Genomic DNA, 144,179 nt, shown 5'->3' with positions numbered 1-144,179 from the left:
CCCTCATTCCTTCTCTCCCTCCCTCATTCCTTCTCTCCCTCCCTCCCTCCCTCCCTCCCCCTCCCTCCCTCCCTCCCTCTCTCTCTCTCTCTCTCTCTCCCTCCCTCCCTCCCTCTCTCTCTCTCTCTCTCTCTCTCTCTCTCTCCCTCCCTCCCTCTCTCTCATTCTCTCTCTCTCTCCCTCCCTCCCTCTCTCCCTCTCTCTCCCTCCCTCTCTCTCATTCTCTCTCTCTCTCCCCTCCCTCTCTCCCTCCCTCTCTCTCTCTCTCCTCCCTCCCTCCCTCCCTCCCTCCCTCCCTCCTCCCTCTCTCTCCCTCCCTCCCTCTCTCTCCTTCCCTCTCTCTCTCCCTCCCTCCCTCTTTCCCCCCTCCTTCCTTCTCTCCCTCCCTCTCTCTCTCTCCCCCCCTCTCTCCCTCCCTCCCTCTCTCTCTCTCTCTCCCTCCCCCTCCCTCTCTCATTCTCCCTCTCCCTCCCTCTCTCCTCCCTCCCTCCCTCCCTCCCTCCCGCCCTCTCTCCTTCTCTCTCTCCCTCCCTCTCTCTTCCTTCCTCTCTCTCTCCCTCCCTCCCTCTCTCTCTCTCCTTCTCTCTCTCCCTCCCTCTCCTTCCCTCTCTCCCTCCCTCCCTCCTCCTTCTCTCTCTCCCTCCCTCTCCTTCCCTCTCTCCCTCCCTCCCTCCTTCTCTCTCTCCCTCACTTTCTCCTATTTTACCCTTTGTTGTTTGCCTCCTGTCTGAATTACAGTGGTAAAGGGTAAGAATGTGTCTGTCGGTGGTGGCCCATGGCGGGGTAGAGGGTAATAGAGCAGTTAAGTGTGTTTAAGACATTTGTTAGGCGTGTACCTGTCAGGCGTTGCTTTGCGCTGCAGGCAACATGGATTGGGAGAGTTGTGTGAGACAAGGGTATGTATGTACAGTGCCTTCAGAAAGTATTCACACCCCTTGACTTTTTTCACATTTTGTTGTGTTACAGCCTGAATTTTAAATGGATACAATTTAGATTTTGGGGACACTGGCCTACACACAATACCCCATAATGTCAAAGTGGAATTATGTTAAAATTCAAATATATAAAAATATTCAAATATTTAAAATATTCAACCGCTTTGTTATGTCAAGCATAAATACGTTCAGGAGTAAGCAATTCCTTAACAAGTCACATAATAAGTTGCATGGACTCTGTGTGCAATAATAGTGTTTAACATAGTTGTTTTATGACTACCTCATCTCTGTACCTCATACATAAAATGTATGTAAGGTCCCTCAGTTGAGCAGTGAATTTCGAACACAGGTTCAATCATGAAGACCAGAGAGGTTTTCCAATGCTTCGCAAAGTAGAGCACCTATTGGTAGATGGGTAAAAAAAATCACAAAAAAACAGACTTTAAATATCTCTTTGAGCAGGGGGAAGTTAATTACACTTTGGATAATGTATCAATACACCCAGTCACTGCAAAGATACAGGTGTCCTTCCTAACTCAGTTGCCACAGATGAAAGGAACTGCTCAGGGATTTTACCATGAGCCCAATGGTGACTTTATAACAGTTACAAAGTTTAACGGCCCTGATAGGAGAAAACTTAGGTCAACATTGTAGTTCCTCCACAATACTAACCCAATTGACAGAGTGAAAAGAAGGAAGCCAGCTCAGAATAAAAATATTACAAAACATGCATCAAAATAAAATAAAATGTTATTTGTCACACACACTGAATACAACAGGTGTAGGTAGACATTTCCGTGAAATGCTTACTTACAAGCCCTTAACCAACAAGGTACTAAATTAATACTGCATAACATGTGGCAAAACAATGCACTTTTAGTCCTGAATACAAAATGTTTTGGTTGGGGCAAATAACCTCAAACACAAGGCCAAATTGTGACGCCCACTCCGGCACTCGACGCACCGGTCTACCAACCACCGGTCCTGGCAACCATCATTACATACACCTGCTCCCAATCGTTACACAAACTTGGACCTCATCATCACCTTGATTACTCTCCCTTTATTCAGCCCTCAGTAGCCTCAGTCATCAGGCAGTATTGGTTTTGTTCACGTTCAGTACGCTTCTCCAGAATCTGCCTTATTCTTATCATTAAACTCACCTTCTGCACCTGCTTCCTGACTTCAAGCATAATACGTTACACAAATCAACACTATAATTGCATACCAAGAAGACAGTGAATGTTCCTGAGTGGCCATGTTACAGTTTCAACTTAAATCTGCTTCAAAATATATGGCAAGACCTGAAAATGGTCTAGTGATGATGTACAACCAATTTGACAGCTCTTGAAGAGTTTTGAAAAGAATAATGGGCAAATGTTGCACAATCCAGGTGAGAAAAACCTCTTAGAGACTTACCCAGAAAAACTAACTGCTGTAACGAACGTGTATTGACTCAGGGGGTTGGAGGCTTATGTAATCAAGAAATATCGTTAAATTCGTTTTACAAATGTAAATGTAAAGATAATACTTTTAGCCCGTTTTTATGATATCTAATTGGTGGTTACAGTCTTGTATCATAGCTGCAACTCCCATACAGACTCGGGAGAGGCAAAGGTCGAGAGCCGTGTGTCCTCCGAAACACAACCCAACCAAGCCGCACTGCTTGTTGACACAATGCCCACATAACCTGGAAGCCAGCCGCACCAATGTGTCAGAGGAAACACTGTGCACCTGGAAACCGTGTCAGTGTGAACTGCACCTGGCCCGCCACAGGAGTTGCTAGTGCGCGATGGGACAAGGACATTCCTGCCGGCCAAACCCTCCCCTTACATGGACAACGCTGGGCCAAATGTGTGCTGCCCCCATGGATCTCCCGGTCGCGGCCGGCTGCAACAGAGCCTGGACTCGAACCCAGAATCTTTAGTGGTACAGCTAGCACTGCGATGCAGTGCCTTAGACCACTACGCCACTCGGGAGGCCTAATTAAATCCATTTTAATCCCACTTTGTAACACAACAAAATGTGGGAAAAGTCAAGGGGTGTGAATACTTTCTGAAGGTACTGTATATATGAGCGCTTCTCGATATCAAGATGAAAATCGGATGACCTTGTTGGAAAAACATCATCGCTGTCACGTATACTCCCTCTCCGGTGCTCAAGGTTGTCAGGCTGCTCATTAATACGCACACCAGTCACCATCATTAAGTGCATCCGCGCCTCATCACACTCACCTGGACTCCATCACCTGCCTGATTACCTTCCCTATATTTGTCACTTCCTTTGGTACTTTCCCTAGGCGTGATTGTTTCTGTTCCGTTGTTTCATGTTTGTATGCTACTCGTGTTTCTTCTTTTGTTCCTTATCTTATTTATTATTAAAAGTCGCTCCCTGAACTTGCTTCCCGACTCCCAGCGTACACGTTACAATCGCCCCTGGTACGTCATCGGATCGCTTGAGCTGTAGATTGTAAAGGTGGCCTTTGGAAATGTGATCAATTAACAATTAGTTTAAAGAGAATTGAATTCATGCTACTATATCTACCGTTTGTATCACTAACTTTATTGCCTTTTAATCAGTCACAAAGGGCCATGACCTTTGTGACCTTTTATGATTTTCACGCACAGTCTTTGATCGGTGGTGTCGTTGCTGTGGGTCTCCCAGGGTGCTCAGAGGAAGGAGGATTAAGAACACTCATTCCACAGACAGACAAACAGACACACACACACACACACACACACACACATAGACAAGACGGCCCTTTGCCAAAATATTTCACGCTTAGCCAGGCTTCGCCAAAGCTCGTTAACCACATAACTCCAGGGAAGAGAGAGACGGTGACACCACTATCATAGTGAGATGAAGAAAGTGGATAAAGGTGTTTTCACGGACCTGCAGGCATCGACAAAAACAACAAATATCCAAATTGAGTAATCATGTGTAATGCTCTTTTCAGTGAGCGTCAATAGGACACGATTAGGATGTGTCGGACTATACATATGACCCTACTGTGAAAACAAACCCACATATCAAAAACATAATTTCAGTGTGGGTTGTTGAAATTAATATAGTGTGTGTGTGCAGAATTTTAGCATTAAAACATTGCCACCTGGTAGCTAAATAACAGAAGAGTCAACAGAGTGGTTGGCAACCACAAGATTCTGTCCCAAATGGCACCATATTCCCTACATTGTGCACTACTTTTAATCAGAGCCTTATGAGCCCTGGTCAAAATAGTGCACTATATAGGGAATGGGGTGCCATTTGGGACGAATCTAAGTGTTTCACTTTATTACACTAAGCTCGACATCAGCCTCCTGTTCAGGCAGTCAAATAATATATGTCTAAATAAAGGAACACTTTGAGATGAATTAGACAGACTCATAAGTATTGTGCTTGCTATCTATTGTTTCCATTATTTGCCATGGAATCCAAGGATAAACAGCTTTACGTTCTAAAAGGATTCTGTGTGGTCTTCTTGGAATGGAATGGAGTGGAATGGAATGGATATACAGGTGTAGCTAAACATGTGGAAAGTTAATGATGAATCTATCCAGGGCTGTGCCTGCAAGCAATGACATCCTATTCCCTTCATACTGTGCTACTTTTTGCCAAAAGTAGTGCACTACATAGGGAACAGGTTGCCATTTCAGACACAGACAAGGTCTGTGATCTGTGCTGTTCACACATGATGATGAGAGACCTGCCCAACGCCCACCAGATTTCCACTACACCTCCTTCTAGAGCCTCTGACCAAAAGTAGTGCACTACAAAGTGAATAGGGTGAAATGTCTGTTGTTTGTACTGTTTACATAGTATGAATCATGACCAAAGACAGACTTGTTTTGCCTACCTGATACGAATAGTAATACAATTATAATATTTGAATAATTCTTGTTATTTTTTATTATTTTTGTGTTGCCTTTATCAATTTAAATATGTACAGACCACCCTAATTGGTGCTTGTCTTCTGTCTATAAATAAGGTGTGGTACACTTTTGGTGAAATGACCTGACGAAGATCCTCAGAGGATGGAAACGCTGTGTGTTTATCAATAAAGGTACATGGGGCAGCTGATGAGTGTGCGGCCTATATTTCTTTTTTACATAGACAGACCTGGCCAGCCCACTGGATCTCCAATGAACCTTAAGCTTCACCTCCATGGTGTCACTTAACACTGGGGCACCTTCACTGAATAGACCTCCGTTGTCCCATCTCCCGCTCTGCTCTCTTTGCATCTGTTGTCTGTGCCATTCTTCCCTCTTAAAGGTACACATTTCTGGTTCAGTGCCTACCAGGGGAAAGGGTAGCCTATAACACAATAGGATGAGTCTAACTGTTTTAGCGGCAGAGAGGGGGGAGTGTTCCTCTCTGGGTGGTTCAGTTTGTTGCTTTGGTGGCCTCAGTCCACTGATTCATTCCACTGAAGAAAGCAAGAGACAAACCATTTCACGGCAATGTGTCTGTTAGGCAAAATGTGTAATTTCCCTGCCTTCGCCAATGAAACCAGAAAATTATATTCATCAATTCATTGTGATTATTCTTTATGGAGTGGACTAAAAAAGTGTTTCACAATGTCTTGCCATCCTAACGTCTTTAGTAATGTAATTGATTTGTTTTTGTTTTCTTTCTCATCGAGGTGAAGGGGTGTGAGTGAAACCTCTTACCTGTTTGCGTATAGCCCTGAAGGAGCAATCTGTGATTGGTACATCCATTGTTTTACTTTTAAATTAATCATATATAATAATTGATTCTAGAAGAATATCATTTATAAATATCCTATGTTCAACTACAGTACCCCTTCAGAAACCAACTTGTAAGCTTGTTTTACTCCAATATCGTTTGTAAATATATACAGTGGGGCAAAAAAGTGTTTAGTCAGCCACCAATTGTGCAAGTTCTCTCACTTAAAAAGATGAGAGAGGCCTGTAATTTTCATCATAGGTACACTTCAACTATGATAAGTAGTAGAGAGAGACAGATAAGTAGTAGAGAGAGACAGATAAGTAGTAGAGAGAGACAGATAAGTAGTAGAGAGAGACAGATAAGTAGTAGAGAGAGACAGATAAGTAGAGAGAGAGACAGATAAGTAGTAGAGAGAGACAGATATGTAGTAGAGAGAGACAGATAAGTAGTAGAGAGAGAGAGAGAGAGAGTTGTCTATGAGCCTCCCTCATATCACAGATAATCACAATCTGTATCCTATCTATTGTGCTTTTTGGCAAGTGAGCACAAAAGGGATGTCTGCATTGCAGTGACCAACACGTCGATATCAAGTGTTTGAGTAAGGAGATACAGTGTTACGGAGGCTCTCTGCACTGCTCTATCTTCTCTGTTCTCAGCCTCCTAGATCTATCCTCTGCCTTTGACACCCTGAACCATCAGATCCTATTCTCCACCCTCTCAGGGCAGGATGTCTCAGGCTTTACACACTTGTGTGCATCCAACATGGCAGGCCGCTCCTACCAGGCGATGTAGAGAGTATCTGTGTCTGCACCATGTACTCTTACTACTGGTGTCCCCCAGGGCTTAGTTCTAGGCCCTTTCCTCTTCTCTCTATACACGAGTCACTCGGCTCCATCATATCCTCACATGGTCTCTCCTATCATTGATATGCGGGTGACACTCAATTTCTTTTCTCCTTCCCCCCTTCTGGCACCCAGGTGGCAACACGCATCTCTGCGTGCCTGGCAGATATCTCAGCTTGGATGTTGGCCCACCACTTCAAGCTCAACCTCAACAAGACGGAGCTGATCTTCCTCCCGGGGAAGGCCTGCCAGCTCCAAGCTCCATCACAGTTGTTAACTCCACGGTGTCCCCCTCCTAGGGTGCAAAGAACCTTGCCATGATCCTGGACAACACCCTGTCGTTCTCTGCCAACATCAAAGCAGTTTTTGCAGAGAACGTGTTCATGCGCTACAACAGCGTGAAAGGGGGCCACTTTGTGTTGAGACAATCATTCAGAGGGACTGCACAGATCTTTAATTTGTTGTACTTTTTCTTCCAATATTATCAATTATCAATTGAGAGCAAATTCAGAGCAATAGAGCACATGCAATTGATTTTATGTACAGCACATTACAAATAAACATACACACATCAAATAGGCTACATCACATGTATAAGACCCATATTAAGGGTTACCTCAGTAGATGGATGAGCGAAAATGTGACTGAATTCATTCTAAATGTGTAGTCTGTTTTTGCTTTCCTTGTGAGGTAATCCAAGTGTGCATTGGTCAGTCTGTTTCTGTTTTTGTTTCACAATGTTCATTGTTGAGTTTCTTCTCCTTCCCTCGTATGTTTAGGGCGTTGTCCAGCCCTGTCCTTCAGCTGTTAATAAAAAGAGTGACGAGGTGTCTGCTTTGTTGTTGTTTGACCAGATTTGACCAGTCAATTTGATTATCATCAGCAAAAAATGTAACAAGGGCTTTCAGAATATCCCCTCCTCGTGTTTGTCCCCGAAGGGGCAGTAAACATAAAAGTTCCTCTCTGAATGATTTGTTTTGAGGAAAGCGGACCCAAACACATAATTGGGCAATGTCACTAACATCAGTGCTTTCGTCAAGCGCAATACTTAAATACAGCACGGATATGTCAGTAGTCAGTTGCTTACCGATGTCCTCACCGATGTCTTCTATGGGTCTTGCTATGGTCGAGTCTGAGAGTTGTAGTCCCTTAATTTGCTTTAAAATAGCTTCCTTATTTGTGAAATCAGCATACAATATTTCAGCTGAGGCCAAAAAATATTCTTTGACAATATCCACGTCTGTGAAGGCCTTTGTGTTTCTTGCGAGTATCCAAGCAATCTCATATGTTGCCTCTGTCATTTTCTCTCCATCATTTGTTGTTGTCCTTTGAGCTGTCCTTTGAGTTGCGCTATTTTGTTGTTTCTGAGGTTGCTTTGTGGCGGATATGTTTTGTCAAAGTGGGCAAGTTCTGACTGGAATGTTGCTCTAAATTTGCTTGTTTAAGCAATTGACTGCCTTCTGGCAAATAAGACAAAGTGAGCTAGTCCCATTATGCAGTACAAAGAAATACTTGTCTGTCTAGTTATCTTGGGACTTTGTGTTCTTTTTAAATCGACAGTATCCTTCTCTTATCTCTTCCCCTCGCACCCCCTCCTCACCCCAAAAAAACTTTTTGTAAACTAACACTCACACCTCCCTTCCTACTAGCACTGACTTTGCTGATATTGGTTATTGAGGAAAATGTACTTACTATGACTGAGATATTTGGTTGTCCTACCTAGCTATCTTAATTGTTGAGGACGTGGTACCGAAGTGGGGACCACAATCAGCAGAAATGCTCAAGAGCGCCACCATAGAGGTTGATAAACCTCAAACTTTCATTAAAATTGACATACAATATACTGAATTAAAGCTACACTCGTTGTGAATCTATCGACCAAGTCAGATTTGTAAAATGCTTTTCGGGGAAAGCATGAGAAGCTATTATCTGATACCATGCACCCTCAAAATACTGCACCGTCACCTAAAACTACAGATTTTGCGTTAGCCGTCGCAAACGAAAACGCTGAAATAAAATATAAAACATTCATTACCTTTGACGAGCTTCTTTCTTGGCACTCCTAGATGTCCCATAAACATCATTTAGGGTCTTTTTTCGATTAAATCGGTCCATATATAGCCTAGATATCGAGCTACGACTCCGTCGCGAGTAAAGAAATTTTAAAAAATTGCATTTCATAACGTAACGTAATTTTTTTAAATTCAAAAAGTCGACGATAAACTTTCACAAAACACTTCGAAATACTTTTGTAATGCAACTTTAGGTATTAGTACACGTTAATAAGCGATAAAATTCCTCAGGAGGCGATGTGAAATGATTAGCTTGTCTGTGGAGAAAATGCTGTCTTGAAAAGGTCGAACCAAAATCTGGGCGGGGACAGTAGGAAAGGAGTTCCCTTGTTTCGGTTAGACCAAGAATCAATTGCGCAACAAATGACGTGACTCTAGACAACCTGGGGAAGCTGTAGCCAATGAAAACTCGGCTCTATGTAATTCTGTTCGCTTTTAACAATTGCCTGTAGTCGCGGAAGAATATATTTTTCCATTTTCAGTGAACAGATTTTCATGCACTATTCGATGAAACGCACGTTCTGTAAATGCCACAGGCGTGATTTAAACAGTTTTGGAAACGTCTGAGTGTTTTCTATCCACACACACTAATCATATGCATATACTATATTCCTGGCATGAATAGCAGGGCGCTGAAATGTTGCGCGATTTTTAACAAAAAGCTGCGAAAATCTGCTTGAATTCTGAACTTCCCTAAGTTAAGATGAATGCACTAACTCTAAGTGGCTCTGGATAAGAGCGTCTGCTGCAGTGCATTCGGAAGTATTCAGACCACTTGACTTTATCCAAATTTTGTTACGGCCTTATTCAAAAATGTATTATAGGGACCTGCGGACACTCAATTAGCAGAAATTGGATCGTCTCACTGTGGTTTCCCGACACACGTAGGTTGATGGATGACCCGGCCTATAGAGCGCCCGTCCAGCGCTCTAACATTCATGGAAATGGAGTGGAGTAGAGTAGGGATGCCCAGCTCGGATGCCAGAGTAGCGTCCATAAGACTCATATCGGCCTGCGAGTCGATGAGTATCTGAAGAGACTTGGACTGGTCGCCCCACCGCAGGGTGCATGGAGAGGGGGGCGAGTAGGTGGAGAGGCAAAATTATCCTTAGGACCCAGCAGAGTACTCATTCCTACCAATGATCTAGGTCACTTGAAGGGACAGGTAGGCACCTAATAACCGGAAATACTCCAATACAGACAACTCTGGTTGTTAAATCTGCGTATGCATTCGGCTGGAGACAGCCTAGCCCTGCCGAGCTGCATCAGCTCTGGAAGAGGCAAATTGGCAATCTTCGGAGGCTCATGGAGGAACCCGAGTAAACTCAAATCCTCTCGGGGACTTCCGGAGTTCATCAGATGTAAGGTGGGATCCTTGAGTGAGCGATTGGGACCGCAATTAGATCTCCTCCCTCCTACGTTCCCGTAGCCGGCCATCGATCCAGATGGTTAAAGAGATGAGTGAGTCTAGATCCTTTCGGTAGTTCCTGGGCTGCAAGCTCGTCCTTTACTTACTCCAATAATCTGTGCAGAAACATGTCGAACAGCGCTTCCGGGTTCCAGGCACCCTCCACTGCTAGTATAAGGAAATCCACTGCATAGTCTTCCACACTGAGGGAGTCCTGCCGAAGCTGGACTAACTTCCGGGCAGCCTCTCTCCCGGAATTTGGAATCTCCATCGTAGCGCTCCGAGGGTAGTTAGCGGGGTTCCTGGGAAACCGGGGTGATAACGCTGCTACCAGTTGGGTTACTGAGGGGCTGGGAGGTTACCATCATGGTAGGCAATGCGAACAATGCTAAGTTGTGACATTCAGCGACGTCCTTGAACCCTTCCATCAGACCGCGAAGCGACTCCTCGTGTCTACTAAAGACGGCTCCTTGGGAGGAGATGGTGTTGCGGAGCTGGTCCAAGTCTGCTGGGTCAGTCAGGGCCAGTTCATACGATCACGTTTCAGGTAAGACCCAAATGAAGACTGTGTTGAAGTATTACAGCAACGGGGCAGGCAAACGACAGGTCAAGGCAGGCAGGGGTCAATAATGCAGAGTAGTGGCAGAGGCACAGGACGGCAGGCAGGTAGGCTCAGGATCTCTCTTACTTTGCTCCGTTCATTTTGCCTCGATCTTGAACAGTCTCCCAGTCCCTGCCACTGAATAACATCCTCACAGCATGATGCTGCCACCACCATGCTTCACCGTAGGGATGGTGCCAGGTTTCTTTCAGATGTGACGCTTGAAAATCATGCCAAAGTGTTACATTTTGGTTTCATCAGACCAGAGAATCTTGTTTTTCATGGTCTAAGAGAACTCCAAGTGGGCTGTCATGTGACTTTTATTGAGGAGTGGCTTCCTTCTGGCCACTCTACCATAAAGTCCTGATTGGTGGAGTGCTGCAGAGATGGTTGTCCTTCTGGAAGGTTCTCCCATCTCCACAGAGGAACTCTAGAGCTATGTCACAGTGGCCATCGGGTTCTTGGTCACCTTCCTGACCCAGGCAGTTCTCCTCCGATTGCTCAGTTTGGCCGGGGTGCCAGCTCTAGGAAGAGTCTTGGTGGTTCAAAACTTCTTCCATTTAAGAATGATGGAGGCAACTGTGTTCTTGGGGACCTTCAATGCTGCAGAAATGTTTTGGTACCCTTTCCCAGTTCTGTGCCTCGACACAATCCTATCTCGAGGCTCTATGGACAATTCCTTCGACCTCAGGGCTTGGTTTTGCTCTGACATGCACTTTCAACTGTGGGACCTTATATAGACAGGTGTGTGCATTTCCATTTCCATGTCTAATCAATTGAATTTACCACAGGTGTACTCCAATTAAGTTGTAGAAACATCTCAAGTATGATCAATGGAAACAGTGTGCACCTGAGCTCAATTTCGAGTCTCATAGCAAAGGTTCTGAATATATATAGTATTTCTGTTTTCACTTTGTCATTATGGGGTATTGTGTATAGATTGCTTCAGATTTCTTTTTATTTAGTCCATTGTAGAATAAGGCTGTAACATAACAAAATGTGGAAAAAGTCAAGAGGTCTGAATACTTCCCGAATGCACTAATATATGTCATTTAGCAGACGTATCCAAAGAAACTTACAGTTATGCATGGTTTTAAAATCTTATGTATGGATGGTCCCAGGAATCAAACCCACTATCTTGGCGTTGCAAGCACCATGCTCTAACAACTGAGCTACAGGGCCTGAATTGTTTGTAAAAAATGTATCAAATTCATACCATCAGCTTCCAAGCAATGAAAATTACAAAAATGACATCTTCAATAATGCATATTTTATCATTCTGGCTATGGAATGAGAAGACAAAAAAAGTGTTGATATTGAAATGTATTTGTAAAGAGCTGGCACAGGCTGGCAGATTGATGTCTAGTAGTGCATTCATGTGGTCAGAGATTCGGATGTAGAATATCTCAAACAAATATGAGCTGATGTAAGAAAGGATGTTGTGTAGACATGGCCAACATACTCTCCACACATGCCTCTACATACACTGAGTATACAACACCTTCCTAATGTTGAGTTGCACCCCCTTTTGCCCTCGGAACAGCCTCAATTCATCGGGGAATGGACTCTACAATGTGTTCAAAATGTTCCACAGGGATGCTGGCCCATTTTTACGCGAATTCTTCCCACACTTGTGTCAAGTTGGCTGGATGTCCTTTGGGTGGTGAACCATTTGTTGATACACGGGAAACAGTTGAGTGTGAAAAATCCAGCAGCGTTGCAGTTCTTGACACTCAAACCATTCAAAGGCACTTAAATATTTTGTCTTGCCCATTCACCCTCTGAATGGCACACATACACAATCCATATCTCAAGGCTTATAAATCCTTCTTTAACCTGTCTCCTTCCTTTCATCTACACTGATTGAAGTGGATTTAACAGGTGACATCAATAAGGGATCATAGCTATGTCATGAATGTGTTCCTAATGTTTTGTACACTCAGAGTATAAAATCCAGAATTTGACGTTAATACAATGTATTTCATGTTTTGATGAACTCCAGTGAGAAATTACTAAATATTTGCAGCTTGAATCTGCACTAACAACCAATAGCACCTTTGACTCAAATATTGACAGTGAGAGATCACATTACATCACATACACATTGGCATCAGGGTTTGTATTCATGAAGAGTCTCAGATAGGAGTGCTGATCCAGGATCCGTTCCCCCCTTGCCCATTCATTGCAACCTAAAAGGCAAAACCACTCCTAGATCAGCAACCCTACTCTGTGGCACTTTATCAATATGGGCACTGGTTAAAGTACAGTTAGGGGCTGAACATCAAGAGATAAATATTTAGACATTCTCTTAGCTCTTTTCTGAGGAGTGGTTTTATTGAACCCATAGGAGGAGTTCCATTCAAAGGGCATTGGTTCAGATTCTAACCCATATTGACTTTGGCACTAATTGCAGGACCACACAGGTCACCTCTTGGATCTTCGAAAGACCTGTCCAATCCACAGTAAGTACATGCATCTGTCAAAACCAGGAAATGTCATCCTCAGTCAACCAAGAGTAACTGGTAAAGTAAATGGTGGCTGTAGATATGGCTGAAGAGGTCACTGGAAAACCTTGACCTGACCTCTACCTCTAGCGAAAAGTTCCTTGTCTACAGACAGATAGAGAATGCCCTTATAACAATATTTTATGAGACACTAAAGAACTATAAAACCTAAGTTTATCCAGTGTATACGGCAGAAGAAATTGTCTAAGATCTCCTTATCACGTCTCAAACAAGACACTTGGCATACCACATTACCACTGGTCATAAACAATCATTGTTAGAAAATAAAGAAAAATCCATTCTGGTTTATTGTGAGATAATCTCAGTTAACCCATAACTAAAATCTCCCGTAATTTAATAAAATGCTCATTTACGTAGTCCTTCCACGAGAGATTAGTTTTGAGATCACCTTTAAAAATTAAAGTGAGAGTTTCTCTTATCCTGATTGAACCGTGTCCTAGCTTGCCACCCACGTTTCTAAGCCTAAAATAGTGTCCCAAATGACACCCTATTTCCTATACAGTGCACTATTTTTGACCAGGGCCACAAGGGTTCTGGTCAAATGTAGTGCACTGTATAGGAAATAGGGTGTCATTTGGGACAGAACCATAGCCTCTGTAGGACTGGGAAGAGATGACCTGCTGGGTATAAAAGGTGTGTGTGGGGTCAGGATGACACCCTGCCAGTACTGTGGAAAGACAATGGACATTATAACTGGAGAGGACCCAAAACCGGACTCTGCAAGAGGCCTACAACACATAGAAACAGGTAACTTCCTTATTCCTTTCAGCTCCTAGTAGAGCAGAGGGCCTCTACAGTGCATCTCCAGCAGACTCTGTTCTAGGCGAGGTACAGTAAAGACACATAGGACTTCTGAGGAGATGGGAGAGATTCAGCAACTTTACTTCCCTAGTAATTCACAGTAGTTCTGACTGTGTGTGTGGTGAAAGGTTAAGTCACAATCCTTGACTACAGTTAAACTAGACCAAGAATGTAGATCAAGGTATTTCCTCTCTGCACTTTCTGGTTAAAGAGGGATTATTGAGTGATTCAGAGGAGGACTTGAGTGGTCAATTACTGAAACATCACACAGTGGTGGAGAATAGGCCTATCTTTTGTCAAAGTGTTAGGTTGTGTCAGGGTTAAATAAAATGACAAACAATCACAGTTACCTGCAGATATGGTTAGAATAGCCAATAACTTAGTTTATTTGTCCAGGAATATTGAACTAATCTGATTCCTTGTAAATGGCTATAGCTAATTTTCAAGTAATGAGAGATAGTAGGTAAAGGTATGATGTTGTCATGAGCAGCACTGCAGATATTGAGATGAGTGAAATGCAAGACTTCACTCTCACACAGTCACACATCCTATCTGCACATGTGCATGGGTTCGCTTCACGCTGTTATATAGTGGTAGCCACAGGACCAAAGTGGGCATTTCCTCTCTCGCGTGAGCATGCTTTTCCCATGTGAGCTCAAGATTTCTCCATAATATCTGGCATGCTCACCCGAGAGTGGGAACTGCTGGCTTTGGCCTACTTATTGCCCCCTCCGGCTTGCCCCACTGTTCCCGACAGAAAAATTGCCAGTGAGATGTCTCACCCTGGGGCAACCCCTCTCTGGGGTGGGGGTAATAACTAGACCAGAGTGGCCCTGCCCCGATCCCCAAAAAATGAGGGAGTAAGGTGTCTCGCTTTCTCTACCGTCTGTGATTTAGCCTTGCGCTTCAATGCTCATAGTTGTTGCGGAAATTGACCCACTATGCTGTTTACTTTCTGCATCTGTGTCATATCACTGAGTCTACCTTTATTAGCTATTCTTGTATAGCTACACCAGAGGAGGCTGGTAGGGGGAAGACGGCTCATAATAATGAATTAATTCATTATCATTCATCCAGCCATTACGATGAGCCCATCCTCCCCATTTAAAATGCCACCAGCCATCTCTCCTTCTTCCTTCAGGCTTCTTTTTCTTCTTTGGACCTTATATGGCGGTTGGCAACCAACTTTCCAGCATTACTACAACCGACTGGAGTGTGGACCTCAGTTCATCTTTCAATCACCCACGTGGGTATATGCTCCTAAACACCAATGAGGAGATTTGAGAGGTAGGACTTGCAGTGATATGAACATCACAAATAGAACCAAGTTCTATTTTAGCACCCAGCTACGCGCACGCTCGCTGGCGTGCACAAGCATTGTAAGAGCTGGCGTGCATGAGCATTGTAAGAGCTGGCGTGCACGAGCATTGTAAGAGCTGGCGTGCACGAGCATTGTAAGAGCTGACGTGCACGAGCATTGTAAGAGCTGGCGTGCACGAGCATTGTAAGAGCTGGCGTGCACGAGCATTGTAAGAGCTGACGTGCACGAGCATTGTAAGAGCTGGCGTGCACGAGCATTGTAAGAGCTGGCGTGCACGAGCATTGTAAGAGCTGGCGTGCACGAGCATTGTAAGAGCTGGCGTGCACGAGCATTGTAAGAGCAATAATTGAACAACATGTATGTGTACATTTATTTTGCAACGAGACGCGAGCAGTGTGTTCAGCATTTAAGGCGCTGGAGAATAACAAATACTCCTTAAAAAGGATTGAAATACATGTTTTGATACAGTTTGTTATGTCATGCTGCTACTGTTAGTGTGCACACAGTACATATTTTGTTTATTTACATATTTCATAAAAACCCAAACATTATGGTCAGCGTGTCTCAAGTCAATTCCATGCTATGCTAACATATTAAGGACTTGATGATTAATTGACAAATGTGCTAGCTCTGGAACAGATCAAACACATGGAACGACTGGGGGTCCCCGAGGAGAGGTTTGAGAACCCCTGGGTTAGGTTACTGGGTCTGGCCTTCCTATACCAAGGACTCTAGTGACATCGTAAATCGAGTAAATTGGGTGAAATATGAAGGCTGGGCCATACGGACACAAAACAAGGGGGAGAAGGATAAGAATGACCTCATCGGCCACCGTCCCTACCTTCTGTCTCCCTCTGAGCCCTGAGGAATGCGTCCCAAGCGGCAACCTATTCCCTATATAGTGCACTACATTTGACCAGGACCCCCTATGAAGTGCACTATATAAGCAATAGGGTGTCATTTTGGATACAGCCAAGGACCCCCCCCCCCCCAGAAGGAAGGTCACAATTTCATGAATGGCATCCTAAATAGCCCCCCTCATAAAAGGCTTGTTCAGGGCCCCTGAATGGAGCAGGTAGGTACATGGCCTGCACTTGAAAGCAGCATTGAGAGGGGTGAGGGAGAGAGACCTTTGTGTGTATGTGCTTTGGAGGCATTCTTCCTTTCTATCAGTCAGACCCCCGGAACAAAGAAAACAGGTGGCCATACTGTCGTTTTCCGCTTAATTTCACAGCCAAACACTAACAGGCTGGTGGAAAGAGAGAAGGAAAGCCTCCAGTTCCTTCTCTCTCTCTGCTGTTTGCTTTGCCATCCTTTGTGTACATTGCTATGCAGGTGCCGATTAAGCTCTCTCTCTCTCTCTCTCTCTCTCTCTCTCTATATATATATATATATATATATATACACACACCCTGGTGATCTATGATCTTTATCTCCAAACATTCAAAGTGTTAGAAAGTCTCAAATGAAGTAATATGCCCTCACTGATGTACTCGCCTATACATTCAGACATACACATAGAGATTCTGTATTATGCAACACCACAAATTAACTTATTTGCAAGTCCTTTAGGGTTAATGGTGTTCCTCTTAGTTGTTTGGGTTAGTTGTGTGACTGAGACAGAGATACTTATTAATAATTTGCTGTTGACAAAGTGCGCTCTTAATTTTAGGACTTTAATTCAACGCACAACTACATAGTGCAAGTGCAGACAATATTGTTTTGGTTCTGCAGCCAGATAGCTTCCCTGAAGCCAGTGTGGGGCGATTCAAACGTACCTGTTACAATACATGCAGACATAGTGGGATTCTCTTACAGTTTTTTCCAACTGCTTACACACAGAATCTTTTCATGTCACACAATTTTTAAAACCTTTCACTCAAAGTGCTAAACTACACACCAAATATCCAAAACCATAAGCTATTTCTCAGCCTTTGACTCAGTTATCAATTGCACAAAACACCTTTTTCAAAACACTACACACAATTCTCTACCTAAAACACAAAAATCTAACAGGGAGCGACTTGCTTTCCTTTTCAAAACACAACCAATCTAAATGCTACACTTATTCACCAGGTCACACTCCTCACATGTGCAAACACTAATAGCTTAACTGATCACTAACCAATCACTGCTTTACTGTAGTATAGGCCTATAAATAGGTCAAAGGTCAGATTACCTGTTTTGAACAACGGATGCCAACAATGGACAGAGAGCAAGAGGAGGAGGAGGGAGAGGAAGAGGAAGAAGAGGAGGAGGACAAAGAAGAGAAGAAAGGAGAGGCATCTCTGGTGAGATTAGGGCAACACTTGTTGATCATGTGATCAACCACAGTTTGATCATGAGAGAGGCTGGACTGAGAGTCCAGCCCAACTTGAGTCAATTTACATTATTCGAACCTTCAGAAATGAGAACAGGTATGCAACTATCTAATGACTATTTTAGCATTACAGTAATGTACTATAAAGTACGTATGACTGCATAGTATTGCATAAACATTTGTAACTCTAAGCCATCCATTTACTGCACTGCATTGAATGAATGAGGTTGGTTATCATGCTGTACTACATTTTTTTGTACATTGTTTACAGTTCCTATGCTGAATACATACTGTTTTTGAATTCTGTACAGAGTAGAAAGGCAAAGACATCATGGAGGACGAGGACGCATGTTTACAGATGTACAAGAGACTGCAATTATAAATATGGTTTTGGCCAACAATGCAATTAGGATTCGAGAGATAAGAGAGCATATCTTGAATAATGGCACCATATTTAACAACATCAATGCTGTAAGCCTGTCGACCATACAACGCATCCTCCAACGGCACCGAGTGACGATGACACAACTTTACAAAGTGCCATTTGAGAGAAACTCTGACAGAGTCAAGAATATGCGACATGACTTTGTAGAGGTATGTATGCAACACTACTTCCAGTACTTCAGACATACCATATTTACTCATCTGTATATCCTTTTGTCTGTTACAGAGAGTATTGGAGCTGGATGCCCATGTAATTCGCCATGAATTTATTTATGTGGATGAGGTTGGCTTCAACCTCACCAAAACCAGGCACAACGGAAGAAATGTAATAGGACAGAGGGCCATTACCGATGTCCCTGGACAGCGTGGGGGTAATATAACCATGTGTGCTGCCATCACTCAAAACGGGGTCCTCGATCACAATGCCACACTGCGTCCGTACAACACCGGCCATATGCTCACTTTTCTGGATGCAATTTACACAATGCTTGTCCCTGATCCAGATCAGGAGCCTGCTAGATTTGTGGTTTTATGGGACAATGCTAGTTTTCACCAGGCTGTTCTGGTCCAAAACTGGTTTGCCACCCATCCACAATTTGTAGTTTTGTACCTACCCCCATATTCAACTTTTCTAAATCCCAAAGAGGAATTATTCTCAGCCTGGCGCTGGAAAGTGTATGATCTCCAACCCTATGCCCGCATGCCGCTTCTCCAGGCAATGGAGGACGCATGTGGGGACATAGAGGTTGCCTCTGTCCAAGGTTGGATACACCATGCTAGGAGATACTTCCCTCGATGTTTGACAAGAGAAAACGTATCTTGTGATGTGGACGAAGTATTGTGGCCAGACCCAGGCCGGAGAAGAGATGAAGCGTAGCTTAGCACTGGTGACTGCCCCCCCTACCAATTCCTGGACCCAATTCCTGAATTCCTGAATGCTTCATTCTGACATGTGTTTATGGCATTTTGAATGCAGTGTTACCTTTTGAAGGAGATGTGAGGCATTTTGCATTTTGTGTGTGCAGTTTTGAAAAAAAGGAGACAGTTTTGAAAACTTGTGTAAGCAGTTGGAAAAAACTGTAATAGACTTTTACTGTACATGGAGGAATTACAGTTATGTGTTGCATAAAATGTTTTTTTGCCTTATTACCGTATTAATCATACCATTGACGAAAAATTTACAAATAAATGAAATGACACAAGGATTTGAAACTGGAGGTATTCATGTTAGAGGAGAGCGAACAGTGAATCCCAGAAGAACCAAATGAAACATGTCGTCAGTTTTTGTTTTGTGTGTGTCTGTGAGCGTGGTATGCAGCGTCAAGTGGGGGAACGGGGGCCTTAGGTTAAGACTGGCAGCTAGGTTTGAAAAAGCTGCATCGCCCTGAAAAAAAAACACAGCCAGGAATGTGTAACCTCTCATTTGGAAAATACCATTACTCGTTCTCAGGTATCACCCAGAGAGAGAGAGAGAGAGGGAGGAGGATAAAGTGTGTGTTCGTCTCTCCCGAGCCCGTACGGGAGTTGTAGCGATGAGACTACTACAACAATTGGATACCACGAAATTGGGGAGAAAAAAGGGGTAAAATTCGAAAAAAAGAAAAAAAGAAAAGAGAATAAGGATTAGGATTAGAGCATAGGTAGGTCTGCTCCACAACAATAACATCCAGAGGTTCATCCAAAAGTGTGTGGCACCAATTCTAATCACTTACTCAGTACGCCAACTGGCATCACTCTAGTGTTTATTAGTAGGTAGGTAGGTGTGTGTGCGTGTGCGCGTGTGTGCGTGTGTTTCACCTGTCATTGAGACACAGGGTCACCGGAGTGCCCAGGGGCCTTCTCTTTGCTTGACAGGATCAGAACTCTAGTTTTCCACGCAAGGACGCTTGAAACGTGGAGGCAGTAGTACATCAATAGTACACCTAAATAGAACATCACCATGGAAAAAAATAGAATGTTAAGCATGTTTTTCATGGCTGTCGTCAACATATTGTTAATCTTTAGGCAACTAAACATCAGTTTCCCATACAAAGATCCTTGAGCTTCAGAGGCAGTAAGTAGCATAGCATCTACAAAACATCACCAAGGCTACAATCTTCATAAGCTGTAGTCAACAAAATGTTCATCCATAGAAAACTAGCTAAACCCTTTCTGGGCTTTGCACTTTGTACAGACCTGTAGTAAAAGGCCTGCAGAGCTTACATATTTGACCTAGGCCTGCACAAATCAGATCAAAGTGGTTTGATGTTTACATCCCAGGTGCATCTTCTCTGTAGCAGTGCATAGATGTCAACACACCCATCATTCCTGGAAGGAGCCAGTATTTATAGATCGCATTTCCAACCCAGCACCCGTATTGTTGTTACTCCCATATTTCCTTTCCCTGGCTCCCTCTGGATCTGAGTGTCACAAACTTGTGACCTTCCTCTGAACCCAATCTCATTAAGTGTTACAGGACCAAGCTTATTATTAGGCCTACCCTATTCATTTTAAATCTATCTAATGAATTACCTCATTGACATTCTCTTGCTCTTGCTACGTCTCTCTACCTTTCTGCTCCAAATTGAACAGCTATCTCTGCTCCAATATCTGAAATAATCAGAGGAACTGACACATTTCTCAGTGGGTCTATTCAGAGTCAGTGGCAAATTCCTCTTTAATACAGCATTCCACTGATACAGGCCTAAATGCATCACCAGACAAAGTAATTTGATTGGCTAAGATTAAATGTCAAATACGGCAGCAGGTAGCCCTTAAGCAGGGCACTAACCCCTAGTTGCTCTGGATAAGTGTTGACTAAAATGTGAAGATTGTTTGATTTATGGTAAAATAATGTTACAGTTTCACCATGTTTCTTTTTCACAATGTTGGCACAAAAGATGAGTCACGAAATGAACATGATAATCCAAAAATACTGCCTGAATGCTGCCAGGAACTACTGACTGTATACGTAGAAATTCTGGTGAGGCACCGACAGCATAATAGTTGTTATCACTTACTAAATCATGAATAATGTCAGATCAAACCACAACTTGTTTGTGGGACAATGGAAGGGCAACACCACCTGGCCAGGACTGTGAATTCAAACCCTACTATTAACAATCACTTTATGTGTATTCCAAATGGCACCATATTCCCTATATAGTGCACTACATTGACCAGGGCCCATAGGGCATTATATAGGGAATAGGGTGCAATTTGGGACACAGTCCTTGGCATAAACCAAAACAATGAAAGGCCACTAACACAAAAGAACACAGAGGAGAGAAAGAACGAACCCTGAGCAGCAGAGTACACAATGAGTCTAACCCACTAGTTTATCACTTGGCAGTAGTCCTGTCATAACAACTACCCATGGTTCTTAGTGTTGTTGTCCCGGGCCGCCCGCCGTTGGCAGCGTGATCGAGGAGGCTCTGAGCTTGTGCCCCGTCCATGCCCTGATTAAAAGCCTAGGGCTGTGTTCCAAAGGCACCCCATTTCGTAAATAGGTCACTACTTGGATACGGAGCCCAGCACCCTATTCCCAGGGCTCAATAGGGCTTTGGTCAAAAGTAGTGCACTATATAGTGAATAGGGTGCCATTTGGGACGCATCCTAGGTATGTCTTGGGTCAATATTGCATCCTCTCCGGCCTGGTACTTTGGCGCAGATGGCACAATTGCTGTTGCTGCATTGTTTAACTACTGCTGTTTTGTGGACATTTATCAATTGGTAGCTGTGAGAAATCAACGAGGAGAAGCATGAAGAAGTCCTGATTGTCACCAGCTCTTTAGGTGAGACTGTACTTTGTGAGGTCATAACAGAGCATGTTGATCACCCCATTTGGTATTATAACAGGTGCTCAACTTTGCCCTAATTAATAGGCTACTGACTTTCATAACAGGTGGTGACATAGCAGATTTGGCATGCATTGTGATTCATCTTTGTAATTAACCTGATATTGATATCATTCCTGCATGCATCATCTACCTACTAATCTGGTCCAACGAGCCAACTACTGTCTCTCTCTCTCAGTCGCAAATGAGCCTGAGGACGAGGTTATCCACCTATACTTGTAGTATGAATAATGCAGCACACGGGAGTCGAAAGTAAAGAAAATTAATTAATTACACTTCACAGGTAATAGTTGCTCCTGTCAATGCAGGGTGTGTATCTAGTATTTCAAGTATCTAGTTCCAGTAATTGTCCTGGCTCTCAGTATACAGATTGAACCCCTGCCGTAATTACAGCATTTTGAATACATTTGCTGTGGAGCTACAGAGAGAGAGAGAGAGAGAGAGAGAGAGAGAGAGAGAGAGAGAGAGAGCTTGTTCGGCACCTGCATAGCAATGTACACAAAGGATGGCAAAGCAAACAGCAACACTGTGGGTTTTACCACCAAGTTTTACCATCATTTGGGACGCATCACAAGTGTTACAATGTGTGCTAAATGACTCTCGGAAAGGTAATCCCGAAGTTATATCTATCTATTATATAAGGGTGATTTACTGTAGATAGCAAAATGCACACTTCATTCCAATACGCTTATCAGACTCAATGTTGCGAGAGAAAAGCAAGATTACACCTCCACGGGGGAGGAGCATCCGGGTGCAGAGTACTGACGACACCTGGTCGGTATGTGCGCACGCAACCTGAACTCGTGATGTAGGTCTCGGGGTGCTACGCGCATACCAGCCGGCGCACTAGCTCTGATCCATTGTGTTATATTAGTATGTTAATATCGTAGTGGTCGACGTTGGGAGAGCAATTACTTTACATATGAAGTGGGAGAGCTAGCTAGCTATGTGTTCAGGATGAATTTTGTTTTTATAATTTTTTATATAATGTTGATACCAAAGATCACAACAACCAAGCAACCACTGTTGCTTGTGCGTTAACTGCCTGTCACCTTAAAAAATTGCTACACTGGCTAGCTAGCTAGTAGTTTAGCTAACTAGCTAGCAAAGATACTGGTAACTAGCCCCTGTCGTCTGTGCTACTAGCTAGCTAGTAGTGTCTAATTCTAAAAGTAATTTCACCACACCTGCTGTTGGTGGAGGTAATGCACCATCCTCTCTGGCACCATTCCACATCCTGTCTCATCTCGCATGTCTGACAGCATCTGTGGTGTGAGAAGGTACCATATATGCTGGAGCCAGACCCAATTGCCACTGGGAGATTAATCTGCACCGGGAACTACACTTCACCTGTGGTTTTGGCAAAGGTATTCCTGCTCTACACGGTATTAACATTATGGCGTGACGCTCCTGATTCAAAAATACGACTACCTGCAGCTAATTCCTCTGGTTGGGGCTTTTGTTGTGAGAAGACAGGCAGGTGGGGCAGGCAGGCAGGCGTTGCTCTCTCTGGATAACAGGCCTTGAGGCATTCTCTTGTCTGACGTTGATTAACTTTACAGATGATAAATAATTACATCTGGAACCTTTCATGAGTAATGCCTGTCGTTATGTATGGCCTATGTAAAACCTGTTAAAAAAAATGTGAAAAGATAATGTACATTCAGTGACACAGTTTAAGCAAGCTCAATGAAGAATCTCCATCCAAAATAGTTTTTTTGTCGAGGACTAGGCTTTATCTGTTGCCGGGACACCGCCGCTCGAGGTACAGAGTACTGTACATGAAGTTGCCTATTTCAAACATTTCATAAGAGTGCATGTTAAAACATAGAATGCTTGAACGAGATAGCATTGCCCTATTGTTGATCTCACATAACCACCATTAGAGTACTGTGGCTGTTTATGAACTATTCTGAAAATGTTTTAGGGATATTCCACAGGACTGCTCCTCAGTTGTTGTGCTCCTATCTGAAATGACTGGAAACAGCTAGAGAGTGACTGGGCTTGGCTGAGAGAGAGAGAGAGAGAGAGAATTACTGCAGCATTCAGACATACTGACTGACTGACAGAGTGCTGAATGATAGCTGTCTGCAAATTCCCATAATCACGTCTGAGAAGTGTGCACCAGGGCACATAGAGGATCAGTGAGGTTAGTCCCTGTGGTCGAGCAGGGTTTCGTGAGATCCGTTGGCACTGGCATGGCTGGGAGTTGGATAACAGGGTGTGTGGAGGTATCGAGCGGCGTGGGCAGGGCGGCTGAGGCTAAGTTCTGGCCACCCCTCCCTGACGTATCTAGCACACAGTCCCATTGTTTGCCTCATAGACTCGCAAATTCCTGTCGAGTCGAGGAGATTCCTTGCGGTGTAATGGGCTATTATGTTAGAAGCTGGAACTATTCAAAAGCCTAATGAGTTACACCAAAGCTAATGTCTCTGGGGAGTCCCGTGCAGAGAGGCTGCATAGCTCAGAAGGTGAGGACCATTGTTGCAAGGGCTGCTAGGGGCTCGGGGCCTGTCCACGAGTTGTTAACCTTTTCTAAGCATCCAGGTACACTGATAAACTAACTGCTATCCACCACAACACAGCAACACTTTAGAGAAAGGATTAGGGGGTTAACATAACCTCTGCATACTGATGTCATGAAAGGTCATCTTCTCTGTCTTGGGTGAACAGATCCACAGTTTGGAACATGAATGGAAAAGTACAAAGACCCAGTGAGTCTTTTGAAATGAGTTATCAGGGTTTAGGGGCTGGAGGGCTTTTGGAACGTTTAAATGGTGATAATGCAATTATAAAAGGCACCACCACCATCATTACTGTTGTCATTATCATCACTACTGACCACTGGCGCAATAAACATAACAGTTATCAAACATCTGATCAGTTAATCTATATCAAGTTAATTTGTGTTTCCCAAGAGAGTGTATATATCAGCAGATTGATCTCTGATAAATCTTTCCCCTGTAGTCAACAGGAAATCTGGTAAAAACACCATCAAAGTAGAGACAGTTCTTCAGAACAGGCCAGAGGCACAATGTTTGCTGTTGATTTGTTATTTGGCTAAATAAGCTGGTAAGGAAATGTAGACTTTTCTTCTTCTATTTGCTTGGAGTGTCTCTGGCACCTGTTGTAGCCGGCATCTGATTGACAGATACAAACTAGAGAGGAGGGATCGAATAGTTTGGAAGTAAAGGACTTTAAGAGATGCTGAAGATTTTGTTAAAACATAAAACGTCTATTTTTTGTAACTCACCACAAACACATGTTGTGTAACATGCATCGACTGCAAGGCTGAGATTTAAAAGGGGGAAATCTGACAGTTTGAAGCAAAGCAATTTCACCACAGTGATCTCGGCTTTGCAAAAGATGCAGAAAGTGCCCGAGGTGCTGAAAATGACATCAAAGAGTTATCCAGTTCTACTCTCCAGGCTCTAGGCTATTATAGGCTGGCATGTGGCATAACCTCTTCAGTTCCTAATGGCCTGAAAACCACAGTAAGTGATCTCTGCCATGCAGTGAGGAGTCATGTAGTGAGAATTTCACAGTGTAACGAGCATAGTATTGCCCGATTAGCTAAGATGTTTTGACATGCCAATAGACTTCTACAGGGTCTGTTGAAGTTGGACCCTGAGATAATCCAACAGAGTATACCACTCAATACAGAACATACACTGAGTGTACAAAACTTTTGCACTCAGAACAGCCTCAATTTGTTGGGGCATGGACTCTACAAGGTATCAAAAGCTTTCCACAGGAATGTTGGCCCATGTTCTCCAATGCTTCCCACAGTTGTGTCAAGTTGGATGGATGTCCTTTGGGTGGTGGACCATTCTTGATACACACGGGAAACTGGATGGCACACATAAACACTCCATGTCTCAATTGTCTCAAGGCTTTAACATCCTTCTTTAACCTGTCTCCTCCCCTCCATATACACTGATTGAAATGTATTTGACAAGTTGCATCAATAAGAGATCAAAGCCTTCACCTGGTCAGTCCATATCACGAAGAGAGCAGGTGTTCATAATCTTTTGTACACTTAGTGTAGGCCACTGGTCAAATGTCACATATTATGTTCTAGTTTAGTAACTTACATATAACCCCCCCCCACACACACACACACACACACACTGGCCCCAATCACTGCTCTTATTGAGTTCTATGGTCCTTTAGTGAATCTGCGTCACATATGGCACCCATTTCCCCACATAATGCCGATAGGGCTCTGGTCAAAAGTATTACACTATATAGGGAATAAGGTGCCATTTAGGACAGGGCAGTCAGTGGAGGGGATAATAGCAAGGGCTGATTAGAATGAAAAGAAAAGGAATGCAAGGGGTATCTGCTGTGGTGTCAGGAGTTTGGGGGATATTGTGGAGGAGGAACAAGGACACTAAGGCCCTTTGGGCTTGGTAAAGGCTGATTAAGAGATGCCAGCTGTAAATGATGGCTTTTATGTCTCAACAGAGAGACTTGAGGAAGGTGGGTCTCTAAGGCCAGGGCTGGTGTTAGAGAATGGCTTCAAAGGCTTTATTAAGCTGTTTATGTGTACATTTTGCTGTGTCACAACTCACTTGTCTCAGAAAATGGGTGTCAGATAGCCTAAAGATTAAGAGCGTTGGGCCAGTAACTAAAAGGTTGCTGGTTTGAATCCCTAGGCTGGCTAGGTGAAAAGATCTGTAGATATGCACTTAACCCTAATTACTCCTGTAAATCAATCTGGATAGGAGTATCTGTAAAATGAAAGCAACACTTGAACATTCATAAGACGGACTACAATGTACAGTTAATTGTCTTAAAATTGACATATTTCTTGATTGAAATGGAGATGAAAAGCACCTCTGACTAGCTACAATTATGCAGTAAGCTAAGCAATGCATGTAACTTTTGTCCTGGTATTCACACAAGAGATCCTCCCTTGCAGCTGTTTGACAAATTGTAAAGCTTGCATCGGTTTAACACACTGATTAAAGGTTGAGGTTAGCCTTATTTTTCATATCACGCTTTGGTAAGCTTCCATATAATCATTTTATTTAACACTTTCTCTCTCATTATCCCAGGTCTCCCAACAGTCTCAGGGTGCGTCACAAATGCCACAGTATTCCCTTAAGAGTGCACTACTTGATGCTGGTCAAAAGTAGTGAACTATTTAGGGAGTAGGGTACCATTTGGGATGCACACTGGGGCTCAAAGGACTTCTGTTTATTCCTGTTCTTTATGGATCTCATTGTTCACTGTTGACTCAATGCTAACATGCATCCCAAATGGCACCTGTTTCTTATATAGTGCACTGATTTTGACCAGAGCCCCATCAAAAGTAGTGCACTACATAGAGAATGGGAAACCATTTGGGATGCAGACCCCAGTTTTCAGAGGCTGCCTGTGGTTGGTATTACCTGGCTGTGTGTAGCAGTGAAGTGGATTGCATGTAAAAACAGCTTTGTGAGTACAGATCCCATTCCCACTGCTGTGGTTTCTCTGCTGCTCTGTAATTCAGATGATAAACAAAGAGGCAAGAGCTCAGACTCGGTGAAAGGTCACTGATGATAAATCAATCGTTCTAAGGATTATTCATAAATCTGATTTATCACCTTTTTTTTATCACTAACCACTTTGATGCATCTCTATAACTACTTGAATTGAACCATCTCATTTGGTGTTTTTGAGAATCCAAACGTGATGTGAGTGTAACAGAAGGAATACCAGGAGAGATTTAGTGATTTTAAATAAGTGTGACAATTTATTTCCCTAAGTTTTGCCAAATGTATCTTGGCGACAAAAGCATTTCACAGAAATGACATACAATTATCACATGGATGGGGCCAATATGGCTATAAATAAATTGAATAAATAAAACATAGGGACAGAACAATGTGCATTAATTATTATACAATATGTATAGAGAAATCTCAGACAGCAATAAATAGAACCAAATATAATCAGAAAACGCTAAAGTTCTAATGGATAACCATAAGATCATTTAGAAAGGTATGTTGTCAAAAGTAGTGAAACTTAGTCAAACTGTGATAACGCCTGAAATCAATCAGCTGTGTTTCTTATGCCAGGTCATAGAGTCAATTCAATACGTCTATGAGATTGTGATCTTCTATGAATCCAATGTTTTCTTGAGAGAGCAGACACAAGAACCTTGGACAGGATACACTGTAGCAGCAACAGTGCTTCTGATGCTGTTGAGTAGCTGTCCCTCAAATCCAGTGATAATCAGAGGCATGCATAGAGTAACGTTTCAGCCATTCAATTTATTAGCTATGATCTGAAGTTCTGTTTGAGGGTTGCTGCTGAAGTCCAAAGGTGTGTCAACAGTACACAGGAGGACCATCGAGTGTCCGTCTTTGTCTTTAGGATGTGGTGTCAATAAAGTTTACTCAAGTTCATTGCATTTCTCCTGCATGTGTCTCCAACCATCTGCATCTCTCTGACACTGCACCCACCATCACTGCCATTCACCCCCTTTAATGACCCACACCGTGACTGAGCCAACATGAGGTCCAGTAGCAGGCTTCCTGTGGAGTATCCAATGCATCTCGAGGGACCAAAGCATATGAGTCCCCAATGACAGATGGATAGAGAGAGATAGATGAATCTCTGCCCTCTCTGTGTGTGAGACAGAGTATGTGGACATCTCCCTTCTCATCTCTCTTCTCGTGCTCTGTGTTGTTGTCCCACCATCAATTTCTCCAGCAGCAAGCGAGCTTTGACTGTGGCCTGAAGAGCTGATGGGCCCACCGCTTTTTGGTATCTGTATTTCACCCTGGAGAGAAATAGGAGAGACCCATTAGACACCAATGATTAGACTTAACTCAATTCAATACAACTGTATTTATCCCCTGAAGGGCTATAAAGACTGTTGAATTCAGGTGATGTTTATTTGCATACTAAAACCACAAGGTTGGCCTGGCCTGTCAATCAGATGTAGGATCTTAATTTGGTCACCCCTTTGCAGGAGAACTTTCTTGCAATGCAATAAATGTAAACTTGCAGTGTATTTGAGGTTTAAAAGTCCACTTTGAAATTTCAAACTGTGTTTTCCCTTCACGAAAAATGTATATTTACTATAATCCACATAACATTTCATCTAGTTGCAGGATTATTTTTCTGCTGTAACAAACTGGCTCAAATTAAGATCCTACATATGTCTCGCCTGCAGGTTTCTTTTGACACATCAAACCTAAATGCTCAGCAATTTGCCATATATGTTTCCATTTTATGAATGTGAGCAGACACTGGCGCCTGACTGAGCGGGGGTAGGTTTCCAACCCTGATGCCACATGAGAAGAGCTGTGCCAGGTGAAGGCTCCATTACAGGGATCACTATGACATTTATGCAAGGGAAAGTGATACATGCCCTCATAGTCTGAGTGGGGAAATTCCATCACATAAATAAATTAGAGAAAGAAAACGGTTTCTTTGTTGTTTCTAAACTTTCACATGCTTACATGTCATATTTCAGTGAGACTCTCTCCCATAATATAATATACTATGCATGAGGGCCAGCACTCTCTCAAATTACGTCTTTATATCCCCCATTGACTATACAATGCGTGCCGCCTGAGCTTCACAGCGGCACAGATCCTTCTACAGTTTTACCCACGGAGAAAGTATGCACTCTGCTAGATTACGTCTATCTTTCGTGAGGTTATAATTACAATGTCCATTTATTTTGCAATTAGACCTGTGGTATTCTCTTCTTACCTTTTAATCCTACTCGTCTTGGCTGCAAACTTGTGTTTGCACTGATGCCTCTCAGCACAGTCAGCGCCCACGGCGGGCTGGATCGCTGTGTCTGGCGTTACTGCTGCTGCAGCATATCTGAAGAAGAGCGAAAGTACACAAGACATGAACATAGAGTCAGTCGGGTTTCCATTAATCATATCGTTTCGAAACATTTAAGGGGGGGAAATAACAAGATGAGGTGTAAACCTGTTCACACAGGTTACGATGATTTGCATTGTTGACAGCTCAAATGAGAATCGAATTGAATAGATTGCCAAGATAAATAGAAAAGGCGTTTTGAAATACCAAGCACGGGTGATTTATTGATCATAAGCTACAATGTTGCAACATCCACATTGCAGTAGCAGAGTGGAACGCGCGTAATTACCCCAAATATTAGGCTAAGAAGTTTTTGACATGTTTTAACTAAAGTTATTGGGCTAATATTATATAACATGTTGTACCTCGGGTAAATTTCAAGCTGACAGAAGTTTGTACATGTGCTGTCATCTTCATGGACGCACTTGCAGCGAGTGTCCTGCTTGGAGAGGGCGGGATCCTTGATGGCGCGCTTCTTTCTGGAAGCGTTGCCCAGACCGTAGGAAACCACGCGCCTAAAGAAATTAACGAAATTATTAGCCCACTGTAACCAAGCCAGTTACATTACATGTAACAATAGAATAGAAGACATATAATCAATTGTCGGTCGGAAAAGTGACTTACTCAGGCGTGTTGACCCATATGATGTCCAGGTGACAGAAGTAAACGCACTCCTTGTCCAGGAACGTCGCGCAGGAGCATCGCTTGTTCCTGATGTGGCGCACTGGCACCGGGGTGGCTGTTGTGGATGCCGCTGTATCCTCTTCCATAGGAGCGGATGAGACTGTGAGGGAGAAAGTATGTTAATTACCTAAATTGAATACTATTATATTGAAAAACCTATGCCAGAAATTATAACATAAGATGCTATTGCATAGGCTTTGTAATTGTAATTGTAATGTATCGACTACGATTGCGCAGTTATTGTGTTGGATTCATTATGCTGCTTCAGGATTAAAGAGTGTAAAATATATGTATTGGTACCTAGCCTATTGTGGCCATTCATGTTAAAAAAGTGAATGAAATAATACTGAAAACACAAGATATTCAATAGTTGCTAAAACATGAGGCTCGTTTTGGAAGATCTTACCCGCATGTAAAATTCCAGAGTACATCATTGACAACATGGAGCAAAGTATTCTCAAATCCATTTTTTATATTTCTTTAGTACAGTTAAAATAATCTTGTTCACAAAATGGAATATTCCCTTTTTAATGAAAAGGCTCCAAAAAGCCAGCGAAAAGCGACCCGGGTGCCAACTGCGTAGGTTCGCATACAAGGTACGTTCACAAAGGAGTGCAAAAGCATTCCACTTGCACGGTTCTGTCAGTGCCTCCACATGTGCACCTTCTGCCCTTTATATACTAAGCACTTACCACCTCCTCCCTCCCCCCTGCAGTCGCGTGTAAACAGTTTTGTCCTTTGACTTATTCGTAGACAATGCTGTTTGTTAATAATCACCGACAAGCAACGTGCAGCCCAAGATAAGAACTGTGGATGGAGACGCCGGGAGGCAGGCGGCGACACGAGCCAAGTTTTGACCAAGGAAGTTCTGAAGACGTAAATGCACACATTTTACAGTAGATGGCGACCAAGTATCAATGTATTAGCTTTACAATCGCATCAGCTCTCTAAAACGTTTTAATTTCCATAGAATGTATAGTCAGGTCCATCATTTTTGGCACCCTTGATAAAAATGGGGGTCCCTGTTTTCAATACTCTAGCTCTTCAATACTCTCCCCTTGCGATGATAACTACACAGGCTTGATTGGAGAACTGGACTGACCTCTTCAATTCAAACCACAGGTTTTGAATTGGGGTTCAAGTTCGGTGACTGAGATGGACATTGCAAAATGTTAATTTACATTTACATTACATTTAAGTCATTTAGCAGACGCTCTTATCCAGAGCGACTTACAATTTAGTTGTAAAATAACATTTGTGTGTGTGTGTTGATTTTGAGTAGTGCTTCGAGTTATTGTCTTGCTGGAAGATCCACTTGTGGAAATGTGTTAGCCTCATGGCAGAGGCAACCAGGTTTTTGGCTAAAATGGTAAAGTTAACAAGGGCCCCAGGACCAATGGAAGTGAAATAGCCCCATAACATCAAACATCCACCACCATATTTTACCTTAGTTATGAGGTAGGCCTACTTTTCTGAATATGCTTTTGTTTTTCAACGCCAAACCCACTACTGCTGTGTGTGACCAAAGAGCTCTATTTTCATGTCATCTGATAACAGCACCGGTTCCAATCCAAGTGCCGATTCCGTAATATCAAACTCCAAGCGGTGCAATGGGCAGATTACATGAAAATAGATATCTTCAGCCATGAACACATGTGGTGAGTTTGACTTTGAACATCAGACTTCCAGTGAGACAATAACCCAGGCACAAGGCCTAATCAAAATCTGACTTTCAGTGAGACAATAACCCAGGCACAAGGCCTAATCAAAATCTGACTTCCAGTCAGACAATAACCCAGGCACAAGGCCTAATCAAAATCTGACTTCCAGTGAGACAATAACCCAGGCACAAGGCCTAATCAAAATCTGACTTCCAGTGAGACAATAACCCAGGCACAAGGCCTAATCAAAATCTGACTTCCAGTCAGACAATAACCCAGGCACAAGGCCTAATCAAAATCTGACTTCCAGTGAGACAATAACCCAGGCACAAGGCCTAATCAAAATCTGACTTCCAGTGAGACAATAACCCAGGCACAAGGCCTAATCAAAATCTGACTTCCAGTGAGACAATAACCCAGGCACAAGGCCTAATCAAAATCTGACTTCCAGTGAGACAATAACCCAGGCACAAGGCCTAATCCAAATCTGACTTCCAGTGAGACAATAACCCAGGCACAAGGCCTAATCAAAATCTGACTTCCAGTGAGACAATAACCTAGGCACAAGGCCTAATCAAAATCTGACTTCCAGTCAGACAATAACCCAGGCACAAGGCCTAATCAAAATCTGACTTCCAGTGAGACAATAACCCAGGCACAAGGCCTAATCAAAATCTGACTTCCAGTGAGACAATAACCCAGGCACAAGGCCTAATCAAAATCCACAAAGAAATGCTTAATTGACCTCAAAATACTTTTTTGCAATGACCATCTCTGTCTCCGGACTTGAACCCTATTGAAACCATGTGGTTTGAATTGAAAAGGGCAGTCCATAAGAGCAGATGAAGGATATCAAGGATCTGGAAAGATTCTGTGTGGAAGTATTGTGTAGCACTTTCCCTGTCTGCCACTGCTCTTGCTCAACAAAAATGTCCTGTGTGTTATCACAACTTTTGGAGATATTTTAACAAAACCATTTTGTGGTAAATTGATTAATTTTTAAAAAATGTTTAAAAAGTTGTAGGTATATTCCAAGGAAGTTAGATCTATAATTGTTTTTTGAATATACACATAGGAAGGCCTTAATATATATAATCCACTTGTTTTTTGAATATACACGTAGGAAGGCCTTAAGATATATAATCCACTTGTTTTTTGAATATACACGTAGGAAGGCCTTAAGATATATAATCCACTTGTTTTTTGAATATACACGTAGGAAGGCCTTAAGATATATAATCCACTTGTTTTTTGAATATACACGTAGGAAGGCCTTAAGATATATAATCCACTTGTTTTTTGAATATACACGTAGGAAGGCCTTAAGATATATAACCCACTTGTTTTTTGAATATACACATAGGAAGGCCTTAAGACATATAACCCACTTGCTTAGAGAGTAAATTGGGTTTAGGCCCCAGTCTATCAGGGATTTCTGTATAGACCTATTTAATCTATACTAATATTTCGAACCAAAGTAGCTTGCCTTCTGCATAAAGACCCAAAACTACAAGGAGAATGTAATATAAATAATGAGCCAACTTGACGCTATGTATTTGAAATACAGTATTACGCATGCATTACACACAACATAATGTCACAAAAAGTTACCTCTGATACATGTTTTGGCCAAAATGGCGCCAAGTATATTTTCCCTCTGCCAAACTAAAGATGGTGTGAAAAGGTAGAGAGAGGCCCCGCCACAGCTGGGGAGTGCTCTGCCATCACTTTATTCTGGCTACACTGCCATTGTGGAAAACAGTGTTCATGGAAAGTGCTTCTTGACACTCCTGTACACTTTATCATGCTTTCATTGATCCTTGTCCGGTCTGATTGTAGGCCTACTTTGCATACATTTATAAAGGTTAGCAATAAGATATTTGCAGTATGCCAACCTGTTTCTGCATGCTCATTTGAGTGTGGAAATTAAGGCAGTTAAAATGGCAATCTATTAGCAACATTTAGGCCAAATAAAGTAGATACATTAAAGAAATTATCAAAGAATGCAATTCATCTCAAGTGCTCTTTTGTAACCTTAGGCAAAGGCTGGTCCAAAAGTTGATGATTAATGATGACATCATCACCGATTATCTATGCCATTTAGTCGGTGCATTTATGCAAAGCAACTTAGTCATGCATGCATACATTTTTTTTTACGTATGTCTGGTCCTGGGAATTGAACCCACCATCCTTGCATTGCAAGATCCATGCTCTACCACCTGAGCTACGTTTAATCCCAATTTGAACAGCCCTATTGAAGGATTTGGTAGCAAATTTGACTGTTGTAAACTATTTGATGGGGGATCGAGCTACACATTTACTAATGATGGAAAGTGACGGGGGTACAAAGCGGTGCAATGTGGAAAAACGTCAAAGTAAAACATTCTGAGTCAAACCGTTCTGACGGGCCTAATCAAGGGCCTGGTGTTAGACAGTTTCCATTGGCCAAGGAACAGCTTGTGCTAATGGCTATAGGACAGGACAGCCTGTCTGGCTCCTTTCCAGTCAGGACATCAGCCTATGATGCAGGGAGCAGAGCCTCAGTTTCCTATTCATGAGAGCCCTATAAAGCAGCTTCTTTCAGCCTTATTATAGGCGCCATCTCAAAGGGCTTTGGAATAGACCTAGCATAACAGACCATGAAGCTGCTTTGGGGTTGCACAAACAAGGTAGGCTCTGAAAGTAAAAAGGCTACGGATAACCCTCACTCTCTCCATGTCTCTGATTTGGTGGGTATTCTAACTTGGCAACATTCTTCCCACCCGTTCCACTACACTACACCCACGGCTCTAACAGGAAGGGCTATTGCCCTCTAGGCGTCTCTGTTGCCTCATCCCAGGATCCACCTCAGGCCCCAACAACTACTAACTAACTGAATAACAGAGGCAGACTCTCTCTCTCTCTCAAACCCTGATAGGCAGATAAGTCACCATCTGCATCCCAAACGGCACCCGATTCTCTATATCGGGCCAATAGGGCTCTGGTCAAAAGTAGTGCACTATGTAGGGAATAGGGTGCCATTTGGGACGCATACACAGTTTCACTAGAGTAATGAGGAGTCTTACTGTAAAAACTCTTGAGATGAGCAATACGTTCTCTTCCTCACTGATGTTCACTCTCTCTCTGGTCTAGTGTGATAGAGGTCTGATTGCATTTGTTTGGTCAGTGCCCTCCGAGAGCATTCCTGATGAAAATGTCTCTTTCCCACGGAATATGAAATCCACTATAAGGCTGATTGTGAAATGATGTAGAGCATTGGGGAACCGTGGCGTTGAAAAAGCTCATGTTTTTGTTTTTAATCCGTGAACTTTTGCTGCATGTGAGATAAAATGTTGTACATAAGATCAAGAAAAAGGTTTTTGTCATATGTGGTCCAGAACTCTAGTCCATCTTCTAAACAGTATGACGTTTTATTAAATGTGAAAACTTAGGTGCATCTGGGACAAAAAACATGAATACCATTTGTACATTTGTAAACAAGGTTTTACTGATACAGTTGATAATAATATTGATACCGCAATGTAAAGCTACCATATTACACATACCTATGGATTTATGAATAATCACGGGCACTAAATGGAATATAATAAATAGTTGAACACAACATCTGTACACAGAAACAATGGCCCCAAATCCATAGAAATGTACATATACCAGTACAACACATTTATTTTTCCATAAAATTACAATTGACATAAAACCTTCCAAAATAAAATTGTTATCCTCTATTTTCACTTCCATGTCATAGAAATAAACACAAGCAACTGCTGAATTTTTAAGGGATTATTTACAGGTTCCTAAAACAAGTAACTCCAAAAAGGCACAATTGTCTATACAACATGTACAAAAAAAATTTGTCTGGAGCTTTTTTTTTAAAGAAAAATGATTGGTCATCATTATCATCATCATCATAATAATAATTATCATTTATGATTGCACATACAATATGAATGTCAGAAACTGTGCTTTGAAAGGTGATTTGCAGAGTAACAAACCCACCCTGAAGTGTTTTCAGTCTTAGAAAGTGACAAGCATTACAAAAAGAGAACAAAGAAAGAGCTTTTCGATAGGTAGCCTGGTAACCCAGATTGAATGCTGCGATCACCATTGTAAGCTCAGCATTCGGTTTGATTTGACCAGGCTATTCGACTGGGGGTTTCAGGTGGCGATGACCAGTCGGTCCTCGTCATCGCTTGATGCTGAGTCATCGATAAAGTCTTCCGTCACCTGCTGCCGTGACAGCATCGACTGCCTCCGAGGCATGACAGGCTCACTGGCTCCCCCTGCCCGCTCAACAACCCCATCAGCAGCTGGAGCCGGGGAGGGTTGTGGTAGAGATGTTGTAACTCTCCCTTCCTTCCCGGGAGTCTGCATGTGATCAGAGCCTCCGGAACTCCTGTGCCCAGAGCTGCTGGGTCTGCTGCCCGATGATGTCATTTCCTGGGCGGGACTTCCTCTCATGGTGGCAGTGGGAAGGGACGGTGCAGCAGATGGACAGCTGACCAAGGGTCCTAGTTCAGTCTGAGAGGAGAGTCGGGTGGCCCCTTGGGCCTCAGGGCTGCCCTGCCTCTCAGAGGGTCCAGGGAGGGGACTGAGGGCGGAGAGAGGGCTGAGCGAGGGGATGAGTGCGGGCAGGGCAATGTTGAGGATCTGCAGGCCGGGGATGGGTGTGTGGTGGGTGTGGTGATGGTGGGGGCCCGTGCTGCTCTGGGAGCTGGGGCTGGCAGTCAGGGCCTGCAGGCCCAGGGTGGCGTTGAGCGTCAGGCCGTGCTGGGACAGCAGCTGAGTGGAGGTCAGGCCTCCTGAGCTGGTCAGTCCCATGACGTTGAGGGTCTCCAGACCCATGGACTGCAGCGTCTGCTGGGAGGCCCCAAGGGCCTGAAGTCCGGTGACCTGCCCCAGGGGGAAGCAGGGCATGATACTGCTGATGGGCTCCTGAACCACCAGGGGCTGGTTGGTGGGGGTCAAGGCAGAGCCCTCAGGCTGGGGGGAGTTAGAGGATTTGGGGAACGGGAGTGGACTGGTATTCCGGTGGATGACACTCACTGCAGGGATGGTGAGCTGGACAGTGCCAGCCTGGATGGGCACGAAGGTGGAGTAGGCTGGCAGGCCAGCTGGCACCAGCTGGATGCCCCCCACGGGGACCATGCTGTAGGAGGAGCAAGAGGGCTGCTGGGAGTGCAGAGGCAGGTGACTGAAGAGGTGCGTGTGTCCCCCCTGTGTGGCCCCTGATCCTTGGGTCGGGCCCTGGGAGGGAAAGTGCCAGGGGCTGTAGGAGGAAGTCTGGGGGGTGAAAGAGGCGGTCTGAGTGCTGACGTCTGTCCCGAAAGGGACACCTGGCTCACTCGTTGGTAGGGTAGGAGGAGCCAAAGAGCCATCCTGGGAAACAGCAAACATTTATAAAATGAGTAATTATGACCTTTACATACTCTACATGTCTTATCACTGGAAACAGGACAAACACTTGAACATACTCCCCATATCACAGGAAAAACTCAGTGAAGACATGAGAAGATCATCTGTTACTAGAAAACAAGCCTTCTAACAAGCTGCCCATCAGAAATGTATTCACCTTTTCAAGCATTCAGAGCAACTTTGCTGAAGTCTCTCACATGCGGGATTCAAGGAAAAGAGTTTGGGTATGAAAGTGCAGAGAGACAGGGACAGAGGGATGGAGGGAGGGATTGAGAGAGAGAGGATGGGATGAGGAAAACATGGTGGGTCTCACCTGGCCGAGCTTGGAACAGCCCTTGCCTGGTACTGGGGGACTAGGGGGCACGTCAACATCGGGGTAGTCGATGGACATCTGCCTGCACGGCGAGACAGGGCTCATCATGTGCACCGACTCAGTGTCGGAGGTGTGGGGGGGTGGGGAGTAGGGTAGGGGGCCAGGGCTTGAGCACCCTCCGGAGATTGACATCTGCTTGACCAGGGAGACGGGGCTCAGCATGGGCACGGACTCTGTGTCTGAGGCGTTGTGGGTGTGGTGGGTGTGGGAGTCGGATGCGGGGAGCTGGGGGAGTGACAGGGGAGCTGGGTGGTGGTGGTGGATGGACATCTGAGCCAGGAGGGAGCTGGGAGGGAGCTCAGCCTGGAGGGAGGAGGGTATGTGCTGGGGGCTGGCCGAGACCGAGGGTTGGTGGACAGGCCCGACTCAGCCTGGCTGTCCTCTTCCTCTTCTTCGTTGTCATCATCGTTGTCATCGTCAGCGCCCTCCGAGTCCTCTCCGTCTGAATCTGGGCGGTCTGTACTGCCCACCTGGCTACGGTCTCCTGGGGTAGAGAGATAAAGGGCACTTAGTATACGAGACAGCAGTGTCAATATGTTCAACTATTAACCAACATTGACACAGTCATATGGGGGCCTTGGAAATCCTATATCTGGCACTGCTTCTATATCCCACTCCTAAAGTAAGAAAACTTGGCAATGAATAGCATTAAGATTGAGTACACAATGAGTGCACAATGAGTGCATCCGAAAGGGTATAGGTCCCTGGTCAAAAGTAGAGCACTATATAGGGAATAGGGTGCCATTTGGGATGCAACCTAGCATTGAAGGAGGCAGAAGGAGAAAAACAAATATCCTATCGGCCTGGGACCATAGAAAGCCTTTTAGCCTCTGCCTCTCTCCCTCTCTCTTTCTAAAATTAGACGCAGCAATTTCCCTTCTAAACACTGCCTGTGCACGCCGCCCACGTGTACTCCCAGTTAACTGATAAAGAAGCTACATTTAGAATGTCTAATTCTAAAGTGGCATCATGGCTATTGATTGGCATGGCTACACTACGCAGACAGGGAATCGGCATTTCATAGCTGTGTGAAGTCATTTTCGGGAACTAAAGGACAGGGTGATTCTGTTGTTAGAATCCATATGAGATTGGTGTAAACCTTCCAAATCAAATTCACATTTTGTGTTATAAACACAGGCTTAAATCTGAATGCTAGTGCACCCCAGTTTAGCTATGGGATCTGTGTGGATTAAGAGTTCTGATACTGTAAGTGAAAAAACACAAATATTACTACAAATCTGTAATATCCCTTTGAACTAAGATGAATACGTTAATTACTCTTGGTTTATGCTCTCTTTCAAACCTGTGATGAACTGACTTTATAACAGCTATCCTATCACATACGTCAGTACACCTGTGTGCAGAGATGGGTAGAATTTCTGTTACATGTATTTGAAATATATATTTAAATTACTATTTAGTATTTTGTCATTTATATTACAATGGGCTGAACTACACTCACATTTATTTTGTAACAAGATCATTTGGGAGCTGTAATTTGTATTTTCTAAATACAAAATACTTTTCGACACTATTTTTTATAGCGGTTCACCATATTGTGACCCCCTTTCACCGTGCATTGTTATCAGAAGTCTGATGACACTATGGCGTGATAAGTGTGTCTGCTAAATGAACTAAATATAAATGTATATGTAAAAATGTACAATTGCAAAGCATTCTGAGTATTATTCTAATGAGCTCTGCCCCAAAACAAGGCCAATAATAATATCCAGTGTGCTTTGCAGTTCATTTTTGTATGTTCATTTTCACATGTACATTTTGGTCATTTAGCAGACACTCTTATCCAGAGTGACTTATAGTCAGTCCATTCAACTAAGGTAGATGAACAACAACATATCACAGTCATAGCAAGTAAAACAGTTCTGTAACCGTTACAGCGAATGTTGTTGACGTTCGGGCTGCCTAATTGCAAATGTATTTCTGTATTTTAAAATGCAAAATACATGTATTTTTATTAAAGTACGATGTAGTTTATTTGGATACATTAATATTTATGGTATTTTGTAAATATATTTTAACATTTTTGCCCATCATTGCCTGTGTGTATTACAGATCTGTAGTGAATTCATTTTTAAAATAGCCAGCACATAGGGGCCCTACGACAGCGGGTCGATGCTGAAATGTGAAGTACCTGAGTCCTCTGTATCATGGTCCTCGAGGCCTGCAGACACCCCCATCTCCATGCACTTCTTACTGTGAGCCTTGGACTTCATATGCTTGGTCAGATTCCCTGTACGAAGAGATTTCAGTTTTAAATGGAAACATCAATGCATAGCAGCAATATAAAAATGAGATGCTCTTTACAAGTGGAGGACCATTCTGAAATAAAAACCAAACATCACATCATAACCCCATCATTTCTTTTTTTGAGAAAGAAGGCCACGAGTTCGTTAAGGTGGGACAGGCTTACGCACCACAGGAGGAGCTTACGTAAGTCTGAGAGCACTGACTGTGCCCCAAATGACAGCCTATTCCCTACATAGTGCACCACTTTTAACTAGGGCCGATAGGGTCTGGTCAAAACTGGTGCACTACATAGGGAATAGGGTGCCATTTGAGATTGCGCCACCATCTCTAGGCAGGCTGCATGTAATGGGTGAGTAATTGATAAATAAATGTTTTTAAAGGAACGTGGGATGATGCTCTGACACCGAGTACTGTTCTGCAGTGCCGCGTGGGTAGACAGGTTCGAGAATGGTGAATCATCCTGCCTCTTTTAGAAGACAGAGAGAGAGACAAAGTCTTCAAAACCATCAAGGCTTCTAACAGGAAAAAGATTAGAGCGAAACTCAGTTATGTGCTATTGAAAGTAAAAAGGGCCTTAAAAAGTAGAAACAAAGGAATTAAGTGCAATATCTGGCAGGCAATTCATGTCTGCCCACACATGTCATTTAAGATTTTTTATCCTGTCATTTGATTGAACATTACGTTATTGGCCTCACAATTCTTGTTTTCTTGCCCAAAGAAATATGACAATATGACTGTTTTCTGTGCACATCCCTTATGACACCAAAACCTGTCACAGCCAGCAGCTACTGCTAGGCATTATTTGTAACTCAAGATAGCTATTTGCTTATCTACAGGGCTGGAGTTAATTCAGATTGAAGGCAGTCAATTCAGGAAGTACACTACGGGTCCAAAGATTTAGAAGTACTACTCATTCAACGTGTTTTCTTTATTTGTACTATTTTCTACATTGTAGAATAATAGTGAAGTCATCAAAACCATAAAATAACAAATATGGAATCATGTAGTAACCAAAAATGTGTTAAACAAATGAAAATAGATTTGATATATTTGAGTTTCTTCAAATAGCCACCCTTTGCTTTGATGACAGAATGCTCTCTTGGCATTCTCTCAACCAGATTCACCTGGAATGCTTTTCCAACAGTCTTGGAGTTCCCACATATGCTGAGCACTTGTTGGCTGCTTTTCCTTCACTCTGCGGTCCGACTCATCCCAAACCATCTCAATTTGGTTGAGGTTGTGTGATTGTGGAGGCAAGGTCATCTGATGCAGCACTCCACCACTCTCCTTCTTGGTAAAATAGCCCTTACACAGCCTGGAGTTGTATTGGGTCATTGTCCGGTTGAAAAACAAATGATAGTCCCACTAAGCCCAAACCAGATGGTATGGCATATCGCTGCAGAATGCTGTGGTAGCCATGCTGGTTAACTGTGCCTTGAATTCTAAATAAATCACAGACAGTGTCACCAGCAAAGCACCCCCACACCATAACACCTCCTCCTCCAGGCTTTATGGCGGCAAATACACACATCTGTTCACCCACACCGCATCTCACAAAGACACGGCAGTTGGAACCAAAAATCGCCAATTTGGACTCCAGACCAAAGGACACCGGTCCAATGCTCGTTTTTCTTGGCCCAAGCAATTCTCGTCTTCTTTTTGGTGTCCTTTAGTAGCGGTTTCTTTGCAGTAATTCGACCATGAAGATCTGATTCACACAGTCTCCTCTGAACAGTTGATGTTGACATGCGTCTGTTACTTGAACTCTGTGAAGCATTTATTTGGGATGCAATCTGAGGTGCAGTTAACTCTAACGAACTTATCCTCTGCAGCAGAGGTAACTCTGGGTCTTCCATTCCTGTGGCGGTCCTCATGAGAGCCAGTTTCATCACAGCGCTTGATGGTTTTTGCGATGGCACTTGACGAAACGTCAAAGTTCTTGAAATGTTCCTGGATTGACTGACCTTCATGTCTTAAAGTAATGATGGACTGTCATTTCTCTTTGCTTATTTGAGCTGTTCTTGCCATAATATGGACTTGGTCTTCTACCAAATAGGGATATCTTCTGTATACCACCCCTACCTCGTCACAACACAACTTATTGGCTCAAACGCATTAAGAAGGAAATAAATTCCACAAATTAACAAGGCACACCTGTTAATTTAAATGAATTCCAGGTGATTACCTCATGAAGCTGGTTGAGAGAATGCCAAGAGTGTGCAAAGCTGTCATCAAGGCAAAGGGTAGATATTTTAAGAATCTAAAATATATTTTGATTTGTTTAACACTTTTTAGTTACTACATGATTCCATAAGTGTTATTTCATAGTTTTGATGTCTTCACTATTATTCTACAATGTAGAAAATAGTAAAAATAAAGAAAAACCCTTGAATGAGTAGGTGTCTGAAAATGTTTGACCGGTAGTGTCACTTTTAATACAAAAATACAAAATGAAAAACAGCATCAATGACTTCTCAATAAACTGAGGAGTATAAGATATTTATTGGAAAAGTTTTTCAATTTCTGAATATTAAATTACTGACTGCCTTCAATTTGAATTGATCCCAGACCTGTAGATAAGCAAATAGCTATCTTGAGTTACAAATCATGTTAACACTTTAAGATATATATTATACGTACCTTATAATCATTAGTTTTAAGATATTACTGATTTATAAATCTGTAATAAACACCTGTAACCCATTGGTTAATTTATTGTAAACCAAAGGTATATAAGGTGTACCTTACATTTTAAGATAAAACCCTTTTATGTGTAGCAGGTTTAAGTGGGTTCTGAATTTTTTTGATGATCAAATAAAAATGTAACATCTTGAGTTACAAATAATGGTAACACTTTACATAATGTTACACATTATAAATGGTTTATAAATAATACAAATTGTAAAAAAAAAAAATATATTATTATTAATTGTTAGGATTATAATTTATTAAATGCTTATAGATAATTAATAAACAGCAATAACACGTTGATTAATTTATTATAATCCAAACCATGCTACTGGTATAATTAAGCAATAAGGCCTGTGGGGGTGTGGTATATGGCCAATATACCACGGCTAAGGGCTGTTTTTAAGTACGAGCCAACTCGGCGTGCCTGGACACAGCCCTTAGCCGTGGTGCATTGGCCATATATCACAAACCCCCGAGGAGCCTTACTGCCTTACTGCTATTAATTCATAAAAATCCAAATAACTTCACAGATCTTCATTGTAAAGGGTTTAAACATTGTTTCTGATGTTTGTTCAATGAACCATAAACAATTAATGAACATGCACATGTGGAACGGTCGTTAAGACACTAACAGCTTACAGACGGTAAGCAATTAAGGTCACAGTTATGAAAACTTAGGACACTAAAGAGGCCTTTCTACGGACTCTGAAAAACACCAAAAGAAAGATGCCCAGTGTCCCTGCTCATCTGCGTGAATGTGCCTTAGGCATGCTGTCCGTTTTGTCACCAAAGCCCCATATACTACCCACCATTGCGACCTGTACGCTCTCGTTGGCTGGCCCTCGCTTCATACTCGTCGCCAAACCCACTGGCTCCATGTCATCTACAAGACCCTGCTAGGTAAAGTCCCCCCTTATCTCAGCTCGCTGGTCACCATAGCATCTCCCACCTGTAGCACACGCTCCAGCAGGTATATCTCTCTAGTCACCCCCAAAACCAATTCTTTCTTTGGCCGCCTCTCCTTCCAGTTCTCTGCTGCCAATGACTGGAACGAACTACAAAAATCTCTTAAATTGGAAACACTTATCTCCCTCACTAGCTTTAAGCACCAACTGTCAGAGCATCTTACAGATTACTGCACCTGTACATAGCCCACCTATAATTTAGCCCAAACAACTACCTCTTCCCCAACTGTATTTAATTTATTTATTTATTTTGCTCCTTTGCACCCCATTATTTTTATTTCTACTTTGCACATTCTTCCATTGCAAAACTACCATTCCAGTGTTTTACTTGCTATATTGTATTTACTTTGCCACCATGGCCTTTTTTGCCTTTACCTCCCTTCTCACCTAATTTGCTCACATTGTATATAGACTTGTTTTTTTTACTGTATTATTGACTGTATGTTTGTTTTACTCCATGTGTAACTCTGTGTCGTTGTATGTGTCGAACTGCTTTGCTTTATCTTGGCCAGGTCGCAATTGTAAATGAGAACTTGTTCTCAACTTGCTTACCTGGTTAAATAAAGGTGAAAAAAAAGGAGGCATGAGAACTGCAGATGTGGCCAGGGCTATAAATTGCAATGTCCGTACTGTGAGACGCCTAAGACAGTGCTACAGGGAGACAGGACGGACAGCTGATCGTCCTCGCAGTGGCAGACCACGTGTAACAACACCTACATAGGATCGGTACATCCTAACATCACACCTGCAGGACAGGTACAGGATGGCAACAATAACTGCCTGAGTTATACCAGGAACACACAATCGCTCCATCAGTGCTCAGACTGTCCGCAATAGGCTGAGAGAGGCTGGACTGAGGGCTTGTAGGCCTGTTGTAAGGCAGGTCCTCACCAGACATCACCGGCAGCAACGTCGCATATGAGCACAAACCCACCGTCGCTGGACCAGACAGAACTGGCTTAAAGTGCTCTTCACTGACGAGTCGCGGTTTTGTCTCACCAGGGGTGATGGTCGGATTTATGTTTATCGTTGAAGGAATGAGCGTTACACCAAGGCCTGTACTCTGGAGCGGGATCGATTTAGAGGTCGATGGTCCGTCATTGTTTGGGGCATGTGTCACAGCATCATCGGACTGAGCTTGTTGTCATTGCAGGCAATCTCAATGCTGTGTTACAATGCTGCGTTACAGGGAAGGCATCCCTCCTCGCTCATGTGGTACCCTTCTTGCAGGCTCATCCTGACATGACCCTCCAGCATGACAATACCACCAGCCATACTGCTTGTTCTGTGCGTGATTTCCTGCAAGACATGAATATCAGTGTTCTGCCAGCGAAGAGCCCGGATCTCAAACCCATTGACCATGTCTGGGACCTGTTCGATCGGAAGTTGAGGGCTAGGGCCATTACCCCAGAAATGTCCAGGAACTTGCAGGTGCCTTGGTGGAAGAGTGGGGTAACATCTCACCGCAAGAACTTGCAGTCCAATTAAGAGGATATGCACTGCAGTACTTAATGCAGCTGGTGGCCACACCAGATACGGACTGTTACTTTTGATTTTGACCCCCCCCCCCCTTTGTTCAATGACACATTATTCCATTTCTGTTAGTCACATGTCTGTGGAACTTGTTCAGTTTATGTCTCAGTTATTGAATGTTGTTATATTCATACAAATATTTACACATTTTAAGTTTGCTGAAAATAAACGCAATTGACAGTGAGCACATTTCTGTTTTTGCTCAGTTTATAAACTGGTTACCAATGTCATTAGAGCAGTAAAAATATGATGTTTTGTCATACCCGTGGTATACGGTCTGTTATACCATGGCTTTCAGCCAATCAGAATTCCGGGCACAAACCTCCCAGTTTATAATGTAATATATACATTACGTTATAATATAACTTGTATTTATAAAGGGTTTATAAGCAGTTTACAGGTATAACAGCTATTGATTCATTTATTAGAAACCAAACCACGCTACTGCTGCGGTAAACTCTGACCTTTAGTCTTGAAGGAGAAGTTGCAGTGGGTGCAGTGGTAGGGCCGTACGTCAGAGTGGGTGCGGATGTGTTTACGCAGCATGCTGGGCTTCTTGCAGCGGATCCCACACTCCTCACAGATGTATTTACCACGACCACGCCCACGCACATAGACATAGTCCTCGTTAGATTTGAATCTGCAGGGTTCACAAGAAGGTGAAAAACAATAAGTACATACACCCAACATGACTGAATCCTTAATCCAATAACTGAATCCAATAACTAATCAAATTGAAGGGGCAATGAAAATATTTATATTACGGTTAAGACACCTACCCTCCATCAAATATTTTGACCCTCCGTGGCTCTATTTTGGATGAGGAAGAATCCTTGTCTGACTCGCTGCTCACCTGACTCTCAGGTTGCACTTTGCTGTTATTCTCAGTTTTCTGAGGCTTTAGGACCTAGGGAGTAAGGTGATTTGAGAAATTAACTAAGTACAAGACAGAAAAGATAATGTGACATGCCCTTCACAAATTTCTATCATGAAATTATGGATATATTTAAATGGATTAAGGGATTAAATTATGGAAAATTAAACACAGATAATTCTACAAATAAATGTGAAAAATGCAATTAACGTTTGGTTCTTACCTTCGGCATAACGTCTTTTAGCTTGCTTGAATAGGCCAAGATGTCGGATTTCATACTTGTCGTTACGGCCTCTGTGTAGTGTATTTTTTTCGAGTTCTGCTTGGAGTCAAAGAGAGACATCACCACTTTGGTGGGCAGGCCCAGTGGGTTGGGGTTGTTGGGGCTCACCGCCCAGGTGGAGTAGGCCGAGACCTTCTGGTCCGTCTGGGGAACATGCAGAGGCCTCCTCTTCATCAGGTAACACCAAGTAAAGGTGGTGGCAGTTTTCAGGCTGGGGAAAGACAGGCGATGGCTGTCTCGTGTGTTGACGACAGATACAGATGAGGCCAATTTCACCTGTCCATGGAAAGTCGAGGGCCTAATGGGAGACTTGGCGGGAGACCATCTCTCTTCCTCGCTTTTGTCTTGAGGCTTCAGGGAGGCGTTAGCTGGCACAGAGGAGGAGACATGACTCCCTGGAGCGGTGTTTAATGCAGAGCGTGGTTGTTCCTGGGGAACTACAGAAGATGGTTCATCCTTACCGGTGCTTTCAGGTGTCATAGTCTTGCAGTTCTTAGGAGTCTGGGCGTCCTTTTCACCTACTGGCTTCTCGTGTTGCAGTGGAGGGGCCTCAGTTTCAATGGGACTGTCCACTGGTTCAGTGGTACACACCTGCCTGACTAGCATCAGCTTCCGTTGCCTAGTTACCTCCGCCATCTTGGAGTTCAGGTAGTTGACTGACCTGCCATCAGTGAGGCATGCAGCACCATGTTCATCCTTTGCTCGCTTCTGATGTTTTTCCATGGCGATATCCAAGCTGTTGGCAGGGGAGAGCATTCTCTTGCTTGAGGCAATGGGCTCTTGTTGTGGGCAAAGGGTCACAGCTGCCATTTTCTGGGTGCAGTGTAAGGACCCCAGGGAGGGAGCTCTTTGAATTTCACCAATATGGTTCTGGGTATTGGAAACTAAACCGTGTTTTACTTGAAGGCTAGTAGATGCTGGAGGCCTGTCCTTGTTCATTTCTGGTACAGTCTTTGTGTCAGTATCTACAACATACAGGTTACTGGTCACAGAGAGGGAAGGGTGCATCTGCTCATGAGTTATCAGTATCTGTGGCAATTGGAGAGCACCTGGTAGGTTTTGAGAAGGTGGGTCATTTTGTAGGCTTACAGGCAAGACTATTGATTGTGTCTTATTGCTTACAATCTGAAAACACGGTTGTGCCACACAGACGTTGTGGAGAACATCTGAAGACTTCAAAATACTTTGCATCTGATTGGCAATAGGTATTGTTAAGACTGGCAAAGTTGTCTGAGTACCTTGTGTGGTAGAGAGAGAGTATGTTTGGCTTGGTCTCAGAGCAGGACACTGCAGTTGGTATTTGGGCACAAAGCTTTTGTCTTGAGAGTCAGCAGAGTTGTTCTGGGCATCTTCTTGGCCGACCACGACATGAACCACAGATTGCTGTATATTTTGGCATGTCTGAACCCTCGACGTTAGGTGCCAAGGGTGTGGAAGGCCATGAATTTGAGGCAGTTGACCTTGGCTGCCCAAGTTAATGCTTTGCACCATTCTTTCATTCTTCTGAGGGAGAGTTTCTCCAGAATGCACAATAAAGGGTTGGGCAAGGGGAGGCTTGTTGGTTGTCTGTTGAGGCCTCTGCTGAGATGTAGAGAATACAGTGGGGAGCCTCTGGAGAGGTATGGCATGCCTCCCGACATGTTGCTGACTCTCTGGCCCAATCTTTAAAGACATCTGGCGTACCAAGGGCCCCCTTCGCCTTTCAATGAGAGGTACCTGTACAGACGGGAAGGCTTGAGCACTCGTTGGCAGTTCCATTGGTGACATTGACCTGTTGGGTGGCAGAGACCTGCTGGGGGAGACACTGCCAAAGTCAAAGGACTTGCTGCGATAGTCGCACAAGATCTCCACTGAGGGTTGAGTGCAACTGATCTGTTCTGAGGCAGCACGTCTTATCATGCCAGGGACCCCCAGGGTGTTGAAGGCTATTGGTAGCCCTTGATGCTCAGATATTTTGTTCACAAATTCTCCTCTGGAGGGGCTTTCTGACCTGGATGGCTCATCCCGGTCGAAGGAGGCTGAGATACTGGAGCATCTTGAGAGGCTACTGTCTCTGCTGAGGCTACGAGACAGTGAGGACTCGAAGCTTGATTCTCCAGAGGAGTGTTCCATCTGAGCCAGACGAATTCTCTTTTTCTTGGGTGGAAGCTTTTCTGTCGGTAGCTTGGACAGGCTCTCGCTCCTCTGGGGCCAGTTGAATGTATCTGCAACCTTTTCCCCTTGCTCAGTGCTCTGACCGTCATGCTCCCGATCGGGTTCCTCTGTGACCAGGATTTCAGGAATGTTATTTTGGCGAACCAGACGAGACTGCTGGACAGCAGCACAGCTCTCAGCCACTGCTGCTAAAGTGCTGTCGACACGGTTTTCCATCCCTTGTTTCCCCTGGTCGGCACATTTAGGAATGGACATCTTTTCATGGTAGCTCTCTAATGAAAGATTGGCAGTAGCATCAGTCTTAGTTTTTCCTGTTCTATGGCCATCTTTGTAAATGAAATCAACAGGAGAGGTCCTGTCAATAGATTCAGAGGTCTCAAAGGAATTGGGCTTGCTTAAAGAGTTGGTGTGTCTGATAACTGATGTACCGCTGCCTTGCCTCTGTAGGTCGCCTCTCTCTTTACCAGAGGTGTTAACCTGGGTTTCTCTGATCGGTGACAGTCTCGATTCTGATGCCTCTGTACCTCTTGCTACTAGCTGATTTTGAGTTATTTGCGGTGGGTTGCTTTTAGGCTGTAGATCAACCATGATAGAGTGCTGAGAAAATGGCCGACCTGAACTGGCTGTTGATAGTTGGCAAGAATCAAAACTGACAGAGCATGGGGGATTGGTGTCAGTTGGTGATTGGTCATCATCATCACCAACACTCTTCATTTTCCTTCTTTTTCTAAATGATTGCTGTTGGTCCATTATACCTGAAATAACTGTTCTGGGGACTAACGGCTGCTGCATGACATGTTGAAAAACATCCTGCTCAGTCTCTCTGACAGATACTGGCTTGTTTTTCGGACCATGGAGCTCTGAACAATAGAATTTCTTGTGATTTTCAAAGTTTTCTAGTTTTCGGTACCTATTGCGACAGGTCTCACATTCATACATTGTGCCTTTGCTCTGCAGAGGCTTTCGGTTTCGGTCTTGTGCATGCTCAAAAGACCTGCTTCTTTGCATTAACTCAGTGGAGATGCTAGACCCATGGTAACCTTCGTCCATGGAACGGACTGAGGTAAGGCCCTCACTTGTGGAGAAATCCTCCACTGCTACTTGTCGTACAAGAGTACGAGAATGTATTGCTGGATTTGGGGTAGAGGGGGCAGATGAAAACACATCATCGTTTAAGGAACTCATTTTGTCATCAAAAGACTGACAGATCCGTAGTGGGTGGGGTTGCTGGACAATGTTTGGTGGGAGACCCGAGTGCCCTGGAGTTGTGGGCATAGAATTACTTCTTGTTATTGGTAAACAGTCCATTGGTGTATACTGATTGGGTACAGATAGAAGAAATACTGGCTTAGATTTTTCTGTGGGGGTGAAGGGGGACTTGGGTATGTCTGAGCTGGAACTCGACCTTCTCGCCATTGGTTTAAGGTCAAATTGAAAAGAGTCTTTAAATATATACGACTTGGGGGAGTCTATGCTACCTCTCCTAGAAAGAGAAGTCCTTCTTGGTTTGACACTGTCCAGTTGTTTGTCGTCAACCACTGCCTCATTGTCCGATATTAACTTTGAGATTCGTTCCTCGAGAGAGAGTGCTTTTGTTTCTAACGGAGGATGCATTTGTCCTTGCACAACACGTGGCTTCTCCACAGAAGCAGTGGCAACCACTGCAGGGAGATTAGGAAGTACATTTTTGGTGACATCCATGTCTGTTGGTGGGGTTATTTTGACAAAGGGACTCGGGGGACTCATGGCCTGGTCTGCACTTTCAGAACGTGAGAAGTAACCAGAGTCTGTGCTGCCTAAACTCCGGGGACTAAGCAGACACTTGCCCTGCTGCTGCTGAGAAAAGTCTGTGGCTTGCTGCCTCTGAAGCTGACCATGTCCGCCTCCTGGTGGAGTCCTGCACTGCTGATCCTCATCTTCACTTCCTGCATCCTGTAAGGGGCTTGTGCAATCCACCTCTTTCAAGGACGACAGGACGGTGATGCTGGATCTCAGATGTGCCGTTTGGAAGTCCTTTTGCCGCTGGGCAGTAGCCTGCTCAGGGCTGGAGTCTGTGACTCTTGGACAGTCCGCCCGCTGAGGGGAGACATTGACAGGATAGACGACCACTTTTGGTAGGCTAGCTGTCCCTTTGGACTCATAGCCCCTCTGACTCAGAGGGAAAACAGCTGATGGATCCCCTGCATCCCCATGATTGCCTTGTGTTGTGCCTGCACTCAGCAAACTGCTCTCAGAGAACGCTGCAACACTGCTTTGTGATGAGTCAGGGTCTAGGTCTGCTGTGCTACTTTCCTCATCGCTGTCCCCACTTTCCTCCACATCTGAATGTGTTCCAAGTGCTTTGTCAGACTCCACGGAGAGGGACCCACTTCCAGAGTCGGAACGCGCCACAAGCCCCAGTTTTATTGCGTGAGCGTGGGATTTCTTATGCTTGTACAAATTGCTCTTAGTTTTGAATGAGAAGCCACAAGTAACACATGGGTAGGGCCGCTCTCCTGTGTGAGACCTGATGTGCTTGAGTAACACACTGGGCTTTGCACATGCCCGACTGCAGTATTCACACACATACTTCCCCTGCTTCTTAGGCTTCTGGTCCTTTGCTGAGATGCTACACATCTGTTCAAGCCCAAAATTCACAACCGTGGCCATATGGGCTGGGTTGTAACCAGGTGTAACAGGGACTTGAATGGTGCTAGGGACACTAGCCGATAGGGACTGGCATGTGTGCACCACCGGCGGCTGGCTCCGAGGCAAGGAATTGGAGCCTGAGGAAACAGGTGAATGAGTTAGGGTATCGGAGGAGCCAGTACTGAAGCTCATCTGCAAGCCAGGCTTTTCCCCACAGTTGCTGAAATGCTGTGTAGCATGCTGCAAAGTCTGCAAGGGAACAGCCTGGGTAGAGGAGTGCATTGTGTAGGTCTCTTGTTTATTTACAAAGTCATTCTGCATATGCGCAGGCTGAGTTTGGAGTCCAAAATGTATAGCTGGCATAGCATTTACTTCACTATTAGACTGAGCAGAAAGAGTTCGGCCAGGTTTTTCAACGGCTGTGACTGGAAAGGATTTTTGTTTTTCTGACAAGGAGCTGAAGTCTGATTCCATAGCCTTGAGCAAGACTTCAAGGGGAGCGCTAGCATGGTAAGGAGAGTCACCTTCACAGCTTGTTTCGCCACTCTTACTGTCCTTGAGCTGCTGAGACTCCCCAACACCAGAGACTGATTCCTCTTTACCACTGATGGGATCGAGAGACTGTGGCTTTGAGAAGGACGTATCCCTCTGCTTTAGCCTATCATTGTCAATGGAGGATGTCACTCCCTCAGAGGATTCAGCATTAGGCTGGACATACTCCGTATCTCGGTTCTGGCTTGGTGAGCTGGCAGGGTTTTGAGAAGGGCTGTTGGGGTAGGAGCAAGACGGTGCGGCTTCCTTGGACGAGGCAGCTTGGAGTGTTGCCACGGAGGTCTTGGACTGCAAGGACTTCTTTACGGGAGATTTGGGTATTTTCTTCAGCTGGTTTTCTGCCACAACCTTTTTCCTCTTCAGTGCCTTTATGTTATCTGCACTTCTTCGACCACCCTCATTGATCCCTGTAAAGCAAACAAAAGAGAAATTGGCATGCATATTGAAATAATATTATATAATATACAATAACAACATGCTAGCAGACATTTTTATCCAAAGCGACTTAGAGTCATGCGTGCATTCATTTTACGTATGGGTGGTCCCGGCGGGAATCAAACGCATGACCCTTTGGAGTTGGAAGCGCCATGCTCTACAGCCTGAGCTGCAGTTTATGCAAAATAAAAATGATCCGATATGCTATGAGGATCTTCACTGAGAAGAATAGATATGATTCACCAAAAATTCACCAACCAGATAAAAAATATGGTTTGGCCTGTGTTAGAAGAAACCACCCTGCAAACTGTGCTACCAAGCCTCTGTTTTGTTGATTAATTGGAAGTGAAGTTTGTTATGCAATACTCCACAATGAACAAATTCCTCTGAAATTTTTCTGTCAATTTCATCCAAACAATTCTGTATGCAGGCATATTCCTAGTTGATTTTTTATCTTGCACAAAATATTCAGAGCATGATAATCAATTAGGGTATTTTACAAAATAAAACGCATCACCAGTTGCATTAACAATCGGTCTTTCTACCAAAATAAAAGGCTGTACTCTACCTGTGCATCAAGATTTTTAACAGTAGCAGCAAATCACTTGTCTATGTCTGTCGTTTGTTCTGTAAAACCTCCATCCTCAACACCAACATCAGCCAACCTTTACCGCTCACTGCCTTTTGTCTCTGACAGCTCGTTCTCATGGATGAGGCTTCTTATTTTGGGCTCTGGAAGTTCTCCTCCGCAGCACTAGCTGTGCGTCTGAAGCCACTGAGGCCCACGCATCATTACAGTATGAATAAAACCCACTCTCTCCCTCGCTCTCTTCCTCATTCCCACTTCTTTTCAAACCATCCCTTAACATTTTCCCTTTCATAATGATGTTGAGGATAGATTAATAAAAAGCAAACCTATAAAGGAAACCTCTTCCCTATAAATGTGTACCCTAATGCAATGTTATTGTATATACATTGCATATGCATACATTAAATAGGTAGTGCATGTGTATTATATGTGTAGTATATGGTATATGGTATATGTGTAGTATATGGAAACATGTTGAGTAACGAAGTCAATCCCTGATTGCACTTAATCCTGGAGAGAACCAGCGCTAATTATTATTGTGCCCGATAATTACATAAAACCAAATACAGTAATGGGACACAACAGGTGTATTTCATTACTACGTTACCACACAATTAAGTGCAATTGCAGCTTTTATCCTGTGGGTGTGCAGTCAGTTACCCAACCAAATACAGCTTTTACTGTATTTGGTTATTATTTTACTGTTTAAACCAATAGAGGGCTGTCCCCATAACTCCTAAACCTGGACTTGAATGAGATGTTCATTAAAATGTCACTATTTTTCAACTTCATATTCATCATCTCCAGCACCACCCTAACATCAACATATGGAAAAATGGCACGTCTATGTTTTGTGGGAAAAACGACAAGTGCTTCCAATGACATCATCGTGTGCATTGTGTGATTTTAACCAACTATGAGTAGGCATTGCCTAATACTTAGATAGTCCTCGTTAGATTTGAATCTGCAGGGTTCACAAGAAGGTGAAAAACAATAAGTACATACACCCAACATGACTGAATCCTTAATCCAAGGTCTATCTTTTTTACTATAAAACATACTGTAGAAACGTTCCATTTTCACATATGTTGATGTTGGGGTGGTGCTGGAGATGATGAATATGAAGTTTAAAAATAGTGACATTTAAACACAGTGAAATAACCTTTTGACGCTTAAGTTCTAAGTATTAATAACGCCTTACAGTGCGAGTTATTTTTGCACACGGTACCAGAATTCTATGCTGCTGTTCTAGAATTTGATTGTTGCATTTTGCCACTATTCTCTACACCCCTCATTGCATCAAGATCACATTTTCTGCTTCATATTAGGCTTTATAAAACTATTTTTAACCACTCAATCTCTAGCAGCAAATATCTATAGCAATATTTATAATTAAATAATAATTATTATGATCTATATTAAATTAATATATGAAAGAGGCTGTGGTATTAGCCTGTCTGAGGGTCTGCGCATGTGAGACTGTGTAACGATGTGCACTGAGGGTCGGGAAGCAAGTTCAGGAAGTGAGTAAATAAATGCAGCATAATACAAAACCAGAAACACGAACAACGCACAGACATAAAACTGAAACAGAAACAATGACGACTGGGGAAGGAACCAAAGGGAGTGACATATATAGGGAAGGTAATCAGGGAAGTGGAGTCCAAGTAAGTCTGATGACGTGCAGGTGCGCGTAACGACGGTGACAGGTGTGCACCATAACGAGCAGCCTGGTGAGCTAGAGGCCAGAGAGGGCAAACACGTGATAGGCGGGAAACTTGGGGTGTTAAATCCAGTGTGTTTGATACAATAGTGTTGAACAAACCAAAGTGATAGCGGGGTATGAGCATATATTACATATGCAGGCCATGGCTAAGGGAAATGCTGGCATCATAAATACTTTTTGTTCATTTTTTAAAATGTATGTAATTTATTCTACCCAGGAAAAACTAGGCTACAGCGGTGCCTACATTTGATCATCCTGTCAACGTATTATCACCACTGGGCATTTAGCCTAAAGACGCCTGCCTCGTCGCCAAGCGATGAAGATATTTTGTGTCATCAAATGCAGTAAGTATTATGGCTTGGATAAGTTTTAGCCTGGTCAGAGCGGAGGAGAGTGAGAACAGGGTCATGTAATCAACAGAGTGAGGTAGTTTGTTCAGATGGTCAGATTAAATGGTGACTGTGTGTAATCAGCTATATTGTGTGCAATGACCATGCCATTAATGGATCACAAGTTTACACACTTAGTATTTGGTAGCATTGCCTTTAAATTGTTTAACGTGGATCAAACGTTTCGGGTAGCCTTCCACAAGCTTCCCACAATAAGTTGGGTTGAGTGAATTTTGGCCCATTCCTCCTGACAGAGCTGGTGTAACTGAGTCAGGTTTGAAGGCCTCTTTGCTCACACACACTTTCAGTTCTGCCAACAAATTTTCTATGGGATTGAGGTCAGGGCTTTGTGATGGCCACTCCAATACCTTGACTTTGTTGTCCTTAAGCCATTTTGCCACAATTTTGGAAGAATGCTGGGGTCAATGTCCATTTGGAGGACCCATTTGTGACCAAGCTTTAACTGATGTCTTGAGATGTTGCTTCAATATATCCACATAGTTTTCCATCCTCACGATGCCATCTATTTTGTGAAGTGCACCAGTCCCTCCTGCATCAAAGCACCCTCACAACATGATGCTGCCTCCCCCAAGCTTCACGGTTGGGATGTTGTTCTTCGGCTTGCAAGCCTCCCCCTTCGTCCTCCAAACATAACAATGGTCATTCTGGCCAAACAGTTATATTTTTGTTTCATCAGACCAGAGGACATTTCTCCAAAAAGTATGATCTTTCTTCCTATGGTTGCAAACCATAGTCTCTCTTTTTTTATGGCGGTTTTGGAGCAGTGGTTTCTTCCTTGCTGAGAGGCCTTTCGGGTTATGTTGATATAGGACTCGTTTTACTGTGGATATAGATACTTTTTGTACCGGTTTCCTCTAGCATCTTCACAAGGTCCTTTGCTGTTGTTCTGGGATTGGTTTGCACTTTTCGCACCAAAGTACGTTCATCTCTAGGAGACAGAACACGTTTCCTTCCTGAGCGGTATGACGGCTGCGTAGTCCCATGGTGTTTATACATGCGTGCTATTGTTTGTACAGATGAACGTGGTACCTTCAAGTGTTTGGAAATTGCTCCCAAGGATGAACCAGACTTGTGGAGGTCTACCATTTATTTTCTGAGGTCTCATCTGATTTATTTTGATTTTCCCATGATGTCAATCAGAGGCACTGAGTTTGAAGGTAGTCCTTGAAATGCATCCACAGGTACACCTCCAATTGACTCAAATTATGTCAATTAGCCTATCAGAAGCTTCTAAAGCCATGACATAATTTTCTGGAATTTTCCAAGCTGTATAAAGGTACAGTCAACTTAGTGTATGTAAACTTATGACCCACTGGAATTGTGATACAGTGAATTATAAATCTGTCTGTAAACAATTGTTAGAAAAATGACTTGTGTCATGCACAAAGTAGATGTCCTAACCGACTTGTCAAAACTATAGTTTGTTAACAAGAAATTTGTGGAGTGGTTGAAAAACAAGTTTTAATGACTCCAACCTAAGTGTATGTAAACGTCTAACTTCAACTGTATTTGCAATGGTACGCTGCAGGGACCACTCAACAATGATCACAAATATGTGATCATACTCATCAAAAGGGTAAATAGTGTGGTTTTAGTGACCCATTACATAAGGTTAGCTGTACCCTGTGTGCATCCCAAATTGGACCCTATTTCCTATATATTATGTTACTTTTGACCAGGGCCTATAGGCCTGTCATGATTTCCTGCCTTTTACATTTTTCCCCTCACATTACCCATAAAATGATGTCAGGATTCCTATTAGTCCCTGACATAGATAGATATTGGTCCTACAGTGCCTTCAGAAAGTATTCCACATTTTGCTGTGTTCCTGCCTGAATTCAAAATTGATTAAATATATTTTCTTCTCACCCATCTACACACAACACCACAGAAGGAAAAGTGAAAAAATGTTTTTAGAAATGTATTGAAAATTAAATACAGAAATATCTGATTTAAATAAGTTTTCACACCCCTGAGTCAATACTTTGTATAATCATCTTTGGCAGCGATTACAGCAGTGAGTCGTTCTGGTATGTTTCTAAGAGCTTTCCACACCTGGATTGAGCAACATTTGCCCATTATTCTTTTCACAATTATTCAAGCTCTGCCAAATTGGTTGTTGATCATTGCTAGACAACCATTTTCAGGTCTTGCAATAGATTTTCAAGTAAATTTAAGTCAGAACTGTAACTCGGCTACTCAGGAACATTCACTGTGTTCTTGGTAAGCAACTCCAGTGTAGATTTGGCCTTGTGTTTTAGGTTATTGTCCTGCTGAAAGGTGGATACTTCACCCAGTGTCTGATGGAAAGTAGACCGAACAAGGTTTTCCTCTAGGATTTTGCCTAACTCCATTCCATTAATTTTTTTTATCCTGAAAACCTCCCCATTCCTTAACGATAAAAGCATACTCATAACATGATACAGCCACCACTATGCTTGAAACTATGGGGAGTGGTACTCAGTAATGTGCTGTATTGAATTTGACCCAAACATAACACTGTACTCGGCACAAAAAGTTAGTTGCTTTGCCAATTGTTTTGCAGTGCTACTTTAGTGCCTTGTTGCAAACAGGATGCATGTTTTGGAAAATGTTTATTATATACAGGCTTCCTTTTCACTCTGTCAATTAGGTTAGTATTGTGGAATAATTAAAATATTGATCCATCCTCAGTTGTCTCCTATCATAGCCATTAAACACTTAAGGTCACCATTGGCCTCATGGTCAAATCCGTGGGTGGTTTCCTTCCTCTCCGACAACTAAGTTAGGAAGGACACCTGTATCTCTGTAGTGACTGGGTGTATTGATACACCATCCAAAGTGTAATTAATAACTTCACAATGCTAACTTCACTGGGCTCCTGAGTGGTGCAGCGGTCTAAGACACTGCATCTCAGTGCAAGACACATCACATCATTGAGAAAAAAACGTTCTACTTTGACATTGTGGGGTATTGTGTGTAGGACAGTGACACAAATTTTCAAGGTAATACATGCTAAATTCAGGCTGTAACACAACATGTGGAATACGTCAAGGGGTGTAAATACTTTCTAAAAAAGACACTAAGTTATGCTTGGTGGTCTTATAAATTAATAGTTCAGTTCACAATGGAGCCCCTAGACCCACTCTGCATACCCCTGTTACCTCCTTTGTCCCACCTCCCACACATGCGGTGACCTCACCCATTACAACCAGCATGTCCAGAGATACAACCTCTCTCATCATCACCCAGTGCCTGGGCCTACCTCCGCTGTACCCGCACCCCACCATACCCCTGTCTGCGCATTATGCCCTGAATATATTCTACCATGCCCAGAAACCTGCTCCTCTTATCCTCTGCCCCCAACGCTCTAGGCGACCAGTTTTGATAGCCTTTAGCCGCACCCTCATACTACTCCTTCTCTGTTCCGCGGGTGATGTGGAGGTAAACCCAGGCCCTGCATGTCCCCAGGTACCCTCATTTGTTGACTTCTGTGATCGAAAAAGCCTTGGTTTTATGCATGTCAACATAAGAAGCCTCCTCCCTAAGTTTGTTTTACTCACTGCTTTAGCACACTCTGCTAACCCTGATGTCCTTGCCGTGTCTGAATCCTGGCTCAGGAAGGCCACCAAAATTCAGAGATTTCCATACCCAACTATAACATCTTCCGTCAAGATAGAACTACCAAAGGGGGCGGAGTTGCAGTCTACTGCAGAGATAGCCTGCAAAGTAATGTCATACTTTCCAGGTCCATACCCAAACAGTTCGAACTACTAATTTTGAAAATTACCCTCTCCAGAAATAAGTCTCTCACTGTTGCCGCCTGCTACCGACCACCCTCAGCTCCCAGCTGTGCCCTGGACACCATTTGTGAATTGATCGCCCCCATCTAGCTTCAGAGTTTGTTCTGTTAGGTGACCTAAACTGGGATATGCTTAACACCCGGCAGTCCTACAATGTAAGCTAGATGCCCTCAATCTCACTCAAATCATCAAGGAACCCACCAGGTACAACCCTAACTCTGTAAACAAGGGCACCCTCATAGACATCATCCTGACCAACTGGCCCTCCAAATACACCTCCGCTGTCTTCAACCAGGATCTCAGCGATCACTGCCTCATTGCCTGTATCCGCCACGGAGCCGCAGTCAAACGACCACCCCTCATCACTGTCAAACGCTCCCTAAAACACTTCTGTGAGCAGGCCTTTCTAATCGACCTGGCCCGGGTATCCTGGAAGGACATTGACCTCATCCCGTCAGTTGAGGATGCCTGGTCATTCTTTAAAAGTAACTTCCTCACCATTTTAGATAAGCATGCTCCGTTCAAAAATGCAGAACCAAGAACAGATACAGCCCTTGGTTCACTCCAGACCTGACTGCCCTCGACCAGCACAAAAACATCCTGTGGCGGACTGCAATAGCATCGAATAGCCCCGTGATATGCAACTGTTCAGGGAAGTCAGGAACCAATACACGCAGTCAGTCAGGAAAGCTAAGGCCAGCTTCTTCAGGCAGAAGTTTGCATCCTGTAGCTCCAACTCCAAAAAGTTCTGGGACACTGTGAAGTCCATGGAGAACAAGAGCACCTCCTCCCAGCTGCCCACTGCACTGAGGCTAGGTAACACGGTCTCCACCGATAAATCCACGATTATCGAAAGCTTCAATAAGCACTTCTCAACGGCTGGCCATGCCTTCCGCCTGGCTACTCCCACCTCGGCCAACAGCTCCGCCCCCCCGCAGCTCCTCGCCCAAGCCTCTCCAGGTTCTCCTTTACCCAAATCCAGATAGCAGATGTTCTGAAAGAGCTGCAAAACCTAGACCCGTACAAATCAGCTGGGCTTGACAATCTGGACCCTCTATTTCTGAAACTATCTGCCGCCATTGTCGCAACCCCTATTACCAGCCTGTTCAACCTCTCTTTCATATCGTCTGAGATCCCCAAGGATTGGAAAGCTGCCGCAGTCATCCCCCTCTTCAAAGGGAGAGACACCCTGGACCCAAACTGCTATAGACCTATATCCATCCTGCCCTGCCTATCTAAGGTCTTCGAAAGCCAAGTCAACAAACAGGTCACTGACCATCTCGAATCCCACCGTACCTTCTCCGCTGTGCAATCTGGTTTCCGAGCCGGTCACGGGTGCACCTCAGCCACGCTCAAGGTACTAAACGATATCATAACCGCCATCGATAAAAGACAGTACTGTGCAGCCGTCTTCATCGACCTCGCCAAGGCTTTCGACTCTGTCAATCACCATATTCTTTTCGGCAGACTCAATAGCCTCGGTTTCTCGGATGACTGCCTTGCCTGGTTCACCAATTACTTTGCAGACAGAGTTCAGTGTGTCAAATCGGAGGGCATGCTGTCCGGTCCTCTGGCAGTCTCTATGGGGTGCCACAGGGTTCAATTCTCGGGCCGACTCTTTTCTCTGTATATATCAATGATGTTGCTCTTGCTGCGGGCGATTCCCTGATCCACCTCTACGCAGACGACACCATTCTATATACTTTTGGCCCGTCATTGGACACTGTGCTATCTAACCTCCAAACGAGCTTCAATGCCATACAGCACTCCTTCCGTGGCCTCCAACTGCTCTTAAACGCGAGTAAAACCAAATGCATGCTTTTCAACCGATCGCTGCCTGCACCCGCATGCCCGACTAGCATCACCACCCTGGATGGTTCCGACCTTGAATATGTGGACATCTATAAGTACCTAGGTGTCTGGCTAGACTGCAAACTCTCCTTCCAGACTCACATCAAACATCTCCAATCGAAAATCAAATCAAGAGTCGGCTTTCTATTCCGCAACAAAGCCTCCTTCACTCACGCCGCCAAGCTTACCCTAGTAAAACTGACTATCCTACCGATCCTCGATTTCGGCGATGTCATCTACAAAATGGCTTCCAACACTCTACTCAGCAAACTGGATGCAGTCTATCACAGTGCCATCCGTTTTGTCACCAAAGCACCTTATACCACCCACCACTGCGACTTGTATGCTCTAGTCGGCTGGCCCTCGCTACATATTCGTCGCCAGACCCACTGGCTACAGGTCATCTACAAGTCCATGCTAGGTAAAGCTCCGCCTTATCTCAGTTCACTGGTCACGATGGCAACACCCATCCGTAGCACACGCTCCAGCAGGTGTATCTCACTGATCATCCCTAAAGCCAACACCTCATTTGGCCGCCTTTCGTTCCAGTACTCTGCTGCCTGTGACTGGAACAAACTGCAAAAATCGCTGAAGTTGGAGACTTTTATCTCCCTCACCAACTTCAAACATCAGCTATCCGAGCAGCTAACCGATCGCTGCAGCTGTACATAGTCTATTGGTAAATAGCCCACCCATTTTCACCTACCTCATTCCCATACTGTTTTTATACTGTTTTTTTTATTTTTTTATTTACTTTTCTGCTCTTTTGCACACCAATATCTCTACCTGTACATGACCATCTGATCATTTATCACCCTAGTGTTAATCTGCAAAATTGTATTATTCGCCTACCTCCTCATGCCTTTTGCACACATTGTATATAGACTGCCCATTTTTTTCTACTGTGTTATTGACTTGTTAATTGTTTACTCCATGTGTAACTCTGTGTTGTCTGTTCACACTGCTATGCTTTATCTTGGCCAGGTCGCAGTTGCAAATGAGAACTTGTTCTCAACTAGCCTACCTGGTTAAATAAAGGTGAAATAAAAAATAAAATAAATAAAAATAGGTATAAATCAATTATTTGCACTTGCAATGAAATGCAGTTTTTCACCAGCCATGTTTTATCTTAGATTACTATTCTGGATTACATAGTACATTGCAGGGAATGGCCATGAGTTAGAACGCAAGGGAGAAAAATGACTGAAAGACAAGGAAAATGAGAAGCCATTGAAATGGTGTCCTAGTAGCACCTATTGATAGTGCCTTTCCATGGGGATTAACCTGTGATTTACAGGCCTGGTGACATCACCGGTGGTGTATTTGGAGAGGGGATTTAGACGATCAATACATTGTTAGTTCCGAATCCTCTCGCTTCAACACATAACCCCACCCAACCTCATTCAAAAGGAGACTGAGGCTGTGTCTCAAAGGGAACCCTATTCCCTATTTAGCGCACTACTTTTGGGCCCTGGTTGAAAGTACTGCACTATAAAGGGAAAATGATGCCATTTAGGATGGATACTATGTAGGGCCTGCTCAGAGAGCAGGGGGGGGATCTAATGGGATAGAGGAAATACCGGAACCTTCCTGATGTAGTAATCTCTTTGGCATACTAACACTAATCTTCCTAGCTAAGGAACATAGCCTTAACAGCGTTCAAGGCATGAGTAAATATTTATATCTAGGTCCCAAATAGTACCCTATTCTCTATATCAGTGGTTCCCAACCGTGGCACACTGATGGGATAAAAATTCCACACCTAAAATTCCCCAAATGTCCCTTTGAACTTATTTAGTGGTGATGACCTCCACCTCACCTGGTACATACTACAAATAATCTATACAGATGTAACCATTTGTGCCATTCAATGTATTATCTGAGTGATATTCTTTCTAGTGGGACTGGTGCTCCCAAATCAAATAATCACATTCATTCCACAGGTTACATTTATAATTGAGTGTTCAAAAAAAGTAGCAATATTAGGAAAACACAGTTTGAAAACTACTGCCTTGTATAATGCACTACTCAAAAAGTAGTGCACTACATAGGGAATAGCGTGTCAATTGGGATGCATCCTTTCGCCACGATAAACTCTGACCAGAGGAGTATCCTACAAATGGCAAGGAATTATTCAGAACTAACCTGCTACGAGGCAGGTTAACTCAAGACTAACTCCATTTCAAATTAAATCACTTTTATTTTTGGTCACAGGCGCTGAATACAACCGGTGCAGACCTTCCAGTGAAATGCTTACTTACGAGCCCTTAACAAACAATGCAGACTAAAAAACTACAAAATTGACGAATAAACTGAAGGAAAAATAGTACCACAATAAAATAACAACAAGGATATATACAAGGGGTACCAGTACCGAGTCAATGTGCAGGGGTACGAGGTAGTCGAGGTAATATGTATACAGTATACTGACTCTGCGTGCAATGAACGCAAGAGAAGTGACACAATTTCACCTGGTTAACTAGTGATTATGATTGATAGATTTTTTTATAAGATAAGTTTAACGCTAGCTAGCAACTTACCTTGGCTTACTGCATTCGCGTAACAGGCAGTCTCCTCGTGGAGTGCAATGAGAGGCAGGTAGTTAGTGTTGGAGTAGTTCACTAAGGTTGCAAGATTGAATCCCCGAGCTGACAAGGTGAAAATCTATCGTTCTGCCCCTGAAAGAGGCAGTTAACCCACCGTTCCTAGGCCGTCATTGAAAATAAGAATGTGTACTTAACTGAGTTGCCTAGTTAAATAAAGATTAAAAGGTGTAAAAAAAAAAAATTTAATTAAAAAACGGCCATATCGGTGTCCAAAAATACCGATTTCCGATTGTTATGAAAACTTGAAATCGGCCCTAATTAATCTGCCATTCCGATTAATCGGTCGACCTCTAGTATAGAGACAAAGTAGAGTCGCAATTCAATGGCTCAGACACAAGAGGTATGTGGCAGGGTCTACAGTCAATCACGGATTACAAAAAGAAAACCAGCCTCGTCGCGGACCAGGATCTTGCTCCCAGACAGACTAAACAACTTCTTTGCTCACTTTGAGGACAATACAGTGCCACTGACACGGCCCACTACCAAAACCTGTGGACTCTCCTTCACTGCAGCCGACGTGAGTAAAACATTTAAACGTGTTAACACTCGCAAGGCTGCAGGCCCAGACGGCATCCCCAGCCGCGTCCTCAGCATGCGCAGACCAGCTGGCTGGTGTGTTTACGGACATATTCAATCAATCCTTATCCCAGTCTGCTGTTACCACATGCTTCAAGAGGGCCACTATTGTTCCTGTTCCCAAGAAAGCTAAGGTAACTGAGCTAAATGACTACCGCCCCGTAGCACTCACTTCTGTCATCATGAAGTGTTATGAGAGACTAGTCAAGGACCAGATCACCTCCCCCCTACCTGACACCCTAGACCCACTCCAATTTGCTTACCGCCCCAAAAGGTCCACAGACGTAGCAACCACACTGCACACTGCCCTAACCCATCTGGACAAGATGAATACCTATGTGAGAATGCTGACTACAGCTCAGAATTTAACACCATAGTACCCTCCAAACTCGTCATCAAGACCCTGGGTCTCGACCCCGCCCTGTGCAACTGGGTACTGGACTTCCTGACGGACCGCCCCCAGGTGGTGAGGGTAGGTAACAACATCTCCACTCCGCTGATCCTCAACACTGGGGCCCCACAAGGGTGTGTTCTGAGCCATCTCCTGTACTCCCTGTTCACCCACGACTGAGTGGCCAAGTCAAGTTTGCGGACGACACTACAGTGGTAGGCTTGATTACCAACAACGAAGAGACGGGCTACAGGGAGGAGGTGAGGGCCCTCGGAGTATGGTGTCAGGAAAATAACCTCACACTCAACGTCAACAAAACAAAGGAGATGATCGTGGACTTCAGGAAACAGCAGAGGGAGCACCCCACTATCCACATCGAGGGGACAGTAGTGGAGAGGTAGTAAGTTTTAAGTTCCTCAGTGTACACATGACGGACAAACTGAATTGGTCCACCCACACAGACAGCGTGGTGAAGAAGGCACAGCAGCGCCTCTTCAACCTCAGGAGGCTGAAGAAATGTGGCTCGTCACCAAAAGCACTTACAAACTTTTACAGGTGCACAATCAAGAGAATCCTGTCGGGCTGTATCACTGCCTTGTACGGCAACTGCTCCGCCCACAACAGTAAGGCTCTCCAGAGGGTAGTGAGGTCTGCACAACGCATCACCGGGGGCAAATTACCTGCCCTCCAGGACACCTACACCACCCGATGTCACAGGAAGGACATAAAGATCATCAAGGACAACAACCACCTGAGCCACTGCCTGTTCACCCTGCTATCATCCAGAAGGCGAGGTCAGTACAGGTGCATCAAAGCAGGGACAGAGAGACTGAAAAACAGCTTCTATCTCAAGGCCATCGGACTGTTAAACAGCCACCACTAACATTGAGTATCTGCTGCCAACATACTGACTCAAGTGCAGCCACTTTAATAATGGAAAAATTGATGTACAAATGTATATCACTATCCACTTTAAACAATGCCACCCTACATTACTCATCTCATATGTATATACTGTACTCTATACCATCTACTGCATCTTGCCTATGCCGTTCTGTACCATCACTCATTCATATATTTTTATGTACATATTCTTCATCCCTTTATACACACAAGTGTAAGGCAGTTGTTGTGGAATTGTTAGGTTAGATTTCGCATTGGTTATTACTGCATTGTCGGAACTAGAAGCACAAGCATTTCGCTACACTTGCATTAACATCTGCTAACCATGTGTATGTGACATAAAATTTTATTTGAACCAACCATAGACATGCAGTGCATTCAGAAAGTATTCAGACCCCTTAACTTTTTCCACATTTTGTTACATTACGTTCTAAAATAGAGTAAATAAATGATTTTCCTCAAATCTACACACAACACCCTATAATGACATGGCAAAAACAGGTATAGACATTTTGGAAAAATGTATTAAAAATAAACTTAAATATTACATCAATATTCAGACCCTTTACTGAGTACTTTGTTGAAGCACCTTTGGCAGTGATTACACTCGAGTCTTCTTGGGTATGACGCTAGAAGCTTTGCACAGCTGTATTTGGGAAGTTTCTTCCATTCTTCTCTACAGATCCTCTCAAGCTCTGTCAGGTTGGATGGGCAGCATTGCTGCACAGCTATTTTCAGGTCTCTCCAGAGATGTTTGATCGGGTTCAAGTCCGGGCTCTGGCTGGGCCACTCAAGGACATTCAGAGACTTGCCCCGAAGCCACTCCTGCATTTCCTGGCTGTGAGTTTAGGGTCTTGTCTTGTTGGAAGGTGAACCTTTGCCACAGCGTGAGGCTCTGGAGCAGGTTTTCATCAAGGACCTCTCTTTACTTTGCTCCGTTCATCTTTCCCTCGACCCTGACTAGTCTCCCAGTCCCTGCCACTGAAAAACATTGCCACAGCATGATGCTGCCACCATGCTTCACTGTAGGGATGGTGCCAGGTTCCCTCCAGATGTGACGTTTGGCATTCAGGCCAAAGAGTCCAACCTTGGTTTCATCAGACCAGAGAATCTTGTTTCTAATGGCCTGAGAGTCTTTTAGGTGCCAAGCGGTCTGACATGTGCCTTTTACTGAGGAGTGGTTCCGTCTGGCCTGATTGGTGGAGTGCTGCAAAGATGGTTGTCCTTCTGGAAGGTTCTACCATTTTCACAGAGGAACTCTGGAGCTCTGTCAGAGTGACCATCGGGTTCTTGGTCACCTCCTTGACCAAGGCCCTTCTCCTCCGATTGCACAGTTTGGCCAGCGGCCAGTTGTAGGAAGCATCTTGGTGGCTCCATACTACTTCCATTTAAGAATGATGGAGGCCACTGTGTTATTGGGGACCTTCAATCCTCACATCTGTGCTGACACAATCCTGTCTCGGAGCTCTACGGACAATTATTTTGACCTCATGGCTTGGTTTTGGTTCTGAAATGCACTGTCAACTATGGGACCTTATATAGACAGGTGTGTGTGCCTTTCCAAATCATGTCCAATAATTAAAATTTACCACAGGTGGACTCCAATCAAGTTGCAGAAACATCTCAAGGATAATCAATGGAAACAGGAAGCACCTGAGCTCAATTTCAAGTCTCATAGCAAAGGGTCTGAATGCTTATGTAAATAAGGTATATCTGTTTATTCGTCATACATAAAAAAAAAAAAAAAATTTTAAATGGTTTTGCTTTGTTGTTATGGGGTATTGTGTGTAGCTTGGGGGGGACAATTTAATCAATTTTAGAATAAGGCTGTAACGTAACAAAATGTGAAAAAAGTCAAGGGGTCTGAATACTTTCTGAATGCACTGAGCTGGAATGTCAAGCTAACTGAAGCTGGTTAGCTTTAGAAAACACTTTATTTTTATTTTTACAGTTAGCATAACCCCTTTCAAAAACAAAGCCTTCGCCGTATTCCACCTCGTGAGCTTCTGTGATTGACCAATTAAAATGTTCCTTGCATGTATCGTACAAAAAACAGGAACATTTTGAGTTGACTGACTTTAGGGTACATTGAATGATGTGCTGTTTACATCAGTATTATCATAGGGTTGACACAGGCTACCTCAAGTTATCATTAACATCAGAGGACAAAATGTATTGTGTAGCAACCAGGCAAAGCTTTTTCAATACACTGACTGTCAGAAATTGCATCCTATTCCCTCTGTGGTGCACTACATTTGACCAGGACCAATATGGTTCTAGTCAAAAGTAGTGTACTACATAGAGAATAGGGTGCCATTTCTGAAGCAACCAATGACTGCCTGAGGAAACGCAGACGGAAAATATCCAGGCAGTTTTTCCTGCGTTAAAAATGTAATCTCCATAATGTAATGACTAAACTCCACTAACACAGCGCACAAAGGACCAATACTTTTTCCTATGATGAGCTCAAAAAGACACTCCCAACATTTGCCACAGAACACCAGCAGTTGCAGCAGTACGTAAAATGGCACAGTACGTTCTTTACAAATCACTGCATTACTGTAAATATGGACAGGAAAATAAATTTCCCTCACAGCATACACTTAGTTAACTAGCATATGTTGAAAGTGAAAGCATTCCATTAATTCCCTTTGATCGTTACTCATTGATTAGAAATTATACCTTTCTGTGCGCCGGCTTTGGTATCTTTCAGTTCATTCTGTGCTTCTTCGATTTTATCTGCAACACAAGAAAGGAAGGATACCTGTTGGTTTTCAGCACAGAGAAACAAACCAGAAGTAAGAGGCTGATTATTATCCACACTATAGGCAATGTAGAAAATAACTAATGATCCTGAGGATGCTTCCTACACTGGTGTTGTGATATGGAGAGGTTTTTTATTATAATAAGAACCAGACCTTCTTAGGGGAGGGAGAACACCAGAGTACTACAAAAAACATCATTATGAGAACAGCTCTTAGGGCTAGTACACACATAGGTAATGTCCCAAATGGCACCCTTTCCCAAATTAGTGCACTATAGGGAATAAGGTATGAATTGGGACACAATGTTGAGAGCTCTTAATATACCTCAATTCCACAGCATATGCATGATACATGTTAGTGGAAATGAGCTAAAGAAATGAACGCAGTGATAATGTAATTCTAATTACCTTTAAGAAACTGAAGGGATTCCATGAGGATCAATGTATGGATAAGATCAAGCACAACCTAGGCGACATCACAACACAACTCACATGGCTGTGTATTATTTCCATCTCAATTAGACCTTTTATAGTGTGTCTTTGTCCCAAATGTATTCACACCCTTGACCTTTTCCGCATTTTGTTGTTAGACAAAATTTAAAATGGATTAAATTGACTGGCCTACACACAATGCTTCATAATGACAAAGCATAATTATGTCTATCAAAAATTGTACACATTTATTAAAAAAATGAAAATCTAAAATATCTTGAGTCAATAAATATTGAATCCCTTATTTATGCCTAAAGTTCAGGAGTAAACATTTGCATAACAAGTCACAAGTTGCACGGACTCACTGTGTGCAATAATAGCGTTTAACATGATTTCTGAATGACTACCTCATCTCTGTACCCCACACATACAATTATCTGTAAGGTCCTTCAGTCTAGCAGTGAATTTCAAACACAGATTTAACAAGAAAGACCAGGGAGATTTTCAAATGCCTCGCAAAGAAGGGCACTTATTGGTAGATGGGTGCGAAAAAAAGCAGACAAATAATATCCCTTTTGAGCATGATGTAGTTATTAATTACACTTTGGATGGTGTATCAATTCAACCAGTCACTAGAAAGATACAGGCGTCCTTCCTAACTCAGTTTCCGGAGAGGAAGGAAACCGCTCAGGGATTCCACCATGACGCCAATCCTAGAGGAAAACGTGGTTCAGTTTGCTTTCCACCAGACACTGGGAGATTAATTCACCTTTCAGCAGGACAAATACCTAAAACGCAAGGCCACATCTACACTGGAGTTGCTTACACAAAAAGACTGACAGCTGTAATCGCTGCCAAAGGTGTTTCTCACATGTATTGACTCAGGGGTGTGAATACTTATGTAAATTATATATTGCTGTATTTCATTGTCAATACATTTTCAAAAATAAACAAAAACATGCATGTTTCACTTTGTCATTATCTGGTATTGAGTGTAGATGGGTGATAACAAAAACCTATTTAACCCATTTTGAATTCAGGCTGTAACACAACACTTGGAATAAGGGGTATGAATACTTTCTGAAGTGTCATGCCCTGACCATAGAGAGCTTTTTATTCTCTGTTGGTTAGGTCGGGGTGTGACTAGGGTGGGTCATCTAAGTAATTATATTTCTATGTTGGCCTGGTATGGTTCCCAATCAGAGGCAGCTGTTTATCGTGGTCTCTGATAGGGGAAATGGCTGCCTAAATATGATCCCCATTATGCTTTGTGGGATCTTGACTACGTATAGTTGCCTGTGAACACGATTGTTGCTTCACGTTTCATTTTGAGATTTATTGTTTTCTTTGAGTTTCACTTCCTAATAAAGAGAATGGAACCATACCACGCTGCATCTTTGTCCACTCATTATAACGATTGTGACATGAAGGCACTATAAAGGGAATAAGGTGCCATTTAGTTGCTAAATTCTTAATTGCTAAATTGTAATTATTTCGCTACTATGGCCTATTCATTGCCTTACCTCCCTAATCTTACTACATTTGCACACACTGTATATAGACTTTTCTATTGTGTTATGTGTAACTCTGTTTGTGTCGCACTGCTTTGCTCCATCTTGGCCGGGCCGCAGTTGTAAATGAGAACTTGTTCTCAACTGGCCTACCTGGTTCAATAAAGGGGAAATATATTTTTAAAAAATATTAGTAGCCTACCAAACTTACTAACTGCCTGGTACTCAGCACTCTATTGTCCCTCTAATCACTGTCTCCACTAAAAATAGGAGAATCAGCTTTCTATAGGCTAGGCCTACTACTGTATATTTATTTCTCAACTTTCCTAATATTAAACACCGTGCCTATATTTACAACAGGAGTATAGCCTATCTGGCTGGCATGAAAATAAACAACGGAGAAAAGCGCCCTCCATTCGCTATTTAAGTGCATAGATTACATGTTTTTTTCCTGCTGCCCCTGTTTCAATACAGGTGCCTGATAATGGTCCATTCAAAATCAAAACAAATTTCACACAGTATTTATTATATGTAAAGACAAGATTAAATCAAGAATAGTCTGTTGGGTGATATTAGCCTATCACTTGTGAATGATATATTATCACTCGTGAATGATGCCAAGCATAAACTTTTTCAAATCATAGTTGCACACCTCATGTAGCCTAGCCCATAGGCCTATATGTTTTAATAAGGTTTGTATCACACCTCATGTAGCCTAGCCCATAGGCCTATATGTTTTAATAAGGTTTGTATCACACCTCATGTAGCCTAGCCCATAGGCCTATATGTTTTAATAAGGTTTGTATCACACCTCATGTAGCCTAGCCCATAGGCCTATATGTTTTAATAAGGTTTGTATCACACCTCATGTAGCCTAGCCCATAGGCCTATATGTTTTAATAAGGTTTGTATCACAACTAAAGTGGCCAAATAACTTCTTAAAATGAAGCACAATAATCTGATTTACAAGGGGTGTAGAGCCTAACTGGCAAAAAAAAGCAGTGCGTGAGTTTCAAGTTTAGGGAAGATAATTTTCCCCATAAAAATGCACCTTTATAAGAAAAGCATTTACATGCACCTTTATAAGAAAAGCATTACATGCACCTCTATAACAAAAACATTACATGCACAATTGCACTTTTGATAATGGTGTTTCCGCTAATGAAACATTCACGCTTATATATATATATATATATATATATATATATATGAGCATTGCTGCGCTTATAATGTGAAGAAATAAACTATTAGGCTATCAACATTTTAAGCTAAACATTCTGATCTGTTGTGTCAGCCACAGTGGGTAAAGTGTTTTTAAATTCTACAGGTTGTATTAATTTGGAAACGATCGCATCCCACAACTGTCCCAGATCACGTTAGGAATATTTATTTCTCGCACAGAATAGGTCGACTTTGTACTATGGGGGATAGTAGATTGACATAGGCTAGTGCTTTTGCTGTTCATTTGACCTACTCATCTTGTTGGCTGCCGAAAAGTAAATGTAGCTCTTACAATATCTTCAATATGCACCTCGGAATTGAATTAGGACGCGAGCAGTTGCGTCCCGGATGTGTCTGTCTTCACTTGTAGCCTGTAAAAGGCATGGATTTTTTAGGATGCATTACGGCCACACAAAGGGGATGCTGCAGGGAAATTGGAGGCATTATCAAGTTCTTGTAAAATTGAAGTCTGCGAAAGTTACATTAATAACTCTAAATTAAGCATATAGGAATATCTATTTCTTTGTTAACAGCACAACACAGAATAGCCGCATGTGCTCACTCCCTCAAATCGCTTGGAGAAAATATCCTTTCTATTTTATTCAGCTTTGTTCATTTGTATTTTTCATACTATAAAATAATGCCACGGAAGTCTAAGCAAATCTTGTCTGCTAAATGAACTAGTGTAGCCCACAGCCATTTGAAATAGACTAATGGATTTATTGTGAAGGTATAGGCTATATTACATGGATTTATTAGACTTTTGAAAATGTAGACGTTCCAAAGGTCTGCATCAGTGGCTTGTAGGCTGTGTGTGGTAGCCAGGAGATTATGTGTTTGTTAATTAACTGTCAATTACCGTGAGACTAACAGTCATTTGCTTGACAATCATCGTCTGATGAAATTGTGACATCCCCCCACCACCACCCCTAGCAATCTTAAACAGCCACAGTTCAGTTTGCGCACGTGTGTGTATTTACTTATTTGGGAGCATGTTGTGGCATGTGTGTGTGTGTGTGTGTATGAATGAGTGTGTGAACTGAGATAGCCCTCTGACAGGGGACACAGACTGATAGCATGTTCTTGGCACTGAGGCCTGGTTGGTATGCCTCCAGTGACAGAATCAGTAACCACAGAGTAACAGAGTCCCTCCGACACACACACACTTCCCTCAGCTTCAGTTCATAGAACCACATTGCCTACCAGGCATTCACTAGAACTATCCCCCCAAAGCTCCCTAAAGCATACCACAAATTATATTATTGCAAACTCATTTAAAATAATAATAAATACTCATTTTCATTGGTCAGGGGATTTGAGGGTAGACTTTTACTATTATGCTTTATTGTTTGTACATGTATTGCATTAGACCACACTGGCAATCTAATATTCACTGATTACTACTACAACAGAACAATCTGAGGGGTAATATGGGGTATGAGACCAGGGACAGCATTCACCATAGATCAGAATACACACACCAAATGATTGATGATACACCTATTAAGTATAAGCCACTATGCCCAGTACTGAGTGCACACCGCCTCTGAACCTTAGTGAACAACACAGTTACAGTATGAAGCAGTGAAGGAGGGAGAAAGGGAGGCACTGGCTGCATACCAAATGGAACCCTATTTCCTTTATAGTGCACTATTTTTGAACAAGGCCCATGACCAGGGTCCAAATGTCAGGGACCCCAAAAGTAGTGCACTATAAGGGAAATAGGGTGTGATTTGGGATGAAGATAACACACTTAATCAGAATGCTAGGAGTTATTAAGACCGTGGGGAATGATTAGTGTTGTTCCTATTCCCCTCATTAAGATTCCTAGCTACTGTTATTACTGTGTGTGTTATTCCAGAACCCCTGTTATTAAAGGCAAGCTTTCAGAAGAGCCTTTTATGATGTGATGTTGGACATGGGATGACAGCCAGACAGCTACGTGTTTCACGAGAGGGAGAAAATGGAGAGATGTTAATCACACAATTTTTACATGATTAATCAAATATAACGTAAAAAATAAACACTGCATTTATGTTGCCGGTGACGATGAACAGAGCACAATCATCTAAAACGGGTTGTGTCCCAAATGGCACCCTATTCCCTATATAGTGCACTGCTTTTGAACAGAGCCCTCTAAGACTAGTGCACTATATAGGGAATAGAGTGCCATTTGGGACACATGCCTGACTGGAATTTAAACGGAGGGAGGGTCAACATTTGTTTTAGGGTATTGAACTCATGAAGCTATGTTATGGTTGCCAGTGACTGGACTGCTGTCGAGTGCAGGCTTAAGGAAAACAGAAAAATCTGAAGTTCATAAGATGCTTTCATACAAGAAAGCAGAGACTATAAATCAGTTCAATGCAGTTGTTTTCCATTTGACACAAGGCACTGCACCGACCTAGACAGAGTCTGTGGTAGTACAAGTAGGTTATACCACCCTTTGGTTACACTTTCATAGATGAATTCCTTGATTTTAACGAGTTAATTATTACAACTTAGACAGCTGCTTTCACCATCTATTCAAGCAGCAAAACTGGAACATAACACCCAGTGTAATATGTCATGGTTGTGATAAATTCAGAATTGATTCCCATTCAACTCATGAGTTGAAATTCAAATTGAATTGTCCACACCCCACAGGATGTAGAATTAGAATTTCAGTTTGAGTGACAGAAAATAGCATTTCATTCAGTGCAATTCAAATAAATTCCACTCTGTCATAGAACATGAATGTTTCATTGAATCTGCCAGGTCAGATACAGTAACTTTTATCTGGAAACAATGTTCATATACTCTTAACCTTAGTGCTAGAATAGCCAATTATGTTTCCACCAACCATTTAATTTGTTTGTTATTTTTTAAAGCTTTATGCTCAACTTGAGGGTTCAACTAATGCATTCAGGGATTATTTTCCCCATATTGAACAACATTTTTGTGATTTTTGTTTTCCTTGATCATTCATTTTAAGAGTTGGTCCTGACAATTGCATGTATATAACGACATGTTTTGTGTACACTCAATGACCAGTTTATTAGGTACACCCATCTAGTACAGGGTCAGACCCCCTTTGCCTCCAGAACAGCCTAAATTCTTTGGGGGGTGGCAGGTAGCCTAGTGGTTAGAGCATTGGGCCAGTAACCAAAAGGTTGCCAGATCGAATCCCCGAGCTGACAAGGTAAAAATCTGTCGTTCTGCCCCCGAACAAGGCAGGTAACCCACTGTTCCTAGGCTGTCATTGTGAATAATAATTTGTTCTTAAAACCTGTTTGGGGAAGGGGGTAGTATTGTCACCTCCGGATGAGAAGTGTGCCCAAAGTAAACTGCCTGTTACTCAGGCCCAGAAGCTAGGATAGATAGAAAAAACACTAATGTTTCCAAAACGGTTAAAATAATGTCTGAGTATTACAGAATTGATATGGCAGGCTAAAACCTGAGGTAAATCCATCCAGGAAGTGCTATTATTTTTAAATGGGTGTTTTTCCATTGAAAGCCTATCCACTATATAAAGGGATATGACCCAGATTGCATTCCCTATAGCTTCCACTAGCTGTGAACAGTCTTTAGAGATTGTTTCAGGCTTTTATTCTGAAAAATGAGGGAGAATGACCACTTTCAATGAGTGGACAGTGGAAAGTCCCAGAGCTGTTTGTTGCGCGCAACAACCTTTCATTTTTCTTTTATATTGACGACGCTATTGTCCGGTTGAAATATTATTGATTATTTAGACAAAAAAACATTGATTATAAACATCGTTTGACATGTTTATACGATCTTCACTGGTACTATTTGGATTTTTCGTCTGCCTGCGGTGATCGCCTTTGAGCCAATAGATTACTGAACAAAACGTGCCAACAAAACGGTTTTGGACATAAGAGGGACTTTATCGAACAAAACTAACATTTATTGTGTAACATGGAGTCTCCCTTTAACCCCTCTCTCTCCATATTTTACTCCCTTTACATTATCTCTCACTCTGTTTTACCTCTCCCTCACTCTTAAATCTCTGATATGATGAGCCCAGTCAGCAGCCCATTAAGAGGCAGCATCCAAAATGGCACCCTATTCCTTATTTGGTGCACTACTTTTTGGTACCATTTGGGATGCAGAAAAGTCTCCCGGTAAAGACCCTCATGTCAAACTTTGATCCAGGCAACGTGATTATATCTGGGGATCAGATTGGTGGTGGAAGTGGTTTGTGTGGGCAGGATGCATGTCAATTAAGCTGCAGAGCCGTGGGCCTAAAACGAGTCATCGTTGGCGCTACCATGACAACCAGGAATCCTATCCTCATTGCAGGCTGCCCCCCCCCCACACACGCACACACGCACACACACTGCCCCCTCTTTGCTCACTTCAGTGTGAGGTGGAATGTGATTAAACTGGTCCCCATGGACCAAAAATGACAAATCACAACAACCACATGTGAAACATAATTGACTTGGCTACAACGCCCACATGTTAGTGAATTCCCGAAACACCAAACCACAGCAAGGAGGAGGAGGAGCATAGCTTGCTCTTAACTCTTCAATGAAACAGGGCCCCTGTCAGCATTAGGCCCAAATTAATACAATTGGAGGAGTGTGCCCATGAGGTGCAGGGCACCTCTGCAGCAAACACCTGGCTCGGACTGAGGCTCTCCTCGTGACAGGCAGCACCCACTACCTGCTACCTGTCTCGGCCTGCTACTTGAAAACCACCAGGCTCCTCGTCCCCTGCCTGCCCACCTCCCCCTGCCAGGCAGTAACACATTTAGCTCCGCTCAACAGCCTGCTCTGCCCTTCTGGTGCCTGGGCCTAGCCATGCCCACTATGCCAAACAACTAAGTCAATCTGTGATTGGCATATGTGTGTTCAGTTCAACAATGGAGCACAATGCCTGGTGGGCTGCAGAGCAAACAGTATGGTGGATGGCTTTATTATTGGCTGCATTCCAAATTATACCCCATCCCCTATATAATGCACTACTTTTGACCAGGGCCAATAGGGCACTATGTATCTGGCAATAAACCGAGAGAACACAGTGGCAGAATACCTGACCTCTAACTTTGACTATGTCCAGACTCAGTAAGCATAGCCTTGCTATTGAGAGAGGCTGTTGTAGGCAGATCTGGCCCTCGAGAAAAGACGGGCTATGTAAACACTGTCCACAAAATGAGGAAACTAATTTCTAATATTTCTAATATTTTTTTGTTGATGCTGTTGTCCTCTCACTTGTGTTTGTTTATTTCACTTGCTTGGACAATATAAAATGTTTCCAATGCCAATAAAGCCCCACTGAATTGAGAGAGGGGAAAAGTGAGACTGATGCTGCTGCAGATGAGACAGGAACAGACAGCCATCCCCCACTTCTCTGTCACAGCAAGGGAGAGAGATGAAGATTGTGTAACTCAAAGAGCTACCTCCTCCTCGGGAACTCTTCCTGTCGTCTGAAAATAAGATATTGCTTTTTCTGCAGCTCTCAGCATGGACCTCCTGAAGCAGATAGCTACTGTACAGTATGGTCTGTCTGACACATGTTTGGGTCACACCCTTACAAGAAACCATTGGAGACGCCTATGGGTCTGGGGAAAACAACCAATCACAGACAAGAAAAGATACCAAAAAAAATAAGAACCTACACCCTATTCTAGGAAGTACAGTAAGCTCCTGGTTACGGTCAGTGGGTGACACACACACTGTGGTAGATGAGATGAGGAAGCCCAGTGACTAGTGTCCTATTACCCAACAGTCTATCATCATCAGCAGACTTACAGGCTAGTGCACACTGCTTTGACCTTCCCCACTCCCACAGACACTCACTGGAGCGACTGGCTCCATCAGCCTTAATAGACCAGGAGGTATGGAGAGAGTGTGTGAGGATGAGAAAGAAATAACCACCCAGACTACCCTGTGCTAGACTGCAGTGCTGTGCTGAGTGCTCCGACCCTCTCCGTCAATCATAGTGGACAAGGAGGGAGGGATGGAGAGAGAGAGAGAGGGGGGGCAGAGAACGAGGAGAAATAAAAATAAAAAGGGAACCACGCAGACTTCAGTGCTGACTGCACGTCTGAGAGTTTCGCTTCTCAAAAGCCGTGCAGCATGACAAACAAATAATTCAGGCGAATCTCGCTCCGTCTCTCTGTCTCTGTAGTTACGGGATCAGCTTCCGACTACTAAGCACTCTGCGAGGACAGGAGGAGGGGAGGCAGCGTGGGAGGATGGTATGGTGCAGCGTTTCCTGTTGGGGCTGGGCGTGTCTCGTTCCATTGGGATAGACTGGGAGGGAGATGGTTGTGGTGTGTATAGGCAAGGTAGTGAATGGACACAACATGCATTATGCACAAACTGAGTCAAACACCCAGTCACAACTTACAAGTTTGGTTTTGAACATGTACACACACACACACACGTTTTGGTGTGGGTTCTTTACAGTGTGGCTGGCCCCACAGGAAACAGTGGGAAGTAGGTAGGCAGGCAGGCAGTAGACCGGCAAGCAGCAAACAGGCATCCATTGATTGGTGGGAATCTTCCTTGAACAGTATCAATCAAAAGTTTGGACACACCGACTTATTCAAGGGTTTTTCATTATTTTTACTATTTTCTACATTGTAGAATAAGCAACCGACAAGTGCTCAGCATATGTGGGAACTCCTTAAAGACGGTTGGAAAAGCATTCCAGGTGAATCTGGTTGAGAGATTACCAAGAGTGTGCAAAGCTGTCATCAAGGCAAAGGGTGGATACTTTGAAGAATCTCAAATATATTTAGATTTGTTTAGCACTTTTTGGTTACTACATACTGTAATTCCATATGTGTAATTTCATAGTTTTGATGTCTTCTATTTATTCTACAATGTAGATAAATAGTCAAAAGTAAGAGAACCTTTTAATGAGTAGGTGTGTCAACATTTGACTGGTACTGCATATAAAACTACAGTGGTCAGATTGAGATGTGTTGGTTGGGGGGTTTGTGTGGGTGTGTGTTTGCGTAATGGCGCGGGTGGTGACAAATGTAAATTCTGAAACTTCCATCGCTATTAGACAAAAATGTGTCCTGTGTAAATAAAGAGACAGACTGCCAAACCAAAACACATGGCCAAGCAGAGCTAAATTATGATTTGTTTCTTTCTCAGTTGCCAATCATGGAAGGTGTGATTATGGTGCTGAAATAGACCCAATGATTCAGACTGGCTCTAGAAAACAGAACTAAATGACATTGCTGGTTGATATTTACATTTAACAAACAATCAGGTACACATCAAACAGGTATGTGATTCAATGCGTCTTACAAATCACTCACGGAATGTAAAATGTCCGAAAATATGTTCTATCAGTGGAATGGGTAAAGATTGATCTAATTGAAATAGATAAATAGATCAAATAAAACAAAACAAATTAAACAAAACGCAAATTTAGTAAAGAAATTAGGGAAAAGAAAATAGAGAAATCAGTCCATGTGATTGGTATCACTTCCTGATTGATTAAGACGGGAGAGAAATTATAATTGAAATGTTACAGCCAGCCCAAATACAAACACACACACACACTCTTTCCTTTCTCTGCATAAAACCCCAAAACAGGAAACAAAACAAGCCACACGTCAAAGTTGATTGGATCAAAATCTCAAGTTCCCAATTGGTTGGTTCTTCTAGGGGCCGTGAACCAGGGCTAGTGTGTGTGGTGTGTGTGTGTGTGTGTGTGTGACAGAACGAACATCCAGACTGCGGTTCCACTCAACTGACTCCACGGACAGGCAGCCAGCAAAGGCGACCGGGACGGCGCGGGGTAGGAAGCATGTTCCATTAGATTCAGTGTAAAAACAACCTTCACATGCAGTCACACACATACACACGCACAACAAACCTCACACAAGCCCTTCGGACCAGCCGAGGTAAGCTGAGGGCTGGGTGATTGTCGCACGGCTGAGACTAAGATAACTTTTTTTATGCATTCCGTAAACACATTAATTAATTAGATACTTTAGCCCGAAGTTGCCATGTCTTCTGCACACTTGGCTAAAGCTAAATGCTACATCAACACAGTCATTAGCTGAAGCAGGTCATTTGGAGAAGCCTCTGCCACTCACTCACTGCAGGTCTGAGTCCCAAAGACCACCCTATTCCCTACAGTATATAGTGCCCTACCTTTTGACCAGAGCCCTTAGGGGTGGGATATAGGGAATAGGGTGTCATCTCGGACACGGCCTCAGTCACAACTCCAGACGTAGGTGTGGAGAAATTCAGCACGGGTGTGTGGTACATTAATATTAGGCTACCCTGAAAAACAACTACGCCTAAGAAATGCTATTAGCGCTCACCCCGCTAACTAGCTAGCCATTTCACACCGGTTACACTAACAAGCTGTTCTATCTAAAACAAACCTACACTTTGCATGTTCATTTAACATTTGCTTGAGATGGGTCTCCTGTGGATAAACTTTAAAACAGACAGCAGTAGTGTTCTGAGGCAAAAACTGAAGGCTACATGAACTCTATTTCATTCCTAACATGTCGGTTCCCTCATCCCTGGCCCCTTACCATATGAATGTCCATATTAAATTGGTTGCCATTGTTGTTACAGTTGCTCTATGAGTGACAGCAGCCGAGCTGTTCCCTGTCACCTCTGCTCTCATCAAACACGTTGCTGTGGACGGTGGCAGTTAGCGGCACTCAACCCTGAACGCTCCCTCAACCCCTGGGGAGCAGTCCACCCATTCAGCTCACACACACACACTGTATAAGTCACGGGGGGTATATATAATAGCATTAGTGGGTGCTTATATTTCTCCTATTTCACGTGTGTGAAATGGAGATATTTTTAAATTCCCACTCCCTCCGAGACCCTCAGAGAGTGGAGGGGAGCTGGGCCAGCAGGGTCTGCCATTATCAACAGTGATCCTGGAGCAATTCAAGTGCCTTGCTCAAAGGCACAGACAGATTATTCACCTTGTCGGGTATTCAAACTAGTGACCTTTCGGTTACTGGCCCAATGCTCTAACCGCTAGCCTACCTACTGACTACTGTAAAGTATGTATCTCTCCATCCAGATACTATATAGAAGCTAGCTAGTCTGATCTCACATTCAACAAACACTTGATGACTGGCCTTTGTCCTGAAACGCAAACAACAAGTCTTGTGTATAGCTTACATACTCATCCATCAGTCAACACAGTCATAAGTCATCATTTTTGGCCAAACAGCTGTGGAGCTGCAGCGGTAGCCACAGTAACTTGGCGACAAGGAGGGGAATTCCTGTCAGGGCAGAAGAGAGGGAAGGAGGAGATAGGAGGGATGGAGAAGAGGAAGGAGGGGAGCTGGGCCAGCCCAAACACAGTGGTGGAGTATGGTGACGTCAGTAGAAGAAGCTCTGGTACCCTCCAGGGGTTCCGGCTCTCAGCTCTCTCGTTCTTTTTTTCTCTCTCTCAGCTCTCTTTTTCTTGCTCTCTTTTTGGAGCAAGAGCGTTCGTCTGAAGTGCCAGAGGCAATGGTGAAAGGAGAGGGAAGGGAGGAGCGGAGGGGGGAGGACGGGAGTTGGGGTGGTAGGCTCTGCCAACTGCCTTCTGCCCAACAAGGAGGAGATACAGGTGTTGAGTGAGCCAGTTAATTATTTTCTCCTCTCTCAGACCTGGTAAACAACTCAAACTCTGTTCTTTGTCTTAGCAGCTGTGGTGTTAACTTACTATATGCGCAAAAACATTAATTGGGTAGGCCTACTTATTTAGAGAGAAAATTAACAGATCGTAGGCCTATAGCACAACTGGGGATACACAATTAATGTGGCATCTTCTTAAAGCCATCTTTCAAAATGAATCACTCAATTCATTGTTCAACTAAAACGTCATCTACACTTAAACAACTTAAAGGCCCTGTATAGCCAAAAACGTGATTTTCCTATGTTTTATATGTCTGGAACTCTATTGGAGGAATGCAACACCATTCTCCCACGAGAAATTCCATTTGTAGTTTTGTTGACTGTGGTGGAAAACTCCCCAGAATCTCACAAGTGTTCAGTTGAGTCTAGATCTGGTGACTGAGACAGCCATTGCATATGGTTTACATCGTTTTCATGCTCATCAAACCAATCAGTGACAACTCGTGCCCTAGCATTGTCATTCTATGAGGGTGTAGCCATGGTAGCCAAAATAATGGGCAAAATATTGGCCTGTCCAGCATTTTTATAAATGACCCTAAGCATGATGGCTAAGCATGATGGGAAGTTAAGTTATTAATTAAATCAGGAACCACACCTATGTGGGACCACCTGCGTTCAATAGACACTGTAGCCCTCATTTCTCAAGTGTTTCCAATATACCTGTATATTTCCACACTGAGTTTGGAATAATACTATGAAATTGTGAAAATGATTATAATGCCCTTTTAGTGTTCGAGCAGTTAGAAACGTGAATGGAGGTTTGGCCTGATTATTTGGGCCTGGCTATATAAAGAGGGAACTTCCCTGGGTTTCAGTTTTGGATATGGCTATTAGGGGAAGTCCTGAAGGCTAAAATAACCAGCCAACCTAAACAAGTGGCTTCACCCAATCAGATAAATATTTACCAAGGCCAGGGACAAACACAGGCTGTTTCCCAAATGGCACCCTATTCCCTATACAGTGCACTACTTTTACCAGAGTCTTATGGGCCCTGATCAAAAGAAGTGCACATCTGTACATAGGAATAAGGTGCCATTTGGGACACTACCCTAGTGAGTGACCACACTGTTTTTTGCAATGTCACTGTGAAGTGGTGGTAAATAAATAGACATTTATGTGTTCCAGTAAATCGTTGCAAAACAAAACCCAAACAGTGAAAACAAACCCAACACTAATTAGGGAGACACTGGGATAATTTGGCAGTAGTGTACTGTGGTAATTTTAGACAGGAATAAGGGTCACTGCCTGTAAACAACAAAGAACTACAGTACGAGTCAAAAGTTCGGACACACCTACTCATTTAAGGGTTTTTCATTTTTTTTATATTTGACATTGTAGAATAATAGTGAATACATCAAAACTATGAAATTACACATATGAAATCATGTAGTAACCAAAAAAAGTGTTCAAGAAAATATTTGAGATTCTTCAAACTAGCCACCTTGATGACAGCTTTGCACACTCTTGGCATTCTCTCAACAAGATTCACCTGGAATGCTTTTCCAACAGTCTTGAAGGAGTACTCACATATGCTGAGCACTTGTTGGCTGCTTTTCCTTCACTTTGTGGTCCAACCTATCCCATACCATCTGAATTGGGTTGAGGTCAGGTGATTGTGGAGGCCAGGTCATCTGATGCAGCACTCCATCACTCTGCCAGGTCAAATAGCCCTTACACAGACTGGAGGTGTGTTGGGTCATTGTCCAGTTGAAAAATAAATGATAGTCCCACTAAGCGCAAACCAGATGGGATAACACTGCAGAATGCTGTGGTAGCCATGCTGGTGTCACCAGCAAAGCACCATCACACCTCCTCCCCCATGCTTCTCGGTGGGAACCACACATGCAGAGATCTGTTCTCTAACTCTGTGTCTCACAAAGACACAGCGGTTGGAACCAAAAATCTCAAATTTCGACTCATCAGACCTAAGGACAGATTTCCAAGGCTCTAATGTCCATTGCTCGTGTTTTATAGCCCTAGCAAGTCTCTTCTTATTATTGGTATCCTTTAGTAGTGGTTTCTTTGCAGCAATTCAACCAAGAAGGCCTGATTCCACGCAGTCTCCTCTGAACAGTTGATGTTGAGATGTCTGTTACTTGAACTCTGTAGCATTTATTTGGGCCGCAATCTGAGGTGCAGTTAACTCGAATGAACTTATCCTCGGCAGCAGAGGTGCTCAGAACCTCAAAGTTATACAGCTGCACCATCGAGAGCATCCTCACTGGTTGCATCACTGCCTGGTATGATACCTGCTCAGCCTCCGACCACAAGGCACTACAGAGGGTAGTGCGTACGGCCCAGCACGTCACTGGGGCCAAGGTTTCTGCCATCCAGGACCTCTATACCGGTGTCAGAGGAAGGCCCTAAAAATTGTCAGACTCCAGCCAACCTAGTCATAGACTGTTCTCTCTACTACCGCATGGCAAGTGGTACTGAAGCACCAAGTCTAAGTCCAAAATACTTCTTAACCTCTTCAACCTATGGGGGCGCTATGTCATTATTGGATAAAAAGACGTGCCCGTTTTAAGCGCAATATTTTGTCACGAAAAGATGCTCGAGTATGCATGGAATTGACAGCCTTTGAAAGACAAAACTCTGACATTTCCAAAACGGCAAAGATATTATCTGTGAGTGCCCCAGAACTAATGCTACAGGCGAAACCAAGATGAAGTTTCATACAGGAAATGCCCCAGATTCTGAAGGCGCTGTGTTCCAATGTCTCCTTATATGGCTGTGAATGCGCCAGGAATGAGCCTGCGCTTTCTGTCGTTTCCCCAAGGTGTCTGCAGCATTGTGACGTGTTTGTAGGCATATCATTGGAAGATTGACCATAAGAGACTACATTTACCTGGTGTCCCGCCTGGTGTCCTGTGTCGAAATTATTGTGTAATCTGTAGGTCCATGCGCATTCCATTTCTTCAGAAGAGAAAGTCAACTGCCACGAAGGATTTTATCATCGATAGATATGTGAAAAACACCTTGAGGATGGATTCTAAACATCGGTTTGCCATGTTTCTGTCGATATTATGGAGTTAATTTGGAAAAAAGTTTGCGTTTTAATGACTTAATATATATATATATATATATTTTTTTTTTCCTTACCCAAACGTGATGAACAAAACGGAGCGATTAGTCAACACAAATAATATTTTTTGTAAAAACGGAACATTTGCTAACTGAGAGTCTCCTCATTGAAAACATCTGAAGTTCTTCAAAGGTAAATGATTTTATTTGAATGCTTTTCTGGTTTTTGTGGAAAATGTTGCATGCTTAAAGAGAGGCATAATCCTATGCTAGGCTATCAATACTGTTACACAAATGCTTGTTTAGCTATGGTTCAAAAGCATATTTTGAAAATCTGAGATGACAGTGTTGTTAACAAAAGGCTAAGCTTGAGAGCAAATAGATTAATTTAATTTCATTTGCGATTTTCATGAATAGTTAACGTTGTGTTATGCTAATGAGCTTGCGGATAGATTTACACAATCCTGGATACAGGTTTTTTTTCGTAGCTAAACGTGACGCAGAAAACAGAGCGATTTGTCCTAAACAAATAATCTTTCAGGAAAAACTGAACATTTGCTATCAGTCTCCTCATTGAAAACATTGGAAGTTCTTCAAAGGTAAATTATTTTATTTGAATGCTTTTCTGGTTTTTGTGAAAATGTTGCCTGCTGAATGCTAACGCTAAATGCTATGCTAAATGCTACGTTAGCTATCAATACTGTTACACAAATGCTTGTTTTGCAATGGTTGAGAAGCATATTTTGAAAATCTGAGATGACAGTGTTGTTAACAAAAGGCTAAGCTTGAGAGCAAATAGATTAATTTCATTTCATTTCCGATTTTCATGAATAGTTAATGTTGCGTTATGGTAATGAGCTTGAGGCTGTAGTCACGATACCGGATCCGGGATGGCTCGACGCAAGAAGTTAACAGCTTCTACCCCCAAAACACCAGTCTCAACGTCAACAGTGAAGAGGCGACTCCGGGATTCTGCCCTTCTAGGTAGAGTTGCAAAGAAAAAGCCACATTTCAGACTGACCAATAAAAAAAATATTAAGATGGGCAAAAGAACACAGATACTGGACAGAGGAACTCTGCTTAGAAGGCCAGCATCCCGGAGTCGCCTCTTCACTGTTGACGTTGAGACTGTTGTTTTGCGGGTACTATTTAACAAAGCTGCCAGTTGAGGACTTGAGGCATCTGTTTCTCAAACAAGACACTTTAATGTACTTGTCCTCTTGCTTAGCGGTGCACCGGGGCCTCCCACTCCTCTTTCTATTCTGGTTAGAGCCAGTTATCAATGTCTATACTATATTTCTGATCAATTAGATATTTTAAATGGACATATTTAGCTTTTCTTTCAAAAACAAGGACTTTTCTATGTGACCCCAAACTTGACCCAGAACGGTAGTGTACATTTTACCTCCATAAACTCGACTAACCGGTGCCCCCTCACATTGACTCTGTACCGGTACCCCCTGTATGTAGCCTCGCTATTGTTATTTTACTGCTGCTCTTTAATTATTTGTTACTGTTATTACTATTATCTATTTTTTACTTAACACTTCATTTGACTTAACTGCATTGTTGGTTAAGGGCTTGTAAGTAAGCATTTCACTGTAAGGCCCACCCACATCTGTTGTATTCTGCGCATGTGACAAATCAAATTTTATTTGAACTCTGGGTCTTCCTTTCCTGTGGCAGTCCTCATGAGAGCCAGTTTCATCATGGCGCTTGATGGTTTTTGTGACGGCATTTGAAGAAACTCTCAAAGTTCTTTACATTTTCCGGATTGACTGACCTTCATGTCCTATATAATGATGGACTGTCGTTTCTCTTTGCTTATTTGAGCTGTTCTTGCCAAAATATGGACTTGGTATTTTACTATATATATATATTTACTATATAGGGCTATCTTCTGTGAAAGCACCAATTTGTAAGTCGCTCTGGATAAGAGCGTCTGCTAAATGACTTAAATGTAAATGTAAATGTATACTACCCCTACCTTGTCACAACACAACTGATTGGCTCAATAGCATTAAGGAAAGCAATTCCACAAAGGATCTTTTACCAAGGCACACATGTTAATTGAAATGCATTCCAGGTGACTGACTCATGAAGCTGGTTGAGAGAATGCCAAGAGTGTGCAAAGCTATCATCAAGGTAAGGGGTGGCTACTTTGAAGAATCTCAAATATAAAATATATTTTGATTTAACACTTTTTGGTTACTACATGATTCCTCATAGTTTTGATGTCTTCAATAATATTCTACAATGTAAAAAATAGTAAAAATAAAGAAACCCTGGAATGAGTAGGGGTGTCCAAACTTCTCACTGGTATTGTGTGTGTTAATGGACGATAAAGAGTGTTTCTGTGTGTGTATTAATGGAAGTTTCACAGCAGGATACCTGATATCTGAGTTAGTGTGTGTGTGTGTGTGTAATATTCATAGGGTTATATTTTACAATTCACACAGTCACACACACAAACATGAAATTACAAGTATTCCTCTGATTTAAAGCAATTGCTTCGATCAACCCCCCTGCCTCCCATCCAGAGTGACAAAACAGCAGATGAACAACGACTGTAGTGAAGAAGCCTGCCTCTTCTTTAATAACATTCCCTATGAGAGGCATTTCTATCAGTCTTTCCTCTAGACCGCAGCATAGTGTTTGTGTCAAATATGGTTGCGATCAGAACTGCAGGAATGGGACAGAAAGGCCACGTTCAAATGCTCCTTTATGCATCTGAAATGAACTGCTCGGCCTAGACCTTTATCAAAGATAATGTCAGCCTGTCTTTTGAACAACAGTGCACAAAAAATAAAATGTTCTTCACTTATTATAGCAAAATATGAAAGATAAGGAAGACACGAGGAGTGTCAAAAATGTGCACTATTAAGCTTGTGTTACTGTTGCAAAATGGCATAAAATCAGTGGAGTCTTACACCAGTCCACAGAAAGAAAGGAGGGTCTCAGTAGGCTGAGAGGAGAGAGGCACTGCTTGCTAGCTACCTTGATGTTGTTGTTGCTGCTGCCATGCCTCTGCCTCACGTTGTTACTCGGTGCCAATCACCGACAGGCAGGCAGGAGGTAACGTTACATAATCACACCCAGTGGAACACCGCTGACAGAGGAGAGCCTTCTCTCTACCCTCCCCCCATACTCTCCATCTCTCCCACTCCTCACTCTTTCCATCTCTCTCTTCCCACTCTCTCTCCTCTCTCCTTTTTCCCCTCCATCTCTTTAGCACCCGTATAACCTGTGGAACAAAACACTGAGGGAGAGATTCTCACACACACACACACACACACACACACACACACACACACACACACACACACATATATATATATATGACTGTGCGCATGCACAAACACACATCACCCTATTGCTGTGATAGGGACTAGCTAATATTAAACCATGCATAGCATGGATTGTGTCTGAGTGAGCTGATGAGCTCATGGTGGGTGGAAGAGTCAGTCAAGACCACCTCCTCACACACATATGCGCCAGCACACACACACACGCAGCTCTCATCTGTGGGACTTGGCTGTCTGTTATGTAACCACCCCCCATCCAGCAGCTCATCCTGCTGGGTTCACCTCATCCTCCTTGGTCCTACGTCACTCTGCCCATGAAGAAACACACCACAAACATGTGCAGTAAGTAAGCCCTGCTTAAGGACTCACTCACTGATTGGACTGACTGAGGAGTTAGTAGGAGTGGAGTTAGCATTTAGCCTTGTTAGCCCCTGACCAACTTCAACCATCCTGCCAATGTTAATGCCAACAGACAGAGAGTAGCCTGCATTTACATTTTTTAAACGGAACCTTTATTTAAATAGGCAAGTCAGTTAAAAACAAATTCTTGCTTACAATGAAGGCCTACTGGGGAACAGTGGGTTAACTGCCTTGTTCAGAGACAGAACGGCTGATTTTTACCTTGTCGGCTCGGGGATTCGATCCAGCAACCTATCGGTAACTGGCCAAACGCTCTAACTACTAGGCTACCTGCATCATCTGGTTGGGCACATATAATGAACAAAAAACATATCCCCACTAGGCTATTTTCCTTATTATACACTCTTAAAGACACAGGCACTCTTTTAAGATGTTACACATCATCCATAACATACCACCCTCCAAACTTGATACGTATTATTTTACAGTAAAGGTAAAACAAATTCAAAAAGGATCAGGGAAAAGGGAGGCCTCAATCCCAACACCGCCTGGACAGGATATGACAAACAGTTCACAGTGCCACACAAAAACACCACAAAGTAGCAGCAGCACTCTTAATGGTCTAAGAAGTTAGATGAAAGGAGAGAGAGATAACAAAAGAAGGTGACGAGAGAAGGAGTCAATCAGAACCATGGCTACAGTAGAGGAGGTAAAGAAAGAGGGGGATCAATGAGGATAGTGAAGGACCGATAATCAGCCGATATATCGGACCAATATTGGCCTTTTCTATTCTATTAGCGCTTCTCTGTTGGCTTTGCCGATAGTCCCTTTACATAGCAAAACTTTTGGCACTGTATGCCAGCCGACACTCACCGCCTGAGCCACGAGCCCTGCAGAATGCAGAGGAATGTCTAGCTAGGAAAATCAGCAGCAAGCTAGCTGTGACTGGAAATATTAATTTAGTTAATTCACTAATAATAAAGTTTGTGTCGGCATTCCCGGACATGCATGCAATAAACAAGCTAGCTAGCTAAGCAGATAGCTATGTGCCCTGTTAGTAAAGATTATGATAACTAACCCTTTCATCTGTGGTATTAGCTAGATTAGCTACTATGCTATCTACTGTAGATAAACACCCCTGCTAAGATATCAGGAGATATTAGCCAACGTAGCTATCCAACATTCGCTGGTTATCCTTTTGAACATGCACCATTTTTGGCAACGAGCCATCTGACTTGGTGTAAGGTTAGCTATTTACTGGTGTGATGATCTGACCAGCCGCAATCGTATCCGTAAATTGACAGTTGACAGTCAGATTAGATGATTGTTGTAATAGGGAAAGTAGGAAGTGTTTTAAGCGGCCTAAGTAAAGGTTGGAAATAGGTTTAGCAACCTAAGAATATTCCTGCAGGTTTAGGGGCCAAGAAAGCTGTAGATCAGCGCGAGTGAGTGTGCATTCTCACTTCACAAACTATGGACAGACTTGAGTCACAGACAGAACGTGCATAGCCTTTTCAGCTTTTTTCCTACCCTCAGTCTCCTTGTTAAATATTATTCACATGTATGGATTGGTTGCAAATGTCATTGAGCTAGTTCTCATAGTAGCAGTAAACAGCAACAAGTGATATGAGCGATGGGGAGATATGTAACAGTAGGATCAAGTTACAATACGCCCATTTCTTGACAGATCGCTGAACTAGCCATTTGAGTCACTTGTTAAATCCACTTCAAATCAGTGACGATGAAGGGGAGGAGACAGGTTAAAGAAGGATTTTTAATCAAACTCAATATTAGGAAGGTGTTCTTAATGTTTTGTCCACTCTGTGTAAGTCCCAAATGGAAGGAACACAAGCTCAATAACTCAATGCATGCACACACTCTTACTGACGCCACATTCACCTGTTTTGTGAGTAGGCCTATGCCATCTTAATTCATACAGTTTATCAAAAGATTTACCATTCAAATAAGTATTCAAGTATTACAATTATGTTGCTTTGTAGTTAATTTAGTAAAAAATGATATATATGTATAAAAAATATTTTTTTAAATGTATACCTTAATCTCTGGGAATATTTGTCATAAAAATGTACAAATATAATGCTTTTGAATATCGGCCTAAAATATCAGACATCGGCCTCCTTGACCCCCAAAAATCGATATCGGCCCTAAAATATCTATATCTCCAAATGAAAACCATTGATACAGTAGGAGGTAAAGAAAGAGGGGATCAATGAAAAACATGGATACAGTAGAGGAGAACTGAAACTCAACAAGCTCTATATGAGTATATAAGGCTGTTTCAATAACATGCAGCCATAAATCAACGCACGCACAAACACATCACAATACCTGTGCAAGAGGCAGAGAACTCTGTTCTGTTGTGTAGTCTGAAGTCTCTGTCTTCTCTTCTCGTCTTTCCTTCGAGTCAGACGACATGTAGCTTACAGGGGAACACCTGACCTAACATTCCCCACACAGTCGGTCAGTCAGACATGCTCCTCCAGAACAATAACCGGCTGACATTCCTTCTTGCCCCCTCCTCAACTCCTGAAATGCCACAGCAGAGCAGAAAGGAAGGCAGAGAGCCTCTGTCTGGTCACCGTCTGTCTGTCTGAGAACTCACTCACTCAAAACTCCACTGAGTGAGACAAGAGTCTGAGCTTTCTCTTTACACTTCTGCCTGCCTCCCCTTTTGCTGGAGCGGCAGCTAGCATGCAGCCAAGCTTCCCTTCCTTCTCCCTCTTTCTGCCTTGCCTTTCCTTTTTTTCGTCCCTCTCTCCTCCAGTTGTTTTAATCCCTGCTCTAAATCAGGGAAAGCCCTCGCTGCCATTGTGCCGACTTCCCCTACCAAAGCGTCCGCTCGCTCGCTCGCTCGCTCAAATCAAATCTTATTTGTCACATGCTTCGTAAAACAACAGGTTTAGACTAAATGCTTATTTACGGGCCCCTTCCCAACAACAGAGAGAGAAAAATAGAATAATTGAAAATAAAACACGTAATAATAAAATAAGTAAGAAATACAGATTAACGTGGCTATATCTCTCTCAAAACAATCTAACCAAAGCAGGATGCAGGGGCAAAAAAAAAAGATCTGGTGCCTAATTCCGCTTCACACAAATACAGACACACAGAGGCGTAATGCACCCATTATTTTAGAGGGGGCATGAAGTATGTGAGTTTGGAGGGGGGGAATTGGAGAATTTACCATTTTTCAAACACACTAAACAGCTTTTTTCCTGCAATCCTGAGCCATAGTCATTATGTTCAATTGTAATTTTAATGAGGGTGTTAGACTGACTGTTGTTATCACACAACAGACTGCACTAACATGCCTAGGATATTACATCCACATTACAACACAGTACATGGGATCATAATCCCCAAATATTGTAAAGCTGCTGCGGTCATCCCCCTCTTCAAAGGGGGAGACACTCTAGACCCAAACTGTTAGATCTATATCTATCCTACCCTGCCTTTCTAAGGTCTTCGAAAGCCAAGTTAACAAACAGACCACCGACCATTTCGAATCCCACCGTACCTTCTCCGCTATGCAATCTGGTTTCCGAGCTGGTCATGGGTACACCTCAGCCACGCTCAAGGTCCTAAACAACATCACAACCGCCATCAATAAAAGACATTACTGTGCAGCCGTAGTCATCGACCTGGCCAAGTCTTTCGACTCTGTCAATCATCGCATTCTTATCGGCAGACTTAACAGCCTTGGTTTTTCAAATGACTGCCTCGCCTGCTTCACCAACTACTTCTCAGATATAGTTCAGTGTGTCAAATCGGAGGGCCTGTTGTCCGGACCTCTGGCAGTCTCTATGGGGGTGCCACAGGGTTCAATTCTCGGGCCGACTCTCTTCTCTGTATACATCAATGATGTCGCTCTTGCTGCTGGTGATTCTCTGATCCACCTCTACACAGACGACACCATTCTGAATTCTTCAGGCCCTTCTTTGGACACTGTGTTAACAAATCTCCAGACGAGCTTCAATGCCATACAACTCTCCTTCCGTGGCCTCCAACTGCTCTTAAATGCAAGTAAAACTAAATGCATGCTCTTCAACTGATCACTGCCCGCACCTGCCCGCCCATCTAGCATCACTACTCTGGACGGTTCTGACTTTGAATAGTTGGTTAGACTGTAAACTCTCCTTCCAGACTCACACTAAGCATCTCCAATCCAAAATTAAATCTAGAATCAACTTCCTATTTCGCAACAAAGCATCCTTCACTCATGCTTTTTATTTTATCTTTATTTAACTAGGCAAGTCAGTTAAGAACAAATTCTTATTTTCAATGACGGCCTAGGAACAGTGGGTTAACTGCCTGTTCAGGGGCAGAACGACAGATTTGTACCTTGTCAGCTCAGGGATTTGAACTTGCAACCTTCCGGTTACTAGCCCAACGCTCTAACCACTAGGCTACCCTGCCGCATACCCTTGTAAAACTGACAATCCTACCGATCCTTGACTTCGGCGATGTCATTTACAAAATAGCCCCCAACACTCTACTCAGCAAATTGGATGCAGTATATCACAGTGCCATCCGCTTTTGTCACCAAAGCCCCATATACTACCCACCACTGCAACCTGTATGCTCTCGTTGGCTGGCCCTCACTTCATATTCGTCGCCAAACCCACTGGCTCCAGGTCATCTATAAGTCTTTGCTAGGTAAAGCCCCGCCTTATCTCAGCTCACTGGTCACCATAGCAGCACCCACTCGTAGCACGTGCTCCAGCAGGTACTCCACTGATCACCCCCAAAGCCAATTCCTCATTGGCCGCCTTTCCTTCCAGTTCTCTGCTGCCAATGACTGGAACAAATTGCAAAAATCACTGAACCTGGAGACACATATCACCCTCACTAACTTTAAGCATCAGCTGTCAGAGCAGCTTACAGATCATTGCACCTGTACATAGTTCATCTGTAAATAGCCCACCCAACTACCTCATCCCCATATTGTTATTTATTGTTTTGCTCCTTTGCACTCCAGTATCTCCACTTGCACATTCATCTTCTGCACATCTATCACTCCAGTGTTTAATTGATAAATTGTCATTATTTCGCCAATATTACTCTTTATTGCCTTACCTCCCTAATCTTACCTCATTTGCACACTGTATATATATTTTTATATTGTGTTATTGACTGTATGTTTGTTTATTCCATATGTAACTCTGTGTTGTTTTTTTGTGTCGCACTGCTTTGCTTTATCTTGGCCAGATCACAGTTGTAAATGAGAACATGTTCTGAACTGGCCTACCTGGTTAAATAAAGGTGAAATAAATAAAAAATTAACACACATCATCAATACAGGCACATATCATGGCATCATAATTAATACACAAATATCATGATATTATCATAAAATGCCAGATTACATTTAAATCAAGTATGTTCTGTATATCTAAGCATACCTCTTGACCTGTCTGTATCCTTCTTCTTTTTTAAAGAAACTAAATCTCCTTCTCTGTGTCTCTAGTAAAATCTGGGGGGAAAAAGATGTGTCTTATTCAGTACATTTAGTAATTGCTTGCTTTTCTAAAGTTTAGCAACCTTGCCAGCAGGCATGCAAGCTAAGATAGTTAGACAAGCGACTCGAACTCCATTGATAGCCTGAATTAGCTTGGTACCTAGTTATTGGTTGGGAGACAGGGAACCTATCTAGCTGGCTAGCTAAAGCCAACTTCCTAAAATGGCTGTTGCTAGTGTTTCAGAGAAACAACAAAACATGTTCATTATATTAATCGAGAAGGAATCAACAGGCTACATATCTTGAGCAAATGAATTTACAAACATACCTCCTGCGAGTCCTGCCCATCACCGGCAGCTAAAGTCAAATCAAACAACGTGTGTCTTTTCTCCGTGGTGCACCTTGAAAGGAAACCCTTACTAAGGAGAATAAGGGGGGGGTTCCAGTCACTGGGGGGTTCCAGTCACTCCTCAAAATACAGCTGACAGATATGATTATGAATAATCATGATAACACATGGGCTTAAAAATGATGTGTAGTTATTAAATTAACGTCGTAAAAAATAATATTAAAAAAATAAAAACTTGACAAATCTGAGGGGGTGTACCCTTGTGCCCCCTATGGGCAAGACGTCTCTGCACACACACACACACGCAGATTAGCCGCTAACCCACTTGTGGTGCGCAACAACATCCAATGGCCCCACATCAGCTTTGACTACACATCGATCTGTCCTGTGCATTGATCCTATCTGCTGCTGGACCATGAGTTCTCACTTCGCTCCTGCCGAGGAGGACATCCGTAGCTAATACACAAACAGGGACTAATGAGTGAAGCTAAAACACACATAGCAGGACAGAAATAGACACAGAGAAAGAGACACACACAAACACACATTCTCACATAGAAACAGACACACACACACACACACACATAAAAAGAGAAACATATGCACAGTATACACACACTCTCTCACTCACACACACACACACACACACACACAGAGAAAGAGAAAGAAAGAGAAACAGAGAAACAGACACACACATACACACTCACACATACAAAGAGAAACAGGGAAAAGTGCACACACACACGCTCTCTCCCTCTCGCTCTCTCACACACACAGTATACACACACACTCTCTCCCTATTTCTCTCCCACTCTCTCTCACACACACACGAACACACACACACAGAATCTCCCGCTTTCACAGAAACACACACCAGGAAGTCTCAGCAGAGGGAGTGCTGCACATTGTGTGCTGTGTACTTGCTGCTTGGTCTCAGCTGTGTTCTTCTCTCTGCAAGCTGGTGCTACAGCAGCCCTCTCTCTCTGTCTGTCTGTCAGTCACCTGGTTACAGAGTGACTCCACCAACACACTCCTGAGACCCACCCCAGTTAGTCATTGGCGCACCCACACACGTGCAAACGCACTCACACACACAGAAAAACTGGGAGAGACACAGTTTATTTTTTATAGCTTTTTTATATATATTTATATTTATATATATATTTATTTACTTATTTATTATATATATATATATATTTATATATATATTTATTTATATATTTATATATATATTTATATATATATTTATTTATTTATTTATATATTTATTTATATATATTTATATATATATATTTATAAGGAACACCTGAGGGAGCATTGAGTCCCAGCCCAGCAGTTTCATTGCAGGATTTGTAGTCATAAACACACACACCATGTGAGAGCACACGCACTCTCATGCTCTATAAAATAAAGTATAGTCTAGTTCATGATAATATCCAGGCAAATGATAGGGCCTCTAAAACAGAATTTATGCTTTGTTTAGAAACACAATCCAGTTTCAGTGGGATCTACAGTATCTCGAAAAAACAATCATACAATTTAAGCACATTCTCTCTGCCTCGACAGACAGGCAGACAGACAGACAGACAGACAGACAACACAAGTTGGTTGGGGACAGTCGCAGGGAGCTTAGAAATCCCCAGACAGTCAGAGTCTCTCTCTCCTGAGTATGCGAGTGAGGCGTAGTGAGCTCAGAAAACACCTCCCTTCACCATTTTTCCCCATGGCAACAGCTGCTAAAGGAAGACGGCCCACATGTTACACAACCAGCAGGCAGTCAACCCCCTCCTCCTTCATCCCCCCTTCCCCTCCTCCATCCCCCTTACTCATACAGCTATTTCCATTGCCTCCTTAAGAGCTCAACAAAGGCTACGCAAACGGAGCAGACACAGCCGCACAAATGTACGTAGAACTATGTAGAGCAACACAAATGGACCTGTCAGCTCTGTTGGCATAGGCCCCTTCAACTCTTTTTACAGTAGACCCCCCCTCTCTCTTTCTTTCTCCAACACCTCATCTCCTACTTGCTCTCTTTCACACCCTCAATATCCAGGGCCTTGGTTTAACATTTTCACATTTTCTTTGGGAGTCCCAAATGGCATCCTATTCCCTACATAGTGCACTGTTTACTAGGTATAGGATGCCATTTGGGAGGCAGCTTGGAAAGAAACACTGGTGTCATGGCTGACTGGCTTTTCCATTAGAAAAGGCTGTTTCCACAGTCTGGTCAACAAACTGAAGTGCTGTATCTCAAATGGCATCCATTCTCTAGTTAGTGTACTACTTTTGACCAGGACTATGGTCAAAAGTAGGGCACTAAATAGGGAATGGGGTGCCATTTGGGAAGCACTCGATAGCTGATGGAGGCTTGATGCCAGAGCTTGACCTGTAAGGAGGAGTGGAGCATGAGTTTCCCATCGTAAACCAGATCCTCCAGAGTCCAGACAATACATCAACCCCTTACACCTGACTGCCACCTGTCAGTACGGGCTCTGCTGCCTGTACACTGTCTGAGAGGTGAAAGGTCAGGAACCGTCTGAACCCGATCCCTCAGGAGTAAGTTAGTGAGTGTGTGTGTGTGTGTATAATATTGACCTGACTGACCCTGCTGACCCCACATTCATGTTCCTGATGACTCACACACCCACAGTGGGGGTCTTTCAATATATCAACATCGACCCACCCGCTAGAATCCATCAGGTCCACACAACCAAGGACAGGGCCATGCTGACACCAGCACACACTTTAGACCATAGGCCTATACACTCAATTCCTCCTCCACCTCCTCTCCCTTCCTACAAATCCATACACACCCACACACACCCACGCACCCACACAAGACCATCATTACCGGTACTGAGGGGGGTTCAATTATTAAAACAACTAATTGAGGAATGTACATAACGACGAGAGGGACAGAGACAGTTTGTGAAAGTATGTCTTATCTACTTTGAGGAACTAGTAAGATAATTTAGTCAGACAGCTCTGCAGCATACTTAGGCAGGCTAGTTAAATAGCACAGTATTGGGAGCACATAGATAAGATGGTCTGGCTGGCTGACTGCAACTGTCTGAGTAAAGATGAGATGATGACTAAGGAATAAAAAATTAATAGTAATCAAATAAAAACTAAAGTAATATACACAACTGAAATATTGTATTATTTCATAGTAATTTCTTATTTTTCTATTGATGTCTACCCAATGTGGACCTGTCAGAGACAATGGAATATTTTATTACTTCATAGTAATTTCTTATTTTTCTATTGATGTCTACCCAATGTGGACCTGTCAGAGACAATGGAATATTTTATTACTTCATAGTAATTTCTTATTTTTCTATTGATGTCTACCCAATGTGGACCTGTCAGAGACAATGGAATATTTTATTATTTCATAGTAATTTCTTATTTTTCTATTGATGTCTACCCAATGTGGACCTGTCAGAGACAATGGAATATTTTCTATGTTTTGGCAATTGAATGTTCACTATTTTGAGCTTTGGAATTTCAATTGAAAATAATAATAATTGTCATGTCATTATTTCATTATGCATTAAATGTTTACAAAAATAATATTGAAACCGAAACCGTGATATTTTTTTAAATAATCGAACCGAAACAACCTCAAAAAGCACAAAATCGCTCAGCACTAATCCTTACAAAACCAGGCAGGAATATCTGTCAGGTTACACCAGCAAACACACAAAGCACCAGTTAACATTACATAAGCATCGTGGAGCAATTCTCTACAGAGAATGGCATTAGATTGTTTGTTGTGCTGTTCATTTCAGACCATCCTTCAACTGGACCTTGAACAGTATATTACAACACAGCATACACAGCAGCAGTTAACAAAACAAAACCTGTGTAGAATAAATCTTCCCAATAATGTCAGATTGATGGCCTGTTGTGTTGCTTATTACAGAGAACCTTCAGCATCATTCTACTGGACCTTGAAGACAATTCACCTCAGAATGTCCTGCCCCTCAACACACCACGGAGGCTGTGTCACAAATCACACCTTATTCCCTAAATGTTCACTACTTTTGACCAGGGCTCTGGTCAACGGCTCTAGTCAAAAGTAATGGGCTCTGGTCAAAAGTAGTGCAGTAAATAGGGAATAGGAGTAGTGCACTACTGTACATAGGGAATAGGGTATCATTTCAGAGCAACCTGAGAGCCACACACACACAGGTGTGCTGAGGATAGGAGAGCTTACGGTCCACAGTGTTGTGGTGACAGACAGCCCATGCAAAACCAATCCCTTAACATATAAATGTCACATGCTTCATAAACAAATGCTTACTTCCCAAAAAATGCAGAGATATATATATATATACACTGCTCAAAAAAATAAAGGGAACAGTTAAACAACACAATGTAAATCCAAGTCAATCACACTTCTGTGAAATCAAACTGTCTACTTAGGAAGCAACACTGATTGACAATACATTTCACATGCTGTTGTGCAAATGGAATAGACAACAAGTGGAAATTATAGGCAATTAGCAAGACACCCCCAATAAAGGAGTGGTTCTGCAGGTGGTGACAACGGACCACTTCTCAGTTCCTATGCTTCCTGGCTGATGTTTTGGTCACTTTTGAATGCTGGCGGTGCTTTCACACTAGTGGTAGCATGAGACGGCATCTACAACCCACACAAGTGGCTCAGGTAGTGCAGCTCATCCAGGATGGCACATCAATGCGAGCTGTGGCAAGAAGGTTTGCTGTGTCTGTCAGCGTAGTGTCCAGAGCATGGAGACGCTACCAGGAGACAGGCCAGTACATCAGGAGACGTGGAGGAGGCCGTAGGAGGGCAACAACCCAGCAGCAGGACCGCTACCTCCGCCTTTGTGCAAGGAAGAGCAGTAGGAGCACTGCCAGAGCCCTGCAAAATGACCTCCAGCAGGCCACAAATGTGCATGTGTCTGCTCAAACGGTCAGAAACAGACTCCATGAGGGTGGTATGAGGGCCCGACGTCCACAGGTGGGGGTTGTGCTTACAGACCATCACCGTGCAGGACGTTTGGCATTTGCCAGAGAACACCAAGATTGGCAAATTCGCCACTGGCGCCCTGTGCTCTTCACAGATGAAAGCAGGTTCACACTGAGCACATGTGACAGACGTAACAGAGTCTGGAGACGCCGTGGAGAACGTTCTGCTGCCTGCAACATCCTCCAGCATGACCGGTTTGGCGGTGGGTCAGTCATGGTGTGAGGTAGCCTGACTGCCATTAGGTACCGAGATGAGATCCTCAGACCCCTTGTGAGACCATATGCTGGTGCGGTTGGCCCTGGGTTCCTCCTAATGCAAGACAATGCTAGACCTCGTGTGGCTGGAGTGTGTCAGCAGTTCCTGCAAGAGGAAGGCATTGATGCTATGGACTGGCCCACCCATTCCCCAGACCTGAATCCAATTGAGCACATCTGGGACATCATGTCTCGCTCCCTCCACCAGACTGTCCAGGAGTTGGCGGATGCTTTAGTCTAGGTCTGGGAGGAGATCAGGAGACCATCCGTCACCTCATCAGGAGCATGCCCAGGCTTGTAGGGAGGTCATACAGGCACTTGGAGGCCACACACACTACTGAGCCTCATTTTGACTTGTTTTAAGGACATTACATCAAAGTTGGATCAGCCTGTAGTGTGGTTTTCCACTTTAATTTTGAGTGTGACTCCAAATCCAGACCTCCATGGGTTGATAAATTTGATTTCCATTGATAATTTTTGTGTGATTTTGTTGTCAGCACATTCAACTATGTAAAGAAAAAAGTATTTAATAAGAATATTTCATTCATTCAGATCTAGGATGTGTTATTTTAGTGTTCCCTTTATTTTTTTGAGCAGTGCATATTTTTTTATAGTAGAAAAATAATTACACGAGGAATAAATACACAATGAGTAATGATAACTTGGCTATATACGCGGGGTACCAGTACCGAGTCGATGTGCAGGGGTACGAGGTAACTGAGGTAGATATGTAAATATAGGTATGGATAAAGTGACTAGGCAACAGGATAGATAAAAAACAGTAGCAGCAGTGTATGTCACGAGTCAAAAAAGGGTCAACGCAGATCGTAAAATAGGTAAACAATAGCTACATGGACAAACTATTTAGCAGTCTTATGGCTTGGAGGTAGAAGCTGTTCAGGGTCCTGTTGGTTACAGACTTGATGCATCGGTACAGCAGTGCCGCTAGAGATACAACTTTAAGCCTTTAGCGTGACCTTAACCCAACCACCACACAAATTCCACCTAACTTCCCTTCTGTCCGCCCACCTGCCCACCTGCCCCTCTCAACCCATGTGTCAGCCCCAACATCTGGTAGGTCAAGACCACCTACTGTCAAACACGTCACCGGCCAAAGCCTGTTTGTCACCTGTAGTCAAAGACAACATCGTATAGCAAGGCTGGAGAAAGGGTGTGTGTACATGCGTGCGTGAAAAAGAGAGACGGGAGTCATTGGTGCTAGTATCATATAGCCCCGCATATGCTAACGTGTGTGTGTGTCATCCTAAGTATGTAACGGCTCTTTAATGTGTGTGCGTCAGATGGTGTACGGTCTAATGTGTGTCCACTGTATGAATGCAGAATATAAATGTTGACATTGAATTAATGATCTGCTTAGCTATTAAGTTCAGGCAACAAACTGTGTGTCATTAATAGTAATGACCACCGCTGCCAATAGGTTGTTGACATGGATTGCATCTCAAATGGCACCCTATTCCCTACGTAGTGCACTACTTTTGACCAGAGCCCTATAACCAAAAAGTCACATGGTACACTTACAGGCCAAGGAATAAATGCTATTTGATGATTTGAGGGGTTCCATTATTGGACTAGAGATGGTGAATGGAAAAGGGAGGAAAAGAGGGAAACATTATGAGAACAGTGGTGATTCAAACCCCAGCCCAGAGACTCAGGGACTCAGAGAGCATATCATTGTTGCTAGGCTGGCTGTTATTATTTTTCCTTCAGTATGTCACTGTGGAGCAGAAAGCGAAAAGAGACTTTAGGGGGGGTAACACTGCATGGCTGTCCTCTCTGGCCGGTAGATCTAAGCTGACGTGCGTCCACACACTCTGTCTTGTCACTGTGCCAACCCTCCCAATAGCCATAAGCCCCCCCCGATCTCCACACCTCTATTCTTCTGCCAGTCACTCTGGCTTGCTGAGTTTATTGCATTGTTGCTCCTACTCTGTTAACTACTCTTCTCTCCCATTCTCTACTTCTCATTCTCTCCCTCAGTCATCCCTGCTCTTTGCAGGAGTATGATTTTTCTTACGGGCCCCTACCGAGCGTCAGCTGAGGTCCAGGACTATCCTCAAAGACTCTGGAGTCCTTTTGTGTGAAATTCTTCTTCTTACCCCCTACCCCTTTTTCTTCCTCTGTTATTTTTCCACCTTTATTTCATCCCCTGTTAGTGTTGTAACTAGGCTTTTTTTAAATCACTCTCTCCCTCATTTATGTACTTCACTACTTCTATCAAACCCATTTTATCAGTCTTACCTGAGCTGCCCAGTGCTCCCTGTCCTCCCTCCCTTCCTCCCTCTATCTCATCGTAGGAGGCTCCAGGAGTAGGACACAAGGAACAGCACCTGCACACTAAGACTCATGCTGATCCGTTGCCCTGGCAACTGCTACATCAGGATTCGCTTGTGCAAACCATTAGGCATTGCCAACACACTGCACTCACACACAAAGACACACAAATACACCCCCACGCAACCACCCTATTAAGGGTTTCCGGCTGGCATACGTCAGTTCTACTGCCTCTCTTTTTCACCCAAAGCTGTTTTTCCAAATCCTTTTTTATTTGAACTGAAGTGAATTAACTCACATTTTCCCCAATCATAAAAGGAGCCTGGGGGAAAACAGAACGCAGTGTGTGAACTCCACACAAAGGTGTAGTGTTTTGTTCAAGAGGCATTTCTCTGGGAATGACACAATCTCTAAAGCAGATCAGATAGAGGGAGGATCTACTTTACCTCCCCCACTGTGTCGTGATTCCTGAACGGGTGTCGAAACCACACTAGGTCCAATCATTGGACCATTTCATGACCGCAGGGGACTTCTCCCACGGTTCCAGATTTATAGTGCTGACGAGGACGGATGCAATTGTAAGGGGGCTCGACCGCTCCCATGCGGTTTTTCCCCTCAGTCCGGGTCAGTCAAAATGCAAACATGTCCCTTTCTAAGCAACATCAATGCCGCTATACCAAGGTTCCAGGAAGTGGTGTTGGAATGGAGCCCCTGGCTGTTGAGCTCACCTATGGAATGTGTGTGTGTGTGTCTGTACGTATGTGTGTGTGTGTGTGTGTGTGTGTGTGTGTCTACGTACGTATGTGCGATCGGGGGGTGTAGTGGGGAGGCCTCTGTTCGCCAGCTCTTCACTTGAACTTCAGTTTAAAACGTGTCAACAATTGCACAATCAATGATTCAGTCCAACGGATTGAGAAATAGTCACCATTGCTAACCCACACGGATAGAGAAGGCACATAAACACACACACACACTATAGGGAGGGCCAGTCAGGAGGTCAGACCTACTGGCATCAGGGAGTAGTGTTCTAAATAGTGGTTGGTTGAGGTGAGAGATGCATACAGTGCCTTCAAAAAGTATTCATACAGTGCCTTCAAAAAGTATTCCTACAGTGCCTTCAAAAAGTATTCCTACAGTGCCTTCAGAAAGTATTCCTACAGTGCCTTCAGAAAGTATTCCTACAGTGCCTTCAGAAAGTATTCCTACAGTGCCTTCAGAAAGTATTCCTACAGTGCCTTCAGAAAGTATTCCTACAGTGCCTTCAGAGAGTATACCTACAGTGCCTTCAGAAAGTATTCATACCCCGTCACTTATTCATACAGTACCATCGGAAAGTATTCCTACAGTGCCTTCAGAAAGTATTCCTACAGTGCCTTCAGAAAGTATTCCTACAGTGCCTTCAGAAAGTATTCCTACAGTGCCTTCAGAAAGTATTCCTACAGTGCCTTAATGGTTAAAACATGTCCTTTTTAGCTAGCCAGCAACTTGACCCTGTTGCCAAAAGCTAACGTTTTTAGCAGCCAGCTAGCTTTTAATTTTTTTAATTTTTTTATTTCACCTTTATTTAACCAGGTAGGCTAGTTGAGAACAGGTTCTCATTTGCAACTGCGACCTGGCCAAGATAAAGCATAGCAGAGTGAACAGACAACACAGAGTTACACATGGAGTAAACAATTAACAAGTCAATAACACAGTAGAGAAAAAAAAGGGGAGTCTATATACAATGTGTGCAAAAGGCATGAGGAGGTAGGCGAATAATTACAATATTGCAGATTAACACTGGAGTGATAAATGATCAGATGATCATGTACAGGTAGAGATATTTGTGTGCAAAAGAGCAGAAAGGTAAATAAATAAAAACTGTGGGGATGAGGTAGGTGAAAATGGGTGGGCTATTTACCAATAGATTATGTACAGCTGCAGCGATCGGTTAGCTGCTCAGATAGCTGATGTTTGAAGTTGGTGAGGGAGATAAAAGTCTCCAACTTCAGCAATTCAGCTTCATCTGGCTAATACTTCCGGCGCCGACAGAGATAGCCACCTCGCTTCGCGTTCCTAGGAAACTATGCAGTATTTTGTTTTTTTACGTGTCATTTCTTACATTGGTACCCCAGGTCATCTTAGGTTTCATTACATACAGTTGGGAAGAACTACTGAATATAAGAGCAACGTCAACTCACCATCAGTACGACCAGGAATATGACTTTCGCAAAGCGGATCCTGTGTTCTGCCTTCCACCCAGGACAATGAAATGGATCCCAGCCTGTGACCCAAAACAACGACGTTGTAAAAGAGGCAAACGTAACGGTCTTCTGGTCAGACTCCGGAGACGGGCACATCGTGCACCACTCCCCAGTATACTTCTCGCCAATGTCCAGTCTCTTGACAACAAGGTTGATGAAATCCGAGCAAGGGTAGCATTCCAGAGGGACATCAGAGACTGTAACGTTCTTTGCTTCACGGAAACATGGCTCACTCGAGAGATGCTAACGGAATCGGTGCAGCCAGCTGGTTTCTTCACGCATCCCGCCGACCGAAACAAACATCTTTCTGGCAAGAAGAGGGGCAGGGGCGTATGCCTTATGATTAACGAGACGTGGTGTGATCACAACAACATACAGGAACTCAAGTCCTTCTGTTCACCTGACGTAGAATTCCTCACAATCAAATGTCGACCGCATTATCTACCAAGGGAATTCTCTTCGAATATAATCACAGCCGTATATATTCCCCCCCAAGCAGACACATCGATGGCCCTGAACAAACTTTATTTGACTCTTTGCAAACTGGAAACCACATATCCTGAGGCTGCATTCATTCAGGAGGCTGAAGAAATTCGGCTTGTCACCAAAAGCACTCACAAACTTATACAGATGCACAATCGAGAGCATCCTGTCGGGCTGTATCACCGCCTGGTACGGCAACTGCTCCGCCCACAACCGTAAGGCTCTCCAGAGGGTAGTGAGGTCTGCACAACGCATCACTGGGGCCAAACTACCTGCCCTCCAGGACACCTACACCTACACCACCCGATGTCACAGGAAGGCCATAAAGATCATCAAGGACAACAACCACCCGAGCCACTGCCTGTTCACCCCGCTATTATCCAGAAGGTGAGGTCAGTGCAGGTCAGTACAGATGCAGAGGTACAGAGACTGAAAAACAGCTTCTATCTCAAGGCCATCAGACTGTTAAACAGCCACCACTAACATTGAGTGGCTGCTGCCAACACACTGACTCAACTCCAGCCACTTTAATAATGGGAATTGATTGAAATGGATATAAAATATATCACTAGCCACTTTAAACAATGCTACTTAATATAATGTTTACATACCCTACATTACTCATCTCATATGTATATGTATATACTGTACTCTATATCATCTACTGCATCTTTATGTAATACATGTACCACTAGCCACTTTAAACTATGCCACTTTGTTTACATACCCTACATTACTCATCTCATATGTATATATTGTACTTGATACCATCTACTGCATCTTGCCTATGCCGTTATGTATCATCACTCATTCATATATCTTTATGTACATATTCTTTATCCCTTTACACTTGTGTGTATAAGGTAGTAGTTTTGGAATTGTTAGGTTAGATTACTCTTTGGTTATTACTGCATTGTCGGAACTAGAAGCACAAGCATTTCGCTACACTCGCATTAACATCTGCTAACCATGTGTATGAGACAAATAAATTTGATTTGATTTAGTAAGGCTCAAACAGGACCGGGTTTGTGTTGTGAAACTAGCTACAATAAGGATTAGGCACAATCGTGGAATTTGCGGTTTGCATTCAAAGTAAAAGTAAAAATACGTCATTGACAGTGATGCAAATTAATACAAATAGTAGAATTATGCAATACTTTTATTTTGACGGCTAACCGCAAAGTCCACTATTGTGGCTAAACCTTATTGTGGCTAGCTTCACATAGATGAGTCCGACCACCATTTAATCAAATAAAAACTGTCTTATAAATTAGGGTTATTTTAGATGATGACACCTAGCTATATAGTTAGCTAGGTAACTGGAGGTACTGAAACAGATTGTCGTTTTGCTAAGTTTTTGGGGAAGAACATTGTTTGCATCCATGAGCTAGCTAGCTTTATTTTGTGACCAGCACTGTAGGTGCGCGAGTCAACTTTACCAGCATCATGTGGCAATGAATCGTTGTGACATATGAGATACGAGTGATAGTGTAATCAGTGTGTAATAACTACGTAAAAAATGTATGAACGCGTTTCATTATGTGGTGTGCAGTCATATTCATGTCCTGATTGGTCAACAAGGTTATTTGACACGTCAAAATAGTGTTGTTTGACGTGTATCTTTTTTGACATGCAAAGACCCAAACGGTGTTCCATAAAAATCCTGGTTGAGAATGAAACAACTGAACAAATGTGAAAGAAATAGGTTTTGATTATGGGGACATACGTAAATGCCAACAAAATACATTTTTGGTGTGTGTGTAACCTTTATATAACTAGGCAAGTCAGTTAAAAACACGTTCTTATTTACAGTGACGGCCCGGACGACACTGGGCCAATTGTGCTGGATGTGATACAGACTGTAGTGACACCTCTTGCAATGAGATGCAGTGCCTTAGACCGCTGAATTCATGTGTGTGTTAACTATTTAACTGTACTAGAACGCTTAAAAAGCTGCAAAAAAAATTTACATCGGTTATCGGTATCGTTTTTTTTGGCAAGGAAAATATCAGGTATCGGCCAAAAATGACATATCGGTGCATCACTAGTATGTATGGAAGGTTTCGTTCAAATCCAAAAAGGTGCTGTCAAAAGGTGATCGAGTTCAAATGGATTTAACATCAAAACAGGATGTCTCAACTCTGACAAGTAAATTATACAGTTGACAATCAATTAATAAACTGTCTTGAGTTCCATTTTAAAGGGTATGGCACATTCTGAGAAGTACTGGAAGGACTGAACAGAAATAAAATGTTTCACTGCCTTCACAGTAGGACACAGGCAACACACACTAGACACACACACACACACACACACACACACACACACGGGGCCTTCTCTGCGCAGACATGTGGGTGGTGTGAGCACTGGTATTAGTCACCATATAGTGCCTGATAAACAGGCAGTGTTTTTGACAGACATTCAAACCGAAACTGTCTGAAAAGAGTGCATGGTTTGAGAGGAGGTGGGAGGAATAAAAGAAAGCAGGCCTCAAACAGTGAGAGAGAGAGAGAGAAAATATAAAACTGAGAACAAGAAAACAACACAAGCGTTCCAATCCCACAGCTTAATAAATGAACTAGTACGAAGTTAACTCAACCGTAGCTCGAGGGCCTGAGAGTCAAGTCGTGGGTTGGGTTCCTATCCAAGTAACTATCAACGAGTTCTGGCCTATTTCATTGGAAATTCACATCCAAAAAGATCTAATTACCTGAATGGACTGCTGCCATCTGAGATTGTTGGAAATTGGCCATTGGTTAAGTGCATCCTCAAGAACATATGTTTGCCGGTAATGGAGAGGTCATCAGAGCAGACCTGCCCTGCCCTCTCCTCTAGGCTAGGTGATTTGTTAGTGAACTCCCACCTCTTTAGAGAAAAAACACCCCCCCAAGCTGCTCTTGGAGACTGGAGAGACACCCCTGATGGTTTGAATCCCTACCAAATGGTGGGGGAAAAAAGGTATTCTAATGTTGTCAAGAGTTACAGCTAAACTACATATTGGAAATCATAGGTCTACTTTTCCGTTGTTGAATCTAAATCTATCACATTGGCTATGGTCTCTTTGGTGGCTTCCAGTTGAAGTGAAAACACAGAGAGCAGTAAAACACACTGCCTTTTCCCTCTTGTAAAGGAGGTGGCTTAGAATTTAACCCATATTACAGATGACAGAGTGAACAGCCGGTGTGTGTTTTTTCAACGTATTCAATTTCATTCACACAAAATATGACAATAAAAATTATATTTTGTCTCCCTTGTCCCCTCCCTGTCTTTCTCACCTCCATCCCTTCCTCTTTCCTCTCAAAGTGAAAGGCTTCTCCCGTTCTCAGAGGTCAACACTAAGTTAAACAGACGTTCGTGAACCCGTCCCAGCCTGTCTGTTGTACTAGTTACTGTTGCTAAAACCCTGTGTCCTTCCTGCCTCTGGGGCACAAGTTCCCTTTGTGTGAATCTTGCTGGTTTCTAACACATTCATTTGAAGGAGGAGGTACAGTACAGAGGGACTGGCTTCCTAAGCATGACACAACGTGTAGAAATCCATGCCAGGAGTCAGGGTGTTAGCTCTTTCAACGCACCGTTGACTCTAGCTGAGCTAAACTCAAAGTACAGTAGACAGACAGACACTATGCTATACAACATATAGTTTGATTGATTTCACCTTTATTTATCCAGGATGTCTCATTGAGGTCATGAGACCTATTTTACAAGAGAGACCTGGCCAGTAATATAGAGCATTCTTGTTGGGCTATTTACTTAGGATATTAAGAATCTGGTGTCAAACATATAGGGTCCAATCCAGGCTCCAATCCAGCCCTGGGTAAAGTGCTTACTAAGCTGACCTAACTGCTTACAGGATGGGGGTCCTCTCCTGAGAGGAGGACCTAAGTATGGAGGGAAAGGGAATCTCCCAGACTGTGTCACAAATGGCACCCTATTCCCTTTATAGTGCACTACTTTTGACCTGGGCCCATAGTGCCTTTTCAGACCCTGACCCTCCGGTGGCCCTGAGCTGGGAATTCAGAGGGGTTCACTGGGCATCAGGACAGGACAGGGGAGCAGTCAGCAGAGGCCTGGTAGGGCAGAGCTAACAGAGGAGAGGAGCCAGACCAGCAGCACAGAGCACTCTTAAAGAGCCACTGAACACACCGATTGGCACATGTGTTTTCTGTTGCTCATTAGAAAAACTAGACTTCAGTCTTGGAGGTGTTTCCTGACCGATTCCGCGTTTGGTTAATGATGTTTGTCCCCCATGAGACACTGTAGACGCAGAAGCCTATTTCACTTCCTGAAAAATCCCCAGAATTAGTCTAAGATAACTCAAGACGCATTAGTTGTGCAATTTTGCAATTAAGGTGTGTGGTGCAGCATTTCTCAAGTAAAAAATGTGTGTGACGGGTTGTCTTATGTAAACAGACTGCTATTGAATAGAGAGCAATCACCGCAGCTGTCCACCCCGTGTTAGTGGGTAAATGAACAGTCAAATCAAAACCCGTTGTGACACATGGATGTGACATTTACCCATTTTCGACAAGACTGACTTTATGACCAAAATTATCGTATTTACACGTTGTACTAAATTTTGACACTAGAATAGCTGTTTCTGACACATCGATACCACATAGGACGTTTTCAAAGGGATTCATTGCTTTTTAAAGGCAGTCGCTCTTTAACCTCTTGACCAAATCGAGACAAGATATCGTGTTACCCTTCCCCCTTCTGAGTGTTAGTTTTGTTTAACGAAATAAAATCCTGTAAATAAATAAATAGTTAACTACAGCAAATGCATTACAGAAAGAAAAAAAGCTGTGTCCTTGAAACCATAAAAAGACAAGTGAATAGCCTAAATAAATACAGTAAATACACGCACCAAGCAGGAAGTAAAAAAACACATTATTGTAGTCTTGAAACCATAAAAAGACAAGGGACTAGCCTAAATAAATACAGTAAATACACGCACCAAGCAGGAAGTAAAAAAACACATTATTGTAGTCTTGAAACCACAAACAAGTGAGAATCCCATATCTCTAGTTTACTGTGTGAGTTAGACCAGGGACTCTGACCCCAAAATACCTAACCAGTAACCACTGGCAGCAATGAAGTCATTGATTGCAGATCCATGGGTTGATTATTAACAGACTATATCCCGAATGGCATCCTATTCTCTATACTATGTAGTGCACTACTTTCAACCAGGGCCCATAGGGTAAAGTAATATATAGGGAATAGGGTGCTTATTGGGTGATGTTGGTATGGTCAGAAACTACCGTATTTGTGAAATATTCAACTGGCTAACAGAGCCGTTATACACACACAGAGCATACACTATATCAACCTAAGCTATTACCCAGTTAATGCAATAGCCTATACAGTTTGCAGAGATTGAATGTATTTTTCCCTATAAAGGGGTCAAATGTAAAACCTTGTTAAAGTGTGGACCCCTGCATAGCAATTGTTCACCATTTTGCAGACAGTGTTTTGTTTGCTAAAGCAGGGGTCCAGACATACTGAGTCTTGGTGAGATTAAACCTTTTATAAAACAGGAGGAATGCAAGCTCGGTGCTATAATAAAAACTGGCGTGGTTAACAAGACTGGGCATTTTCAGGGGCACAATAAAAAGGAATATGAGGTGAGGGTAGCTAGGGGGTGAGCTGAGGTGCTATGCTACTGCAAGTCAACACCGACCAAACACAACATAAACTGAACAGTACCAGTCTGCACATCATAAAGTTTACAAGATTACTGACATAAATAATCCAACACAAGAAAAAATCCAAGATCACGGACACTTGGTAAGGAGAATAATTACATTTTCAGCAAATACTTTGCATTTTTAATCAAGAAAAAAAAGCAGATCCCAAGGAGATGTGTGTCAATGGTGAATGTATGTATGATGGCCATAGAGTGTGAATCTGTCAGCCAGTGACGGGGGAAGTGGCAGGCTAGACCAAGGGGAACTACTGTTGTGACCTGGCGCCTGCCAAGCCAAAGCTGTTGGAAACCAGCTGTTTGAAATAAACAGAAGACCTGGATGGGGGTCCGGAGTTCCTGACTTCCTGCTTTGCTACCCGCAAACTGCGTCACAGCATTCCTGTCATGTTGACATCACACACACACACACACACATCGGAGCTTCACCCTGTTTTAACTTCACCTGTTTGCACCCTGCCCATACAGCTGGGTTGAGAGTCAATAAAACAAAGAATCTTGTGTATCTCTTGACAGGACCAATGTGAGAACCTAAAGAGAATACATGGTGACACACAGACAAATACACACATGGGTGGTTCCCTCACTGACATGATTGTTGGTAATCATGGTACCAGTAGTCAGTACAGAGCTTCAAGCCAAAAAGAAAATGGAGGGAACTTTGGCCTTAAACACTGATTTTTAATATTTTCAAAACTATTTACAGTTGAAGTCGGAAGTTTACATACACCGTAGCCAAATACATTTAAACTCAGTATTTCACAATTCCTGACATTTAATCCTGGAAGAAATTCCCCGTTTTAGGTCAGTTAGGATCACCACTATATTTTAAGAATGTGAAAGGTCAGAATAATAGTAGAGAGAATTATTTATTTCAGCTTGTATTTCTTTCATCACATTCCCAGTGGGTCAGAAGTTTACATACACTCAATTAGTATTTCGTAGCATTGCCTTTAAATTGTTTCACTTGGGTCAAACGTTTCAGGTAGCCTTCCACAAGCGTCCCACAATAAGTTGGGTAAATGTTGGTCCAATCCTCCTGACAGAGCTGGTGTAATTGAGTCAGGTTTATAGGCCTCCTTGCTCGCACATGCTTTTTCAGTTCTGCCAACAAATTTTCTATAGAATTGAGGTCAGGGCTTTGTGATGGCGACTCCAATACCTTGACTTTGTTGTCCTTAAGATGTTTTGCCACAACTTGGAAGTATGCTTGGAGTCATTGTCCATTTGGAAGACCCATTTGCGACCAAGCATTAACTTCCTGACTGACGTTTTGAGATGTTGCTTCAATATATTCACATAATCTTCCATCCTCATGATGCAATCTATTTTGTGAAGTGCACCAGTCCCTCCTGCAGCAAATTACCCCCACAACATGATGCTGCCACCCCCGTGCTTCACGGTTGGGATGGTGTTCTTTGGCTTGCAAGCCTCCCCCTTTTTCCTGCAAACATAACGATTTTCATTATGGCCAAACAGTTCTATTTTTGTTTCATCAGACCAGAGGACATTTCTCCAAAAAGTACGATCTTTGTCCCCATGTGCAGTTGCAATCCGTAGTCTGGCTTTTTCATGGCGGTTTTGGAGCAGTGGCTTCTTCCTTGCTGAGCGGCCTTTCTGTCAATATAGAACTCGTTTTACTGTGGATATAGATACTTTTGTACCTGTTTCCTCCATCATCTTCACAAGATCCTTTGCTGTTCTGGGATTGATTTGCACTTCTCGCACCAAAGTACGTTCATCTCTAGGAGACAGAACGCATCTCCTTCCTGAGCGGTATGACGGCTGCGTGGTCCCATGGTGTTTATACTTGCATACTATTGTTTGTACAGATGAACGTGGTACCTTCAGGTGTTTGGGTATTGCTCCCAAGGATGAATCAGACTTGTGGAGGTCTATATATTTTTTTCTGAGGTCTTGGATGATTTCTTTCGATTTTCCCATGATGTCAAGCAAAGAGGCACTGAGTACAGTGGGGAGAACAAGTATTTGATAACCTGCAAAATCGGCTGTGTTTCCTACTTACAAAGCATGTATAGGCCTGTAATTTTTATCATAGGTACACTTCAACTGTGAGAGACGGAATCTAAAACAAAAATCCAGAAAATCACATTGTATGATTTGTAAGTAATTCATTTGCATTTTATTGCATGACATAAGTATTTGATCACCTACCAACCAGTAAGAATTCCGGCTCTCACAGACCTGTTAGTTTTTCTTTAAGAAGCCCTCCTGTTCTCCACTCATTACCTGTATTAACTGCACCTGTTTGAACTCGTTACCTGTATAAAAGACACCTGTCCACACACTCAATCAAACAGACTCTAACCTCTCCACAATGGCCACTGTTTTTTTTTCCTGGAGTTCGATATTTTTTCTCACATTTATTTAACTAATTGTATTAGACTAAAAATAACTTTACTAGCCATCTTATCAATGCAATTTGATTTGCTGGTTTTAAGCATTAAACTTTCAAATAGCTCTTTGTTGACTGTTGCTGGGTGTTATCGTCCTCCATCAGCACCGGCCTGTACCCTACCTGCCAAAAGCTCTCTCCTGGCCCATTAAACTAAGTCTGAATTTCTCCTGCTAGGTGACCTAAACTGGGACATGCTTAAACTACCTGAACTAGTCCTAAAGCAATGGGACTCCCAAAATCTTTCTCAGATTATTACCAATCCCTCAAGGTATGACTCCAAACACCCAGAAAAGACCACTCTCCTCGATGGTATCCTCACAAATAATCCTGATAGGTATCAGTCTGGTGTTTTCTGTTATGACCATAAAGATGACTGTTTAACAGCCTGTGTTCGTAATGGCTGCTCAAGGAAACGACCTGTCCTGATTTGTCATAGACGCTTGCTAAAAGACTTCAATGAGCAAGCCTTCCTTCATGACCTGGCCTCTGTATATTGGTATAGAATCAGCTTGATCCCCCCCTCTGTCGAAGATGCTTGGACCTTTGTTTTTGATATTTCAAGTGATATTGTTAACAAACATGCCCCCATAATGATAATGACAATTAAAAACAGGTTCAGCCTCTGGTTCGACTGGGAGTTACTACACCTAAAGAATTGCATTTGGCGAACGGCTCGGTACACACATACTCAGGCTGACTGGCTCTCGTTCAGGTAAATGAGAAATACAGTAAGTGCACTCAGACTATCCGGAAGGCCAAAGTTAGTTACTTTAACGAGCAGTTCTCTCTCTGTTGGTCTAACCCCAAGAAGTTCTGGAAACAGTTCAAGACCTGGAGAATAACCCCTCCTCCTCACAGCTGCCCATGTCCCTTAAAGTTGACGATGTGGTTATTACTGATGGCTGAGCTCTTTAAAGCTCTTTAAAAATCACCACTTCATTAAGTCAGGATTCCTATTTGACTCAGCCATGTCTCGTTGCCCATCCAACATTTTCTCATCTCCCACCCCTTCTAAATCCCCTATCTCCAATGCTCCTCTCTCTTTTTCCCCTGCCCCGCTACAAAGTTTCTCCCTGCAGGCGGTCACTGAATCCGAGGTGCTAAAGGAGCTCCTTAAACGTCTCTGGGTTTTCTTTAAGGTTGCTACCCCTATAATCACCAAGACCATCTCTGACCTTTTTAACCTGGCTCTCCTCTCTGGGGAGGTTCCCATTGCTTGGAAGGCAGCCACGCTTTGTCCTTTATTTAAAGGGTGAGATCTAGCTGATCCTAACTGCTATAGGCCTATTTTTTTATTTTGCCCTGTTAATCAAAAGTGTTGGAAAAACTTGTCAATAATCAACTGACTGTCTTTCTTGATGTCTTTAGTATTCTCTCTGGTATGCAATCTGGTTTCCGCTCAGGTTATGGATGTGTCACTGCAAACTTAAAGGTCCTCAATGATGTCACCATTGCCCTTGATTCTAAGCAATGTTGTGCTGCTATTTTATTGACTTGGCCAAAGCGTTAGATATGGTAGACCATTCCATTCTTGTGGGCCAGGTAAGGAGTATTGGTGTCTCTGAGGGGTCTTTGGCCTGGTTTGCTAACTACCTTTCTCACAGTGTGCAGTGTATAAAGTCAGAACATCTGCTGTCTCAGCCACTGCCTGTCACCAAGGGTGTACCCCAAGGGCTCGATCCTAGGCCCCACGCTCTTCTCAATTTACATCAACAACATAGCTCAAGCAGTGGTAAACTCTCTCATCCATGTATATGTATATGATACAATCTTATACTCAGCTGGCCCCTCCTCAGATTTTGTGTTAAACGCTCTAAAACAAAACTTTCTTGGTGTCCAATAAGCTTTCTCTGCCCTTAACCTTGTTCTGAACACCTCCAAAACAAAGGTAATGTGGTTTGATAAGAAGAATGCCCCTCTCCCCACAGGTGTGATTACTACCTCTGAGGTTTTAGAGCTTGAGGTAGTCACCACGTACACATACTTGGGAGTATGGCTAGACGGTACACTGTCCTTCTCTCAGCACATATCAAAGATGCAAGCTAAAGTTAGAGGAAACCAAGTCTAGATATATCGTAAATTGCTCCTCTTTCACCCCAGCTGCCAAACTAACCCTGATTCAGATGACAATCTTACCCATGCTAGATTACGGAGACATAATTTATAGATCGGCAGTTAAGGGTGCTCGTCACTGCACTCTATGCTCTTCTGTAAATTGGTAATCTCTGTATACCCGTCGCAAGACCCACTGGTTGACGCTTATTTATAAAACCCTCTTAGGCCTCACTCCCCCCATCTGAGATATCTACTGCAGCCCTCATCCTCCACATATAACACCTGTTCTGCCAGTCACATTCTGTTAAAGGTTCCCAAAGCACACAAATCCCTGGGTCGCTCGTCTTTTCAGTTCGCTGCAGCTAGCGACTGGAACGAGCGGCAACAAACACTCAAACTGGACAGTTTTCTCAATTTCTTCATTCAAAGACTCAATCATGGACACTCTTACTGACAGTTGTGGGTGCTTTGCGTGATGTATTGTTGTCTCTACCTTCTTGCCCTTTGTGCTGTTGTCTGTGACCGATAATGTTTGTACCCTGTTTTGTGCTGCTACCATGTTGTGCTGCTGCCATGTTGTGTTTCTACCATGTTATTGTCATGTCTCAGCCTCCAGTATTTATGCTGCAGTAGTTTATGTGTCGGGGTGCTAGGGTCAGTTTGTTATATCTGGAGTACTTCTCCTGTCCTATGTGAATTTAAGTGTGCTCTCTCTAATTCTCTCTTTCTTTCTCTCTCTCAGAGGACCTGAGCCCTAGGACCATGCCTCAGGACTACCTGACATGACTCCTTGCTGTCCCCAGTCCACCTGGCCGTGATGCTGCTCCAGTTTCAACTGTTCTGCCTTAATATTATTTGACCATGCTGGTCATTTATGAACATTTGAACATCTTGGCCATGTTCTGTTATAATCTCCACCCGGCACAGCCAGAAGAGGACTGGCCACCCCACATAGCCTGGTTCCTCTCTAGGTTTCTTCCTAGGATTTGGCCTTTCTAGGGAGTTTTTCCTAGCCACCGTGCTTCTACACCTGCATTGCTTGCTGTTTGGGGTTTTAGGCTGGGTTTCTGTACAGCACTTTGAGATATCAGCTGATGTACGAAGGGCTATATAAATACATTTGATTTTGATTTGATGTTGTGTTGCTACCATGCTGTGTTGTCATGTGTTGCTGCCATGCTATGTTGTTGTCTTAGGTCTCTCTTTATGTAGTGTTGTCTCTCTTTCGTGACGTGCGTTTCTACTTCATTTATTTTTAATCCCAACCCCTTCCCCGCAGTAGGCCTTTTGCCTTTTGGTAGTCCGTCATTGTAACCGAAAGGTTGCAAGTTCAAATCCCCAAGCTGACAAGGTACAAATCTGTCGTTCTGCCCCTGAACAGGCAGTTAACCCACAGTTCCGAGGCCCTCATTGAAAATAAGAATTTGTTCTTAACTGACTTGCCTAGTTAAATAAAGGTTCAATTAAAAAAATTAAAAATTCTGTCAGGCTACATACAGTAACGTTGCCTTGAGGTCTGAGCATTATCATGTGATGGCAAGAGTCAGTTTGGGGAGTATTTTAGTACTTTATTAGGATCCCCATTAGCTACTGCTAAAGACTCTTCCTGGGGTCCACACAAAACATTACATATTACATAACATTAGTAGGCAAGTACACTACATCCCTAGGATAGAACTACTTACTTCCCTCAATTCCGGATTATCTGCCCTGGGCTCTTTCTGTAATTCTGACCGAATCTCCCTCGCCACTTGGGGCAAAAATGTCCTAGACCACTGTTTAACCCACAAGCAAGTATACAAGGCTCTCCCTCGTTTGCCATTCGTAAAATCAGATCATGACTCCGTATTCCTGCTTCCTGTTTACAAGCAGAAGAGTGAAACACAAATGACCCGTGACTCACTCCGTTGAGAAATGGTCTCCAGAATCAGAGATTATGCTACAGGACTGCTTTTCTAGCGCTGATTGGAATATGTTTCGAGATTCTGCCGATAACATTGACGAGCTAACCACCTCCATCACCGGCTTCATTAGGAAATGCTTCGGCGACAGTTACATTTTGCTGCTTCCCCAATCAAAAGCCATGGATTAACACTGAGGTTAGATAGGGCTACCCCACACAGGGCTATCGCAGACAACCGAGGCTACGGCTGAGAATAGAAAAAGTACAAGAAATCCTGAAATGACCACCGCAGAGTCATCAAACGAGCAAAAGGACAATATAGGAATAATGTGGAATGATATTACACAGGCTTCGACACCTGGCGCGTGTGGCAGGGGCTACAGTCCATTACGGAATACAAAGGAAGACCCAGCCTCGATCTGCCAAAAAATGCCTCTCTACCAGATGAACTCAATGCATTTTATGCATGCTTTGACAATAACAACATTGTGCAAGGTGTGAGGGTTGCCACCGACCCAGAAGATTGGGTGATCTCACTCACCGAGGCCGATGTGAGTAAAGTCTTTAATCAGGTCAATATCCACCCCAACAGATCCATAGACGATCCCAACAGATCCATAGTTCTCCCTCAACAGTGGAGCGGGTCGAGAGCTTCAAGTTCCTGTGTCCAAATCACTAAATGGTCCACACACACCGCACAATTGTGAAGAAGGCACAACAGCGCCTCTTCCCCCTCAAGAGGTTGAAAAGGTTTATCATGGGCCCTCAAATCCTCAAAATGTTTTACAGCTGCACCATTGAGAGCATCTTGACTGGCTGCATCACTGCTTGGTATGGCAAGAACACTGCCCCCAATCGCATGGTGCTACAGAGGGTGGTGTGGACAGCCCAGTATATCACTGGGGCCGAGCTCCTTGCCATCCAGGACCTTTATATCAGGCGGTGTGAAAGGAAGGCCTGGAAAATCGTGACTCTCAAACCACTCAAACCATAGACTGTTCTCTCTGCTTTCGCACGGCAAGCTGTACTAGTGCAAGTCTGATACCAACAGGCTCCTGAACAGCTTCTATCCCCATGGCATAAGACTGCTAAATAGCTAAGAAAATGGCTACACGGATTATCTGAGTTTAACTTAGTGCAAAAATAACAATAAAATACAGTCTCTCTATGCACACTCACAGGGCCCTACACACTATGCACACTGATACTCCAACATACATACAAAAACTCACTCCATCATTTGCTCACACATATATATTCTTCATATATTCTGATGCCTAGTCACCTTACCCTTATACATAGCTACGTCTATCGATCCAGTATGCCTGCACATTGTAAATATGGTACTGGAACTGACCCTGTATATAGTACGCTTACTTATTTTATCGTGTTCTTCTTATTTTGATATATTTTGTGTTTTGGTTCTACTTTGTTATTTTCAGTATTACATTGTTATTGATTACTGCATCGTTGGGGTTAGAGCTTGCAAGAAAGGCATTTCACTGTACTGGTGCATGTGACATTAAAACTTGAAACTTATGCCTTCATAATCACACACAATTTTTTTTAATGGAATGGGAGGAGGGTGTGTGGGGTTCCCAAGAAGAACGTTACAAGGATCTAAGTGGTATGACTCTCACTTCAGCAGAATGTGAGTTTGCCTGTGATAGCATGCCACGCCACGCACTAAGCAGCATAGCATTTCCTGTCTGACTAATTAACCCCTGAGCACAGAGGGGGAGAGGTGATGAAACAAGTCAAAGGTCAAAAGCCACAATACAGAAGCTGTAAACGACCCCATGTCTATTCAATATAAAGTACCAGAAGCTGTAAAATACTCTTATACTATTTGTAATGGTGGATTTACATCTACAGGCACCAAGTAATAACTATTATTTTTAATATATCTGATCATCTCATTTCCTTGAGCTCCTATTGAAACTACACTGAGTAACTTCAGATGGCAAAAGAGAGCGAGACTACAGATGTTGGATCTAAATTTGAGCCAGTTTTGTACAGCAGGAAAATAATCCTGCAGCATCAGGAAATGTGGATTATTATATGGATTAAAATTCATGGGTATTTTTGTAGGGGTTGAAACATTTTTTGTAAGGGAAAATCAAGTCGGAAATTTCAAAGTGGAAATTTCTCCTGCAACGGGGTGATCAAATTCAGGTCCTACTCTGTATTTGAGGGGACTATGGGGTAAGACGAACAGAGGAATGCATCAGAGAGAACGGGACAGGACATCCTTGTTCACTGCAGTATTTGCATGTGTAACAAAACAAAATCCATACTTTGCCAGAGGAAACAATGGAGGAAATATCAATCTTCCTTCCATTCCTTATTTAATTAGGTCCTGCCTTTAGGTGACAGACATTTCTTCTTCTGAATTTGCTCATTCACATTGATTGATCCTAACTTTCTAACAGCTCATAAAAATGATGTTGCCCCAACCCCACCCTTTAGACCACATATGGACAGTTGGCATGGATATACCCACATTACATGACATTTACATTACCTCTGCCTAGCCCTGCTACTAATAAAACTGGGCGTTTCCACTCACTCTAAAACAGTAACTGGCCTAATGTGGCTGGGGAAATGTACTATCCCACACTCCTCCTTTGGGCAATCTGCTGTTATAAAACTAAATTATTTACGTTGTTTGGCCAAGTAAGCTCAAAGCATTAAATTTGTGGGTGGGGGTGTTATAATAAATAAACATTCAAATACTGGTCGCTGATTGCCGACATTGGCAAAGTACGTTTCTTTCTAATTTTATTCTTATGGACTTTGCATGCAACACAAATAGAAACACACACAAACATCTAAATAAATCCATTACTAGTGTACATGCCTTAGGTTCTGACAGACACTTCGCCTCTGGGATAACGCATAATTGTTCGATAATTAGCCTATCAAAGGCAAATGATAAAGTCGAAGAAAAGCTCTGTTCTTGATTAATAGTCATGCACTTGTAAACATAAGCCGTTATAGCCTACACACTAACATATGGACCCCAACGACATAAAGGGAGCTTCCACCATAGAACGACACAATTGATTCTAGGTGTTTCCTATAGGTTCCACAGCACACACAGATTGATTCTAGGTGTTTCCTATAGGTTCCACAGCACACACAGATTGATTCTAGGTGTTTCCTATAGGTTCCACAGCACACACAGATTGGAAAACTAAGCACTAATAGTGAAGACAATTGTGTAACAAAAGACAAAACGAAAAAAATCACAAAAGGAAAGTGGACAACCACAGCTCAGCAGATTCTATAGACATTTGGTCAGCAAGTGTGGACAGAGAAGTGGGTAGGGGGCAAGTGTGGACAGCAGTCTGTAAGGGACTAGGGGACTGTGGGAGGACAGATGGCTCAGTGATCCCTTCGATCTATTTCTCCCTCCATCTCTCACCTTTGAATATTAAATTAAAGTCTGAACTAAGATGACCTTTGTTTTTTTAAAGATCTTTCATTTGTTTACCCAGGATAGTACACTTATTAACAATTTACAGGGAGTCCTGAGTTTGATCAAATCAATAAAAACATACACATTACATGCCCTCCAAAAATGTAACAACACAACACACAGTAGCATGACATGACATAGGCCTACACACACAGACATTTAAAACGCAGCAATTCGGGTTGGCAACTTACCTTTAAGGTTCTTCGGGTTGTTCTGCTTGGTTCGCGGCATCTTTTCTTGTTGGTTGTTTCACTGACACATCTTCTGAAAGGTTGTCAATTCTCTAATGCAGGTGGACCACGAACACTCTCTGGGTTCATCTACAAAGCACACATAGAGAGGGTCAGTGTCAGCTCAACACACCATAGATCAATAAACACTAAGCAGCCCTTATCTTCTTACTAAGTGTGTGTGAGTGTGTGTCTATGGCTGTCTGTGTGCAGTCTCCCGTCCTCTCACTTGGCAAGAATCAGAAAGGACACTGCTGTTGTTGCGTCTGTCAGTTTAACAGTTGTCCCTGTCTAAATTCTAATTCCAGTCCAAACTTGCACTGTCTAAATTTTTTATTCTAGTCAAAACGTACATGGTCTAAATTCTTATTCCAGTCCAAACGTACACAGTATAAATTATAATTCCAGTTCAAACGTACAAGACTTACATTCTTATTGCAATCCAAACGTACACAGTATAAACTCTAATTCCAGTTCAAACGTACAAGGCTTACTTTCTTGTTCCAGTCCAAACGTACAAGGCTTACATTCTTGTTCCAGTCCAAACGTACACAGTATAAATTCTAATTCCAGTTCAAACGTACAAGGCTTACATTCTTATTCCAGTCCAAACATACACAGTATAAATTCTAATTCCAGTTCAAACGTACAAGGCTTACATTCTTATTCCAGTCCAAACATACACAGTATAAATTCTAATTCCAGTTCAAACGTACAAGGCTTACATTCTTATTCCAGTCCAAACGTACACAGTATAAATTCTAATTCCAGTTCAAACGTACAAGGCTTACATTCTTGTTCCAGTCCAAACGTACAAGGCTTACATTCTTGTACCAGTCCAAACGTACAAGGCTTACATTCTTATTCCAGTCCAAACGTACACAGTATAAATTCTAATTCCAGTTCAAACGTACAAGGCTTACATTCTTATTCCAGCCCAAACGTACACAGTATAAATTCTAATTCCAGTTCAAACCTACAAGGCTTACATTCTTGTTCCAGTCCAAACGTACAAGGCTTACATTCTTGTTCCAGTCCAAACGTACAAGGCTTACATTCTTGTTCCAGTTCAAACGTACAAGGCTTACATTCTTGTTCCAGTCCAAACGTACAAGGCTTACATTCTTGTTCCAGTCCAAACGTACAAGGCTTACATTCTTGTTCCAGTCCAAACGTACACAAAACAAAGCCCAGTGAGCACAATACATTGAAAAGAAGGTTATCAACGTCTTGTCAACATATGTTACCCATAGGGAGGCTCCTGCTAAGTTTGATGGCATGGCATAATATCCAATACAGCACCACTGACAGGGTGCTCCTCTACCGATATCAGGTGAGTTCTGGAGCAACTGAGATGTGAATGCATCTCTCTCCATATAAATATAAACCTGGAGTGGCTATCTATAATCTGATCTAAACCAAGAGGAGATGGCTGTTTTTTTGGTACACAACTGATTGACAAGTTGATGGTCAGATACACTGCCCTGCCCTTCGCTTTGATGACACACACGTTTCAGATGACGAAAGACGCAAACAATAAGGCCTTGTGTCTGGCTACGGGTAGTCAGCGCTCCAGGGTGCTTACGCGGGCAGCGGGCTACAATCAGACGGATCTTCTTATAAAAGTGGACATGCATTAGATCATTGCATCACCATCCGACATAAGCAAACACTGAAAGGGCATCTTGATCTCATAGCTGTATAGTATCTGTTTAATCTTATTGTATTGCTGCTAATGATACCCTTTTAACAGTGGATGAAAATGGACTAATTTTAGACTTCATGCAAATCTGAGCTCTGCAAAAAAAACATCAGCAGACACCATCAGCAGTATGTTGAAGCTATATTATATCAAATCTTGACCTTTCAAAAACCCAAGGCAAAGAAAAGAACAAGCAGAATGAATGATCAGCAGAGCTCCCTCAGTCCCTCCCGATACATTTCTATAGACATGATCTATAGAAATTCACATACATTGCTCTAGTCTATACATTATCTATACATAACAATAAATGTATTGAAAATGACTAAGCATTTTACATAGCATATACTGTATTATGCTTATAGATAATTCCCTACATGATCTTCCTAGATCAATCCCTTCCACTGTACATTTTGTTCCAACATCCAGTCTGTTCCGTTTGCCAATGTTACATAACAGTCCGTTACTACAGCCGTAGGATTTTTTTTTTTACCATATACTGGTACACGTGCGCTGCTACAGCAATGACATCATTGAGCTCGCAAAATATATCGGCAGTAATGTACACAGCGCATGCACCAGGTCACAGAGCCCAGTAAGAACGACAATGAAAGTCATACAATCAAACATGTTCATAAGCTCCCACCTGCCTCCCAGGGAGAACGAAGGACAGGTCGAATACCTTAAGTTCAGACGATGCTGGTGATTTGGAGAAGAGCGAGACGTGCGTGTGCGGCGCGCGTGTCAGCTGAGCATTTTTTGAGGAAACACCCCGAAACTGACAGCTTGATGAGGATGCCACAATAAGCGGCGGAGTAAATGTTGCAGTAGGCCTAGTCCTATAGCTGTCCGAAAAGAATGTTCTCTCTAAATCCCTGACGACAGACTTACGCCTCATTCAACACACACCTAGGAGGATTCCTTCCAGTCACCTTGCAGCATTTTACAGCAACATTGTAACAACATTTACAGCAACATTGTAACATGTAAAAAAACAATGGACATGATGTCCTTCATTGTGAAATATGAACACTGAATAGCCAAACCCCTGTGACATAATCAAATGCCTCTATCTATCCAACCAATAACGGTGGCTTCAAGTGACACATCTAAGACAGGTGAACAACATTGTTTCCTTGTAGCCATGCATCAATGTCTTTATACAATACATGTTACATCACAACAGTCGCATCTTATTGTGAGGGAATGCAGTCTAAATAAAAAACAATGACTGGGTTATAGCGTATGTTATGCCTGTAGCACAAGCAACACATGAACGCGCTTTAACTGAGGGAGGAGTCAGGGAAAACCCCTCGCTCTCTGCAACACTACGGCGGCACTTCCCTAATACAACAAATATGCGACAGTATTTTTGAACACTTTCTCATCTGTTGCGCAATATCTATGTATCAGAAAAATGGCTAATGTATCAGATAAATGGCAATAGATCAGGCTTACCTATTGGCGCAATAGACAGGCACATTCAGTAGCAAGCAAGACAGCAACATTACATTCGAATGCTGCAGACGTATAACGTTACACAAAAACAACGATTCTATGGTAAGCAACGACGGTTCTGAAAGCTTAACTTGTTTGATCCCAAAAATTGACATTCCTTCTTTGCAAACGTGAAAGCACAGGCGTGAGCTAAAAGAAACACAACGGTGAATACATTGAATACAAATAACTAGCCGAACCAGCAAGAACGTCCCCGACAGGCGTCAGGCGTTGTAGCGTACACGATCGCCCAGTGAGAGTACTACCCCAGAACACTTCCACATGCATGCAGCCCAAAGTTTCAACCACATTTACGACAAAAAAATATCCACAAACTAAATTCACATACATATATATATATATATATATATATATATATATATATATATATATATATATATATATATATATATATATATACTTACAAGTGAGGTCTTAATAGTTGTCAAGGATTTCTGGTGTAACACACCTTAAGGGTAAAGGTCTGTTTTTGTCGCTTCTCCCTCTCTCACTTTCTATTGCAGGAAACAGACAGGCCAACTGACGTCAACGGGGGTCCCGTCTCCGCCTCCCAACCACAGGATGTCATCTCCGGGAGGTATGCGACGATTAAACTACGACCAAATAAATTACTAAAAACAACATCACCAGGGCCTTATTTTTTACCATATTTATTAAAATATATTTCAAACGTATATTAAGTAAGTTTAGACCATATTTACAACTGAAACCGTGTCTAAAATAGTATATATTTTAAGCGTCGTTTGTCGTGCACCCCCTAAAGATCTTTCCTTTGCACATAGTTTGGGACTGACAGTTTTCCCGGAGGTTCCTTGTTGTCAGGTCACGTTGCGCCCATCCACTGCCGACTGGGCTTTCCCATGCAGATCTCCCATTGCAATTACTAAACCATTTATTTTCAAGCCAAACAGACTTTGAACTTGCCTGGGGTATTGAGGCAGGATGAGTTTGAAAATCGAAGATTATATAGCATAGTTCAAAGCTACACTAGGGTGATTGCAGTCATGTTTTGCATAGCCTGCATTATTTTTTTTCCCCCATCCATAGAGTATAAATCCAATTTCCAACCCTAACCCATTTTAATGAAAACGAAACATGAAATTGCATACTGGTCTTCTATCGTAAATTGTATAAGATGCACCCTGCAGAATACTCCATATTTGATTGTTACTGAATTGCATTTATGCGAACTAAGAAAGGCCTATTCCCAATGGAATTGTATCCTGTAAATCTTGACTTTGGATAGAGTCTGCCTTCTACTTCCTTATTATTTTCCAGGTTCCAAGTTTCCAGGTTCCTACATTTCTAAATACTACATGTTTCTAATTTTAAAAAAAATGTGTTTGGCTATTTGAGGTTCACATCAGGTTAAGTAAGATAAGCTACTATGGGAATTGTATCTATGGGAGTTTTATCTAATGGAGATATACTCAACATACTGTACAGTAGTTGGAATTCTTGCTACTGCAATAAATTGAGTCACAGCACCCCATTGTCTGCTAAGAGAAGATACATGTGAATTCATATGATGCTGCGTGTGGGTTATTTTTAACCCATGCCTGTGCGCCTAAAATCATGATGGCTACCACTGTGTTCAGCTATGACACATCACCTAATGAAAAAGGTCAAGGTATATTTTTGTCATTGTGAACAGAAATACCTCACTAATGAACATGGGTGGCAGAAGTGGCAGTTTTTCTATGTGGAACAGATTCCCCACACAATGGTCAACAACCTGATCAAAAGTAATGCACTATGTAGGGAATGGGGTGCCATTTGGGATGCAACCTACAGTTGAAGTCGAAAGTTTACATACACTTTAGCCGAATACATTTAAACTCTGTTTTTCACAATTCCTGACATTTAATCCAAGCAAAAATTACCTGTCTTAGGTCAGTTAGGTTCACCACTTTATTTTAAGAATGTGAAATGTCAGAATAATAGTAGAGAGAATGATTGATTTATTTCAGCTTTTATTTCTTTCATCACATTCCCAGTGGGTCAGAAGTTTACATACACTCAATTAGTATTTGATACCATTACCTTTAAATAGTTTAACTTGGGTCGAACGTTTCGGGTAGCCTTCCACAAGCTTCCCACAATAAGTTGGGTGAATTTTGGCCCGTTCCTCCTGGCAGAGCTGTTGTAACTGAGTCAGGTTTGTAGGCCTCCTTGCTCGCGCATGCTTTTTCAGTTCTGCAGACAAATGTGCAATGGGTTTGAGGTCAGGGCTTTGTGATGGCCACTCCAATACCTTAACTTTGTTGTCCTTAAGCCATTTTGCCACAACTTTGGAAGTATGCTTGGGGTCATTGTCCATTTGGAAGACCCATTTACGACCAAGCTTTAACTCCCCAACTGATGCTTCAATATATCCACATAATTTTCCTTCCTCGTGTTGCCATCTATTTTGTGAAGTGCACCAGGCCCTCCTGCATTAAAGAACCCCCACAACATGATGCTGCCACCCCCATGCTTGATGGTTGGGATGGTGTATTTCGGCTTGCAAGCCTCCCCCTTTTTTCTCCAAACATAACGATGGTCATTATGGCCAAACAGTTCTGTTTTTGTTTCATCAGACCAGAGGACATTTCTCCAAAAAGTACGATCTTTGTCCCCATGTGCAGCTGCAAACATTAGTCTGGATTTTTTATGGCGGTTTTGGAGCAATTGCTTCTTCCTTGCTGAGCGGCCTTTCAGGTTATGTCGATATAGGACTTGTCTTACTGTGGATATAGATACTTTTGTACCTGTTTCCTCCAGAATCTTCACAAGGTCCTTTGCTGTTGTACTGGGATTGATTTGCACTTCTCGCACCAAAGTACGTTCATCTCTAGGACGCGTCTCCTTCCTGAGCGGTATGATGGCTGTGTGGTCACATGGTGTTTATACTTGCGTATTATTGTTTTTACATATGAACGTGGTACCTTCAGGCATTTGGAAATTGCTCCCAGGGATGAACCAGACTTGTGGAGGTCTACCATTTTTTTCTGAGGTCTTGGCTGATTTGTTTTGATTTTCCCATGATGTCACGCAAAGAGGCACTGAGTTTGAAGGTAGGCCTTGAAATACATCCACAGGTTGACTGAAATTATGTCAATTAGCCTATTAGCCTATCAGAAGCTTCTCAAGGCATGACATCATTTTCTGTAATTTTCCAAGCTGTTTAAAGCCACAGTCAACTTAGTGTATGTAAACTTCTGACCCACTGGAATTGTGATACAGTGAATTATACGTGAAATAATCTGTCTGTAAACAATTGTTGGAAAAATTACTTGTGTCATGCACAAAGTAGATGTCCTAACCAACTTGCCAAAACTATAGTTTGTTAACAAGAAATTTGTGGAGTGGTTGAAAAACAAGTTTTAATGACTCCAACCTAAGTGTATGTAAACTTCCGACTTCAACTGTATGTGTACTAACATGCATATTTGAGGGACGGAGATAACGAATGGAAACAAAATAGCATCACATGAATGTACTATTTTTAGGGGCATATTGCCAGGCCAAGCTATTTTTGTTGGAGGAAATAGCCCACTGTGATAAATGTTTTCTGTACTAAACCTAATTCCATCTTCAGTCATTGCGAAATGTATTCATTTATATAATATGTTAACTGTGTGAATATCTGCTGGGTTGTTCCACGAAATGAGGGACTTTTGCGTCCCTTCAATATTTTAAGTAGAAATAGAAACCAAATGCCTGTTATATTCAATGAAGTGCCCTTTAATATAGACCACATGGAGAATTCAATGAATACGGTTTTATTATGAATAAAGACTTGCTAAAGTGCCAAAATGCAGCATTTTGACATGTCTCTCCATGTACCTCCTTTGACTTCCAGGAAGATTGTAATTCACTTAACCCCAACATTTTTCAACTCTGTTAGGTGAACTGGACTAGTTTTAAAATGGTGAAACTATTCCTTTTTAATATTATTTTCAAAAGAAACATTGAACATCTAATTGTCAAATTATAATGTAAAAGCAGGTGAGCTGGTCCTACTCTTTTTGGAAAATGTCTGGTGTTTTCTGGTGGAAAACTGAGTGGGTCGAGCACAACACGTCAACCCTGGTACGCATAGATAGACATGCTAGAAATGTTTCAACAATTACAAAAACAATTGTGAAGCGTAAATTCAGTTGCCCCTTCCTGTTGCACATAACAAGCTTCCATTTCCCCTGCCACAAATAGATGTATAATAATAATAGATGTATAATTAGTTGGGTGCTTACATTTGTCTTATTTGTGTTTATTATACATGTGTGGATTGGAAATGTGTTTTTTGCATATCCCACTCCCCCTGAGACACCCTCTGAGACTGGGGTCATAGTCAGGGATCAGACATTATTGATGGCAACCCTGTAGCAATTAGGGTTAAATACCTTTCTCAAGTGCACATCAGGAGATCTATCACCTATTCAGTTTGGGGATTTAAACCAGCGACTATTAGTCTACTGGCCCAAAGCTCTTAACCGCTAGGCTACCTGCTGCCCATTTATGCCTGATTTCAGATTAAATCTCAAAGCTGTTATGGTCAACGCTGTTACTTTATTTGGCACTTAATAGGCACTTTCTATAGGTTTTTTCTCTCTTTTTTAAATTAATTAGAACATGCACTTTTTTTCACCAAGTTACACATCTCAAAAGAGCTGTGACCACACTGCTCTGGATAAGAGGGTGTTAGTTAATGCAATAGTCGCTCAGAAATTGTGTGACGCGTTTGATTGGTTCTCTCAAATGTTGAGACCTCTCGTTGTTCTGATTTGAAAATCCAACCGTTGTAATAGAAGGGGGCGGCACTCAGGGGCTGTGTGGCTGTGGGTGTTTGAGAAGGACACAGAGTGCCAACCAGAGAGCCATTCCAGACTCTGAAGTCAGAAGGACTGGTCTTAGAAAACTCAACAAGGCAGTTAAGATTTACAAATTAATCCCATTTAAAATTCTAATTAAATGTCATGTCCATAATGGTGGCCAATTTGTGTTTTCTGTCAAAGGGTACAGAAAGAAGTAAGAAAGCACATGCTCCTTCTACATTCAATGCACTGGTACACTTTCTGACACTACACCGGTGTCATTAGTCACAGACTGTGGTCAATCTTCCATGGAAAGGTCCATTGTGAAAGCTGCCCACCATCACATCTCAGGCTACCTGTAGAGTTGAACTAATAGCCCACTCACCCATTGTGACTAACCTTTTTCAACTGCATCCTACAGTACCACACAGAACATAGCCTATGTAATACAGTATGTGATATTAGTACATTTTGACAAAGAAGAAGTTTTGCTAAATATATCAAGTTTATGTTGGTGTAGGTCAGTTTATTTGAGTGAATATATTCACATAGGTACATGTATTCAGTATGTATGTTGACCTTGAGCAAATGCAATATATTTTTTATAATTAGGGAAAAAATAAGGGACTGATCTCTCTCTAATATTAAAAAGTATATGCTTTTTAGAAGTTCAGTTACATAACAAAGCCTACAGAAGACGATAATGCAGCACAGATATGATCTAAAGGGCACTCTCCCACACATCCGTCTCATTTTCTCAAAGAGACATAACCTCATTTGCATTCACCACTGTCTTCCCACCCACAGAGCTAGATCTTTTATTATTGCAGAGAAAGAGAGCACATGAGGGTGTGATATGAAATATTTTATGTAACTGCTTTTCTTCCATGCAGACAGGTAAGGGAATTAACATTATTTATAATAAGGGTTACATGGAGAATATCTGATTTTTCTGAAATTAAAATGGATGGACTTCCCTTCAACAAAAAAAATATTTGATCTAAACCCTCCCTGAATGCTTGAAAAAAAAAAAACAAGTGACCCTTCCCTATAACCAAAATAATAATTAAAACAAAGTGGATAGCAGAGAACATGTCTTCCGTTTACCCTCACTTCTTGGACAGACCAGAGCCTTAAAGCCAATTTATGCTTGATCCGAATATGTGGTCAGACAGAGGCTTCGTCTGGAAGATGTGAAGCAATTGCGGAGCCTCCGGAGGCATGCAGAGGCCAAATTAAGCTCCTTACTGAATCGCCGTCCACCTCTAAAATGTAGGTGGGGGCAGTACATCCTGTATAAACACACACTCACTTCCTTGACAACTTCCTTAACAATTGCTCTGCTCCGCTAAGCACAAGAAGTATGAAAGCCCCGAGGCTGCATCAAAGTAAATGTTGTATGGCCACTTCAGATGTCGGATTGACCATGCAGTGCCTTTTTAAAGTCTCTGCCCGGTCAATCCGACATCTGCATTGGCCGTGCGGCGTTTATGGTGATATGACCTCTGCAGAAGTCAGAGCATTCATACTTCTTGAGCTTCGCAGAGAGGCAAAGAGCTATTGTGAAGGAAGTTGTCAAGGAATACATTTTGTGTTTATACAGGAACTCCCGCCCTCACCTACTGTCAACCAATCATGTCAATGCGGAGCTATACAGAGACCTCTGCATTGTTAAAAATGTTGAAAGGCACACGGTGATGCGGTACAGAGCTCAATTACAGAGCTCAGCATGCCTCCAGAGGCTTTGCAATTGCGTCACACTATCCATACGGCACCCCCAACCACATTTTCGTATCAAGCATACATTTGCACACAGGGCTGCGGGCCAGAAGGTTGTGGGTTTCCAGAGCACTGTGGACAACTAATTAGAGACAGGCTAGTCTTTTGGTTAGCAGACATGCGTCTGTCAGAAACTATCAAGCTAGATAAAGATCTCATGCTAGAGAGAGTCATTGAGATGGTAAGGCAAACTGAAGTGAAAAAGCAGCTAAATTGATTGCGAGGTGACACAGTAACAACAAATAGGCATGCTCAGTGCATAGAGTTATGGAGAAAGGCAGCCACTAGAAACAGAAAGTCCAGCATGAGAAAGCTAGCCATGAAAATGCTAATGACAAAAAGCAGTCAAAGTGTTGAAACTGTGGCAAAATCCCTACACATCCAAGAGCACAGTGTACAGCTAATGAAGTAGTGTGTCGCTCCTGTTGGAAAAAAGGACATTATCAACATGTGTGTATGTCATCAAGAGCTATAAATGAGGTTCAAGAAGAGGATGATAGCATTATCCTAGGAACAATAACAGCAGGAGGTGACCCATCGATGATTGACATTCAAGTGATGGACAGAAATGTGAAATTCAAAGTAGACACTGGTGCCGATGTGACTGTTAATCCCAGGCAATGTGTTCAATCACATGTTTGCAGGAACTAGCAAGTCAGAGATCAGAGATCTACACACCGCTTACAACAACCATATACCATCAGGCAGAAACCTGGCACAGAGCCCTACTCACTCCACACTCCATATTTGTTCTAATGACAATTACAAAAATATTGAATGAAACATGCTCAATTTGGTTTAAATAATGCAAAAACACAGTGTTGGAGAATAAAGTAAAAGAGCAATATGTGCCCTGTAAAAAAGCTAACGTTTAAATTCCGTGCTCAGAACATGAGAACATATGAAAGCTGGTGGTTGAATATTCCCAGTTCTTCAATATTCCCAGGTAAGAAGTTTTAGGTTGTAGTTATTATAGGAATTATGATGCGTCTACTATTTCTCTCTATACCATTTGTATTTCATATACCTTTGACTATTTGATGTTCTAATAGGCACTTTAGTATTGCCAGCCTAATATCAGGAGTTGATAGGCTTGAAGTCAGAAACAGCGCTGTGAAGCAAGCATTGCTAAGAGCTGCTGGCAAACGCAATAAAGTTTGAATGAATGCTTACGAGCCTGCTGCCGCCTACCACTGCTCGATCAAATCATATACCTAATTCTAATACAATAAACAGAGAAATACGAGCCGTTGGTCATTAATATGGTCAAATCCGGAAACTATCATTTCGAAAACAAAACGTTAATTTTTTTAGTGAAATACGGAACCGTTGTCACGATCGTCATTGGAAGCATACTCGAACCAAAGCGCAGCGTGATCTGGGTTCCACATATTTATTGAAGTGGAACTTTGAACAAGACAAAATAGTCCCCCTCAAAGGTGCGGACTCCGGCCGCAAAACCTGAAACCAACTGGAGAGGTTAGGGGGGAGGACTAGTGTCACTGGCGGCTCCGGTGCGGGGCCTTTGGAGCCGGGTAGAACGCCGTGCCCGGACTAAGCATCGGCGCAGAAGAGGGCCCCGGCCATGGAGCTGGTTTGGACGCCGCACCCGGACTGGGCACCGGTGCCAAGGAAGGCTCCGGCCTTGGAGCGGGACTGGACGCCGTGCTTGGACTGGACATCGGCACAGAGGGAGGCTCCTGCCATGAAGCGGGACTGGATACGGTGCCTGGACTGGGCACCGGCGCAGAGGGAGACTCCTGCCCTGGAGCTGGATGTTCTGGACCGTGGACCGTCGCAGGAGGTTCCGGACTGTGGACCGTCGCAGGAGGTTCCGTACTGTGGACCGTCGCAGGACGTTCTGGACTGTGGACCGTCGCAGAGGTTCCAGACTGTGGACCATCGCCGGAAGCTCTGGACTGGGGACCGTCGCCGGAAGCCTGGTGCGTGGAGCCGGCACAGGTGACACCGGACTGGTGACACGCACTTCAGGGCAAGTGCGAGGAGGAGACACAGGACGTACCGGACTGGGAAGGCGCACTGGAGGCCTAGTGCGTGGAGCCGGCACAGGTGGTACCGGACTGGTGACACACACTTCAGGGCAAGTGCGAGGACCAAGCACAGGACGTACTGGGCTGTGGAGGCCACTGGAGACCTGGTGCGTAGAGGCGGCACAAATTGTACCGCAACGATGACACACTCCGCACGGTGAGTGTGGGGAGCTAGCACAGGACGTACTGGGCTGTGGAGGCGCACTGGAGACCTGGTGCGTAGAGCCGGCACAAATTGTACCGGAATGATGACACACTTCGCACGGCGAGTGCGGGGAGCAGGCACAGGACGACTAGGCTGTGAAGGCGTACTGGAGACTTGGTGCATGGAGTTGGCACAGATGGTGCCGGGTTGAGAAGGCGCTCTTCAGCACGCCTGTGCTGCAGCATACTCTTTGCCAAAACCACTTTCCGGTATCTCTCATTACCTTCCTCATAACGACTCCCACACAGGCTCTGGCTCACTCCCGGCTCCTCCGACAAACCCGCGTGCCCCCCCCCAAAAAAATGGGGCTGTTTTTTGGGCTTTCAAAGTGGCCGCAAACCCCGGCGTCGATGCTGTCCTCCCTTCTCTCCTTGCGTCTGCCGCCAAGGAAGGTGATCCTGTCTTGCTAGGATTTCCTCCCAAGTCCAGGATCTCTTCTCATCCAATATCTCCTCCCAAGTCCAGGATACCCTCTCCTCCTGGGCACGCTGCTTGGTCCTGTTGTGGTGGGATCTTCTGTCACGATCGTCGTTGGAAGCATACTCGGACCAAAGCGCAGCGTGATCTGGGTTCCACATATTTATTGAAGTGGAACTTTGAACAAGACAAAATAAAGAAACAACAAAACGTGATGTAAATGCAGTGCTCAAAGGCAACAACACAAAAACAAGATCCCACAAAACACAGTGGGGAAATGGCTGCCTAAATATGATCCCCAATCAGAGACAACGATAAACAGCTGCCTCTGATTGGAAACCATACCAGGCCAACATAGATTTAAACAACCTAGATAGGAACACCCTCCCTAGTCACACCCCTCCCTAACCAAAATAGAGAATAAAAAGGCTTTCTATAGTCAGGGTGTGACAACCGTTCCGTATTTGCAACCCTAAGTCTAAATATTGCTGTTTCATTGCACAACCTTCAATGTTATGTCAAAATTATTCAAAATTCTGGCAAATTAGTTGGCAACGAACCAGGCGGCCCAAACTGTTGCATATACCCTGACTCTGCATGCAATGAACGCAAGAGAAGTGACACAATTTCCCGAGTTAATATTGCCTGCTAACATGAATTTATTTGAACTAAATATGGAGATTAAAAAAATATACTTCTGTGTATTGATTTTAAGAAAGAAATGGATGTTTATGGTTAGGTACATTCGTGCAACGATTGTACTTTTTTCGTGAATGCACTTAAATCATCCCCCATTTGGCTGATTCGATGATAAATTAACAGGCAACGCATTGATTATATGCAACGCAGGACAAGCTAGTTAACCTGGTAATATCATCAACCATGTGTAGTTAACTAGTGATTATGTGAAGATTGATTGTTTTTTTATAAGATAAGTTTAATGCTAGCTAACAACTTACCTTGGCTCCTTGCTGCAATTGCGTAACAGGTGGTCAGCCTGCCACGCAGTTTCCTCGTGGAATGCAATGTAATCGGCCATATTCGGCGTCCAAAAATGACGATTTCCGATTGTTATGAAAACTTGAAATTGGCCCTAATTAATCGGCCTCTAGTCCAGAGTAGTGATGCTTGACGGGCGAGCGGTTGCGGGCAGCAATTGGTTGAAGAGCATGCATTTAGTTTTACTTGCATTTAAGAGCAGTTGGAGGCCATGGAAGGAGTGTTGTATGAATTGGAGCTAGTCTGAAGGATTGTTTACACAGTGTCAAAAGAAGGGCCAGAACTATACAGAATGTTGTCGTCTGCGCAGAGGTGGATCAGAGAATAACCAGCAGCAAGAGCGACATCATAGATATATACAGAGAAAAGAGTCGGCCTGAGAATTTAACCCTGTGGCACCCCCATAGAGACTGCTAGAAGTCCGGACAACAGGCCTTCCGATTTGACACACTGAACTATATCTGAGAAGTAGTTGGTGAAGCAGGCGAGGCAGTCAAACCAAGGCTGTTAAGTCTTCCAATAAGAATGCGGTGATTGACAGAGTCGAAAGCCTTGGCCAGGTCGATGAATACGGCTGCTCAGTACTGTCTTTTATCGATGGCGGTTATGATATCGTTTAGGACCATGAGCGTGGCTGAGGTGCACCCTTGACCCGCTCGGAAACCAGATTGCATAGCGGAGAAGGTACGGTGGGATACTTTGTTCTCTGAAAAGGAGAGATGTAGTGTAATTTGCATATTGCATAGCCTAAAGGCTATGGATCATTTGATTGAGACCACACTAAATAGCATATGGGCACACTTGATATTGTGCGCCCAGCAGAGAATCAGAGATAAGGGGCACACATCGATATATAGCCTAATAAGCAACTACTTCTAAAACACAGAGAAATAAAGACATTTCATCAATTAAAAATTACACAACCCTCCCCTGGACTAGATATTTTCCTCCAGGTAATCATTCTTTACATTTTGGTCCATCCATAATGAGTTGAATTGGGGAGCTACTGCAATATGCCAGAAGTTGAAGACTTCCCACTGGGCAAAAACTGGTTGAATCAACATCATTTCCACGTCATTTCAACCCAACAAATTCATGTGAGGATGTTGATTCAACGTGGAAAACTGGTTGGATTTGCAAAAAGTCATCAACAAAAGGGCATATCATCTTTTTTTCATCCAACTTTTAACCGAAATTCATGACATGGTGACATATTTTGTGGATTTCACGTTGAATTCACAATAGTTGATACCTCAACCTCAATGTAAATCAAAACTAGATGTTGAACTGATGTCTCTGCAGCGTGGGCCTGTAAAAGGAATAAAAATCTGAAGAACTACCACATTACCCCAGAAGTTAATACCTGTAAAAGCTCCGGCTCTTGTCAGCCAAGGTAAGGGCAAGATCATGTTTGGACTTGAGAGTAGCCAATGCTTTCAACAGAAGCATTGGCATGTCATAACTGCTTCTCAGCAGAAATTGTAGGTCTTTTTGGGAACAGTCTTGGTTTAGGATGCTATTGGTTTATGATGCTATTGGTTTAGCATGCTATTGGTTTAGCATGCTATTGGTTTAGCCAAGCCACAGAGAAGCAATCTGCATGTCCCGATAAACCCCTACCTCTTCTATACTGAACAAAAATAGAAACACATGTAAAGTGTTAGTCCCATGTTTCATGAGCTGAAATAAAATATTCCAGAAATGTTCCATACGCAAATGTTTTCTCTCAAATGTTGTGCACAAATTTGTTTACATCCCTGTAGTGAGCATTTCTCCTTTGCCAAGATAATCCATCCACCTGACATGTGTGGCATATCAAGAAGATGATTGAACAGGATCATCATTATACCGGTGCATCTTATGCTGGGGACAATAAAAGGTCACTCTAAAATGTGCAGTTTTGTCACACAACACAATGCCACAGATGTCTCAAGTTTTGAGGGAGCGTGCAATTGGCATGTTAACTGCACGAATGTCCACCAGAGCGTTTGCCAGAGAATTTAATGTTAATTACTCTACCATAGGCCGCCTCCAACGTCGTTTTAGAGAATTTGGCAGTACGTCCAGCCGGCCTCACAACCGCAGACCACGTGTAACCACGCCAGCCCAGGACCTCCACATCCGGCTTCGTCACCTGCGGGATGGTCTGAGACCAGCCACCAGACAGCTGAAGAAACTGAGGAGTATTGCTGTCTGTAATAAAGCCATTTTGTGTGGAAAAACTAATTCTGATTGGCTGGGCCTAGCTCCCCAATGGGTGGGCCCATGCCCTCCCAGGCCCATCCATGGCTGTGCCCCTGTCTAGTCATGTGAAATCCATAGATTAGGGGCTAATGAATTTATTTCAATTGACTGGTTTCTTGAATTGAACTGTAACTCGGTAAAATCGTTGATATTGTTACATGTTGCATTTGTGTTTTTGTTCAGTAGATCAAATTAAATAAAACTTTACTTTTGTGTAAAGTCTACACAGTAAGTGTAATAAGCCTTGAACCAACAGTGCAGTTCAAGAAGAGTTAAGAAAATATTTACCAAGTAGACTGTAATAATAAAAAGTAACACAATAACAATAACGAGACTATATACAGGTGGGCACCGGTACCGAGTCAGTGTGGGGGGTATAGGCTAGTTGAGGTAATCTGTACATGTAGGTGGGGGCGTAATGACAATGCATAGATAAAAAACAAACAGCGAGTAGCAGCAGTGTACAAAAGGGAGGGGGTGGGGGGTCAATGTAAATTGTCTGGTAGCGATTTTATGATTTCTTCAGCAGTCTTATGGCTTGAGGTAGAAACTGTTGAGGAGCCTTTTGGTCCTAGACTTGGCACTCCGGTACCACTTGCCGTGCGGTAGCAGAGAAAACAGTCTATAACTTGGGTGACTGGAGTCTCTGACAATTTTATGGGCTTTCCTCTGACACCGCCTATTATATAGGTCCTGGGTGGCAGGAAGCTTGGCCCCAGTGATGTACTGGGCCATTCGCACTACCCTCTGTAGCGCCTTATGGTCAAATGCCGAGCAGTTGCCATACCATGCGGTGATGCAACCGGTCAGGAGCTGTAGAACCTTTTGAGGAACTGGGGACCCATGCCAAATCTATTAAGTCTCCTGAGGGTAAAAAGGTTTTGTCGTGCCCTCTTCACAACTGTCTTGGTATGTTTGGACCATGATAGTTCGTTGGTGATGTGGACACCAAGGAACTTGAAACTCTCGACCCGCTCCACTACAGCCCCGTCGATATTAATGGGGGCCTGTTCAGCCCGCCTTTTCCTGTAGTCCACGATTAGCTCCTTTGTCTTTCTCACACCAAGGGAGAGGATGTTGCCCTGGCACCACACTGCCAGTTCTCTGACCTCCTCCCTATAGGCCGTCTCATCGTTGTCGGTGATCACTGTTGTGTCATCAGCAAACTTAATGATGGTGTTGGAGTCGTGTTTGGCCACGCAGGCGTGGGTGAACAGGGAATACAGGAGGGGACTAAGTATACATCCCTGAGGGCCCCCAGGGTTAAGGATCAGCATGGCAGATGTGTTGTTGCCTACTATTACCACCTGGGGGTGGCCCGTCTTGGAGTCCAGGATCCAGTTACAGAGGGAGGTGTTTAGTCCCAGAGTCCTTAGCTTAGTGATGCGCTTCGTGGGCACTATGGTGTTGAACGCTGAGCTGTAGTCAAAGAACAGATGTTCCTTTTGTCCAGGTGAGAAAGGGCAGTGTGGAGTGCGACTTAGATTGCGTAATCTGTGGATCTTTTGGGGTGGTATGTGAATTGGAGTGGGTCCGAGTGCGTGCCACGGGGAGGTAATCTTTAAGACAAGTTACCTTTGCTTCCTTGGGCACAGGGACTATGGTGGTCTTCTTGAAAAATGTAGGTATTACAGACTCGGTCAAGGAGAGGTTGAAAATGTCAGTGAAGACACTTGACAGTTGGTCCGCGCATGCTTTGAGGACACGTCCTGGTAATCTGTCTGACCCAGCAGCTTTGTTAATGTTGACCTGTTTAAATGTTTTGTTCACATCGGCTAATGCGAGCGTTATCACACAGTCATCCAGAACAGCTGGTGCTCTCGTGCATGCTTCATTGATGCTTGCCTCGTAGCGAGCATAAAAGGCATTTAGCACATCTAGCAGGCTCGCGTCACTGGGCAGCTCACGTCTGGGTTTGGATTTGTTGTCCGTAATAGTTTTCAAGCCTTGCCATATCCGACGAGCGTCAGAGTCGGTGTAGTAGGATTCAATCTTAATCCCGTATTGACACTTTGCTTGTTTGATGATTCGTCTGAGGGCATAGCGGGATTCTTATAAGCATCCGGATTAGTCTCCCACTCCTTGAAAGCGGCAGCTCTAGCCTTTAGCTCAATGCTGATGTTGCCTGTAATTCATGGCGTCTGGTTGGGATATGTACGTACAGTCACTGTGGAGATGACGTCATCGATGCACTTATTGATGAAGCCGATGACTGAGGTGGTGTACTCCTCAATTCCATTAAATGAATCCCAGAACATATTCCAGTCTGTGCTAGCAGAACAGTCCTGTAGTGTAGCATCCACGTCACCTGACCACTTACGTATTGAGCAAGTCACTGGTACTTCCTGCTTTAGTTTTTTCTTGTAAGCATGAATCAGGAGGATAGACTCATGCTCAGATTTGCGAAATGGAGGGCGTGGGAGAACTTTATATGCATCTCTGTGTGTGGAGTAAAGGGGGTCTTGGATTTTTTCCCCCTGCTTGCACATGTGACTTGCTGGTAAAAATGTGTTAAAACTGATTTAAGTTTGCCTGCATTAAAGTACCCGGCCACTAGGAGCGCCACTTCTGGGTGAGCATTTTCTTCTTTCACTATGGCCTTATAGAGTTGGTTGAGAGCAGTCTTAGTGCCAGCTTCATTCTGTGGTGGTAAATAGAAGACTACAAATAATATAGATGAGAACTCTCCTGGTAGATAGTGTGGTCCACAGCTTATCATAAGCTACTCTACCTCAGGCGAGCAATACCTCGAGACTTCTTTAATATTAGATATCCCGTACCAGCTGTTGACAAATAGACAAACACAGTTTTTAATGTCCCGTTGCTAGGATAATCTTAATCGTTGGTTATTCATTTTATTTTCCAATGATTGCAGGTTGGCAAGAAGAATGGATGGCAGTGGGAGTTTACTCACTCACCTCCCGATTCTCAGAAGGCCGCCCGATCTGCAGCCCCTTTTCCGGTGTCTTTCTACATGCAAAAGTCGTGGACCTGGGCCTGTTCCAGTGAAAGCAGGATATCCTTCTCGTCAGACTCATTAAAGGAAAAAGATTCTTCCAGTCCGCGCTGAGTAATCACTTTTCTGATGTCCAGAATTTATTTTCTGTCATAAGAGATGGTAGCAGAAACATTATATACACAATAAGTTTAAAAAATAAGTTAAGCATAATACAAAAAAATGACTAAATAGCGCAATTGGTTGGGAGAATGTAAAACGTCAACCATGTTCTTCGGCGCCATCTTGAAATAGACCTGAGTGTCAATTTACAGGGAAGGTGCCATTTTGGACACAACCACAGTCTAATTTGAATAATGGCGAGTCATCCCTCCTCCCCTTAGCTGATTCGCATTAGTGTAAACCAATACTGTTCACAGGCCTGGTTGTTGTGTTAACCAATACTATTCTCAGGCCTGGCAGGCCTGTTTGTAGCTAGATATTTTTGAGTCATGTCGGGGACGATTTTAGCATTTTAGCTAACCCTAACATTTTTCCTTACCTAATTCTCTTAACATACTAAGTAAGTTCTCCTAACCTGCTACGAAAAGCCACTTCTGCTTGTCAACACTGTCATACCTGCATTAAGAGCTGTGTGAGTATCAAATAATGCGATACACCTCCACTTATGGGCTCCTATCGGGTCCACAAGGATAACCCTAACCTTCCTCAAGCCGAGAAACCCCAGGTTTCCAACACTTGGCCAATGCCACCTAAACCTGTGACAATGTTCCAATAAAATAACATTTTGGTCACATTACAAGAGGGGAACTGCCTCCACAGCAGTCATAGCCAATGGCTCCACCAGCGAATGGCTATTAATAATCTGGGTGGTTTCAGTAAATAAGCACAGCTGCCCTCCAGAACTGTCCTGCTGAACAATGGCCTCTTATGTGACTGGGTTGAGAGGAAGGAGGTCGCTTCTGGTTGGGGCATATTATCCCCTACCATAGCTCTGTCCCAAATGGCACCCTATTCCCTACATAGTGCACTACTTTTGATTATGCACTATCAAATCAAATTTTATTTGTCACATACGCCGAATACAACAGGTACTGTTGTATTTCACCTTACTGTGAAATGCTTACTTTCCATCCCTTAACCAACAATACAGTTCAAGAAATAGAGTTAATAAAATATTTACGAAATAAACTAAAGTGATTAAAAATAAAATAATAATAATTATATATATATCAAAAAGTAACACAAGAAAATTACATAACAATAAGGGGGCTATATACAGGAGGTACCGGTACCAAGTCAACGTGCGGTGGTACAGGTTAGATGAGGTAATTTGTAAAGTGACTATTTATAGATAATAAACAGCGAGTTGCAGAAGGGTAAAAACAAGGCGGGGTCAATATAAATAGACAGACTGTTCAGCAGTCATATGGTTTGGGAGAGCCTTTTGGTCCGAGACTTGGCGCTCCGGTAACGCTTGCCGTCCGGGAGCAGAGAGAACAGTCTATGACTTCGGTGACTGGAGTCTTTGACAATTTTTTGGGCCTTCCTCTGACACCGCCTAGTATATACAGTTGAAGTCGGAAGTTTACATGCACCTTAGCCAAACACATTTAAACTCAGTTTTTCCACAATTCCTGACATTTAATCCAAGCAAAAATTCCCTGCCTTAGGTCAGTTAGGATCACCACTTTATTTTAAGAATGTGAAATGCCAGAATAATAGTAGAGAGAATTATTTATTTCAGCTTTTATTTCTTTCATCACATTCCCAGTGGGTCAGAGGTTTATATACACTCAATTAGTATTTGGTAGCATTGCCTTTAAATAGTTTAACTTGGGTCAAACGTTTCGGGTAGCCTTCCACAAGCCTCCCACAATAAGTTGAGTGAATTTTGGTCAATTTTTCCTGACAGAGCTGGTGTAACGGAGTCAGGTTTGTAGGCCTCTGTGCTGGCACACACTTTTTCAGTTCTGCCCACAAATCTTCCATAGGATTGAGGTCATTGAGGTCATGGTTTGTGATGGCCACTCCAATACCTTGACTTTGTTGTCCTTAAGCCATTTTGCCTCAACTTTGGAAGTATGCTTGGGGTCATTGTCCATTTGGAAGACCCATTTGCGACCAAGCTACAACTTCCTGACTGATGTCTTGAGATGTTGTTTCAATATATCCACATCATTTTCCATCCTCATGAAGCCATCTATTTTGTGAAGTGCACCAGTCCCTCTTGCAGCAAAGCACCCCTACAACATGATGCTGCCACCCCCGTGCTTCATGGTTGGGATGATGTTTTTCGGCTTGCAAACCTCCCCCTTTGTCCTCCAAACATAACGATGGTCATTATAGCCAAACAGTTCTATTTTTGTTTCATCAGACCAGAGGAAAATTCTCCAAAAGTTTGATCTTTGCCCCCATGTGCAGTTGCAATCCGTAGTCTGGCTTTTTTATGGTGGTTTTGGAGCAGTGGCTTCTTCCTTGCTGAGCGGCCTTTCAGGTTATGTCGATATAGGACTCGTTTTACTGTGGATATAGATACTTTTGTACCTGTTTCCTCCAGCATGTTCACAAGGTCCTTTGCTGTTCTGGGATTGATTTTCACTTCTCGCACCAAAGTACGTTCATCTCTAGGAGACTCCTTCCTGAGTGGTATGACGGCAGCGTGGTCCCATGGTGTTTATTCTTGCATGCTATTGCTTGTACAGATAAACATAGTACCTTCAGGCATTTGGAAATTGCTCCCAATGATGAACCATATTTGTACAATTTATTTCCGAGGTCTTGGCTGATTTCTTTTGATTTTCCCAAGATGTCAAGCAAAGAGGCACTGAGTTTGAAGGTAGGCCTTGAAATACATCCACAGGTACACCTCCAATTGACTCAAATGATGTCAGAACTTCTAAAGCCATGACATAATTTTCTGGAATTTTCCAAGCTTTTTAAAGGCACAGTCAACTTGGTGTATGTAGTAAACTTCTGACCCACTGGAATTGTGAAACAGTGAATTATAAGTTAAGTAATCTGTCTGTGAACAATTGTTGGAGAAATTACTTGTGTCATGCACAAAGTAAATGTCCTAACAGACTTGACAAAACTATAGTTTGTTAACAAGAATTTGTGGAGTGGTTGAAAAATATGTTTTAATGACTCCAACTTAAGTGTATGTAAACTTCCGACTTCAACTGTAGGTCCTGGATGTCAGGAAGCTTGGCCCCAGTAATATACTAGACTGTAAGCACTACCCTCTGTAGCGCCTTACGGTCAGATGCCGAGCAGTTGCCATATCAACTGCATACCAATGCAACCGGTTAGGATGCTCTCGACGGGGCAGCTTCAGAACTTTTTGAGGATCTGGGGACCCATGCCAAATCTTTTCAGTCTCCCGATGGTGAAAAGGTGTTGTCATGCCCTCTTCACAACTGTCTTGGTGTGTTTGGACCATGATAGTGCGTTGGTGATGTGGACACCAAGGAACTTGAAACTCTCGAACCTCTCCACTTCAGCCCCGTCAATCTTTTCCTATAGTCCACGATCAACTCTGTCTTGCTCATATTGAGGGAGAAGTTGTTGTCCTGGCACCACACTGCCAGGTCCCTGACCTCCTCCTTATAATATAAGCTGTCTCATCGTTGTCGGTGACCAGGCCTACCACTGTTGTGTCATCAGCAAACTTAATGATGGTGTTGGAGTCGTGTTTGGCCAAGCAGTCGTGGGTGACTATGCACACACCCGTGAGGGTCCCAGTGTTGAGGATCAGCCCACCCTTACCACATGGGGCCAGCCCGTCAAAAAGTTCAGGGTCCAGTTGTAGAGGGAGGTGTTTAGTCCCAGGGTCCTTAGCTTAAGGATGAGCTTTGTGGGCACTATGGTGTTGAATGCTGATCAGTATTCAGTGAGTAGCATTCTCACATAGGTGTCCTTTTTGTCCAGGTGGGAAAGGGCAGAGTGGAGTGCGATTGAGATTGTGTCATCTGCGGATCTGTTGTGGTGGTATGCGAATTGGAGTGGGTCTAGGATTTCCGACATGATGGTGTTGATGATGTGAGCCATGACCAGCCTTTCAAAGCATTCATGGCTACCGACGTGAGTGCTACGGGGCGGTAATCATTTCAGCAGGTTGCCTTCATTTTCTTGAGATTGAAGAATGTAGGGAATAGGGTGCCATTTGGGCAAGTTTAAGTGTTTTTTTTATTGCGTTCTGGTATGTTTTTCTTGGCGGGATGGATAAATATTCATTGAATACAGAAACAAGCCCACAGATTAAGCAAGCTTTTCTCAGGGGCATGCTTGCATGTAGGCTGCACATATTCCTCTTAGCACATTTGTTCTTCATAGAGTATAGATTTATGTCCTTATTGAAGTATATAGGTTGAAGTGCTTTCATTTATTTCCACCATCCATTTTACAGTGCTATAGAGATTAAAAGGATTTGGCTCACTTGAACACCGTAACATAAATTCTTTAATTTTTCCTTCACTACAAGGAGCTGTCTTCCAGTGATAAGCGCTACTATATACACATATCACACAAGACAGTTTTTCTAATGAAATGCTATTATATATCTGAAGCCACAGAGCAAACAGCTGGTAAGTCCCCAAGCGAACTATATTTCAGTATTTTCTGTTAGGGCTACCACGCATTGCTGTTAAAATGCTCCTATTATTGTATGCAAGCGTTAAAGGGAGGGAAAGAGGGAACACTGCTGGGGCGCTTTGTTTACACCTTGCCATATGATGTTACATAACTGAGGCTGTTGCCCCGGCAACACTGACTCTGACTCCACTCCAAGGCCCCCTGCTCATGAGAGAGAGAGGACATTCTGTGGCCACATGAGTGACTGACTGATTTAATGCTGCTCATGTAAAAGACTTCACGCTGCTTGCTTAGGGAGTACCATTTCCTCCCGATTTGGCCCATACCTAGAGTGAACTCAGGACCTCTGCCTCCCAAACACACATGACTTCTTACCCAAGTGTCTGCCGATCGCACCACCTCATAAGCTAGCTAATGAAGCAACACAAGTGGGACACTTTAGGCTGAGGAGCAAGTTTCACACATCCCCATGTGCTACACTCACCGATAGATATACACCCCGTAATGAGATGGCTAGCTGTCTCTCTTTCTCTCTGGTGCCCTGAAATGGTATTTCTAAGAGGGCCTAAATAGATACCTTGGGGCTGAGATGCACACAAATTAAATAGCCACATTAATGAAGAGTCTAGTGATGCACCTGTAATAAACAAATCCCCATCAAAATCTGTCAGTTTAAGCTAGAGAATCTGTTTTTGTTGTTTGCCTTATGCATCTGTGGTGGAGGTGGCCAAGCTACAACGATGTTTGTCAGACCATGAGACATCCTGAAAATCAGTATTCTCACGAAAATGTCTATAGCATCCAAACGGTATAATATGGAAAGATGAGACTCTCACAAACATGATAGTATTTTTCGTTTTTCTCTCCGACCCCCACAAGCCCCACGGGACTCGTCTGAATGTAACCCATACAAATTAATGTAAGTATGGAGGTAGTTTTGTGCCAACAAAAATAAGAGGTTAAATTTGTGTCAAATACAAATACAAATACATCCTAGATATAGGACTGACATTTCAAAACCTTATTCCTTATGATTACATTTTTGACTGTCTTTTTTTAATTCAATGCGTTTCTATGGGCTATAGTAGTAAAGGCCACATTCAATATTTGATCAAATAATGTTTAATAGTGTTCAAATAGCTAAATGATCCATGGTATGACCATCTTAAAAAAATCCATATGTTAACTTGTTTTTACCCCTTTTTTCATGATATCCAATTAGTAGTTACAGTCTTGTCCCATCACTGGATCTCCCCTATGGACTCGGGAGAGGTGAAGGTCGAGAGCCATGCGTACCCCGAAACACAACCTTGCCAAGCCGCACTGCTTCTTGACACACTTCTTAACCCGGAAGCCAGCCGCACCATTATGTCGGAGGAAACACCGTACAGCTGGCCAGCTGGCGACAGTAGTCAGCTTGCAGGTGCCTGGCCCGCCACTAGGATTTTGCTAGAGCGCCATGGGACAAGAAAATCCCGGCCGGCCAAACCCTACCCTAACCAGGACGACGCTGGGCCAGTGTATTAGACCACTGTGCCACTCAGGAAGCCCTCCATATGTTAACTTATTAGAACCCCCCACATTCTAACGGCTTAGACCTTTAGAGGTTTTTAAAGGGGATTTGAGGGAGGGGATTGATGATGAAGGAATTATGAATGCATTTTTCATCATGAGGGGATCTCATGTTGCATCTGTGTAGTAGGAATAGTACAATATATTAAAATGTTTTTTTTTATGGCATTTTATCGTATACATCTGAACCAGCCTTGGTCCTTCACAATTTAATTTACCCCAAAGTATCAAATGTC

General features: G+C 43.0%; 2 protein-coding genes across 2 annotated transcripts; both read right to left on the bottom strand.

Annotated features, from left to right (window-relative positions):
- Positions 1 to 27,523: 27,523 nt before the first annotated feature.
- Positions 27,524 to 31,107, bottom strand: edn1 (endothelin 1). The gene is made up of 5 exons (XM_029665426.2): positions 30,715 to 31,107; positions 30,249 to 30,408; positions 29,990 to 30,139; positions 29,505 to 29,621; positions 27,524 to 28,563 (listed from the first exon to the last, which is right to left on the bottom strand). The coding sequence occupies exons 1-5, from the start codon at positions 30,773 to 30,775 to the stop codon at positions 28,443 to 28,445; spliced, it is 609 nt and encodes a 202-aa protein (XP_029521286.1). The 5' UTR covers positions 30,776 to 31,107; the 3' UTR covers positions 27,524 to 28,442.
- A 4,242-nt stretch (positions 31,108 to 35,349) lies between these two features.
- On the bottom strand, positions 35,350 to 122,839 carry LOC115131383 (zinc finger protein 40-like). Its single transcript, XM_029663071.2, is given in 10 exon segments — positions 35,350 to 37,348; positions 37,698 to 38,101; positions 38,104 to 38,241; positions 39,910 to 40,008; positions 45,679 to 45,854; positions 45,994 to 46,121; positions 46,312 to 52,112; positions 67,657 to 67,713; positions 119,073 to 119,201; positions 122,736 to 122,839. Coding segments are annotated over 9 exon segments (8,064 nt in total). The 5' UTR covers positions 119,113 to 119,201; positions 122,736 to 122,839; the 3' UTR covers positions 35,350 to 36,127.
- Positions 122,840 to 144,179: the final 21,340 nt, after the last annotated feature.

Source organism: Oncorhynchus nerka, linkage group LG7, assembly GCF_034236695.1.
Source record: "Oncorhynchus nerka isolate Pitt River linkage group LG7, Oner_Uvic_2.0, whole genome shotgun sequence".
In the NCBI taxonomy this organism is placed as follows: domain Eukaryota; kingdom Metazoa; phylum Chordata; class Actinopteri; order Salmoniformes; family Salmonidae; genus Oncorhynchus; species Oncorhynchus nerka.
Note: the sequence above shows the minus strand (reverse complement) of the source record. Positions and strands in the feature narration are given on the sequence as shown.

Bases quoted from the DNA above. Each gene is read 5' to 3' on its own strand.
- edn1 (XM_029665426.2), bottom strand. From the start codon at position 30,775: ATGGATTTGAGAATACTTTGCTCCATGTTGTCAATGATGTACTCTGGA. The intron at 30,140-30,248 runs GTAAGTCACTTT...TAATTTCTTTAG, and splicing joins ATATGGGTCAACACGCCTGA to GCGCGTGGTTTCCTACGGTC. The intron at 29,622-29,989 runs GTACAACATGTT...GCTCTTCTTCAG, and splicing joins CAGCTTGAAATTTACCCGAG to ATATGCTGCAGCAGCAGTAA.